Consider the following 113,667-nt stretch of genomic DNA (forward strand, 5'->3'; position numbering starts at 1 on the left):
AAACTCCACAGCTCAATACCTGGCGGTGCTCTGGTAGGAAGGGCGAATCCCCAGGACCAGAGTGGGGTTCAGGAGGTCCTCAGGACAGACAGGGAAAAGAGGTTCCACTGCTGGAAGGACATTTAGTAGAGGCTATGTGCACCTGGTCCCAGCAGACACTAGAGAACAACCACATTCACTGGTGCTGGAACAAGGTCGCTAAGGGTGAAGGCTGGTGCCAGGTGTGTGTTGTGGTTTCCCATAATCCCTGAAACGATGTTGCTACACAATCGTGAGAACTTTTTCTGGAGTGGACTGGCACCGAGCTGCAGTCTCTGGGCATCAGCAGCAGCACAGTCCCATGAACATTCCTGGGTGCAGCCAGCACCCAGCCATTGCTCAGTGAGACCCTCCCCAGAGGATCTAAGTGGGTCAAAGCTGCAGTCCCTCAGAAGTGAGGAGTCGGCAAACAGCCGCATTTGACATAAAACTCAGGAGGGAGGTGCCGTCTGGCTACCTGACGGCTTGGTCACGGACAATGTAAAAGCGGAGAGTGGACAGAAGCCGGAGACAAAGGACAGGTACATGATTGTTGGTTGGGGAGAGCACAGAGTTCTGATACTAGAGGCTGGGTAGCTGGGTGACCCCATTTTCACCCCTCCCGCGCATGCGCATACACACCTCAAGCACCACAACAATCATCCCAGTAAGCTAAGCTGTGCCATCTAGTGGAGAACAGAGCCATTTCACTAAGCCCTGCCCAACTGGGCCAAACCCACTCTTCAGGAACACCACAAATCTCTCTGCCTGCTTAGTTTATGGACACCTAGTACTTCATAGTTTGACTTCTAGGGGAAAACTATGTCATTTTAATCATATTTCAGTCTGTTCACTGGTCCATCTATTCAATTTTCTTTTTTTTTTCAATTTTCTTTTTCTTGAATAAAGAAAGAGAAATTATTTATTTTTTCAATTTTTATTAAAAATATTTTTATTTAATATTTTGCTACTATATTTTTACTTTTTTGTAAATTTCTCAAATTCTATTTTACTTCGATTTCATTTTACTCTATTTCATTATATTCATTTTCTCAAATTTTCAGACGTTTTCCTTTTTTTTTCCCTCTCCCCCGCCTTTTTTCTCTAATCTAACAAGCTCCTATCAATAACTGGACCAAAACACCTAGGATCTAGCATCATTTATTTGATTTGTGTGTGTGTGTTGTTTTTAATTTTTTAATTTTAATTTTTTTACCTTATTAATTCCTTTTCTTCCTTCAAAATGATGAAATGAAGGAATTCACCCCAAAAGAAAGAACAGGAAGAAACGACAGCCAGGGACTTAACCAACACATATACAAGCAATATGTGTGAAACAGAATTTAGAATCATAATAATAAGAATACTAGCTGGGGTCGAAAATAGATTAGAATCCTTCTCTATGGCGATAAAAGAAGTAAAAGTCAGTCATGATGAAATAAAAAATGCTGTAACTGAGCTAAAATCTCGAATGGATGCCACAGTGGCAAGGATGGATGAGGCAGAGCAGCAAATCAGCGATACAGAGGACAAACTTATAGAGAATAATGAAGCAGAAAAAAAAGGGAGACTAAGGCATAAAGAGAAATTTAAGAATGAGAAAAATCAGTGACTCATTAAAGGAACATCAGAATCATAGGGGTCCCAGAAGATGATGAGAGAGAGAAAGGGGTAGAAGGGTTATGTGAGCATATCATAGAAGAAAACATTCCTAATCTGGGGAGAACACAGACATCAAAACCCAGGAGCACAGAGGACTCCCATTAGATTCAACAAAAACCAACCATCAACAAGGCATATCATAGTCAAATCCACAAAATACTCAGGCAAGGAAAGAATCATGAAAGCAGTAAGGGAAAAAAAGTTCTTAACCTACAAGGGAAGACAGATCTGGTTTGCAGCAGACCTATCCACAGAAACTTGGCAGGCCAGACAGGAATGGCAGGATATATTCAATGTGCTGAATAGGAAAAATATGCAGCCAAGAATTCTTTATCCAGCAAGGCTGTCGTTCAAAATAGAAGGAGAGATTAAAAGTTTCCCAAACAAAAATAAAGGAGTTTTTGACCACTAAACCAGCCCTGCAAGAAATTTTAAGGGGGACTCTCTGAGGAGAGAAAAAAAAAAAAAAAACAGAAAAAAAAAAAGATCAAAAGCAAGAAAGACTAGAAAGGACCAGAAGACACCACCAGAAACTCCAACTCTACAAGAAACACAATAGCAATAAATTCATATCTTTCAATATCACTCTAAATGACAATGGATTCAATGCTCCAATCAAAAGACACAGGGTAACAGAATGGATAAGAAAACAAGATCCATCTATATGCTATTTACAAGAGACCCACTTTAGACCTAAAGACACCTTCAGATTGAAAATAAGGGGATGGAGAACCATCTATCATGCTAATGGTCAACAAACGAAAGCCAGAGTAGCCATACTTATATCAGAAAATCTAGACTTTAAAATAAAGACTGTAACAAGAGATGAAGAAGGGCATTATATCATAATTAAGGATTCTATCCCCCAAGAAGACCTAACAATTGTAAACATTTAGCCTCCAAATGCGGAAGTACCCAAATGTATAAATCAATTAATCACAAACATAAAGAAACTCATTGATACTAATACTATAATAGTAGGGGACTTCAACACCCCACTTACAACAATGGACAGACCATATAAACACAATATCAACGAGGAAACAATGGCTTTGAATAACACACTGGGCCAGATGGACTTAACAGATATATTCAGAACATTTCATCCTAAAGCAGCAGGATACACATTCTTCTCCAATGCACATGGAATGTTCTCCAGAATAGATGACATACTGGGACACAAATCAGTCCTCAACAAGTACAAAAAGATCGAGATCATACTATGCATATTTTCAGACCACAACACTGTGAAACTCGAAATCAACCACAAGAAAAAATTTGGAAAGGTAACAAATACTTGGAGACTGAAGAACATCCTACTAAAGAATGAATGGGCTAACCAAGAAGTTAAAGAGGAAATTGAAGAGTACATAGAAGCCAATGAAAATGATACCACAGCCCCTAGCCTCTGGGACGTAGCAAAGGCAGTCATAAGAGTAAAGTATATAGCAATCCAGGCCTTCCTAAAGAAGGAAGAAATGTCTCAGATACACAACTTAACCTTACACTTTAAAGAGCTGGAAAAATAACAGCAAATAAAACCCAAAACCAGCAGAAGACAGGAAATAATAAAGATTAGAGCAGATATCAATGCTATAGAAACCAAAAAAACAGTAGAACAGATTAATGAAACCAGAAGCTGGTTCTTTGAAAGAGTTAACAAAATTGATAAACCACTAGCCAGTTTGATCAAAAAGAAAAAGGCAAGGACCCAAATAAATAAAATCACGAATGAAACAGGAGAGATCACAACCAACAGAGCAGAAATAAAAACAATAATAAGAGAATATTATGAGCAATTATATGCCAATAAAATGGGCAATCTGGAAGAAATGGACAAATTCCTAGAAACATATACACTACCAAAACTGAAACAGGAAGAAATAGAAAATTTTAACAGACCCATAACCAGTAAAGAAATCGAATTAGTAATCAAAAATCTCCCAAAAAACAAGAGTCCGGGGCCAGATCACTTTCCAGGGGGAATTGTACCAGACATTTAAGGAAGAGTTAACACCTATTCTCTCGAAGCTGCTCCAAAAAATAGAAATTGAAGGAAAACTTCCAAGCTCTTTCTATAAATCCAGCATTACCTTGATTCCAAAGCCAGACAAACACCCCAAAAAAGGGAGAAATATAGACCAATTTCCCTGATGAACATGGATGCAAAAATCCTCAACAAGACATTAGCCAACCAGATCCAACGATACATTAAAAAAATTATTCACCACGACCAAGGGGGATTTATACCTGGGATGCAGGGCTAGTTCAATATCCACAAAACAATCAATGTGATTCATCACATCAATAAAATAAAAGACAGGAACCACATGATCCTCTCAATATATGCAAAGAAAGCATTTGACAAAATACGTCATCCTTTCTTGATAACAACCCTCAGGAAATTAGGGATGGAAGGATCATACCTCAAGATCATAAAAGCCATTTACGAATGACCCACTGCTAATTTCATCCTCAATGGGGAAAAATGAGAGCTCTCCCCCTAAGGTCAAGAACAAGACAGTGATGTCCACTCTCACCACTGTTATTCAACATAGTATTGGAAGTCTTAGCCTCAGCAATCAGACCACACAAAGAAATAAAAGGCATCCAAATAGGCTGGGAAGAGGTCAAACTTTCACTCTTCGCTGATGACATGATATTCTATATGGAAAACCAAAAAGATTCCACCAAAAAACTGCTAGAACTGATCCTTAAATTCAGCAAAGTGGCAGGATATAAAATCAATGCACAGAAATCGGTTGCATTCCTATACACCAACAATGAAGCAACAGAAAGAGAAATCAAGGAATTGATCCCATTTACAATTGCATCAAAAACCATAAAATACCTGGGAATAAATCTAACCAAAGAGGTGAAAAATCTATACACTGAAAACTACAGAAAGCTTATGAAAGACATTGAAGAAGACACCAAAAAGTGGAAAAATAATCCATGCTCCTGGATAGAAAGAACAAATATTGTTAAAATGTCGATACTACCCAAAGCAATCTACATATTCAATGAAATCCCTATCAAAATGACACCAGCATTCTTCACAAAGCTAGAACAAACAATCCTAAATTTGTTTGGAACCAAAAAAGACCCCAAACAGCCAAAGCAATCTTGAAAAGGAAAACCAAATCAAGAGGTATCACAATCCAGACTTCAAGCTGTATTACCAAACTATAATCATCAAGGCAGTATGGTACTGACACAAGAACAGCCACTCAGATCAATGGAACAGAATAGAAAACCCAGAAATGAACCTTCAAATGTATGGCCAACTAATCTTTGACAAAGCATGAAAAAATATCCAATGCAACAAAGACAGTCTCTTCAGCAAGTGGTGCTGGGAAAACTAGACAGCGACATGCAGAAAAATGAATCTGAACCACTTTCTTATACCATACACAAAAATAAACTCAAAATGGATGAAAGACTTAAATGTAAGATGGGAAGCCATCAAAATCCTCAAGGAGAAAGCAGGCAAAAACCTCTTTGACCTTGGCTGTAGCAACTTCTTACTCAACACATCTCTCGAGGCAAGGGAAACAAAAGCAAAAATGAACTACTGGGACCTCATCAAAATAAAAAGATTCTTGAGAATGCAAGCTGGTGCAGCCACTCTGGAAAACAGTATGGAGGTTCCTCAAAAAAATAAAAGTAGAACTACCCTACGACCCAGCAATTGCACTACTAGGCATTTATCCACGGGATACACATGTGTTGTTTTGAAGGGATACAGGTACCCCCATGCTTATATGCATGTGCCCCTTCTAAACAGCATACCTGTATCCCTTGGATAAATACCTAGTAGTGCAATTGATGGGTTGTAGGGTAGTTCTTTTTTTAATTTTTTGAGCACTATCAACAATCGCCAAAGTATGGAAAGAGCCCAAATGTCCATCGATGGATGAATGGATAAAGAAGATGTGGTATATATATACAATGGAGTATTATTCAGCAATCAAAAAGAATGAAATCCTGCCATTTGCAACTAGGTGGATGGAACTGGAGGGTATTATGCTAAGTGAAATTAGTCAGAGAAAGACAAAAATCATATGACTTCACTCATATGAGGACTTTAAGAGACAAAACAGATGAACATAAGGGAAGGGAAACAAAGATAATATAAAAACAGGGAGGGGGACAAAAAGAAGAGACTCATAAATATGGAGAACAAACTGAGGGTTATGGGAGGGGTTCTGGGAGCGGGGGATGGGCTGAGTGGGTAAAGGGCACTAAGGAATCTACTCGTGAAATCATTGTTGCACTATATGCTAACTAACTTGGATGTAATTTTAAAAAATAAAAAATAAAATTAAAAAAATAATAATAAAATAAAAATAAATAAAAAGCTTCTGCACAGTGAAGGAAACAATCAGCAAAACTAAAAGACAACTGACGGAATGGGAGAAGATATCTGCAAACAACATATCAGATAAAGGGTCAGTATCCAAAATCTATAAAGAACTTATCAAATTCAACACCCCAAAAACAAATAACCCAGTGAAGAAATGGGCAAAAGACATGAGTAGACACTTTTCCAAAGAAGACAACCAGATGGCCAAATGACACATGAAAAAATGCTCAATTTTATTCATCATCAGGGAAATACAAATCAAAACCACAATGAGATACCACCTCACACCTGTCAGAATGGCCAACATTAACAACTCAGGCAACAACAGATGGTGGCGAGGATGCGGAGAAAGAGGATCTCTTTTGCACTGCTGGTGGGAATGCAAACTGGTGCAGCCACTCTGGAAAACAGTATGAAGGTTGCTCAAAAAATTAAAAAAAGAACTACCCTACAACCCATCAATTGCACTACTAGGTATTTATCCAAGGGATACAGGTATGCTGTTTAGAAGGGGCACATGCACCACCATGTTTATAGCAGCACTATCAACAATAGTCAAAGTATGGAAAGAGCCCAAATGTCCATCAATAGATGAATAGATAAAGAAGATATGACATATATATACGATGGAGTATTACTTGGCAATCGAAAAGAATGAAACATTGCCGTTTGCAACTACGTGGATGGAACTAGAGGGTATTATACTAAGTGTAATTAGTCAGAGAAAGACAAATATCATATGACTACACTCATATGAGCGCTTTAAGATACAAAACAGATGAACATAAGGGAAGAGAAGCAAAAACAACATAAAAATAGGGAGGAGGACAAAAATATAATAGATTCTTAAATATGGAGAATAAACAGAGGGTTACTGGAGGGGTTGTGGGTGGGAGATGGGCTAAATGGGTAAGAGGCATTAAGGAATCTACTCCTGAAATCATGATTGCACTATAGGCTAACTAACTTGGATGTAAATTTAAAAAATTTATTTAAAAAAATTTTTTAAAGAAAAAACCTACCTTGACTGATAATTTAAATGTTCTGGGATAGGAAGATGGCGGCGTAGGAGGACGCTGGGCTCACCGCGCGTCCTGACGCTGATTACTTACATTCCACCTACACCTGCCTAACTAACCCAGAAAACCACCAGAAACTAGCAGAACGGAGTCTCCGGAGCCAAGCACAGACGAGAGGCCCACATAACAGGGTAGGAAGGGCGGAGAGGCGGTGCGCGCTGCACGGACTGGCGGGAGGGAGCCGGGGCAGAGGGGCAGCCTGCCGGCCAAGCAGAGCCCCCAAGTCTGGCTTGCAAAAGCGGAGGGGCCGGACGGAGTGTGTTCCGACAGCAAGCGTGACTTAGCATCTGGGAGGTCATAAGTGAACAGCTCTGCTCGGAAAGCGGAAAGGCTGGAGGACAAAGGGAGGGAGAGTTGCTGAGCCCGGGGACGACAGAGCTCAGTTTGGCGGGACACAAAGGCTCTTGCCAGCGCCATCTCCCTCGCCCATCCCCCAGCCAAAATCCCAAAGGGAACCAGTTCCTCCGAGGGAAATTGCTTGCTCTGCGCAAACACCCAACGCAGTGCTTCTGTGGAGCCACCCCTCTGGCAGCTGGTCTGACTCCCTCCCGCTGCCACAGGGCCCCTCCTGAAGTGGATCACCTAAGGAGAAGCAAGCTAAGCCTGCCCCTCCTGCCCCCATGCACCTTGCCTACCCACCCCAGCTAATACGCCAGATCCCCAGCACCACAAGCCTGGCAGTGTGCAAGTAGCCCAGATGGGCCACGCCACCCCACAGTGAATCCCGCCCCTAGGAGAGGGGAAGAGAAGGCACACACCAGTCTGACTGTGGCCCCAGCGGTGGGCCGGGGGCAGACATCAGGTCTGACTGCGACTCTGCCCACCAGCTCCAGTTATACGCCACAGCACAGGGGAAGTGCCCTGCAGGTCCGCACCACTCCAGGGACTATCCAAAATGACCAAACGGAAGAATTCCCCTCAGAAGAATCTCCAGGAAATAACAACAGCTAATGAACTGATCAAAAAGGATTTAAATAATATAACAGAAAGTGAATTTAGAATAACAGCCATAAAATTAATCGCTGGGCTTGAAAAGAGTATAGAGGACAGCAGAGAATCTCTTGCTACAGAGATCAAGGGACTAAGGAATAGTCACGAGGAGCTGAAAAACTCTTTAAACGAAATGCAAAACAAAATGGAAACGACGACGGCTCGGATGGAAGAGGCAGAGGAGAGAATAGGTGAACTAGAAGATAAAGTTATGGAAAAAGAGGAAGCTGAGAAAAAGAGAGGAAAAAAAATCCAGGAGTATGAGGGGAAAATTAGAGAACTAAGTGACACACTAAAAAGAAATAATATACACATAATTGGTATCCCAGAGGAGGAAGAGAGAGGGAAAGGTGCTGAAGGTGTACTTGAAGAAATAATAGCTGAGAACTTCCCTGAACTGGGGAAGGAAAAAGGCATTGAAATCCAAGAGGCACAGAGAACTCCCTTCAGACGTAACTTGAATCGATCTTCTGCACAACATATCATAGTGACACTGGCAAAATACAAGGATAAAGAGAAAATTCTGAAAGCAGCAAGGAATAAACGTGCCCTCACATATAAAGGGAGATCTATAAGATTCGTGACTGATCTCTCTTTTGAAACTTGGCAGGCCAGAAAGGATTGGCACGAGATCTACAATGTGCTGAACAGAAAAAAATATGCAGCCGAGAATCCTTTATCCAGCAAGTCTGTCATTTAGAATAGAAGGAGAGATAAAGGTCTTCCCAAAAAAACAAAAACTAAACCAGCCCTACAAGAGATCCTAACGGGGATCCTGTGAGACAAAGTACCAGGGACATCACTACAAGTATAAATCATACAGACATCACACTGACTCTAAACCAGTATCTTTCTATAATAACACTGAATGTAAATGGATTAAATGCGCCAACCAAAAGACATAGGGTATCGGAATGGATAAAAAAACAAGACCCATCTATTTGCTGTTTACAAGAGACTCATTTTAGATCTGAGGACACCTTTAGATTGAGAGTGAGGGGATGGAGAACTATTTATCATGCTACTGGAGGCCAAAAGAAAGCTGGAGTAGCCATACTTATATCAGACAAACTAGACTTTAAATTAAAGACTGTATCAAGAGATGAAGAAGGGCATTATATAATAATTACAGGATCTATCCATCAGGAAGAGCTAACAATTATAAATGTCTATGTGCCGAATACGGGAGCCCCCAAATATATAAAACAATTACTCACAAACATAATCAACCTTATTGATAAGAATGTGGTAATTGCAGGGGACTTTAACACTCCACTTACAGACATGGATAGATCATCCAGACACACGGTCAATAAAGAAACAAGGGCCCTGAATGACACACTGGATCCGATGGACTTGACATATATTTAGAACTCTGCATCCCAAAGCAACAGAATATACTTTCTTCTCGAGTGCACATGGAACATTCTCCAAGATAGATCACATACTGGGTCACAAAACAGCCCTTCATAAGTATACAAGAATTGAGATCATACCATGCATACTTTCAGACCACAATGCCATGAAGCTTGAAATCAACCACAGGAAAAAGTCTGGAAAACCTCCAAAAGCATGGACGTTAAAGAACACCCTACTAAAGAATGAGTGGGTCAACCACGCAAGAAGAGAAGAAATTAACAAATATATGGAAACAAACGAAAATGAAAATACAACAATCCAAATGCTTTGGGACGCAGCGAAGGCAGTCCTGAGAGGAAAATACATTGCAATCCAGGCCTATCTCAAGAAACAAGAAAAATCCCAAATACAAAATCTAACAGCACACCTAAAGGAAATAGAAGCAGAACAGCAAAGGCAGCCTAAACCCAGCAGAAGAGAAATAATAAAGATCAGAGCAGAAATAAACAATATAGAATCTAAAAAAACTGTAGAGCAGATCAACGAAACCAAGAGTTGGTTTTTTGAAAAAATAAACAAAATTGACAAAACTCTAGCCAGGCTTCTCAAAAAGAAAAGGGAGATGACCCAAGTAGATAAAATCGTGAATGAAAATGGAATTATTACAACCAATCCCTCAGAGATACAAACCATTATCAGGGAATACTATGAAAAATTATATGCCAACAAATTGGACAACCTGGAAGAAATGGACAAATTCCTAAACACCCACACTCTTCCAAAACTCAATCAGGAGGAAATAGAAAGCTTGAACAGACCCATAACCAGCGAAGAAATTGAATCGGTTATCAAAAATCTCCCAACAAATAAGAGTCCAGGACCAGATGGCTTCCCAGGGGAGTTCTACCAGACGTTTAAAGCAGAGATAATACCTATCCTTCTCAAGCTGTTCCAAGAAATAGAAAGGGAAGGAAAACTTCCAGACTCATTCTATGAAGCCAGTATTACTTTGATTCCTAAACCAGACAGAGACCCAGTAAAAAAAGAGAACTACAGGCCAATATCCCTGATGAATATGGATGCAAAAATTCTCAATAAGATACTAGCAAATCGAATTCAACAGCATATAAAAAGAATTATTCACCATGATCAAGTGGGATTCATTCCTGGGATGCAGGGCTGGTTCAACATTCGCAACTCAATCAATGTGATACATCACATTAATAAAAGAAAAGATAAGAACCATATGATCCTGTCAATCGATGCAGAAGAAGCCTTTGACAAAATCCAGCACCCTTTCTTAATAAAAACCCTTGAGAAAGTTGGGATAGAAGGAACATACTTAAAGATCATAAAAGCCATTTATGAAAAGCCCACAACTAACATCATCCTCAATGGGGAAAAACTGAGAGCTTTTCCCCTGAGATCAGGAACACGACAGGGATGCCCACTCTCACCGCTGTTGTTTAACATAGTGTTGGAAGTTCTAGCATCAGCAATCAGACAACAAAAGGAAATCAAAGGCATCAACATTGGCAAAGATGAAGTCAAGCTTTCGCTTTTTGCAGATGACATGATATTATACATGGAAAATCCGATAGACTCCACCAAAAGTCTGCTAGAACTGATACATGAATTCAGCAAAGTCACAGGATACAAAATCAATGTACAGAAATCAGTTGCATTCTTATACACTAACAATGAAGCAACAGAAAGACAAATAAAGAAACTGATCCCATTCACAATTGCACCAAGAAGCATAAAATACCTAGGGATAAATCTAACCAAAGATGTAAAAGATCTGTATGCTGAAAACTATAGAAAGCTTATGAAGGTAATTGAAGAAGATATAAAGAAATGGAAAGACATTCCCTGCTCATGGATTGGAAGAATAAATAGTCAAAATGTCAATACTACCCAAAGCTATCTACACATTCAATACAATCCCAATCAAAATTGCACCAGCATTCTTCTCGAAGCTAGAACAAGCAATTCTAAAATTCATATGGAAACACAAAAGGCCCCGAATAGCCAAAGTAATTTTGAAGAAGAAGACCAAAGCAGGAGGCATCACAATCCCAGACTTTAGCCTCTACTACAAAGCTGTAATCATCAAGTCTGCATGGTATTGGCACAAAAACAGACACATAGACCAATGGAATAGAATAGAAACCCCAGAACTAGACCCACAAACCTATGGCCAACTCATCTTTGACAAAGCAGGAAAGAACATCCAATGGAAAAAAGACAGTCTCTTTAACAAATGGTGCTGGGAGAACTGGGCAGCAACATGCAGAAGGTTGAAACTAGACCACTTTCTCACACCATTCACAAAAATAACCTCAAAATGGATAAAGGACCTGAATGTGAGACAGGAAACCATCAAAACCCTAGAGGAGAAAGCAGGAAAAGACCTCTCTGACCTCAGCTGTAGCAATCCCTTACTCGACACATCCCCAAAGGCAAGGGAATTAAAAGCAAAAATGAACTACTGGGACCTCACGAAGATAAAAAGCTTCTGCACAGCAAAGGAAACAACCAACAAAACTAAAAGGCAACCAATGGAATGGGAAAAGATATTTGCAAATGACATATCGGACAAAGGGCTAGTATCCAAAATCTATAAAGAGCTCACCAAACTCCACACCCGAAAAACAAATAATCCAGTGAAGAAATGGGCAGAAAACATGAATAGACACTTCTCTCAAGAAGACATCCGGATGGCCAACAGGCACATGAAAAGATGCTCAACGTTGCTCCTCATCAGGGAAATACAAATCAAAACCATACTCAGATATCACCTCACGCCAGTCAGAGTGGCCAAAATGAACAAATCAGGAGACCATAGATGCTGGAGAGGATGTGGAGAAACGGGACCCTCTTGCACTGTTGGTGGGAATGCAAATTGGTGCAGCCACTCTGGAAAACAGTGTGGAGATTCCTCAAAAAATTAAAAATAGACCTACCCTATGACCCAGCAATAGCACTGCTAGGAATTTACCCAAGGGATACAGGAGTACTGATGCATAGGGGCACTTGTACCCCAATGTTTATAGCAGCACTCTCAACAATAGCCAAATTGTGGAAAGAGCCTAAATGTCCATCAACTGACGAATGAATAAAGAAACTGCGGTTTATATACACAATGGAGTACTACATGGCAATGAGAAAGAACGAAATATGGCCCTTTATAGCAACGTGGATGGAACTGGAGAGTGTGATGCTAAGTGAAATAAGCCATACAGAGAAAGACAGATACCATATGTTTTCACTCTTATGTGGATCCTGAGAAACTTAACAGAAACCCATGGGGGAGGGGAAGAAAAAAAAAAAGAGGTAGAGTGGGAGAGAGCCAAAGCATAAGAGACTCTTAAAAACCGAGAACAAACTGAGGGTTGATGAGGGTTGATGGGGGATGGTTGATGGGTATTGAGGAGGGCACCTGTTGGGATGAGCACTGGGTGTTGTATGGAAACCAATTTGACAATAAATTTCATATATTGGAAAAAAAAGAATATGTAATAACAATCTTTCACAGACCTTTCTGAAAACAGTAGAGGAAGGATCACTTCCCAACTTATTCTTTTAGGTAAATATTACCATGACATAAATACTGAACAAAGACATCAAAAGAATATAAACCATTTCCTTCATGAATATAGACACACAAAAGTGCTCAGAAAAATAATAGAAAGTTGAACCTAGCAAAATATAAAATGGATTAATCAATATGATCAAGTGGAATTTATCCCAGGAATATGTCTGATTTAACATATAAAAATCAATTAATGTAATACACTATGGTAATAGAAAAAAGGACAGAAACTACATGGTCACCTTAATAGATGCAGAAAAAACATTCAACAGGCTCCAACAGCAATTTGTGGGGAAAAAAATCCTTTTTTTTTTTTAATTAGAGTTTACTAAGCACGTAAAAATAGTTTGCAACTGGGAGCTCTCAAACTAACAGTGGAGTGAGGGTCAAAAGTATATTGTTATAAGACAGCTTATATAGTGAGAATGCAGAGGTTGTTTATTATTTTTAATGACTGGTTATATCATTAGTTTTCCTAATTATTTAAGATTGGTTAAAAGTGAACATCTCAGGATGCCTAGGTGGCTCAGTTGATTAAGCATCTGACGATCTCAGCTCAGGTCTTGAGATCAGGGTTCTGCACTGGGCATGAAGCCTTTTTTTTTTTTTTTTTAATTTTTTAAGTGAGCACCTCATGCCAATTTGGGCAAACGGCTTGAATTGCATCTATGAATTTTTTAAATGTTTTTATTTTTTGAGAGAGAGAGAGATAACATGTATGCAAGCATGGGGGAGGGGCAGCGAGAGAAGAAAGGAGAGAGAATCCCAAGCAGGCTCTAATCTCAGCACACAGCCCAACATGGGGCTCGATCTCATGACCATAGGATGATGACCCGGGCTAAAATCAAGTCAGACACTTAACCAAATGAGCCACTCAGGTGCCCCTCATCTAGGACTTTCAAAGGCATATCCAAGAAGTGGTCCAAGTGAAAATTGTCACCTGTTTTGCAGAATAAGCTAAGTTTGGGTTCAGTAATTTTCCTAATAGCATAATCAAAAGTATCACTGTCATAATCTATTTCAAAATCTGTGTTATTATATGTAGAAGTCCAATCTTCATCATATGAGTCAAACCAAAGTGTATGATTACAGAGTGAGTTTAGAACATGCCCTATATTAGGTCCAGCACCATTAGGCTTTCTATGCATTGGGACAAATTGCCAACAATGAAGTTTGCAGGGGTTATGGGCCATCTTTTGGCTTCCAAACTTCGCCCAGTACCAGATTAACTGGCCATAAGTATTAGCTGAATGGCCAAGGGATGGACATCAAATGTTTTTGTAAAGCCATTTTCCTATCATCCAAGCACATATAGGAGCTGGTTCTAATATTTTCTAATTAAAAAAATTAATGTTTATTTTTGAGAGACAGAGTGTGAGTGAGGGACCGGCAGACGGAGAGGGAGACACAGAATCCAAAGCAAGCTCCAGGCTCTGAGCTGTCAGCACAGAGCTCCATTCAGGGCTCAAGCTCATGAACTATGAGACCATGACCTGAGCCAAAGTCTTACCCTTAGCCAACTGAGCCAGGCACCCTCAAGCTGGTTCTAATATTAAGTGAGAGTCTTCCTGAGCATTTAAGTGGCTACATAACCAATAATCATTTTGATTAGTAAAGGAGGGTATGCATTGAATAGGTCTTAGTGAGTAGATAAAATCTCTAACAGCAAAAGGAACATGAGTATGAATGTTTTGTGCTAGGTTGTAAAGCAGTAATATCATAATAATTGTTATAAAAATCAGTTCTAGTAAAAGACAGGGGATCTAGCAGAATTTTGTTCTGTGGTCTTGGGTGGAAGCTATCTACTTTGCCTTGTTGTCTGCTTCAAGGGAGTGTTGTTGTTTTTTTTTTTGTTTTGTTTTTTTTGTTTTTTCCTTTCCTGGAAATCCTCAATTTTAACTTAGTCATAGGTTGACAAGTACAAGAGTTGAGGGCCAGGGGGATTCTCTTTAATTGACAGACATGACCCAAGGTTCAATAACCTGCAATTTAACTGCTGTGTGGCAAAAATAGAACCTGATAAGAGCCCTGCTGTTGTGAAAAAAATTTCAACAAACTAGGAAGACGAGAATTTTCTCAACCTGATAAATGACATTTATGAAAAATCCATAGTTAACATCATACTTATGGAGATTGTGAAATATGGGGTGATTTCCCCCTAAAATTAAGAGCAAGGCAATGATGTCTGCTCCCACCACTGATATGTAACTTGTACTGAAGATTCTAGTCAGTAGAACTAGGTAAGAAAAGGAAATAAAAGGACATCCATATTGGAAGGGAAGAAGTAAAACTATCTTTATTCATAGATAATACGATCCTGTGTGTAAAACAACAACAACTACGGAATAAAAAACAAACAAACAAGAAACTAGTAACACTAATGAATGAATTCAGTAAGGTCATGAGATTGAAGATCAATGCAAAACTACATTTCTAAATACCACCAGTGAGTGACCAAAAATCAAATTAAGAAAACAACTCTTAGGAATTAACAAAAAAATAAAAACTATATACAGGAAACTCTGAACCATTGCTAAGAGAAAGTGCTAAATAGATTGAGAGAGATTTCATTTTCATAGATTAGAAAATATTATTAAATAGCAATTCTCTCCAAATCTATCTATAGATCCAGTGCAATCCCTATTAAAATAAAAGCTGTCATTGTTGCAGAAACTGACAAGCTGACTACTAAATCTCATGTGAAAATTCAAAGAACCCAAAATAGAAAAAAACGATTTTGAAGAACAAACTTGTATTTTCTGATTTCAAAACTATTTTGAAGCTACAGTAATCAAGATAGCATAATACTAGTAGAAGCACAGCCATATAGATCAATAAGCAGAACTGAGACTCCAGAAATAAATGGCCAAATAGCCAAAAACTTCATGAATTAATCCAAATGTCTATCCACTGGTGAATGGATAAACAAAAAACATGACATCCATACAATGGACTACTAGGAGGCAATAAAAAGGAAAGAAGTGATACATGCTACAACACAGATGGAACTCAGAAACATGTTAAGGTTGAAATTCCAAATGCAGGGATGCCTGGGTGGCTCAGTCAGTTGGCTGTGATCTCTTGATTTTGGCTCAGGTCATGATCCAGCATCATGGGATCAAGCCCTGTGACATGCTCCTCACTGAGCATTGAGCCTGCTTGAGATCCATTCTCTCTCTCTCTCTCTCTCTCTTTCTCTCTCTCCCTTCTCCTCCCCTCTCCCTTTCTCCCCCATTCACACTCTTTCTCTCTCTAAAATAAAAAATAAAAATTAAAAAATAAAAGTCCAGATGCAAAAGGCCATATATTATACGACTCTATTTATATCAAATGTCCAGAAAAAGCAAATCTACACAGACAGAAAGTAGATTTATGGTTGACTGGGGTTAGGAACAAGGAGTAACTGTATATAGCAAGAAGGATCTTTTAGTGATGGTAAAACTATTCTAAAACTGAAGAATTGTGGTGATGGTCACACAACTCTAGAAATGTACTCAAAATCACTGAATTGTTAAGTCAGGCAGAGAAAGACAGGTATCATTTGTTTTCACCCATATATAGTGAGATCTATGAAACTCAACAGAAGACCATGAGGGAGGAGAAGGGGTAAAAAAAAAGTTACAGAGAGGGAAGGAGGCAAACCATAAGAGACTCTTAAATACTGAGAATAAACTGAGGGTTGATGGGGGGTTGGGGGGGGGAAGTGGGTGATGGGCATTGAGGAGGGCACCTGTTGGGATGAGCACTGGGTGTTATATGGAAACCAATTTGACAATAAATTTCATATTAAAAAAATCATTAAATTGTACACTTGAGTGGATTCTATGGTATGTAAATTATCAATAAAGATGTTAAAAATAATTGCTGAATCAATGAATAAGCAACATGAAGAGGAAGAGACCTAAATCCATGAATCAATAACTATGCTAAATATAAATAGCATAAACACACGAATTAAACAATAGACATTGCTGGGGCACCTGGATGCTCAGTCAGTTAAGTGTCTGACTTCGGCTCAGGTCATGATCTCACAGCTTGTGAGTCTGAGCCCTGCATCAGGCTCTTTGCTGACAACTTGGAACCTGGAGCCTGCTTTGGATTCTAAGTCTCTGTCTCTCTCTGCCCCTCCCCCACTCGCACTCTGCCTCTCTCTCTCTCTCTCTCTCAAAAATAAATAATAAAACATTTAAAAAGTAATAGACATTGTCAGACTGAATAAAAATAATAATAACCAACTGTATACTATCTACAGGAAGTCCACTTTAAACAACAAAACATACATAAAGAGTTAAAAGATGGAAAAAATAAGTACCAGTGGAAACTAATCAAAGTAAATCTGGAGTGCCTACATTAAAATCAAAGTAGACTTCAGAGGGCCACCTGGGTGGCTCAGTTGGTTGACTGTTCAACTCTTGATTGTGACTCAGGGCATGATCCCAGGATCAAGCCCCACATTGGGCTCTGTGCTAGGGGTTGAGCCTACTTGGGATTCTCTCTTTCTCTCTCTCTCCCTCTGCCCCTCTTCTCTGCTCTCTCTCTCTCTCTTTAAAATAAAAAAAACCCAACAACAAAAGTAAAAAAACAGCAAAAAACAAAGTAGACTTTAGAACAAGGACCATTACCGGGAAAAAGAGCCACATTATGTAATGATAAAAGGGTTAATTCACAAAGATAGCATCACAATCTTAAAGGTGTATGTACCTAATAACAGATGCTCAAAATACACAGAGCAAGAACTAGTATTACTACAAGTCAAATTCATAAGTATACTTGAAGGCTTACACACCACTCTCTCAGTAATCAACAGAACAAGTAAATAGAAACTCAGTAAGGATATAGAAGACCTGAAGAGCACTATCAACCAACTTGACCCAATTGACATTTAGGGAGTACTCCAGCTAACAAAATTCTTTTAAAATAGTGGGTTTTTAAAAAATGTTTATTTATTTATTTTGAGAGAGAGAGAGAGAGAGAGAGAGAGAGTGTGTGTGTGTGTGTGTGTGTGCGCGCACGCGCGCACACACAGGGGAATGGGAGGGGCAGAGAGAGAAGGAGAGAGAGAGAGGGAGAGAGAAAATCCCAAGCAGGCTCCATGCTCAGAGCAGAGCCTGACTTGGGACTCAATCCCACAACCATGAAATCATGACCTGGGCCAAAAATCAAGAGTCAAAGGCTTAACTGACTGAGCCACCCAGATGCCCTCCTAACAAAATTATTTGAAAGAGCACTTGTTGAGGCTCCTGGATGGCTCAGTCAGTTAAGCCTCTGACTTCAGCTCAGGTCATGATTTCATGGTTCACAAGTTCAAGCCCCACATCAGACTCTGTGCTAACAGCTCAGAGCCTGGAGCCTGCTTTGGATTCTGTGTCTCCCTCTTTTCTCTTCCCTTCCCTTGCTCACTCACTCTCTCTCTCTCAAAAATAAATTAAAACATTTAAAGTTTTTAAAAATAAATAAATAGCACTTGAAAGACTCACCAAGATAGACATATTTCATATTTCTAGGCCACAAAAAAAAAAAAAATAAATAAAAAAAATAAAAAAAAAAAATCAAGCCTCTAGGCCACAAAATAAACCATAATGAATTTAAAAGAACTGAAATCATACAGAGTCTGTTCTTGGACCATAATGAAATAAATGGAAATCAATGACAGAAAAGCATCTGGGAAAATCCTAAAATTGTACATTAAACAAGACACTACAAGTAACCAATGCACAGGGCATAAATCTCAAGGGAAACAAGAAAATATTTTTTAATTGAAGAAAATGAAAATACAACATATTAAAATTTGTATATATTTATATTAATAAGGAAGAATGTTCTGAAATTAAATACTGGTCACCAATGAACAACACTGTGAATATACTAAAACTATTGAACTGCATTTTTTTACAGGTGGGTTTTACGGTATACAGATTATATCTCAATTTAAAATCATAAAAGAAGGAAGAAATGTCTCAGAACAAAAATCTAAGCTTCCACCTTAAACTAAAAAAACAGAAGAGCAAATTAAACCCAAAGAAAGCAAAAGAAAATAATAAAGAGCAATTTTATAATAAAATTACAAATAGAAAAATAGAGAAAAACCAATGAAAACAAAAGCTGATCTTTGAAATGATCAATAAAATTGACAAACCTCTAACCAGACTGACCAAGGGTGGGGGGAAAAGATACAAATTAATAATATCTGAAATAAAATAAGGGACACCATTACAGATCCTACAGATGTTAAAAGGATAATGAAGAAAAATTATTAACAAGTACATGCCCATTGTATTAGTTTTCTACTGCTGCTTAACAAACTACCGCAACCATAGTGGCTTAAAACAACACATTCATTACACATCTATTACCTCACACTTTCTGTGGGTGAAGAATTCATGCTTGGTTTAGCTGGATGCCATTCAGAGTCTCAAAAAGTTGCAATCAAGGTATTGGCTGGGCTGTGTTCTCATGAGGGTTTGACTGGTGTGGTAGGCAGAATAATGGTTCTCCAAAGATGCCAACACCCTAGTCCCCAGAAACTCTGAATATGCTACCTTATATAGCAAATGGGCTGTATAGACATGACTAAATTAAAGTTATTATTATTTTTTTTTAGAGTGACAGAGATAGCAGGAGTAGGCCAGAGGGGCAGAGGGAGAAAGAATCCTAAGCAAGCTCCACATCCAGCACAGAACCCAATGCAGGGATTGATCCCATGACCCTGGGATCACAACCAAGGCCGAAATCAAGAGTAGGACGCCCAACTGACTGAGCCATAGAGGCTTAGATTAAGATTCTTTTTTTTTTTTAATTGTTTTAACGTTTATTTATTTTTGAGAGACAGAGAGAAACAGAGCATGAGCGGGGGAGGGGCAGAGAGGGAGACACAGAATTGGAAGCAGGCTCCAGGCTCTGAGCTATCAGCACAGAGCCCGACACGGGGCTCAAACCCAAGAACTGTGAGATCATGACCTGAGCTGAAGTCAGAGGCTTAACCGATTGAGCCATCCAGGTGCCCCTTAGATTAAGATTCTTAAAAATTAAGATTCTTAAAATGGGGAGATTAGTCTGGATTATCTATGTGAGCCCAATGTAACTACAAGGATCCTTATAAGATAAACAGGCAGGCAGGCAAGTTAGAGAAAGAAATGTGACAATGGAAGAAGTCAAGGTGATATGATGTGAGAAAGATATGACCAGCCATTTCTGGCTTGGAAGACAGAGGAAGGGGCCACAAACCAGAGAATACAATGGCCTATAGAATCTGGAAAAAGCAACGAATGGACTCTTCCCCAGAACCTCCAGAAGGAATATAGCCTTGCTGCCACCTTGATGTTTAGTTCCCTAAGACTTATTTAGGGCTTCTGATCCTCAAAATTATGAAATAATAAATTTGTGTTGTTTTAAGCCACTAAGTTTGTGGGAATTTGTTACAGCAGCAATAGGAAATTAATATCATTAAGAAAGAATAAGCTTCCAAACTCACTCAGATGGTTGGCAGAATTATTTCCTGTGGCTAGAAAATTGAAGGCCCTAGATTCTTGCTGGCTATTGTTGGAGGCCATCCTCAGCCACTGTGGCCTCCTTGAAACTGAGAGAGAACTTTTATTTAAAAAAACCTACAGCTGGGGCGCCTGGGTGGCGCAGTCAGTTAAGCGTCCGACTTCAGCCAGGTCACGATCTCGCGCTCCGTGAGTTCGAGCCCCGCGTCAGGCTCTGGGCTGATGGCTCAGAGCCTGGAGCCTGCTTCCGATTCTGTGTCTCCCTCTCTCTCTGCCCCTCTCCCGTTCATGCTCTGTCTCTCTCTGTCCCAAAAATAAATAAACGTTGAAAAAAAATTAAAAAAAATAAATAAAAAAACCTACAGCTAACATAACTTAATGTTGAAAACATGAATGCTTTTCCTGTAAGATTGGATGTCTGAGCTTACCACCCTTATTCAACATCATCCTGAAATCCTAGCCAGTACAATAATAAAAGAAAAAATTAAAAGCATACAGATTGAAAAGTAATAAATAAAACTGTTTCTGTTCACAGACAATAAGATTGTCTACATGAAAAACCTCAAGGAATCTACAAAAAAATTCCTGGAAGGGTGCCTGGGTGGCTCAGTCAGTTAAGCATCTGACTTCGGCTCAGGTCATGAACTCACAGTTCATGGGTTTGAGCCCCGCATCGGGTTCTGTGCTGACAGCTCAGAGCCTGGAGCCTGCTACAGATTCTGTGTGTGTGTCTCTCTCTCTGCCATTCCCCTTCTGGTACTCTGTCTCTCTCTCAAAAATAAATAAAAACATTAAAAAAAAGTCCCTAGAACGTATGAGTTTATCAAGGTCAGAGGATACAGAAACAATAAAAACCAATTGTATGTCCCTATGCTAGCAATGAGTAATCAAAAATTAAAATTCTGAAAACTGCACAAGAAATATGAAATATGTAAGTATAACAAATACGTGCGGGATCTATATATTGAAAACACAAAACACCAATAAAAGAAATCAGAGGAAACCTAAATAAATTAAGAGATATACCATGTTAATAGGTTTGTAAGAGTTAATGTTCACAATTTTCCCCAAACTGATCTAAAGATTTAACACAATTACATTTAAAATTCCAACAGTATTTTTTTTGTACAAATCAGTAAGCTGACTCTAAAATGTATACAGATGGGGCGCCTGGGTGGCGCAGTCGGTTAAGCGTCCGACTTCAGCCAGGTCACGATCTCGCGGTCCGGGAGTTCGAGCCCCGCGTCAGGCTCTGGGCTGATGGCTCAGAGCCTGGAGCCTGTTTCCGATTCTGTGTCTCCCTCTCTCTCTCCCCTCCCCCGTTCATGCTCTGTCTCTCTCTGTCCCAAAAATAAATAAACGTTGAAAAAAATTTAAAAAAAAAAAAAAATAAATAAATAATAAATAAAATGTATACAGAAAGGCAAAGGAACTAGAATATCCAAACCCATTTTGAGAAAGAATAAAGTTGGGGACTCACACTACCTGACTTTTAGGACTTACTATAAAGTTATACTAATAAAGATGACAACATGCTAAAGACAAAAGGATGAAGACATAGATCGATAAGGGAGAAGAGAGGGGCACCTGGGTGGCTCAGTCAGTTAAGCATCTGACTTCAGCTCAGGTCATGATCTCACTGTTCCCGATTCCCAAGTTCAAGCCCCATGTTGGGCTCTGTGCTGGCAGCTCAGAGCCTGGAGCCTATTTCAGATTCTGTGTCTCCCTCTCTGTCTCTGCCTCTCCCCTGCTCATGCTCTGTATCTCTCTCAAAAATAAATAAACACTTTAAAATTTTTTTTTAACTTTTTTAATAAATTTTTTTAATGTTTATTTATTTTTGAGAGAGATACAGAGCATGAGCAGGGGAGGAGAAGAGAGAGAGGGAGACACAGAATCTGAAGCAGGCTCCAGGCTCTGAGCTGTCAGCACAGATCCTGATGCAGGGCTTGAATTCACAGACCGCGAGATCATGACCTGAGCTGAAGTTGGACGCTTAACTGACTGAGCCACTCAGGCACCCCTAAAAAAATTTTTTAAATAAAAAATAAAGCAGAATAGAGAGTCCAGAAATTGACCCACATAAAAATGGCCAATTGAGTTCTGACAAAGTGAAAAGGTAATTCAAAGAAGAAAGCCTTTTCTATACAGGGTGCCAGAACAGTTAGACATCCATATATAAATGAATGAATGTCAAACCATTCCACATACGTTATACAAAAATTAATTCAAAATGGATGACAGACCTAAATGTAATCATAAAACTATAAACTTCTTTTCTTTTTTTCCTGTAAAACACAGGACAAACTCTTTTGTGATCTTGGGTTAGGCAAAAAGTTCTGAGATATGGCACCAAGAGTATACCTATAAAAGATAAAATTGATAAATTGGATTTTATCAAATTAAAAATTCTGCTCTGCAAAAGACACTGTTGAGATAATGAAAGGATGAGCTATCAATTGGGAGACAATTTTTGTAAATCATTAACTAAAAAAGAACTTGTATCCAAAATATATAAAGAACTCTTGAAACTCAAACATAAGAAGACAACCCAATTTTTAAAACAGGCAAAAGACTTAAGCAGACACCTCATCAAAAATGTTAAATGGATGGCAAATAAGCATAGGAAAAAAAACTCAGCATTACTAGTCAATGAGATACAGATACAAACATTATAATGGCCAAAAACAAAACAAAAAACTGACAATACCAAGTACTGGAGAGGATGTAGAAAAACTGTAACACTCATACATTGCTGATGGGAATGCAAAAAGATATATCCGTTTTGGAAAACACTTTGTAAGTTCCTTATCAAGTCAAACATACACTTACCATAACACCCAGCAATCATACACCTAGGTATTTACCCAGGTGAAATGAAAACTTACTACAGAAAAACCTGTATGTAAATGTTTATAGTGACTTTATTCGTAGTCACCAAAAACTGGAAATAGCCAAACTGTCCCTCAACTGACTGGAAGCATGAGGAAAAGAAATGGAAAGAGAAGAACCAACATGCAGGAAGAGCAGGGACTGACCAACATAGCCCTGGGGCCCCAGCAGCAACAGTGGGTGAGTCTTCTCTTCAGGATGCCCACTAACTCTAGCAATTCCCAAGCTCTGTGCTGCATGGTTCTTTTGCTTTGTTTTTTGTTTTTGTTTTGTTTAATTGAGAGGAAATTCACATAACACAAATTTAAACATTTTAAGAGAGCAATTCAGTGATTTACAGTATATTCACAATCTACAGAATGAGGCACGCCTGGGTGGCTCAGTCAGTTAAGCGACCAACTTCAGCTCAGGGCATGATCTCACAGTTCGCGAGTTGGGGCCCCATGTAGGGTTCTGTGCTGACAGCTCAGAGCCTGGAACCTGCTTTGGATTCTGCGTCTCCCTCTCTCTCTGCCCCTCCCCTGCTCTCTCTCTCTCTCAAAAATAAACATTAAAAAAGTTTTAAAAAAACAATCTACAGATTGAGAGAAATATTTACAAATCAAATGTATGATAACAATCTAGTATCCAGAATACATAAAGAATTCTTAGAACTCATCAACAACAAAAAGCAAACAAAAACTGGACAAATGACTTAAACAGGCATTTCTCTAAAGACAACATAAGAATAGCCAACAAGCACATGAAAAGATGCTCAGCACTACTTGTCATGAGGGAGATCAAAACCACCATGAGGCACCACTTATATCCACTACAATGTCTATAACAAGAAAAAAAAGATAGAAAAATAATAGGTGTTGTTAAGGGTATAGAAAAAAAGGGAATTCTCATACAATTCCAGTGGGAATGTAAAATGGTTCAGCCATTGTGGAAAACAGTTTGACAGTTCCTCAAAAAGTTAAACATAGAATTACCATGTGTCGCTTGGTTCTGAGTTTCAAATTCCTAGGATAGACTATAACAGCACCAAATTTAAGTTGGGTGTCTACTTCTGGATCAATTGGCAGCAGCAAGGTGATGAGGTGCCTAAGTCTGAAAAGGTGACTGGGATCTTATCTTTGTGTACTACAGGCACTCACAGCAAAGGGGAACTGTGTGCTAGATAGTTGCCCCCAACAGATGTGTATTGTAAGCAAAAAGGGTGCACTGATTATCTTCCACTGGAGGTCACCCACCAGAATATGAAAAGGACAAAATAGGATTCAGTGGCATTCTGATTACTTCCCACCCCTCATAGTCTCCTCAATATCCCAACAGGGAGTTGTCTAAGGCCTAAGAGAAAATACACTCATTCTCATATTTGTATTTTAAAATTTTGTTTGAACAGACAGAAAATCATATGCACTTTCATTCAGTCCTTTATCTAAAAGATAACACTTCTAAGTGTTTACGGTAGACTTCAACATACAACTATCTACCTGCTCAAAAACTTGAATGGGCTCCCTATCACCTACCCTATTAAAACATCTAAGTATTAGAGTTCTTTATCAAATAGCCTTTCTCTGCCTTTCCAAACTCCTTATTAAACATTTGTTGAATAGACAATGCTTTCTACTCTCCAGACACTAACATGGATATGCTGACCATTATTTGTCAATCTTACTGACAGGAACTTATGGGCATAATGGCATCTAATTTCTTTTTTTTTTTAACGTTTATTTATTTTTGAGACAGAGAGAGACAGAGCACGAATGGGGGAGGGGCAGAGAGAGAGGGAGGCACAGAATCGGAAGCAGGCTCCAGGCTCCGAGCCATCAGCCCAGAGCCCAACACGGGGCCTGAACTCGCGGATCGCGAGATCGTGACCTGAGCTGAAGTCGGACACTTAACCAACTGAGCCACCCAGGTGCCCCAATGGCATCTAATTTCTAAACACAGACCATCCCAGAATATTTGTGGCATATGTTCGTCATAATTAAAAGATGAAGTAAAAAACAGCTGAAAACACAATCTCTATCTTGCAAGAGCAGTTCCGTGTTACAGGCCACTCTCCAGCAAACTTTGACTCTGTCTAGTCAGAGTCCTGGCTGCCCCCAGACTTACATTGTTCACTTCCACCCTGCTTTTTCTTTTTTTAAAAATATATACTTATTACTGAAGTACTGTTGACATACAATGCTGTATTACCTTCAGGTGTACAATATAGTGATTTGACAATTGTATACATTATTCAATGCTCACCACAGTAAGTGTAGTCACCATCTGTCACCATATAATGTTATCACAATATTACTGACTATATTCCCCATGCTATAATTTTAATCTCCATGATTTATTTTATTACTGGAAGTGTGTACCTCTTAATCCTCTTCACCTATTTTACCATCTGCCCACCCACCTACCCCTCTGGTAACCACCAGTTTGTTCGCTTCATTTACAAGTCTGTTATTTGTTTGTTTGTTGTTTATTCACTTATTTTGTTTTTTAGATTCCACATATAAGTGAAATCATATGCTATTTGTCTTTCTCTGACTTATTTCACTTAGCATAATACCCTCTAGGTATATCCATGCTGTCTGTCACAAATGACAAGATTACATTCTTTTCTATGGCTGAGTAATACTGTAGTGTATGCATATATGTGTGCGTGTGTGTGTGTGTGTGTGTATACACACACTACATTTTCTTTATCCATTCATCTACCAATGGGCACTTGGATTGCTTTCATATCTTGGCTATTATAAATAATGCTGCAATAAACATAGGTGTGCATATATCTTTTCAAATTAATGTTTTTGCTTTCTTTGGGTAAATACCTAGTAGTGGAATTACTGAATCATGTGGTATTTCTATTTTTAATTTTTTGAGGAGGCTCCATGCTGTTTTCCACAGTGGTTACACCAACACACATTCCCACTAACAATTTATTCAGGGTTCCCTTTTCTCTACATCCTTGCCAACACTTGTTGTTTCTTGTCTTTTGAATACTAGTCATTTTAAACCAATTTGACAATAAATTTCATATTAAAAAAATTTTTTAAATGAATACTAGTCATTTTAACCAGTCTGAGGTGCTATTTCAAAGAATGAAACTGGACCACTTTCTTGTACCATACACAAAACCAAATGCAAAATGTACTAAAGACCTAAATGTAAGACCTGAAACCATAAAAGTCCTAAAATAAAACATAGGGAGTAATCTCTGGGATATCGGTCTTAGCAACATACTTATGGATAAGTCTTCTCAGGCAAGGGAAACAAAGGCAAAAATAAACTATTGGGACTATACCAAAATAAAAGTTTCTTCACAGAAAGGGATCCATCAACAAAATAAAAAGACAATCTACTGAATAGGAGAAGATATTTGCAAATGATATATCTAAAGGGGTCAATATCCAAAATATATAAAGAACTTAGACAATCAACACCAAAGACAAACAAACAAGTAATCCAACTAAAAATGGCTAGAGTGCTGTGCCTGGCTGGCTCAGTCAGTAGAGCATGCAACTCTTGATCTCAGGTCGTGAGTTCAAGCCCTATGTTGGGTGTGGAGCCCACTTAAAAATGGGCAGAGGACCTGAACGGACATTTTTCCAAGGAAGACATACAGATGGCTGACATATGAAGTATTCATATGAAAAGATGTTTTAAAATCACTAATTGTCAGGGAAATGCAAACCACTTGCTGCTTCTTTTGCTATTCCATTGACCTTGAAATTTATCTTGTGCATCATAATTCTATTCTGTCCCCCTCACTAGAGGAGATAAGGCAAACCATCTTCAAAAAGTTTGCACTGACTGGGGGTGCCTGGATGGCTCAGTAGGTTAAGTGGTGGACTCTTGGTTTCGGTTCAGATCATGATCTCATGGTTAGTGAGTTCAAGGCCCTCATTGGGCTGTGCACTGGAAGTACAGAGCCTGCTTAGAACTCTCTCTCTCTCTCTTTCCCTCTCTCTCTCTCTGATCCTCCCCTGATTGTGCTCTCATTCTCTCTCAAAATAAACTTAAAAAAGTTTGCACTGACTAACCTCTCCATACTCAAAACAATCCTTATAGTAAAAAGCTCTTTTCTGAAAATGAGAACCCTGCATGTAATTTTTAAAAAATAAAGGAATTTAGGAGCGCCTGCGTAGCTCAGTGGCTTGAGCTTCTGACTGGCTGAGGTCATGATCTCACAGCTCAAGCTGTCAGTTCTGCGCTGACAGCTCAGAGCCTGGAGCCTGTTTCAGATTCTGTGTCTTCCTCCCTCTCTCTCTCTGCCTCCCCAGCTTGTGCTCTCTCAAACATAAATAAACATTTAAAAGAAGAAATAAAGGAATTTGATAAATTTTTATCCTGTTTGTAATACTTAAATATCAACAATAAATTAAATGACAATCGTGTGGGGTACCTGGGTGGCTCAGTTGGGTGGTTAAGTGACCGACTCTTGATACCGGCTCAGGTCATGATCTCAGTTTGTGAGACTGAGTCCCGCGTTGGGCTCTGCACTAACAACATGGAGCCTGCTTAGGATTCTCTCTCTCCCTCGCTCTCTGCCCCTCCCCCACTCGCATGCTCTTTCTCTCTTTCAAAATAGATAAAAACTTTTAAAAATAAATGACAATCATGTGTTTTCCCTAACCTAAGCTCCTCCCTTCATGAAGTAATCGGTCTCCCTCTTCCTTGGAACTCCCATTGCATTTCATTCCTCTACTGAGCACAACTCATTCTGTTTTATATTATGGTTTTCTGTCAATGCTTGCTTCCTCTGTGAGATTACAACTTCTTGAAGGAACATACTGTGTCTTAATCTTATTTGCACCCCTTCCGGTTCTCAGCTCAATGCCCGACATACTGTAGGAGCACAAAATACATTTTTTTGAATGAAGGAATTAACCACCAGACATTTCTATGGTGATATTATTACAGCCTCTTCTTCCATATAAGCCTGTCAAACAGCCTGGAAATAAAAGTTACTGAAAACAGTTCAGACAACCATATATGTGAAACTGTTAGTATGATGTAATTCTAAAGAAGGTTTGGGGCTTCCAGACTATATGGAAAGCTGTTTGTTCTTTTGTGTTACTTTCACAAGCAAAAAAGAATACTGGTTCCCCAGAAATAAGTACTAATTTTAGAATTCCATACATTAATGATTAGTATCCTTTCCCTTCTCATTGGCAGTACAGTAAAATAGTTAGAAACTTGGGGTCTGAAATCAGAATTTAGAGACTTCAGTCTCATCTCCACTATATATTAGCTCTGTGACCTTAGGCAAATTGTTTAATTTCTCTGTGCCTTATTCTCATCACCAGCAAAATGCAGAAACAACGTACAGTCCCTCAAAGGAATGGAATAAAAATTAATGACTTAATATAAAGTTTTTAGAATAGCATCTGGCACTTTGTTTAAAAGTGACAGCAATATATTGTACTGTATCGACCTTATATTCCCTTTTGGTAAGTGCCATGATCTTAAGGACAAAACGAGCTCCCCCCCCCCCTTTTTTTAAATCCCCTATAGCACCTAGTACAGTGTAGGACAAATACTAGATGCTCAGAAAATGTGAATTGTATTTGAGATAGTATTTGAATGCACAAGAAAATGAAGGTATGTTAAAAATGTAAATGATGTTGGGATGAGCACTGGGTGTTGTATGGAAGCCAATTTGACAATAAAGTATATTTTTAAAAATGTAAATGAAATTACAGAGGGTTTTTGGCATATCATTTGCATAACTTCAATTATTTCTTTATAATTTGTTGCTAAGTGCTTTATGACTTGATCTTTTTCTTGCCCTCTTCAGAGTATACAGTTTGTTTGGTGTAATGCGTGTTATAGCTCTCAGGACTTCTGGCCTCCTGACAAGCTGGCTATTCTGATAGTCTGAGGGATGAGGCTTCTGCAGCAAAAAGTGGGTTACATTACAGTACTGCCTGCTGCTGGAGATGGAAGACCAGTAACCTCTGAAAGCAGCACGCAGGAAGAGTGGGGGCAGCAGGGCGCTTTGTGAAGGCTCATTTAGACACTCCGCAGTGGGGTACTGCGAAGGTGAGTGCCCTAACGCGCGGGTCGTCCCCCCGGAGGCCTGACTGGGCAGCTGGGCTTGGCGAGAGAGGAGAGGGCCCCCGGCCGAGGCCGCTTGGATGAGTCATTCTCACCTCCCCAGGCAGGTGCGGGCTGCAGGACGCTTTGCCTCGGCGGGCGGGCAGGAGCCACGAGCCGCCGCGGAGCCCCCTTCCGAGACGCCTCCTCGGGCCGGCACTGACCTTGCCGTCGGCTGCCCGGCTGCCGAAGACCCGGCGCCGCAGAGCGGGGAGCTGGTCGGGGGCGCCCACTGGCACCCGGACCCACAGGTCGTCGGAGCCGGGCGCCGCCTTCCTGCGGTCCCTCAGCGCCTCATTCCTGCGCGAGGTCGCCAAGCTAAGCTGCGAGGGCCGTGCCTCGAGGCGCGAGAGGGCGGAGCGCGACGCGCGCCCACCGGCCCGCGGAGGTCTTCTGGCGCGGGCGCACGCGCCGCAGCCGCACGGGGCGGGAGACAGGGAGGGTGGGTGTGCTTGGGGAGCGCGCGCCGCCGCCGCCGCCGCCGCCGCCGCCGCCTCAGCCTGCTGCTCCGCCTGCGCCGCCTGCTCCCGGCGCTCGGCCCCAGCACGCCGGCTCCCGAGTGGCCATGGGCGGCGCGGGGTCCGCGGTGTAGAGTCCGCCGGCCCCGGACCCGCGTCCCGCACCCTGACGGTCCCGGTAAGCGGGGGCGGGGGCGGCGGGGACACGGCAGGCACCCTACGGGGCGGGTCTGCGGGCCGCGGACAACCCTCCGGGGACTCTGAGGTGTTGTGTGGGAGCCGCCCCTAAGGGAGTCCCTGTGTAAGTAGATAACCCCCCGAGTGTCCCTGCCTCTGCCCCTTGGGAAAGTTCTGGAGGCGTGCAGGGAGCCGCCCCCATGGAGGACCCCTGTGTGAACGGAGACTCCCAGGGCTGTCTCTGCATTTGCTGCCATGGGGAGGCACAGCGTGGAGGCACTGTCTACCCACAGAGACCTTCTGTATAACTACCGGAGGGCAAGGGTGGTCTCTGGTGGTGTCTCAGTGGAAGACCGTTTGAGAACACAGGGGAGCCTCAGGAGCCTGCGCGGTGGGGATGGACCCCACAGAGGACCGCTGTATAAAGGAATACCTTAGACTGTGCCCTGGAACTGCCTGGAATGAACCTCTGACTGGAAGGAGAGGACCCTGCTGCGGGATCTAGGCCAGGAGTAACTTCCCATATGCCCAAAGGACTTTAGCCTTGACCTTTTTAGGGCTCAGTGTGCCCTAAATTGTGCCCCTCCAAGGTGATCGAGAGGCTGGGGCCCTGTGGGGCTGCTGCCTTTGTCCATTTCTTCCCCGACCCCATTAGAAAATGTATTTTCCGTGGTAGCCCAGGTTGTCTCGAAGCTGGATATTTGTGGAGGCAGGAACTTCTATTAGAGCAAAGGACATAAGGGAAGGGAGGACAAGTGAGCCCTCTGAAGCTAAGATAGGAGACTTGGGGCCCTGGGCTTGACTATCCATAAGCAAGCAGTAAGACAGGTGGAATAATTGATGCTGGCAGGTCCTGGAAGAGAAAGTCCTTTGAAGGAAGGAAGAAAAGATATGTAGAATTATTGAGCACCCATATACCAAGTACAATGCCAGAGGTGTTTAACATCTCATATAATCCTTACAACAGCATTATGCAATTATCCCCTTTTCAACGTTAGGCACTTTAGACTCAGAGAGGTTTAGCAATTTGCCCAAGGTCACAAAGCTTGGAATCCTGAGATCGGTTTTCGAAATTTATTTGGGAAAAAGTGTCAAGGAGAGGCAGAAGCAAGAATGTATATTTGTTAAGTTGCATTAAGATACCAGGCATAGTATATGGTATATGCAATAGTATATGCAATATATATGCAATAGTACATGGTCAGTAAATGTGATGCCTAAATAAGTGAATGAGGAGTGTTTAATTGGGGATGAGACTGCTGCAGGAACTGATTTCCCCAGATTTCAGGGTGTGGCTTCCTTCACTGGCAACCCCACTGTAAGGAGGCCTCTGGTTGTCTCCGGACTTAATTGAGGCTGGGAAGAAGCCTCTGGGTGTGGTCTTTGATAGGATTTGGCTGGGGAACAAGAGGAATGCTTCAGAGGATGGTGTTCTAAGACTACCCTCCCAGCTTGCAGAATCCTTGGGGGAGAGGTGGGAGAGACAGGGTCACTTTTAGGAAACATGATTCATAGTGGCTTTGTGGCCCTCTGACTACATGCACCAACAGACTTTGGTCCACAGATAACATGCAGGACACTTTTTTCCCCAAAGTGCTTCTGCATGATGATGAGGAGGGCAGAAAAGGTGCAGAGCCAAGGAAGGTTTATTGGGAGTCCATTTTCTGGGGAGGACAAAGGGTCTGCACCTAACACAGTGATGCATCCTCATCTCACCCCTTTGGCTGTGTTAGTGCTTTCATTCCACCTGAATCCTAAGGGTGCAAATTTGGGACCAAGGATAGAGTCTGGTTTCTTGTCCAAAAATGGGGTAGTGAGGGAAGTAAGCAATGTATTCATCAGAGAACCATTCTGAAAGAGTTTTCCTATTCCCCTATTATCCTTCTTCCACATAGCCAAACCTAGTGACATCCTCCCTTAATAGAAGTGGCTGTCTTCGGCTCCTGGGGTTACTTAGGAAAGATCAGGCTTGTGAGAAAACAAAACAAGCTGATTTGCCAATTGTTAGCTTTTCTTTTTAAACTCAGTGGTTGCCTGATGCATGGGTGTGGCACCTCAGGCACAGCTCCCTCAATGGAGTAAATTCTGACAAAGGTTTACATTGGTTCATCACTTCTCCATTACAAAGTGTTTAAAATCCCCCTTTCAGTTTACACCCCTCTCATCAGTTTAACACACCAAAATAAATAGGGTTATGTGTGTGTGTGTGTGTGTATTTTTTTAATATTTATTTATTTTTGGGGAGAGTGCAAGCTGGGGAGGGGCAGAGAGAGGGGGACAGAGGATCCAAAGCCAGCTCAGAGCTGACAGCAGTGAGCCCGATGTGGGGCTTGAACTCATAAACTGTGAGATCAGGACCTGAGGTGAAGTCAGACACTCAACTGACTGACCCACCCAGATGCCCCATTTTTTTTTAAAGAAAATCAGAAGGAGGGGCGCCTGGGTGGCTCATTCAGTTAAGCATCTGACTCTTGATTTTGGCCCAGGTCATGATCTCATTGTTCGTGAGTTCAAGGCCCTCATTGGGCTCTGCACTGATGGTGCTTGGGATTCTCTTTCCTCTCTCTGCCCTCCCCGCATTCTCTTTCAAAATAAATAAACTTAAAAAAAAAAGAAGAAGAAGAGGAAGGAGCAAGCCTGCAAATCTGGAAATATGACCTTTGCTCCAATTCAGAATATGTCATTGGGTTTTTTTTCCTTACATTCTTCTTGGTATCACACCCTCTCATGTCCCTGGAAAAATTGCTAGGTGGCTTCAGGTGCTCCCCAAATATTGCACTTTGAATATCATCTCCCTGATGTCCAGCATTGGGTAAACATAAAGATTACAAAAATCCTAAGAGTACTAACTCTCCGCTAAACACAACATGAGTAAAATCATTCCAGAATGGATGTGAAGGATGTCACCTGGTGGCCTTAATCTACTCATTAAAAAAAAAAAAAAGAAAAAAAGCTCTCTCCAAAGGGAAATAAAATGGGAGAGAACTTCATGTGCATGTACTGATATACCTGGGTTTTACTTATGGACTTTAATCTTCCACATCTCTGATCATATTCTTAGCCTTTAATCTTCCACATCCTCTCTGATCATGTTCTTAGTTTTCTTCTTCCTACATTTGCCATATTTTTGACAGTGCTTCCTTTTCCTCAAACATGAATAGGACTTTCCTCAGCCCATTTCCCATACTCCCTCTATTTTTTCCAGTACACCTGTTCCTAAGTGGATCATATTTATGCAAATAACTTCATTTGTCTTTAGTTACAGAATCTTTATCTTCTAGTCCCACCTGCTTTTCTCCAACAATGCTCTTGGTTTCTGCTGTCTTCATTTCCCAGATTGATTTATTCATTCCTGATGGGAATATCATTATCCATTCCACCCTGAGTCTTTTTTTTTTTTTTAAGTTTTTTCCAACGTTTATTTATTTTTTTGGGACAGAGAGAGACAGAGCACGAACGGGGGAGGGGCAGAGAGAGAGGGAGACACAGAATCTGAAACAGGCTCCAGGCTCTGAGCCATCAGCCCAGAGCCCGACGCGGGGCTCGAACTCACACGCGAGATCGTGACCTGCCTGAAGTCGGACGCTTAACCGACTGCGCCACCCAGGCGCCCCCACCCTGAGTCTTAATGACCAAGTTCTGACAGGAATTGCTTACCAGCTTTGGACCAAGAAACCAAGACCGTCAGTTTATAGATGGAGACATGATTACTTTTTCCATTATAGCATCCCTCTCCAATTCCCTCAGAGATTCATATATATTTACTAAGTGCAACCTACTTGCCAGGCACTATGCTAGATATGTATGACAGTTGCTTGCCCTTGAGGAGTTACATAGAATCAGTCTGCATGTCTCTAATCATTTACTATAGAGTAGGAAAAGTAAGGGGAAATTATAGCTTTACAGAGTACCTATAGGTTATGTGCCTCCTCTGGCAGCTACACTGTTAACCCCCCTGACATTACCCTCCCCAAATTACTTTTGCCCATACGCTTTGAGTGAACTGCCCACACTCTTAGCTTCTTATGATAATGACAATACCTTATATTTGGATAACTTGTTATAGTTAGAGCCCTTTTACATACATGATTCTATTTGGTTTTGAGGAATGTTTCATCTTCCTGGGGTCTTCTTACTAAAGCAACAGTGTGTGGGGTGCCTGGCTCACTTTCTCTTTTTCCTGTTTGTTTGTTTTTTTTCCTTTTTGGAGTCTCCTAATCAAATTTATGGGTCTCCCAGAGGGAAAGCGCCAGTGATTCACTACAGTCACCACCTACCAGCTCTTAGGCTATGGAGAAGAGTTTCCTGATGGGTCCAAAAGCCAAGCAACAGTTCACTGGTCAGTTCTGTAACTTATCAGGGCTATCCTACCACCTGACCTCAGAAAATTAAATTATCTGGGTTTTTTGCCTCCTGAAATCCAAATACATATTCCCTTCTAAACAAATATTTTAAGCATACTGTCTCAAACAAGTTTTGTGGGGCTGATTCATATGTGAAGGCAGTTTTGCTTGCCTATTTCTATCCAGCAACCAGCTGGCTTCATACCTCCTGAGCTATGATGGAGTCCCCATATAGCAATCCATGCCTTGGCATGTGCTTTTACCTCTTCCTGGAATTCTTTTTTTTTTTTTTTCCTTAGCCACTCGGGTAACTCCCACTCATATTTCAAAATTTAGCTCAAGCAACACCTTTTTTTTAAATCCTACACTCATGCCCCCTACACACACATATACACTGCATTCTCACAGGCTGAGTGAGATTCCGTTTGTTCATTCTACCAACAGTTATTAAGTGCCTGATTTGTGCCTGACACATACTAGGCTGCACTCAGCAAATATTTGTAGAATCGATAAACAAGTAAATATAATTAAGGTGTAATAAGTTTATTAAATGGGGTTGAATCTGTGCTTCAGGGGCCTACAGCAGAGAACAGGAGTGCCTCTCCATCTTGCTGAAAAGCTCTGCTTGCTAAGTGCAGTCACACCAGCGAGTCACTAATGATGTGCTATTTCTTAACTGTTGCTCTGCTTCTGTGGGAAGCCAGCACTGTAGCTTTTCATGAAGACTCATCCCAAGCCCCCAGAGGCTAAGGATCATGCCATAATTGTGTTCTCAGGTATATTAGAGCTTTGATGGCTTTTAGTAAATATTAAAAACAGGACCTCCTTCATGTATCACTCTCTTGAGCAGAGTTCAGGAAGACAGTTTTTATTCACTCTTTAGCCCCTCTGCTGCTCGGAAACCCCAAAGGAGCCCTGTGCAGTTGAGGCTGACTATGTCTCTCTGGACTGACTGAAGCCAGTGCTGCTGTGCTGGATAAATAGAATGAAAGAAGAGAGGGAGGTACCAGGTAGACCCTTTCAGAGTCTGCAGATATGAAAACTAAAAGTAATCTGTAAATTACCGCTAGTCAACAGGAATGGTTGATTATGAACAGGCTCCCAGAGCACTGTCATGAGACACTGCATTCCTAAAGCAAAACTCTTTGATGGCTTTTGTTTAAAGTCTTGAGATTGATGTTGATGTCCGCAGTGAGCTTAGAGTCTGTGCTATGCATTTTGCATTTTTTAGACCCTGGTTCTGCTGATTTTCCATACCCTTGTGGCTAATTACCTTTTATGTTAAGTATGTGACTTTCCCTGAGGCTCTCAATCTTTTAGGCACATGCTTCCTGGAACCAACTGTCAACCACCTTGAAATTTTTCGCTCTCATGTGCAGATGCTGCACATGCTAAATTTCTCCAGCCCAAACCCAGTGGGGAAGATATAGATTTTCAAGCTTCCTACTTGTGCCCTTAGGGCAACAGCCCTGTGGGCCAGGCCACAGTGCCACAGTACACACCATAAATGCAGGAGACCATTGATCTTGATAATATTCTCTCTTTTCTTACTGTGGTTATACAAACTGGCTAAATTCCAAAATTCTATAGCTCTCCCCTGTGGTCAGAGAAATTACCCATAACTACTATATGGTTACTTGTTCTCATCCCTGCTAGCCCTGAACCACCACCATTCAGGGTCCACCTCTGGAGAAGCAGAGTAGATATGATGAGATGAGTGGATGACTCTGTAGTTTTTAGAACTGAGTTCTGAAGATTTAGTTGTCTCTCTGGACAATGTTGAGGAAGAGAAAGGGTACTGACACCATGATCTCAAATAAACTTCTTATGTTGTTCAGTCATCTCTGCAACATTTATTTAACAAAGATTTATAGAACCCATGCTCTGTGGAAGACCATGGGAACCATATAAATTTTTTTCTCTTTTGATGTCACTGGAAACCTGAAATTCCTTTTTCCACCTGTTCAACCCACTTTCTGGTTATTTTCCTTTGTCCTTCCACTCAGAGGTTTTCTTTGCCTTGTTGCAACCTAGGAAAGCCCTTGTAACCTCTAAGCAATCACTTTTAGATGCTTTTGAGCCTTTTTCAAACAGTTGCCAGCCCTATATCAAGAATCAGATGAAAGAAATAAAAAGCATCCAGATTGGTAAAGAAGTAAAACTTTCACTGTTTGCACATGACATGATATTATATATAGAAAACCCTGAAGAATCCACCAAAAAACTACAATAACTGATAAATGAATTCAGTAAAGTCACAGGATACAAAATTAATTTAAAAAAAAAGAATCAGGGGCCCCTGGGTGGCTCAGTGGGTTAAGCGGCCGACATCAGCTCAGGTCATGATCTCATGGTCTGTGAGTTCGAGCCCTGCATCGGGGCTTTGTGCTGACAGCTCAGATCCTGGAGCCTGCTTCCAATTCTGTGTCTCCCTCTCTCTCTGCCCCTCCCCTGCGTGCGTGCTCTCTCTCCCTCTCTCAAAAATAATAAACATTAAAAAATTTTTCATAAAAATAAAAAAAGAATCCGATGAAAGCAAGTACAGTAAATGTACCTTACATTTAGCATGCCAAATGAGGAGACTCCTGCCTATTAGGAGGGCTATTTCCCAGTCTTCTCATAGGTACAAATCTTTATAGAGAGCTTGGGAAGAGGTTCCCTAGCTGCCTTCCCCTTCCTTACTTCTCCACCAGCTCCTTCTATGAAGCAACCCTTCCTCCTCTTACTCCCACTACTTTGCCCTTATAAATATTATCACTGTGTTCTAAGCATGTGCTCTGCAGAGAATGGGTGTATCTTGTACACACACCAAGCTGCCCACATATGTCTTACTGCCTGACAAATACATCTAGACCAACTTCTCTTACCCAAAGAAGGATTTTGGTTTTGTCATCTGTTTTCATTTCCTCCAGATCATATAGCCAAACAGCTCTATTCTACCTTCTTGCCCTTGTTATTCACCACCGCCCTGCTCCTGCCCTCTGAGGTTATTTTCCAAGCCTTCCTTAGATACCACAAATTCTCTGGCAGTAACATCATTCTTGAGACAATGTCTTTTTATTCTTCTTTCATCTTTGTTAGGGAGGTGGAAAACCCAATTCCACCCATCAGCCAAAGAAGTAATCATTAGTTACCATTTGCGGAATCTTTACAACTTGATTTCCTTTTAACTCACTCTTCTTCCTAGGACTTCTTCCAGCACAGGAAGGGCCAGGTTTTTCTCAACAGGCATTTGTTTTTACCCATCACTAATCACTACCACTTGTTTCTCTAGAAATTAGAGCTGATTTTGTTAATTTCTCAAACACCCAGGTGCACATCATGGATATTTCAACACACTTGCTTTTAATCAAGGTGTCTTTTGTATACAGGTTTGGTCCTCTCTGTTAAGCATTAAGGGTTTAAACCTCACTCTTTGAAGCCTACTTCTATTGTGTCCTCACAGTTTACTCTTAAAATCAAAGTCATGTTTATTCAAAATGACTTTGGGCCTTGTTTGGATTTTGGCGGTTTCTTTTTAATGGTTCTGCTCTACATTTTCCGCCCTTATGGACATAAAGTGGCCTAGAAAACTGAACCATCTCAGGTAAAAGCAATAGAAGTACTCCAGGATCCTGTGGTCAGGGATGGAAAGTGGTTTTTAATTTGTTTTTATGTTTGTTTTGCTGGTGGATGTCATCTTCAGTCTTCATTGAAGTTCCTTTAAAGATAAACTCCCCAAACCACTGCAGTGACATCATTAACAGTTGAGATAGCTTAATAGTGATTCTTGTTATCCTTACAGAGAATAATGGGTTGTAGCAGGACTACAACGTGTTGGGAGATGCCTGTGGTTAATTTGCTGATACACTATTAATGAGTCGGTTCACTTATAGAGCAACCCTCTTCATTGGCTGGCCTTTGTTGAGAACTCTTACTGCATTATCTGAAAAAGCCAGTGGGAACCAAATACATACCATTGATTTTCCTCCAATGAATCATTCTTTAAAAAATGACTTTCGTATAGTTATTTTAGGTCTCCAAATAAGCATTTCTCAACTTTGTTTCAACCTATACTTTCTTGCTAAGAAACTTAAATGTCTCATAACTAATCCCTAAAATTTATAATACAACTTCTGGAAGGAGGCTGCCCCCAATAGTACTTTTTGTATCTCCCGAAGAACCAAGAGGACACTGTCAAGCTCTGCTGTTTTGTAGTCTATTTTACAAAAAAAAAAAGTGATGACTTTAATATTTGCTTTACAGATATAAATATGTATTATAATTTATTCACTTCCTCTATCTTCTCTCCTCCTGGAGTTCAAATATATATCCCCCACCTGCCCCCAGGATCCAGCCAGTGAGAATCATTGCTCTGATCTTTGTGTTCCTATTCGATTAAATCAGTTTTTTCTCTTTATTTATGGCATGAATATATCACAGGTTTTTTAATAATCCTCCTATTGACATTATTTCCACCTTTTTATAATTGTAAAAAATTAGCCGGTATATATTCTTTTACCTTTATGCACAAGTCAAAGAGGATCAGCCTCTCGGTAGGGTCTTCTTCAGTCAAAGATATGTTAGTAGCTGTCCATCTCTGTTAGAACCACAGACTCTTTTATATCATTTTATTTTAATTCTAGTATACTTAACATAGTATTATATTAGTTTCAGGTGAACAATATAGTGATTTAACAATTCCATGCATCACCCAGCGCCCATCATGACATGTGCACTCTTTAATCCCCATCACCTATTTTGCCCATTTCCTCATCCACCTTCCCTCTGGCAACCATCAGTTTTAGAACCACAGACTTTTTTTTAAATAGGCTCCACACCCAATGTGGGGCTCAAACAACCCCGAGATCAAGAGTTGCATGCTCCACCAACTGAGCCAGCCAGGCACCCCATAGAACCACAGACTCTTATAACAAGCTTGAGAATTCTGTTCTTGTACCACAGCAGTCACGGCGAAAGCTTACTACTCCACAATGTTGTCCTTGTCTTTTAGAAGTAACCATCTTTGGGGCGCCTGGGTGGCGCAGTCGGTTAAGCGTCCGACTTCAGCCAGGTCACGATCTCGCGGTCCGGGAGTTCGAGCCCCGCGTCGGGCTCTGGGCTGACGGCTCAGAGCCTGGAGCCTGTTTCCGATTCTGTGTCTCCCTCTCTCTCTGCCCCTCCCCCGTTCATGCTCTTTCTCTCTCTGTCCCAAAAATAAATAAACGTTGAAAAAAAAAATTAAAAAAAAAAAAAAGAAGTAACCATCTTTAAATCAAAAGACAAAAATGTGGTTCTCTAATCAAAAATGTAAAATTATTCAAAGGCTGTATTTTTCAAATCGCAGGTCCAGACTCATTGCGAAGTCATGAAATCATTTGGGAGAGTCACTATCAGGATTGTTTTAATGAAATAGGATAGAAAGGATAGAAAATATCAGGGGGCATCACATGTAGTATAAGCAGGATTGTTTCACAAAACTACAGGTTCAGTTCTAGATTTATGAATACATGTTTATAACCATATGTCTACAGAGTCACATCATAAACTATATTTCTTACTATGGGTCACAGTCAAAACTTTTGAAAAACATACCATGAAAGTTTTCTGAGGAAAACCCTGTAGCCTTGGAAATAATTGATTGTGAAGAAGGTCTGCAGTAAAGGGTTGTGTGTCAGTTTTACATTCTCCCTCTTGGTGTGGTGTGTCTGTACCTCTTGCTCTAAGTGGGAGACTTGCTTCCTACCTATCCATAGCACAGCTGGTGCTCTTGAGGCATGTGAGCAGTGTCTGGAGACCATAGACCCAGCCTCTTCAAGAATACTCTGGATCCATAGCCTCAGCAAAAGCACTAACATACACACATTCTCCTCTCTACTCCTAGGCCCACCCAGACTAGATACCTGTTTGGGTTACTTGTAAAAGAATATGATAAAAGAACATGAACATTATAAATGTTTAAGACTACATAATCCAAACATGATCATTAACAGAGAGCTAAAGCCCAAGGCAGTAAAGGAAGGTGTCCTGGATCACAGCAGATCCAGAACTAGAACAAGTTATTTTGTTTCTTAAGTTCCACTAGTTAGTTGATTTCAAACTGCCCTGTCAGTAAAAAACAAAAACAGAAAAACAAACAAACCCTCCTGCCCTCTCAGTAAATCAGTCAGAGAAAAGCTGAATAAAATACTGTATGATTTCACATACAGGGAATCTAAAAACACTGAATTCCTTGAACTCAGGGCACCTGAGTACAGTTGGTTAAGCATCCAACTCTTTTTTTTTTTTTTTTTGCCAACTTAGCTAACATACAGTATGGTCTACTTCAGTAGTTTTCCATAACTAATCACTTACATACAACACCCAGTGCTCATCCCAACAAGTGCCCTCCTCAAGCCCATCACCCATTTTCCCTGTCCCCCCAACCGCCCACCTCCATCAACCCTCAGTTCTCTATATTTAAGAATCTCTTATGGTTTGCCTCCCTCTCTGTTTGTATCTTATTTTTCCTTCCATTCCCCTATGTTCATCTATTGTGTTTCTCAAATTTCACATATGAGTGAAATCATATGATATCTGTCTTTCTCTGACAGACTTATTTCCTTTAGCATAATACCCTCTAGTTCCATCCATGTTGTTGCAAAGATTTCATTCTTTTTCATCACCAAGTAGTATTCCATTGTATATGTATACCACATCTTCTTTATCCATTCAGTTGATGGATATTTGAGCTCTTTCCATAATTTGGCTATTGTTGATAGTGCCTCTATAAACATTCAGGTGCATGTGTCCCTTTGAATCAGCATTCCTATATCCTCTGGATAAATTCCTAGTAGTGCAATTGCTGGATCTTAGGGTAATTCTATTTTTAATTTTTTGAGGAACCTCTATACTGTTTTCCAGAGTGGCTGCACCAGTTTGCATTCCCACCAGCAGTCAAGAGGGTTCCCCTTTCTCTACATCCTCGCCAACATCTGTTGTTTCCCAAGTTGTTAATTTTAGCCACTCTGACCAGTGTGAGGTGGTATCCCAATGTGGTTTTGATTTGCATTTCCCTGATGATGAGCAATGTTGAGCATCTTTTCATGTGTCTGTTTGCCATCTAAGCATCCGACTCTTGATTTCAGCTTAGGTCATGATATTGAGGTTCATGAGTTCAAACCTCACATCAGGCTTCATGCTAACAGTACAGAGCCTGCTTGAGATTCTCTCTCTCTCTCCCTCTCTCTCTCTCTGCCCCTCTCCTTCCCTCTCTGCCCCCCCCAAAATAAATAAAAATTTAAAAATATTGAACTCATAGAAACAGAGTACAATTATGGTTGCCAAAGGCTGAGAATAGGGGGAAATGGGGAAACATTGGTCAAAGGGTACAAACGTTCAGTTATAAAATAAGTAAGTTCTGGGGATCTCAGGTACAGCAAGGTGACCATAGTTAATACTATTTTGTATATTTGAAAGATGCTACAAGAGTAGAGCTATAATGTTCTTAATATAAGAATGACAAAATGGTAATTATGTGAGGTAAAGGATGTGTTAACTAGCCTTATTGTAAACATTTTTGTGATATATAAGTATCAAATCATCACATTGTACACTTTAAATTTATATCGTGTTGTATGTCAATGATATCTCAATAAAGCTGGGAAATAAATGAACGTAAAACTGCCCTCTCTCCCTTTACCCTTTATCTAGTCAGTTACCAATTTCTCTAATTTTGTTTCCAGGGTATCAAATAGACTCCGTCAGCATTATTCTTGCTGTCATCATTTCAGTTTAAATCCTCTACATCTTGCCTGGACTATTATAGTAGCCTTCTAATTGGCCCTAACCTTTCCTCCTACCCTTTGCCACCTCTTCACCCACACAAACTGAAAATAGCTTCCTACCCGTTCTTCAGGGTCCACTTTGACTCCCAGTAGTGTAGTCTTAACCTCCCTTTAGGCATTTCCAGTACTTTGTCGCACTCTTCTTTGAGTTCTGATATTAAGTAGCTTTAGTGGTGAGACTGTTCTCCTGTCTTCTATGTCTTATGATGAGTAGTTAGTGCTTTGCACATTGTGCTGTTCAATAAGCCTTGATTATAATGGATTGAGAAAAAGGCTAAAATGGACTCTCTTTTTCACTTTACTTAGAAGAAGCATTCCCCAGCTGAATTCCACTAAGACCTTTCAGGCTAGGAAATAGCAAACCAGCTTTGCAATGTGCCATGTCATGCCCTCACTTAACAGTGCTGTACCCTGGTACTGCAAAGGAAGAGCAGGGATAATGTTACTTCTTAATCTGTAAAGGTTTTATTGAACAGTTCATTAAAAAAAAATAACACTAGTGGGGTGCCTGGGTGGCTCAATCGGTTCAAACCGATCGGTTCAAATAGGTTCTAAGTGTCTGATGGGCTTAGATCTCGTGGTTTGTGGGTTCGAGCCCCGCATTGGGCTCTGTCCTAACAGCTTGGAGCCTGGACCCTGCTTCAGATTCTGTGTCTCCTTTTCTTTCTGCCCCTCCCCCACTCGTGTTCTGTCTCTCTTTCAAAAATAAATAAACATTAAATTAAAAAAAACATTAGTGAAGTTTTAAAAATGTGAGCAGCACCTTAGCACTTGTAATGGTCAGGTTGTCTATGAAAGAGAAACACACCCACAAAGAAGCATAGCTACCAATTAGAGGGGGCAAAGGATTGTTTGTGACCTTAACCATACGGATCGGGTGGTAGAGTTTCCTATCTAATTAGGAGTCCCCTAAAAATAGGAGATCATTCACTGTGACTGAAAAAATGAGCATTTTATGTGGATTATCCCTGGATGCACTGTGCACAGCACTTATTGGAGGAGTGTTTCTTGTCAGAAGTCTGAAATGTATTGCTGCAGTCTTGCTTTAAGCCTTGGGTCGTCTCATGGGGCAGAGGAAAGACTTGGGCTCTGAAGTTTCTAACTTTCTCAACAAAGGCGTGGGACCCCTAGACCTAATTGGCTTTGGGACACCAAGAAAGACAGAGATACAATTTCACATTTGTAGAATACTTCCCAGTCTACTAAGCACTTTTTAAGCTCATTTTTTAATGTTATCCTCATGACAGCCCTGTGAAGTGCACTGGGCAGATAGCTTCCATTTTTATAAATGAGAAAAACAAACTCACAGAGCTAGTTAAAAATAGCAGAGTCTTTTGACTCCTTAACAAGTGTTCTCTCCACCTCACCATGCCACTAAGCTCCAGGAAATCTTGCCATTTAGGTGAATGGTTGAAACTGACTGGCCCAACATGGCCATTGGTTGAGTCTGGGCCCCTCTGCTTTTGGTCCACAGAGCCATGGGGGTGTTGATGTCCAAGCGGCAGACAGTGGAGCAGGTGCAGAAGGTGAGCTTGGCTGTGTCTGCCTTCAAGGATGGGCTACGGGACAGGCCTTCCATCCGACGCACCGGTGAGCTTCCAGGGTCCCGCCGTGGCACCGTAGAGGGCTCTGTCCAGGAGGTACAGGAGGAGAAAGAAGCAGAGGCAAGCACTCCAGTGCTCCAAGAAGAGAGCAGTGTCAATCGTGCAGCCTGGGAGAGGCTCCGAGATGGGCGTGGAGTGGAGCCTGAGGAGTTTGACAGGACTAATCGTTTCACGCCCCCTGCGTTCATCCGCCCTACCCGGAAGCTGGATGATGACAAGCCTCCTGATATCTGCTTGGAGCCCAGAGAACATGTGAGTATCCAGTTAAGGCACAATCCTCAAGTCTTAGACTTTCTGAGGATCAGAGAGCAGGATAGGACGGCCTGAGTATAGTTAAAATGAGGCTCAAAAACAAAAGAACTCCAGAAAGGTGCAGTTGAGTCCAGAACAATCTTAAAGAATTTCTTCTACAAGAATAAAAATGTTACATCCTGGATTGGTTTTGTGAGAGACATGAGACAGTGGTGATAAGGAATGACACGATAGCAGGGATAGTAGTATTCCCTGTAGGAGGCATTTAGAAATTTGTGGGCATTCAAGAAGGTCACAGTGAGTGGGAATTGCTACTGGTTTTTGATGCCAAGAAAACCAGGGATGCTAAGTGTCCTGCAATGCTTGGGACAGTCTTTCAGAACAAATTTTTTTCCCAAAAAATCCTAGTAGCATCCCTCTTCAGAAACATGATCACAGAAGCCTGAGCATATGGAAAAGCTTACTGATTCTTGTCTCTCCAAGAGAAAGCTCCATCACCTCAACACTGCCTTCAGTTGGAGCTGTTCCTCTGGGCTTCTCCAGGGACACTCAGCCCCGTGTAGGTAGCTCTGTGTTTGGTGGTCATAGGATCTTGCTGCCTACACTGGAATGAATACACTCCCTATTTATTCCTTTCCTCAGGTTGTCAATGATGAGATGTGTGATGTCTGTGAGGTCTGGACAGCTGAGAGCCTCTTCCCATGCAGGATCTGCACCAGGGTTTTCCATGATGGCTGCCTGCGCCGCATGGGCTACATCCAAGGAGATAGTGCAGCGGAGGTGACCGAGACAGCCCACACAGAAACCGGCTGGAGCTGCCACTACTGTGTGAGCCTGGACTACAGGGACAGTAGGCTGCCTCACTGCAGGGAACTTGGCACTTTTACTAGAGACCCAGTCTTGGAACACTGGTTTCTAGGCAGTGACCTAAAGAGGTTTCCAATAGTAGACACATGGATCCTCAAGCTTTCTCTTGAGGACAGGCTTTCTCTACCTCAGCATTATGACATTTTTGGACATAATTTTTTGTTGTGGGGAGTGTATACACTGTAGGATATTTAGCAGCATCCCTGGCCTCCACCCCCATTAGATGTCAGTGGCACCCAACCCCAGTTGTAACAACCAAAAATGTTTCCAGATACTCCCAAATGTGTCCTAGGGGAGAAAACTTATCCCCAGTTGAGAACCACTGAGCTAGAAGAATCAATGGGTAGGATGAGGCCTAATTACTAAAAAGTCTTTTGTTTGGAACAGTGCTTTCTCTCTAAGTCTGTGGTTGTCATTCATTGTACTCATCTGAAAAACCAACCTGAAATCCTAACCAGCTTGCCTCCAATAGGTGTAGGCTCTAACATAGGAACACTTACTTCTTAGTCCTAAGATTGTCATTTGGTCTACCACCTAATTCTTAGGAGCATTTGTTCTTTATCTCTAATATGATCATTATGTAAATTAAATAACAACAGTCTGTTGATTCAGAACTTTGCAAATTCTATATAAATGCCTTCTAACTTTTAAAAAGACAAAAGCCAGATTCATATCCATTTCTCAGCACATCTGAATAGAGTTTAACTCTTGCTTTATTGATCTGTTATCCTGCAGGTGTCTTCATTATTCATGGATTTCAGAATAAGGAGCATCTCAGCAGATCCCCCCTCTTCTTCCTACTGCCTAGAAGAAAGCAAAATTGAAGTATAGGACAGTTGTTTCCAGCCACTTACACATCTTTTCCCCCAGCTGAAGTATGTCATGGTAGACCCTGCTCTACACACCATCTTCTCTAGTCACCACCCCTCCAAACACCAGCCTTTTCACTCCCAGCAACTCTGCTCTGCAGTATTCTGATGTGGGACCAGGTTGAAGGTGTCTCTGTCCTAACCCCCACCCCCACCCCAGAATATATGGCCCCCTTATTGGCTTTCTGTCATGGTCCTACCATCATTACTAGCACTTTCCAGACTTTTTACAAAGGCTTCTTCCAAGATCTTCCCCTTTATTTCCTTCCCTTCATAGCCAGGCTTCTTGAAAAGACTCCATTAGCTCCTTGTGGCTACTCACCCACCTATAATTCAATTTCTGCATCCATCATTCTGCTGAATTGTTTCTTTCTTAAGTCACCAGTGACCTAATTGTCAAGTCTAGTGACTTTTTCTCAGGTATCTTCTTACTTGACCTCTCTGGGGTATTTAGCACTTCCTTATTGCCTCTTCTCTTTTGGAGGGATTTGAGTATTTATGAGAGTTATTATGTAAAATATGGAAACTAGAGAAAATAGAAAACCAGTAAAGTCCTATCATATTTGTATAACCACTGTTAATATAACCTTCTACATTGTGCAACTCTTCTTTTCTTGGCTTCTAGTATCCTCTACTGATACTCGTCCTATCTTCTCTGACCATTCTGAATGACTTTAGTTAATTTCTTGCTGTAGTCCTAAATGCTTTCTTGGGGCTCTGTTGTTACATTTATCTTTTCTCATTGTACACACTCTCTGCCTGGGTTACTTCATCCACTTCAGTGGCTACAGCTACTGTCTAAACACTAATGATTCCCAAACCTGTGTGTCCAGACCTGAATTTCTTATCTCTTGGATTTACATCCATCTTGTTGCCTCACAGGTACTTCACATTCAGCATGCCCCAAAACGAACTCCCCTTTTCCCCAAAACCTGTTCTCCATCCATTTATTGCCTCTGTCAATAGTAATACCACCACCACCACTCCCCAGGTACCAACACCAACTCATTTCTCTCTTTCATCCTTCACATCCAGTAAGTGATTCTGTCTCCTAATACCTCCAATCTCTCCTCTCTTCTCCATGCTCAAGTCTTAGTTTAGCCACTCATCTTTTTTTACCTGCACTATAGTGACAGCCAACTAACTTCTCCATGCATCTAGAATTTGCCCCTCTAATTCATTCTCCATACAGCAAAGAGTTGACCATGGCACTCTGCCCTTAAAAACCATTTGGTGGGGCCCCTGGGTGGCTCAGTCGGTTAGGTGTCTGACTTCAGATCAGTCATTATCTCATGGTTTGTGAGTTCAAGCCCTGCATCAGGCTCTTGGCTATCAGTGCAGAGCCTACTTTGGATCCTCTGTCCCCCTATCTCTGCCCCTTCCCTGCTTATTCTCTCTCTCTTTCTCTCTAAAAAGTAAATGAACATTAAAAAAAAAAACATTTGGTGACTCCTCTTTGCCCCAAAATAAAGGCTCATTTGAATAAAGGCTCAGAAATAAAGGGAATTTGAGGCCCTTAAATAAAGGGCATTTGAGGCACTTCACAGTCAGGCTTTGGCCTACCTGTCCCTTATCTTTTATCATTCCTCTTTATTTTCCTTACACACACACACACACACACACACACACACCCTACACTCCTGCCCCACTGAACATCTCACAGTGTTACACCACATTTATTGAAAGAATTGTTTGAGTTCTTTATGAAATCCGCAAATGAATACTCATGATATGTCTGTTCCTGTTCTTTGCTGGTATTTTAGGAGAGAAATAACCTACTAGAGAGAATCTTTGGTAATTTAAAGACTATAAAACTGTATATAAGTGTTAACAAAATAACATATCAGTGCTGTTTTAGAATTAAAGCTTCTATGGCACCACAAAAAAAACTCGTTTTAGGGACTTTGTCATTATGTCATCTCTTTTAAAACCGTTATGGATTATTTAAAGTAATACAGCCTACTAGGATCAGTTAGAATTAAACTTCTTTTTTAACTGAAATCCTCTTTGAGCACAGTCTAACACAGAAGCCAGGTACATAAAATGAATAAAGATGGAGCTGCTGTGGTTGATTGAGTTGGGGATTCACAACCTTGCCCACTTACTAGTCCCCTTTTCCCTTGAAGCAGCTTCCTAAGGCACTTCCAAGGAATCCCTAGGGTATCTCAGAATAATTTTTAAACTCCTGTCTTCGTAAAAGGGACTCAGGTCTAGAATCAGGATACCAGGCTTCTGGGGAAGATTCTGCCACAGAGTTGGTCAACTCTGAGCAAGTCCTTTCCCCTTTCTAGAAACTCAGTCTCCTTGATTCTGATTAGAGGCTGGGATTAGATGATCCCAGAATTGCCTTCAAATTGAAATACTATTTCCATCCTTCTTGATCCTTGGCTTTTCTTTCTTGCTGGTCTATATGGCCACTGACTCAGCTCTTCTCTTTTTTCAGGACAACCTCAACTTGCTGCTAACTGAGGAGGAAATGTACAGCCTCACAGAGACCTTTCAGCAGTGTAAAGTCATCCCTGGTAAGGCTGCACAGTGCTGTCAGATGCAGAGGGGCTGGCACATTTTTCCTCCATACTTTCTAGGATGAACCATAAAAGGAGTATTCTGGAATTTGGAGGGTAGGGGTAAATAGGTCCCTGTTGGCCAGCAGGGGCACCCACACACCTACCCATTCCCCCCACCCACCACAGCCTCAGTTATCCTGGCTATGGGAGAAAAAGACTCCACAAAAGCTATGGATGTAGGGGCTCTGGAGGGTAGCCTAGGGGTGAATGGAGATGCCCCAGAGGCTGAGGAAAGGGTGGGCATGGCTAGCATGGGGTGCCTCCCACAGATTGCTCCCTGACACTGGAGGACTTCCTGCGCTACCGCCACCAAGCAGCAAAGCGGGGGGACAGTGACAGGGCTCTAAGCGAGGAGCAAGAGGAGCAGGCAGCCCGCCAGTTTGCAGCCCTGGACCCTGAACATCGAGGACACATAGAGTGGCCTGACTTCTTGTCCCATGAGTCCCTCCTGCTTCTGCAGCAATTGCGTCCCCAGGTGAGGGCCAGCTGGGGTGAATGTCGATGGGATACTGGGTGACAGAGACCTGGGAAGCATGCCAGGTAGGTTGGGGGAGCACTAGGTACTGTCTTAGCAGGGACCAGTACCAGGAAAGGGCTCACCTTCTACCCAGTAACAGGTGGTCCAGTGCCTAAGCTGGGGAAACTGCCCAAGGAAGATTGATTTGCATTGAACCCAACTGCAAATGTTAATGCTACCAGAAAGCCTCTGGGCAGCTTCAAAGGGAGGCTGCCAAGGTGGTAATGGAGGTAGGATTCTCTATGGCTTGACATTTTACAAAATATTTTCAGCTCCAAGATCTTAACTTGTCTCTTCTTCCCCAGAACTCTCTGTTAAGGCTTCTGACAGTCAAGGAGCGGGAGCGAGCCCGGGCCATCTTCCTGGCACGGGGCAGTGGGAACACTATCAGTGAGGCAGAATGCCGCGGAGCCCAGCATTCTTGGTTCTGCAAACGCCTTGCAGAGGCTCCATCCTGCAGTGTCAGGTTTGCTCCCTGCCAATCCCTGCCCCCACTCACATGCCCTCATCCTTTTTCCATGCCAAATGGCCCTTGGCATAAAAGGTACCTCTCTGTTTCTTCTGTCAACGGATAGGAGAGGATCCTCCTGTGCATTAGACAGTGACTCCTGTTGGGCCAAGGCATAGAGCATCCCCTCCTCCAAACTGTGGCCCCATATCAGAAAAGCCTGGAGGCTCAAGCATCCGACTTGGGCTTAGGTCATGATCTCACTGTTTGTGAGTTCAAGCCCCACGTCCGACTCTGTGCTGACAGCTCAGAGCCTGGAGCCTGCTTCAGATTCTGTGGTCTCCCTCTCTCTGCCCCTCCCCCATTCATGCTGTCTGTCTGTCTCTCTCTGTCTCTCTCTCTTTCAAAACTAAATAAACATTAGAAAAGCCTGGACATGCATGTCCAGAGCCATGGATGGGTTCACCAGAGTTTGGGAGGAGCCAGACCTTTCACTTTCCCACTGCTAACCACATATCATTGTGTCCAACAGTATCAGCCATGTGGGTCCCATAGCAGATAGTAGCCCAGCCAGCAGCAGCAGCAAGAGTCAGGACAAGGCTCTGCTGCCAACAGAACAGGAGTCCAGGTGAGTAGAACCTCCTTAAGGGGCTGTCTGCACCCCTACCCTTTAACACACATAAGTGGGCATTACTAACTGCCACCCCAAAACAGCAAGTGCCTATCCCAGAAACCAGGCTCCAAGAATATACATTTGACCACAGATATATAGGATCAGTTGGCTGGTCTGTCAACTTGGAAGCACAGCCAGTCATACCTATGTCAGCCAAAAGCCAGGGCTTCTCTGAGTTTTGCTCAGCTCAAGCTGTACTGCCACTGGGACCAGGTCTCACGAGCCTTCGGGCTCTACAGCCAATCTCACAAACCTGTTCTTTGCTCCCACTCCAGATTTGTGGATTGGCCTACCTTCCTGCAGGAAAATGTTGTCTACATCTTGGCCGCTCGCCCCAACAGTGCAGCAATTCATCTGAAACCCCCAGGATAGCATGGAGCAGAGAAGCTGGGGGACAGTGATGTTCTCTCCCTCCTTTCCTTTTGCCCTTTCCCCCTTCCCCCCACCATCCTCTGCCTGAGACTTACGGGGATGGAGCACTGCCAGCATCTCAATTTGCCACTAAGCTTTATGGAACTGAAATCACTCTTCCCCTCACAACAGAGGCAGTAAATGCATTGCCACCAGGAAAAGCCCTGGGAGCTGTGGCAGTATCCGCTCCTGGACCCACCCCCCTACCCTCACATCACAGACTGGACCTGCCACTGCACACATATGTGCATACACACACATATACCCATGCCTAGCTGTCCATGCCTTCAGAGACCTGGTTCTTCTTCATTGAAAAAGGATCAAAATTCCTTTGTGAAGCTCCTGGTTATAGATTGGGGGGCGGGGGGGGTCTCTGTTTACTCCTTCTATTGGCCGGTTCTGATTTCCTATAGACAAGTCTATGGCTAAGTGATTCTTGATAATAGGGCACATCAGACTCACGTGTTGTCCTAGAGATGCTGACAGGTTCCCTCTTCCCCAAATGAAAATCCCTTCTGTGGTGAGCCACTGTTCTGGTAGGTGTGTGCTATGTCCCTCAGGTATGTTGGGGTGACAAAATTATTGAAAACCACCACTGGCACTTCAGCCCATTATTTATTTAAATTCTAATTTCTAGAGACAGAGAAGGTAACTAGTCTATGGAGTCCTAATTAGAAGAAGGGAAGGCAGCCCTTCCCAGGAACCCAGAATTCTAGGAACCTCTCACCACATCTTTCAAGTCCAAAAGTCTTTAGAACAGTTAAAAACCAAGATGAGCCACCCTGGCCCCTGCTTTGCAGATGGGAACACATGGCCTAGAGCCCAGGGGGCCTGAATAGAACAAGTATGATGGCAAGAACCACAGGCCTCTGTATTAGATGCCTCATCCAAGTTGGCTACCACAGAGACCCGAAGCTTGATCTCCAGTGAGGACAAGGTCTGGATGGAAAAAGAAAAGAGAAGCCTTGTACTTTTCCATCTTTCCACCTCAACTCACCTGTAGACCTGGAAAAAAAAAAGTGTGCCATTGCATAAAGAATAAGAGCCAGCCTCTCCCACAGCCCAAGAAAGAGCAGTTCCACAGAAGCCCTCAGTGAGGACTCCTTTCAACCACCCTGACAATGAGGGTAAGAAGCTGGAGCTAAGAAGAAGATTTGCATCTCAGCTCTTGATCAGAGAAAGTCTGAGCAAGGCCTCACAGAAGAAGATTCATTCTTCTCCCAATCACTGAGATAGGGCCTGAGTTGCTGCTTCTCCCTACATGTCTGAGCCCCTTCTGTCCTTACTAAGTTCTCATTAAGTTCTCAAGTCACTGCATGTTGTGGGTCAGCCCTGGCCCCGGAGTCCAGGTTCTGTTTCCAGCCTGACAACTTAGGTTTAGCAAAATTTGAATACTAGAGAGGGGGTTGGCTTGATCATGTAGAAGCTAACATATCTCCATTGCTCAAGGCACTTGTACTAAATTGGGTGCTTACAGAAGAAGTAGCATACAGCTCAGTGTGGAGATGCTCAGAGGAAAGTGGGGAGCTGCAATCAGGGTCATGGTAAGAGTACCATATGCTCTTCTTCTGTAGAAACTGCCTGACCCAGAATCAGGGTGAGAAACTTCAAGGGTTGGATTATTCAGTACTGAAATGAAGGAGACAGAAGATCAATTTGGATTCATGTATATGGCTCTGAACATTTTAAAACCCACAACTTTTTGTAAATACTTCTTAGGCATACTCCCAAGATTGATCAGTTAGGAGGGGCCGTTATTTAGTTTAGCCAGAAAAAATAAAAAGCAAAAGCACAGGACTCTTGGGTCCAAGGACTGCCTCTGAAGCAGCCAGACCTGGGTTTTACACTGAGAAGATTAAAACACATTCAGCACAGGGACTCTTGCTTATTCTCCTGGTAAATCACCTTGTATGCCAATGGCCTTGGGCTGCTGGATTACAGACAGGGAATTTTGAGTAGAGACAAGCTCTGGGCTTTGAGAGTTGAACCGCTTTTATCTCCTGCCTCAGCATCAGTCATAGAGACTGGAAATATATCTTCTTGTTCCCTGATCCTTCACAGACAAGGTGATGCCTACCTCTGTGGAACTGCAGCTTCTAGCTTTCTGTGGGTGAGTGGTGAAAGACCATGGTCAGATCAGGCCAGGTACATCCCAGGGCCTAGCAAAGCAGGCCCTGAATTTCTTCCACAGTAGGATCAGGCCCATTTGGGACTATCTCTCTCCCTGTTCCAAGACAGCAAGTTTTCTTGGTAGGTGCATGCTATAGAGGGCCCAGAGGACCCCAGCATAGAGTTCCCAGTCCACAAGAGTCCTAAGAAGCAAAACATGGAGGAATAACTAGCCTCCTCTCCATTAGGCTTGTAGCTTTTTACTAATGAAGAGGTTCCTTTGTTCCCCCAGACCAGAGTTGCAGAAGGCCCATCCCAACCCCCCTGTCTGGGATGACCCTTTCCGGTGTCCCAATCCATGGAGCTCCTATGCAATATATATGAAGGTGTTCAAACTTTCATAAACCTAGTGAAACCGATTCCCTTTCCTTTTCCTCAGGCCTTTCCATCACTGTGACTATCTGAAATTCTGCCAAGTACAAAAATTAGTGTCTGACTCTAAGGGTTTGAGAAAATGTTCCTTCCAGTCATTTCTTCCTGGCTGCCCCAAATTGAGCTCAGTGCTTTTTACAAGCACCACCTGCTCCACCCACTACCAATGGAGGTTAAGATTATGTTTATGCTCCTCTGAAGACTACTTGCCCTAGGCCTATTTTTCACCAAACACTCCTTTTCCTTATGCTCAGATTTAAAGAAAGGGGCATATGAATGACACAGTGGAGCTGCAGGGACAGAGGGTAAGCTGAGGCAGTAGCTATAGCCACATAATCTCTCCAGGTCTGCACTGTGGCTTCCTCTCCTGAGACAAGCCTTCTGCAACAATGGTAGGCTCTGTGCTTTGAGTAAAGGCCCCTTTGGATCCCAGAGATGGAGCAGTTCCTTTGCTCCCAGGTACTGGCCCACTCCCAAGTGCTTTTCTTCCTTTGAGAACAGCCAGAGCCATGAGCACATTGCCTCTTCCCACCTTCAGTCCAAGTGACTGGGCCTATAGCGCAGACACTGGCCTTTTTGGCCCTGGTGCTCCCTATGGGATGTCACCCTGGCCTTGTTTGAGTGGCCAGATCTGGGAGTTTCAGCATTCCTATTACTAACATGGGAGGCACAGGATCAAACTCCCTGGGAAGAGGGCACCTCACTGGGGAGTGAGTCCAGAATTGTGCCTAGGCCTCTTAGTCTGAAGCACAACCTCAATCATTGCAGGTTTCATGGCTTCAGTAAGAGTGGTGCAAGGAAGCCCTAAAGCCAAGAGGCATAAGCTGTCTGGCAGGGGCCCAGGCTAGCCATGACCACCGCAGAGCCAAGAATAACCTCCAGGCAGGACTGGTAGCAGACTCTAGTGATCCTACAAGCATGACCCCTTCAAACTAGCAGAGTAAAGGCAGGAATATACTTGGTACTAAAAGGGAGACCAACTGGATGTCAGGACAACATCCTGTAGCACCTGTAACCATAACCCTTTTTACTCCTCAATTTACAGTAGAATAAAATTGCTACTTTCTCCATGCCACTTAGTTTGAATATGCCCAGGATCTCTCTCTGGGCTCCTGGCTACAGCTCAGAGAATAGAGATCTCCTGGCTGGAGAATGGAAAATATTAATGTATCATGCCTGTTCCTTATAGCTCAGTCCTGGAATGGGGTAGGACTGGGCATTTCCTCTGCTGTTGCTTTCCTGCTGCCACTGCTTTTGGCAACCTTGAAAGGAAAGAAAATAAACAGGTGACAGAATTCCACTAGACCCAACTAACACTAAGGAAAACCTTCCCTCTGAGCCACATGTCCTGATGACCAAGATTGTGGACAGGGTGTCACATCTGTCTGGGCCAGTGACTAAGAAGCCCAATCACATTCTAGTTTGGATAGCATGTGTTGGCATGACCATAGATGAGAACATCAAGGTACAAGCAGCAAGGCCTTCCCATATCCATGTGAAACAAAGGCCTTCAAGCTTAGCCTTCTTTAAGAGATGGCCTATGCTCTATCTGCCAGCCAAACACAGGATTGTGAAGGGGGGCTCAGAAGAGTCAAGCAACTGTGGGGTCCAATGCCCTCTAGTCCCTTGTGCCCTTCCTATGTTCTTTTCTGAGGAAGGTAACTTGACAGTAAGCTGAGGGGAACATCCCCAAGCCCTGTCTTTCTCATCACTACAGCTGCATGCTCCTCCCTATGGCTCAGCCTTCACTCCTGAAGGAGCTGATGCTCCCAGAGGCTGGGCACAGTGAAAATCATAATAAAGAGATTGTGATGCTATTTTGGCTTCCTGTTTCCTGTTATTTGTGGCACCTGCTGAGTTTCTGTGTGGTTTCCTATCATTGGCCAATTCTTGAATCTTAAGATGGGAACAACCATGGCCTCGAGGAAGAATGCAATACACTGTGGCTCTCTTTCTAGGGATTTCCTGGTGATGACCTTCCCAAGAATCAAGTGATTCCACTTGATTCACCATGGGCTCCACCATGGACACAGAGGGCAAATAAAAGCACTGAAAAGAGAAGCCAGAACTTTCTAAGAAACTGAGGAAGAGGTAAGGCCTCCAAGCCAGTATGCTATGTATCCTATCACCACCACCACCACCAAGGGCCAGTTTTAGACACATTTCTCTTCCCAATTCCTGCTGGGCTACAAAGTAGGAAAGCTAGTTGGCGATATTTTCTCCTAGTCTGAGTCCTTCTTGGTAGAGAGTTTCTTCCCCATTTTTGCAGTGTGTAAATTTTTTAAAATGTTTATTATTTTGAGTGTGTGTGTGTGTGTGTGTGTGAGAGAGAGAGAGAGAGAGAGAGAGAGAGAGTGAGCGGGGGAGGGACAGAGAGGGAGGGAGACACAGAATCTGAAGCAGGATCCAGGCTCTGAGCTGTCAGCACAGAGGGCCATGAGATCATGACCTGAACCAAAGTCAGCTACTTAACTGACTGAGCCATCCAGGAGCCCCACAGTGTTTCAATGTGTTATGACAGAGTTGGGTAAACTAAGGTCTGGAGAAGCTTTCAGAGGACTGAAATCCCCTTTTGTCTCCTTTACCTGATAAGAACAGAACCAGTATGTATAGGCAGGAATGCATCTCTTGATTGTGGATTAGAGGCAGATACTCTACCTTTTAATCACAGGGGTCCCAAATACAAATAATTGCTAATATTTTCAAATACTTTTATGCACTGGTCAGTTCTTTTTTTTTTAAGTTTTTACTTATTTATTTTGAAAGAGAGAGTGAGGGGTCAGAGAGAGAGGGAGAGAGAAAATCCCAAAAGAAGCCCTGCCATGGGGCTCGAACTCACAAACCATGAGATCATGATCTGAGCTGGAACCAAGAGTTGGACAGTTAACCGATTGAGCCACCCAGGTGCCCCTGCACTGGGAAGTTCTAAATGCTTTACATAAAACCATCTTCAAAACAACCCTCAGGTTTGTATTACAGATGAGAAAAGTGAGGAATAGAGGCTGAGAGTCACACAGTTAGGAAACAGGGGAACCAGGTTGTCTGGCTTCAGTGCCCATGTTCTTAACCACTTCATTGTGCTGCCTGTCAGAGTACACCTCAAGGAAACAGCTGCTGTGTGGTCTAGCTTATCCCCTTTCCACCCTAGAAACAGACACATAAGCAGCCGGTCCTGTAGCCATGTCACAGGATTTCTTACAACCTGCACAACTCACCCCATTCACTCACATTTCTCCCATACCTCTCCTCCCTGGAGTTTTCAAATGGAGGTCTATCAGGCTCAGAGACAGCTTGAGATCTTAAGGGTCCCTTCTTCTGTCTCAAGTTCAGTGAAGGCAAGCATTAGGACAGAAAAAGAGACATAAAAGCAGGGCCTCTGTGGACCCTAATTAAAAGCAAGGTTTCCCCGCCCTCAGTACAACAATCATGATGAACTTTAGGCCCTCTAAGGACTGTTCCCCCTCCCAACTGCCACTTGTTCTCATGGCTTGCTGGACCCTTGGCTCCACACAAACTTCCACTCACACTGCCCTCCTTTGGCTCAAGTGCACTCCTCTTATCTCTAAGAAAGTCATTCTTCAAAGGGGAAACAGTAGCTGCCAAATTTGCTAAGCATGGAATAGTGTTCTCTTTCCCACCCCACCTAAAGTGTTGCTTGGAGTTTGACCTTGCTGAACTTCAGTTTCTTTATCTGCAAAAGTCTGGGAAACAATTCCTGTCCTGTCTCCTGGGCTGATAGTTGAGGGAAGACAAGAATGAATTTGGTGAGAGGAAAGAGCTTTATACACTATAAGGCACTAAGTGAGCAGCAAGGATTTCTGGCCCCATCTAAAATCTGTGTGTGTATCATCTTCCACCCACCCACAATCACAGGCATAGCCAGGGGTACCGCTAATGGCCTCTGTCCACAGTACTGAAGTCATAGTCGAGCCAGCTGGGGATCTTCAGTCCCTCTTTTTTGTTGTTGTTGTTTCTTTTTTGGTAATATACTAATTTATTCATATATACATTCACTTTACATTATTACATTTCAACATTCATCAAAACCAAAAATATGGAAGCTTCATGAATTTGCATGTCATCTTTGTGCAGGGGCCATACTCATCTTCTCTGTATGGTTCCAATTTTAGCACATGTGCTGCTTCATGCAGCAAGCACTTCAGCCCCTCCTGTGCCATCTTTAAGTAAACATAAATACAGAGATTTCCAAGCCTGAGGATTGTCCTAAAATGCAGAAGGTACTGAAAAAATGTTTGTTTCATTTATTTCAAGTATCTTTGTTTTTAAAAAATAAATATAACACTCCTTTCAAAATTGTAACATTTGGGCAATCATACAAATGGGCAAGATGTGATCCAGCAGCTCAGGAAGAGGAGGTTGTAGTCTTCACTTGATATGGGTGAACAGTATGAGGTAGCTACAGAAAAAAAAAACTGATGTAACATGAGGCTATGTAGAAAGAAGTTCAGAGTCAGAAGTGGAAGGCAGGCTGGCTCATTTGTACACTGTACCAGCACTCCTGGAAAAAGCTAATCAGAGCCAGGCACTATGAACTGAAACCCAGCCAGGGGAGCATAGTTTTGGGAGCTGGAATGAAGCAAGACAAAAGAGGAAACCATGAAGGCCTGAGAGGTGTCTCACCCTGGAGAGAAACAGGGTTGAGGTAATGTAGATGGCTGATGTCTGGCAGGTGGGACTGATGAGGTCAATGTGACCTCAAGGACAAAGCTAAGACCAAAGGTGGAGGAGAGGCAGACTTCTCCTCAATAGCACCAAAAGGTAACTAGATACCAGGGAAGGTAGTGAAGCTGTATAAGCATATGACAAAACTGTTGAGTTGGGGGTGGGATACTTACCAGGCATCCCGTCCTCTTGAGACTTGTGATGCCTACAAATGGTTAAGCACCTTCTGGTGAATGCCCAGCCCTAAGTCCAGCTGAGCTGGAGGCATATTCAAGATTGTAGAGACCCATATGACCATAGAACATTAGAATAACTGGGTCGGGAAACTTAATTTCTTTAGTTAACCTCATAGACCAACTGTTGTACCTACAACTCTCGGTCGTGACCTGAGAGAAAAGAGTCAAGGTCTCAATACACCTGCTGTCCCTTTCCAGGATGAGCTCTGGAAAGCTTGCCTCTAGAACCTGATGTTGCATGCCCTCTGCTGGTCATTTCTAACACTATCCTCTCACTCCCAAGGCAAGAAATAACCCCTCTGAATAGTTAGGGTACTGGTCAGTGTAGGTTTAGAACAACCAGGTGAGGGGCAACTGGGTGGCTCAGTCAGTTGAGCATCCAATGGTTGATTTCATCTCAGGTCATGATCCTAGGGTCGTGAAATCAAGCCCTGCATTGGGCTTTGCTCTGAGCATGGAACCTGCTTAAGATTCTCTCTCTCTCTCTCTCTCTCTCTCTCTCCTCCCCCCCTCCTTCTGCCCCTCTCCTCCACTTGCACACTCTCCCTCTAAACATAAAAAAGAAAAACCAGGTGAGTACCAGTGAGTAGATCACTGGTCAGTGTTCAATCAGCATACAGGATCAGAACTGAATCTGCAGTTGAGTTCTAGTACCTGTATCAAAATAAGGGCTCATCCGTGTCTAGAAGGGCTTAAGCTAAGGCTGAGTTTGAGGAAATGTCTGGTCCAGGACTAAGACCAAGGTCAGTGTCTCAGGCTGAAGTCAAAGTTGACACTCAGTGTGGAACAGAAGTCTGGGTCCAAGTGTCAGCATGCAGTATGTATTCAGGTGAGATGCTAAGAGTCTGACCTCAGGTAGGAGTCAGTTAGCATCAAGGGGTCAATGTAGCATTCATATACAAGATGGAAGCATCAGGTAATAAGCACAGGAGAACTCAAACAAAAAATATTGCCAGGGGAAACATATAAGGGTTGGGGGACAGAATGAAGGAGTCACTAATTTCTAAGGACCTCTCAACCTTAAAGATGGTAATGGGCATGCTAGAGTCACGGTCTCTTCAGAAGGTAGATCCCAGTATTCCAGTTCCAACTTCCTGTGAAAGCCACCTCACCAACAATAGAATTACCACATACAAATCATAGGTACAATCTGGGGACAGGAGAGGTCCAAGGACCAGTCCTGTCACTGCAGAGAGCTGGCAGCTGTGGGGGAGTCTTGCTTTCCCCCGGATTCTCTGTTTCTACTGGCAACAGGGCCTGGCAGCCTCCCACACCCAGATCTTAGCAACCGTGGGAGCCCCTGGCAACGGCTGCCATGGCAACAAGACAGGGAACTAAGAATGGGCTAGGTGGGGGAGCACTTCCTCTGAAGTCTTCAGGATATGTGCAAGATAGGAGGCTCCCCTCCCATACACAGTCTGGGAGGGAACATGTGCTCCTGTCTAAACACCTCCTTACTGGCACCCACCTCCACCCCAGCCCCCGGGGTTCCGGTTCCCTCAGGGTGAGAAAATGAGGGACACCTAGGGTTATGACGTCTCCATAAGGAGGGAGGGTGAATTCAAGTGTTCAGAACTGACACGATCACAGATTCATGCATACACTGGGCAGACATGATGTCAACATGTCAACATCCACGAAGCTGTTTGTCATGTCGACACAGACCTACACATTTAGTCACACATGTATACTAACACAAAATCACATACACAACAAATAATACAGAATCAGGCACACTACCACACAAAAATATTGCACAGATATATTCTCACTTACAAATCACATTACAGATACAACAATAACTCCCAATCAGACTCAAACATCAAACAGATGCACTCACACATCCAGACATCTGTGAATATAGAGAGTAACAGTTAACTTTGCTGGGCATTAACTACATACCAAGCGCAGAACTAGATGCATATGTTACCTTAATTAACCTTCACAACAACTCAGTGAGGTACTATACCCGTTTTCTACACCCATTATACAAAGAAGGAAATGAGGCACAGATGTGGCAAGTCAACTCACAAGGTCAACATAGCCTACATTCTTACACCTATGGCACACTGTACACCCGGCTTCCTAACACACACCTGATACTTAGGGCAACAGGACACAGGGTGGCCATAGAGAACCCAGCAAACAATGGGGTCCATGTCATCAGCACCTGAAGGCATAGGTGCTACAACCCCCCCACCCCGCCCCAAGGTCTAAGCCCACAACATAGCGTCAGCAGGGACCAGGTAAGGCCCAGTGACTAAACTCTGCCTCCGTGTTGGCACAGGCAAGGCTGGAGGAGGCAAAATAGAACTGGAATAAGAAGTAGAGCCACCCACAGCCCAGGCCCCCATGAGTCTGGAGGTGGGGGAGTGAGAGCCCCCGGATCTAAGGAGCCAGCACCAGTCCTGGGCCCCCTCACCGTACCATGCCCACCTCCTTGTCACACTGTTCCATTCCCTCATCATCCCATCTCCCCTCCCTTCTAGTCTTTGTTCCCCACTACTCCTTCCCTTCTCATCCCCCTTCCTTACCTCCCACCCTATCTCTCTTCCCCTCCTCTTCCCATCCCCCTCACCCCATCTTCCCTCCCTTCTCTCATTCCCCTCGTGTCACCTCTTCTCCATCCTCCTCTTACCCCACTTCCTTTCTTTACTTCACAGCTCACACCCCTTTACACCTGGGACCGCCATGGTGAGTACTAGAAGGAAGGCAGATAATGGAGACTATGCAGACCTGACCTCAGGACCCCTTAGATCTCTCTCCTGCTCTGCTCTGGTACTGGTGTTCTCCAAGCCTCAGTTTCCAGCTCTATCCAGATTGTGTGAACTCATGGGTATCCGAACTGTTTCTGGGAAATGACAAAGAAAGAGAGGTGAGAGCTTCTGCCCTGGCCCTTCTTTTGTCCTCAAACCCCCCAAGAACTCCTTTCCCCTCTTCACCCCCGGATTACCCCCTCCCCACCCCCGCTCCCTGTAGCACAGATGGGCCTGGGAGACAGTGACGTGGGCGCTAGGCACCGTGTCTGCTCAAGCGTCGGCTTCCGCTGGCTACCGCCTCCGCAGCCCTGCCTGCTCTGAACAGCGGGGACACTAGGGCTGAGATTTAATGGGTGGAAGGAGGGGGTTGGTATTGAGGTGGGAGATTCTGAGTGTGTTAAGGAAATCATGTGGAGCTGAGATGAAGGGTTAAGGGGGGAGCCAGGTTTGGGGAGATCATGGGAGTCATAACAGATTAAGGCTACGATAAAACAGAAGATCATGGGGGGAAACAGGAGATATACCCAGCCAAGAAGAGGGGAAAGAAAGGGTGGGCTACAATTTGGGCACTCAAGAGGGAAGTGAGATGAAAGATTATAGAGAGAATGTTACTGAAGATTGTGGGAGTTGCTGGGGAGGGGCTGCTCATAAGGGAGGTGGTATTAGGGGATTATACAGAGGATGAAAAGGGGACTCACAACGGGAATCGGGAATCGTGGAGGCGCTAAAATTGGGAAGAACTACCAGGTTACCAAGGAGAGAGGGGAAGCATGCTTAAATTCTGCATGCCTACTGGCGTCTGTTTTGTTAGGTCACCTCAGGTCAGTGCCGGGTCAAGGTAAGGTAAAGCTAAATCAGGTCTGGTCGAGGTCAGTTTACAGTTCTGATGGAAGACAGGTAAGAAGGGGTGACCTTTTGACCCTGGTGGAGGGACTACACCTTCCAAAGTGCACTATTCGCTCCCCGACCCTCCTAAATGAAGAAAGGAAAGAATGCCGAGAGTCACCGCCAACTGGTAAGCAGTTTTCCTTTAAGGCTGCCTTTGACATTACACAGGTTCCAGAAGGTTCTCCCGGGATTTGAGCGGTGGCCAGTACGTCCCACCTTCTCAAACCCGAGATTGGACTAATATAGTTGCCCCCAGTCTCGGGTCTGAGCCCCACAGACCAACCAATAAAATCAAAGGGCGCGTGGAGTTGCCGCCCTCTGTCCCTTTCACCAATGACACGACGAGCTAGCGAAGAGGTGTGGTTGACTGATCCCAGAGCGCACCAATCAGACCGACACCAATCACTGCCTGGAATGTGTGCGCGTGTGGCCGGGTGACAGGGGCGGAGAATGGGCGGCTATCACCAAGGCACTCGCTGAAGGCTGTCCAATTACAAGGGAAGCTGAGTTGAGTGATGGGCAGACCGCGCAATGGGAGGCGCGGAGGCGGAGCCGTGGGGGCGGGTTCCCCGGCCCGCTGTCTGCGGCCGGCGGGCAGGCGACTCCTGTCCAGAGTGGAGGCGGCGGAGCCGGAGCCAGGGGAGGGGGCAGCGGCTGTCTGACGGACCGCGGTGGCGCCCGCAGCTCCTCACTGGTGAGGGCACCGAGCCAGGACTCAGGGGTCCCGGGAGCGGGGGCGTCGCTAAGCCAGTGGTCCTGGTGTCGGGGGGGGGGTGAGGGAGATTGGGGGGAGCTGGGACACTGAAGGCCCATCGTTTCTTCTGCCGTGGTGGTGCGGGGACTGGGGTCGGCAAAGTGCTCGATGTCTGCGACCCTCTAACAGCGGGCAGCCAGAGCCTGAGCTGGGGGGAGGGTCGGGCCGGGTCGGATTGGGTTCCGTGGGCGGAGGCGTTTCTGGGCCAGCCCAGCCTGTCAGAGCCGGTGACATCACCGACCACCCTCCCCCGCCCGAGCCCCCTCCCCTCCCTTCCTCTCCGCTCCTCTCGGTTCCTCGCCGCGCCTTTTGTCCCGGCCGAGCTCTGCTCTGCCCCGCCCCTCCCCGCCTGTCTGCGAGGGAGGAGACTCCGGGTCAGTGACTTCATTGAGTAGGTGCTTGGGGATTGGGGTCGGATCCTCCCCGGAGAGAGAGGCGAGAGGAACTCACTGCCTCTCAGCCCCTCACAACCACACCTGGCACAGGTACACACGCTGCCACTCACAAGAGCACGCTTCCACTGCCAGCCTTACCTTCACACTGCCGTACAGCCATTCAGACATTGCTGCACCTGTGAGCAGGTGGCCGCCGGACCCTATTCCTTCATTCTCCACACCTGGGGATCAGGTCTAGCTCCTGCTGCACCGGACAGGCCTTGCTGGGCTAGTGCCTCTGAGAACCCGAGGAGGTGGCTTCCAGAGCTGCAGCTTTCCAAGCAGGCTCCGGTGGAGCGATCAGAGGTGAGGGGCTGGGCTGGGCATGTTTAAGCGCACAGTGCTCTCCTGCCCATCCCCAGCAGCACCCCCACTACAGGCCCGAGGAGCTTTCCGGAGCTTCCCACACTTCTGGGGAGAAGACTTCTTAGCCAGCTTGATGTTTAAAATTCAGCTGGAGCCCTTAAAACTTCGAGCGTGGACGCTGAATGGGTTTGTAAAGTTCCGGTAAGTCCCTCTGGAGAAGGGCACTCATATCCCTACCACATCAAATTCTCCACATCTCATCCCCCTTCATTGCCCACCATCATCCTCACCCCATCTGCATTACATGTAAGACCCTCCTACCTCACCCTTACATTTGAATGAATGGTACCCCTTATCATTCATCTCCTATACCAAACCCTTCAGGTATCCATCCATTTTCCACAAATATCTCTTCCAATATTTCAACTCTCTTCATCTCTCTCTTTCAACCCATTGGTAACCCATTTTCCACCTCAGCCATTTCTATTTGTCATCCCTTGTCCCCTTCCACCAATACTTCATTTTCTGTATCAACCATCTCCCCTCCCTTGCTATTTCTCATTTTTCATTCCTGCCTCAACATTAACATCCCCTTCATTCTTCTCCATCAAAGGCAGTGCCATGCCATGGGGCTCCTTTGTCATTCCAACACGTGGCTTGTGGGTAAGGGGAGGGAGGGAAAGAGGGAGGAAAGGAGAAGGAAAAAGGCAGTCCCCAAAAGAGCTTGCCCTGTGTCTGTGGAGGCAAGAGAATTATAGGTCCAGAACGGTTATCAGGTGAGTGCCAGGAAGGAAGTTGGCCTCATGAAGAGGTAATACAGGGACAGCAAGAGGAGGGTGAGAGCATTGGCAAGCCGCTCCACTTGCCCTCTGCCTAGAAGCTGCTATGGTTTTCTGGGGGCATCCTCTTGGTGTACTAGGGTTCCTTCCCAGTCCTAGGGTGGGCAGAGAAGGCATGGGCTGAGGCAGAGATGGAAGACCACCCCCAGTTCCCTCTCAGACGGCTTTTACCGTTGCTTCCGAAAATGGCTGCCCACCCCCAGATGCTCTTCTCTCACTCTTCCAACCCCAGCTTCCCCCACCAGGCGTGACATGCTGGTAGGGGGAGAAGGGGGAGTACCCGCCTTTATGGAGCCTTCTCTTCGTCACAGTGAGGTGACTCCCAGAGCCATGAGTCAACTCAGCCACCTGCAACAGGCCCTGTGGGGGCAGGAGCTAGGGCCATTGTCCCTGCCTTCCTGGGGCCTTAAGTACAGCCCTCACTCCTGCCAGGAAGCCCTGTATACCTCACTGAAGCTGTGAGAGGCAGAAAAGCAGACTTCAGCTGTGGTTGCCAGCCCAGGACATTGCTAGAAAGACTCTGGTTTTCTGGGCTTGGTAGGGGTTGGCCAAGCCTCTGAAGGGCTAGAGAATGGCTTCTGGGCATCTCCCCAAATAGCCCAACTACAGGAAAGTCCCCTTCCCTTCATATCCACCACAGAGACAGTGGTGAAGGGAGATTAGAGTGAAAGAATTAGAGCCCTGTGTTTCTCCCTAAAAAAACAAACAAAAAAACAAAACAAAACAAAACAAAAAACAAACAAACAAACAAAAAGCCCTGGTGTCTGGCTTACAAGGGACTATCAGAGGAGTGTGGACCTGGCCCTGGGTCAGATCCTGAACCACAGGGCAGGTGAGGAGGGACTGGTAGGGAAGGTATTAAGGAAATGGTGATTAGTGCCTAAGTGTTCTAACAACTAAGGTTTAAAAAGGCCCTACCCCCAGGATGGTTTTGTTCACTAACACTAGTGCTTAGGTGGCACAGACATGTCTTCATACACATTTTGTGTGCAGACACTGGGAAATGAGTAAAGGGAACTGTTGCCCTTGTTGGAGGAAGGACAGTGTCATCCCCCCCTGCTAATAAGAGAGCTAGAAACGGCAGTTTCCAAAGGCTGTGAGTCATTCTCTCATCTGTCACACGTGAGGCTTAGCATAGTCTGGAAAGCAGGGACAGGGAGGCCTGGGGTCTTCAATAGCAGAGAGGACTCCAGGCACCTACACCCTGACTCAGCCTAGCTGGCCAGGACAACTGGCTAAAGACCTAGGACTGTCCCTAGTCCTGGGCCACTGCCCCAGCTGCCCTTAGCCTGGGCACCATGCCTGAGACATGGCGTAAAAGACCACGATGCTCAGGTGACCTCACCCAGTACACTGATCTTCGCCAGCTTCTGTGTGTGGGCCTGTCAGTCCATGGTGCCACCTCACACGGCAGGGCCTCTCAGGGGTCCTCAGTCTAGCCCAAGGACCTGGGCTTTAGCTGAGCCCCTAATAGGCCACAGCCCCCAGCTTCCTGCTGGGAAAATCTAGGAGCTGAGGAAAGAATCACAGAATCCTAGAATGTCAGAGCTGAAAGAGACCATCTAGTCCAAACCTTTCATTTTACTGATGGGGAGACAGGGGCCTACAGAACAGGCATGACCTGCTGAAAGTCACACAGTGAGTCACTTAGGGATTGCAGGATCGTCAGGAGCAGGGCTGGGTCAAAAGGGAATAGGAGCTTCAAGGACTGGCCCTGGGTTTCTTTCAGAAACAAGGAGACAAGTACCGGTCCAGTGGCTGTGATGGGAAAGGATTATTACAAGATTCTTGGGATCCCATCGGGAGCCAACGAGGATGAGATCAAGAAAGCCTACCGGAAGATGGCCTTGAAGTACCACCCAGACAAGAACAAAGAACCCAATGCTGAGGAGAAGTTTAAGGAGATTGCAGAGGCCTACGACGTGCTGAGTGACCCTAAGAAACGAGGCCTGTATGACCAGTATGGGGAGGAAGGTAAGAGAGCAGTGCTCCAGGCTGACGCTGGCCCCCTGTCCTTGTGTGGGGTGCTGGGTGACCCAGTTCTTGTAGCAGGGAACTGGAAGCTGAGGAGGGGTGATGGAGGCAAGTGTTCTCCGCACTGACACCCAGAAGAGAGTAGAGACCACCACTCCCCAGACTTGGCTTACATAGTTCTCCCTGCCTCTCTCTGCCCCTCTCCCTCCTCAAATTCAGGCCCTAGGGACGTCTGAAGTCCAAACCAGAGGCTTTCCCCCTCCCTTTTTTCCCTCCCAGCCTTATTAGTCCTGCCTGAAGTCCCTGCTGCTTCATTGGCTGCTAGGGAAGGTTAGGGAAAAGGCGTGTGTGCCTTGGCTCTCTGAGGAGAGAGCATTTACATTCATCAGCATAAAAGTTTGGCCCTTAAGCAGCCTGGGAATTAACCACTGGAGCTCTGATATAGAGAGATGATTCTCTCCTTCCCTGCCACGTCAGGCCAGCAGGACAGAGAGGGAGCTTTGCCTCCCTGAGGAAGTGGCAGGGATCCAAGGATGGAAGGGGAACTGCTGCTGGCATCTTGCCCCCTCCCTGACGTAGCTGGTGGCCAGGCACAGGGTGGCAGGAAAGGCCCAAATAAAGCCTCTGAGAGGGTGGCCCCTCCCAGTACATCCCACAGGCATGATGTAGCTGCTAATTCTGGGCCTGCCCCTCAGGGCCGCCTGCCACCCGCCAGCCACAGGCACCTGTCAGGCTATATTAAGAGACATTGTCACGGCTGAGGACTCTCCTTCCTAAGAGGAACTGCCCTTCCTGCCCAACAGCATCTACCTTTCTTCCACATTCTCCTCCTCCCTCTCCCCACTCTAGCCACAAAATTAGATAGTCTGATGATATGTGCATACCTGCTACAGAGTAGATAGGTGCTCAAAAGAATGTTCTTTTCCTCTCCTCCTTGCTTTGTATCCCATGCCCCTATCCTCTGCACACCCCAGTCCTCCCAAACCCCTCTTCTTATTCTCCATGCACTAATTCCTTCAGGTCTCCCCTGCTCACCTACTAGACTTGCCAACTCCCAGATTCACAGGCATCTGCTAGAATCTTTGGTATTCTCTCAGCTAAGAAATTTGTCTCTCTGGGATGGAGGGGTGGGAACAGTAGGGCTGGGAAGAGGGAAGCAGTGCAGATACCATGCCCCCATGTGACCTGTCTAGGAATTGCACTCTTTTCTCCACTTGGCCTCACCTTTGTTAGCTGGAGAGCTACCCAGAAACTTCATCCCTCCTGCATGTCCAAGCCCAAGTGAAGGACAAAGTTCAGCCTCTAAACCCAGACACTGGGTCCTAATGTCAATCTACATCCCAGGAGGTCTCCTAAGAATACAGCACAACCTTAAGGAGAAACCCAGGGCCTGGGGAAGGACAAGCGGCCTTGAAAATGTGGGTTATATTTCTGTCTGCCCTGCCCCTTCCCCAACAGCCAGCCAGAAGACTTGTGCACACAGACTTTGTGCACAACCCTGGCTAGGGACAAGTTGCTCCCAGCATGAAAAAGGGGGTGGTGGTGACACAACAGGAGTCCCTACAGAGAAATTACCCCCTCCTGTTGTTATCAGTCCAATATCCCTCTCTCACTGAGCTCTGCCAGGCTTCTTAAACTCACCTGGTAATCAGACCCTCAAGAAAAGAAAAGAACAGACCCTGAGTCTTAGGGGAGGGATGAAGAGGCAGCTGCCACAAGTCTCTGAACTGCCTGCCACTTGGCCTTTCTAATGAAACCCAAATCTGTTCTTGCAGTCCCAGGAAATAAGAAGCTAATTTAATTTAGGCTTAGACTTCCACAGCCAATTGAAATTCTAGATAAAAAGCCTCAAAGAAAAGGGCCCCTTCCCCTAGCCTGGGCCCCACCCCAGAGTCTATATATTCTAGAGAATTTCTCAGTGTTAACCGCTTCCCTAACTCCTCCCCACACCCCCTAACACCACCACTACCATCTCCCCATGAAGGTTGCCTCCCACAATCTGAGCTCCTTAGACAGGACCTGGCTCCAGAGAGAGCAGCTACGGCCATTACCTGCAGTGGGCCTGCTCGTTCATGCATTTTGGTTGCTTTGACATTAGGTACGGGGTATAGGACTTGGTGTTAAGTCCAAGAAGCTCTGTTCCCATTGTGTTCTATGTCTGTCTGGTGTGTGAATGGCACCCCTGGAGTTGTACAATAGTGTGAGCTCTGAGTGTGGAAACAAAGCTCTTAAAAACTTTAATGAAATAGCTCCTCATCTCCAAACTAATGAGCTTTCCTGCTTTTTGGGTCCCTCTTGATTTCCCATTTGGATAGGAGTTAGAAAAAAAAAAGGGAACTATGGGTAGAAGCAGAATGAAAGCAGGCTTTCTCCTGGACTGTATCCCCACCTTATTTGGGACAGGTCACTTACTGGCTTCCTGTGTAGTCAAATCCTCTCTGATTTTCCCTTGCTCTATGTGTCTTTAGAGATAAACAAAGATTTGGGAGTCAAGTATGACTGTAGTGTGATCCCAAGCCGGCCACTCGAGGCTTTGTGAGACATCTTTGGGTCATGGGTACATGGAAGAGACTACAGGACTACAAGTCCTGTTCTCCAAGTCTTCTACTTAGCTTTTCTATCTATTGTAACTCAGCCTCTTGAATCTCATGATGTGCTTTATTATTAAACATATAATTAAGAATAAAAATTAATCTTGTCAGAGGTTTTCTTACTCTATTAGGCTAGTCCTCTCTGTGGAAGAGAGGTGGCTTCTTTCTCTAGGCCCATGAACTGGGGGCTAGAGGGCAGGGGGTGGAGATTGGAGTGGGGCCGGGACCAGCTACACTATCCCTAACTTCTCCTCCCTCCAGGCCTGAAGACCGGCGGTGGTTCATCAGGTGGCTCCAGTGGCTCCTTTCACTACACCTTTCACGGGGACCCCCATGCCACCTTTGCCTCCTTCTTTGGTGGCTCCAACCCCTTCGATATCTTCTTTGCCAGCAGCCGTTCCACTAGACCCTTCAGTGGCTTTGACCCAGATGACATGGATGTGGATGAAGATGAGGATCCATTTGGCGCCTTTGGCCGCTTTGGCTTCAATGGGCTGAGTAGGGGCCCAAGGCGGGCCCCCGAACCACTATACCCTCGGCGCAAGGTGCAGGACCCACCTGTGGTACATGAGCTGCGGGTGTCCCTGGAGGAGATCTACCACGGCTCCACCAAGCGCATGAAGATCACAAGGCGGCGCCTCAACCCTGATGGGCGAACTGTGCGTACCGAGGACAAGATCCTGCACATTGTCATCAAGCGTGGCTGGAAGGAAGGCACCAAGATCACCTTCCCCAAAGAAGGTGATGCCACACCTGACAACATCCCTGCTGACATCGTCTTTGTGCTCAAAGACAAGCCCCACGCACACTTCCGTCGAGATGGCACCAATGTGCTCTACAGTGCCCTGATCAGCCTCAAGGAGGTAGGGCCTGGGTCAGGTTGCGTGTGTATGTGTTGGGGGCAGGGGAGAATAATGGGGACATTCTTTCCTCACTTCAATCTTTTCCTCCCTTCCCACTCAACCCCCCATTTTCCTCACTCTCTACCTCATTTTCCCCAGGCGCTGTGTGGCTGCACTGTGAACATTCCCACTATTGATGGCCGGGTGATCCCATTACCCTGCAATGACGTCATCAAGCCAGGCACCGTGAAGAGACTCCGTGGGGAGGGCCTTCCTTTCCCCAAGGTGCCCACCCAGCGAGGAGACCTCATTGTCGAGTTCAAAGTTCGCTTCCCAGACAGATTAACACCACAGACACGACAGATCCTTAAGCAGCACCTACCCTGTTCCTAGGCTCTGCCCCAGCCAGCCCAGAGTCTACCACAGCAATACCCCCTACACTCACCCACCCAATGTGCACCCAGCTTGATGTCCACTGGACACTGGCAACTTTTTCTAAAATGCAAAAAAAAAAAAAAAAAAAAGCCACTGGATTTCAGGAAAATGTTCCTGTCCCTGACCCCTTTCAGAGCTGGGCTGCCTTGGGGAAGTGGGTGGGAGGTGGGGAGAGCTAGCCCAGGCCAGGGGTCAATTTTCATGTCACTAGTTTCGAATCCAGTTCCCACTCCAGTGGCTGGAGAGTGACCTGAGTGCTACTTGAAGATACAGAGATTCCTTGTCCATGCCTGTAAATAGCATGTCCTCTTACCCCTCTCAGCTTTGCTAATACCTCTCCTCTCCCTTCTCTCCAGCTTCCTCCCAGTGGCAGAGGAAGAAGATAGAAAGGACACTGCTTTCCCACCCCAGCCCCACCCCTAGGTCCACAGTGTCTAAAGTTAATGCACACATATTCACACACACGAAGCACTCACCTAGAGCTATCTGTGCCTCTCCAGAGTTAAGAAGGGAAGGTCCGTAACCCATGAACCGGGCCACTGAGCACGAGACACTTTTCATTAGGGCCAGGAAGGTGAATGGGGGCTTGGCAGCCTCCCTGAGAGCCCCCCACACTACCCAGATCTCCCTGCTGCTCTCAGGAGTGTGCAGGGGTGGAGGGAGGGGAAGAGGGCCTGCTGTATTAAGGCTAAGAGGTAGGGGGCAGGGTCCATCCCCCAGCCTTCATCAGGAAGGGAAAGGGCTTTGGGGTCAGATGACAGCTATTCCCCACCAAGAGATTCAGGGTCACAGGTTTCTCCCCACACCTCTGAACTCAGGGCCTAGCCACCCTCAAACTTCCAAATCCCATTTTTGTGATACGTGAAGCTACTTCTTACCCTTCATGGAGGCTGTGTGGGGAATTTCTAGCCCTTTAATGCCTGTGTGACCCCACCCCACTCCCACAATTGTATAAAGGTCAAGTAGTGAAGGAGCTAGGGGAAGACTGCTTCAGCCAGGTCCTGGGGTGGGGTCTTTAGGTTTTCTCACTTTGACAAGCCCCTGAATGTTTTTATAGTAGTTTTTTTGTATTTTTTTGTAATGACAGTATTATGGAAAAAAAAATAAAGTATTTTAAAAATAAGGCATCTGAGCAGGAGCAATGAACCTGGGATGGGGGCAGGTGTCAAGTGCCACTCAACTTCCCTCCAGGGCCCTGGTCACCTCTGAGAACTCCAGGTGGTTCTTCAATATAAGGTGGAGCTGACTCCTTCCTCTAAGCCTAGGCTCATGGGATTTCTAATTTTTTTTTAATGTTTATTTATTTTTGAGAGAGATAATGTGAGAAGGGGAGGGGAGGAGAGAGAGGGAGACACAGAATCTGAAGCAGAGTCCAGGCTCAGAGCCTGATGTGGGGCTTGAACTCATGAATGGTGAGATCATGACCTGAGCTGGAGTTGGACACTTAACCAACTGAGCCACCCAGGCTCCCCAAGGCTCGTGAGATTTCTAAAACATATACCCCAAACACAACAGAGACAGAAGATACCACTCGGCTATTAGCAGAAACAAATCTATTTAGAATGAATAAATATCCTTTGTTGGATATTTGAAGGATATGCTAGCATGAGAATAATTTTCTCTACATAGACTGGAATTTTCTTTTGAGAAAAATTGTCCTCCTGGGAGGCAATGGAGGGAAGACTTTCTGGCTAACTAGAAGAGATACATCCCCAAAGACAGAGCCTGGGGCAGTGGAAAGAGTGGCTTGAGGTACTTGGCATCTTTGGCTCACGCTGACAGGGCCTGGCTGGGGATGCAGGCTTCCTGAAAGGCAGGAGCACTGTTGCTGATCCTTAAATCTTACAACTTTCTGGGGATATCTGTCCTTGGCTCTGAAATATCTATCCCTGCTGAGACAACTCTGATACTCAGGGCCTGCATGATGCATTTGTTACTTTCCTTGGACTGGGTAAGGAGGAGCCCTATAGTCACAGAAATGCCCATCTGTAGGCTATGCCTGGGCCTAGACTTTCTACTGGTGCTGACTTTCCTCCATGCCTGAGCCCCAGATCCTTCTCTAAGATCAAGCCCACAAGAACCATGCCCTCCTGAGCTTCAGTGTCCTCAGTGCCATGAAGGCATCTCTGCCCTCACCTGGGCCTGGGCTCCATACAGAGGCTAACACCAACTACGCTTTAAGAGGGAACTTCTGCCCTTGATTTTCTCCTGGGACAACACCAGTGGGGAAAAAAAGCTCCTCATCATTTTACCTAAAGTACTTTGGTGAGGAGCCTATTCCTTCCAGTGAGAAATCAAGGGTTCTTGCTCACAAGAGTGTCTGCTAATTTCCTGGCCCCGGGTGGGAGATCCCCAATCCTGCATCTGCTACTCCTTGCTTTCTTGTTTTGGGTCCCATAGGTTGTCTTTCTCTTCACTTGGGGCTAAATTATTATCCTGGCCCTTTCCTCAGGCCTCAAGTTTTGGGATCCAGGTGTTCTCAGCCAGACTGCTTCCTTCCTCTGGCCTCAGTGTGTTCATAGAAGACCTGGGAAGCTGTCATATCTCCACTGAGCCCTCTCTGGGATGGGCCTATGAGTCCTTAGAAGCCAGGCTATGTGAGGCCAGGGTCATTTCAATGAGAAATCCCTGAAGCTGGCTCTGCAACTCTACTTGCAGTTGCACCTTTCCCTTCTTGGAGGCTGCATGAGGTATTTGTGGTACTTTAATGCCTGTATAATCCTCTACTCACACACACACACACACACACACACACAGACACCTATATAAAAGTCAAGGTAGTAAAGAAAGTAGGGGAAAAATTAGTCAGCCAGGTCCTGGGGAGGTGGGTCTTTACTGGGTCTTCTCACTTTGAGAAGCTTCTGAATCCTTTTAAAGTAGTGTGGGGTGTGTGTGTGTGTGTAATTTTGTAATGACAGTACTGTGACCTTACTTTGCTCATTTGTATGACAACAATATATTCTTTAAGGTTTGGCTATCCTGAATTTTGAGCAACCAGTACTCTTGGTGGTAGGGGCCATTCCTTGGTCACTGGAGCTCTTTGACCACTCAGACATTTAGCTTCTGGGCATCTCCCAGCTCATTGACTCTCAGAACATCTTCAGATTGTGACTTAGCAGCTGGCATCTTATTGGACTTCACTATCTTCCTGGACTATCTGGCCCTTGAAGGAATCCCTAAATTAGTATCCAATATCCTTTCCCTAAAATAGAAACTCCAACAAGATGCTCTCTTTAGCGATGATCCCTTCCAGACACTCTTCTCTCTGTTCTCTACCTCTGGGGCACTGCTCCTCCATGACTGGAGTCTGTTGGTGTACAACTCCGCTCGGATCCCTTGGGTCATGTCCTGCCATCATTTGGAAGTGACTCGGGACTGCCTCTCTTGTTCCCCATACAGTTACATTGTGCCATGATTTGTCCATGATGATGGGCAAAAGTTTGTCTGCTCTTCTTCTTGGACTGGGGTCCTGTGTGAACCATGACCAACATCTCAGGGCCCTCTGGTTTCCTTGCTCTCAGCTGAGGGGGCAGGAAAAGGACTATCCAAGGTAGAAACTGAATTTTTTGTGATCAGCCTGTCCTCTGACCTGCACAATGGCTTCTTTCAAATTGCTATGCAACCTTGACTTAGCTATCCCCAAAACATGGGTGGCTGAGAGAGAAAAGTGGATCAGAGAAGAAACCATAATTGGGTCTTTATTAACTTAACAGTTATATGGATTCAAGGACCTGGTGAGGTAAGCACACCCAAAACTATAAAACTTGGGCTCCCTAGTGCTTATCTAATGCCTAGATCAAGGAAGGGAAGCTTCCAAGAGGTATTCAGGCAGTGTTCCTGATTCATTGAGGGTACTAAATTTCCAGTTCCCAAGTGACTTTAAAGACTTCCCAGGAGGGGACAATGTATAATTGGCAGCAAGCCATGAGCAATACATACCTAGACACACAATGAAACCACTGTGATAGACCTGCCCCAGCTTTCTGTCCAAGTAAACTAAGGCATTTTCCAGTTGTTTCCAATCTAGGTTCTCTTTTGAACACATTGATAAGTCATTTTCTGACCATTTCTCTGAATGACTCAAGTCACTCTTTATCTCCTCTGCAGAATCAGCTCCCAAAGCCTTCATGGAGTAGCTTTCTGAATTCCTTGATAGGTAACAATTGGGGCCTTTCTTCAAACTATGCCTCAGACTCTTCCCTTGGTCATTCCATAACTGGAACTTTACTGGGCCCCTCCCATAAAAACTTCCTGGGTGTCACAATCCAATCTTTCTTAGATCCTTGCTGCTTTGGCTCAAAAACACAGAGGGCTGTGAAAGCCTTATATTGTTCCTTAGCTGAGATTTGTCCATTGGTTGCCACAAGACTGCATCAATACCAGAGACTCTTGGATCTTGCAAGCCAAGAGCCACCAGTACACCCATGGGACTCTTTCAAAGGTGGTGCTTTAGCTGGTTCCAAGTATTATTACTTACAGGACATTCTCTAGGAAGAATGGAAACTGGCACATAGGACCGGGAGGCCAGACTGTATTGAAGAAGGTTAAAACTCACACATTTTCAAACTACTTCTGTAACAGGTATTCTATTTCAGTTGGGGTGAGATATTGTCCCTCATACTGGGTCCTAGGAAAGGATACTCCAGATACCCTAATCTGGGGTGGAGAAGAAGGTAGTAGGAGTGGGAATAAGGATTAAAGTTTGGCCTGAGGTAGGGCTGGTAATGAAGCAGGATTCAGGACTGGGAAGCAGTAGGGAATCTTTTGCCTGAATTTGAACTGAGGGGCAGAGGAATGGGCATTAGAAACTATACTGCATAAAACAAAGGGAGACTCCAGTGGGGAACAACCACCAGAGACCAGGACAGTAGCCACAAGGGACTAACTGTGCAGAGAGGAGAAAGCCTAAGATAGCTGCCTCCATCTATGCTGCAATGATTCTCCACCAGATTTGAGAATGTGGGAGCTGCTGAAGACTGTGCAGTTGCTCTTGTTTATCTTCAGTGATCCACAATAGTTGGTAGCCTATGGTGTCCTGCATGTCAGCAAGTGACTCAAAAATAATCTCAGAAGAATATAAACATATATCCCCTTAGCAAAAACTAGGAGACTCATTGGTTCCAGTGATTTAATGAAACCCCTGTCCAATCATTGACTGACCACTAAGTTAACCAAGCAGAGACTTGAGTGATCACACATAAAACAAAAAGGGGCACTCAGTCGGTTGAGCATCTGACTTCAGATCAGGTCATGATCTCACAGCTCATGGGTTCAAGCCATGTGTCGGGCTCTGTGCTGACAGCTCAGAACCTGGAACCTGCTTCGGATTCTTTCTCTGCCCCACCTCCATTGCATGTGCACATACTTGTCTCTCTAAGGAAAAAAAAAAAAAGTAACCCTGAGGAAGCCCAGACATCAAACTTACTAGACAAACACTAAATCAGCTGTTTAAAATAAGTTCAAAGAAAACTATGTCTTAAAAAAATGAATGGAAAGTATGAAAACAATGCCTCACCAAATAGATATTGTCAAGAAAGAGATAGAAATTACTTTTAAAAATATAACCAAATAGAAATTCTGGAGTTGAAAAGTACAATAACTGAAATGAAAATTTCAATAAAAGTTCAAGAGCAGATCTGAGAAGGTGGAAGAAAAACTAATGAATTTAAAGATAAATTGACTGGGATTATGCAATGTGAGGAGCAGGGAAAAAAAAAGAATAAAAATGAAAAGAGCCTAGGAGACCTGTGGGACACCATCAAGAATAACAATATACAAATAATAGGAATCACAAAAAGAGGTGGGGCATGGGCGGAGGCAGAAATAATATCTGGAGAAACAATGGCCTGAAATCACCCACTTTGACTGAAAGACTAGTCTACATATCCAAGAAGCTCAACAAATTCCAAACAGGATGAACACAAAGAGATTCACACTTAAACACATCATAATCAAACTGTCAAAAGACAAAACAAAAAGAGAATCTTGAAAGAGGCAAGAGAAAAGTGACTCATCATGCACAAGGAATCCTCAATAAGGTTTAACAGCTGATTTCTCATCAAAAGCCATGAAGGCCAGAAGGAATTTGTTGACATACTCAAGTTCTGGAAGAAAAATTCCATACTCACCTAAACTATCCAACAAAAACGAAGGAGAAATCAAGACCAGATAAACAAAAACTGAGAATCCATTGCTAGAAAATCTTACCTACAAAAAATAGTAATGGGAGTCTGTCAGGCTAAAATAAAGGAAACTAGACAGTAACTCAAATCCACATAAAGAAATAAAAAGCACTGGTAAAAGTAACAACAAAGGAAAATATGAAAGATACTATAAATGCATATTTATAACTCTTTTCTTCTTTGGATTTAAAAGATGCCTGCATAAAGCAATAATAATAAATCTGTGTTGATGAATGAGAGCACAAAGGAGGGAAAAGAAAATGAAACTAGGAGCAAAGCTTATAGAAGCAAACTATGTAGGAGCAAACTAGATTGTCATAAATTAAGATTTATTAAGATAAAGATAAGAAAATAAGATGAAAGATAAGATTTATTAGGATAAATTAATAAATATAAATTATGATAATTTTTACACCCAGGGCAACCACTAAGAAAATAATTCAAAAATATAGTAAAAGAAACAACAAGGTCATTAAAATGGCATACCAGAAGTATCAATTTAACAAAAAAAGGAAGCAGTAATGGAGTAACTGAAAAACAAAAAACCATAAGAAATATGAAATGCTAACAGCAAAATTGTAGACATAAATCCTAGTACCACTAATTATATTAAGTATGAGTGTATTAAACTCTCCAATTAAAAGGCAAACACTGGAAACATAGATTAAAAATACATGACTTGGGGCGCCTGGGTGGCGCAGTCGGTTAAGCGTCCGACTTCAGCCAGGTCACGATCTCGCGGTCCGGGAGTTCGAGCCCCGCGTCAGGCTCTGGGCTGATGGCTCAGAGCCTGGAGCCTGTTTCCGATTCTGTGTCTCCCTCTCTCTCTGCCCCTCCCCCGTTCATGCTCTGTCTCTCTCTGTCCCAAAAATAAATAAACGTTGAAAAAAAAATTAAAAAACAAACAAACAAAAAAACATGACCCAACTGTATATGCTATCTACAAGAGGCAAAGTTTTGCATTTAAAAACACAAGCTAATGGGGCGCCTGGGTGGCGCAGTCGGTTAAGCGTCCGACTTCAGCCAGGTCACGATCTCGCGGTCCGTGAGTTCGAGCCCCGCGTCAGGCTCTGGGCTGATGGCTCGGAGCCTGGAGCCTGTTTCCGATTCTGTGTCTCCCTCTCTCTCTGCCCCTCCCCCGTTCATGCTCTGTCTCTCTCTGTCCCAAAAATAAATAAACGTTGAAAAAAAAAAAATTTAAAAACACAAGCTAAGGGATGCCTGGAGGACTCACTCAGTTTAGCATCCAACTCCTGATTTTGGCTGAGGTCATGATCTCAGGGTAGTGGGATTAAGCCCCAAATCAGACTCTGCACTGAGTGTGGAGCTTGCTTGGGATTCTCCCTCTCTCCTTATGCCCTTCTCCCCCTGCTCATGCCCTCTCTCTCTCCCTCTCTCTTTCTCAGTAAAAAAAAAAAAAAAAAAAGTAAATATATTGAAAAAGATATATTGTGCAGACCATAACCAAAAGAAAGCTATGAGGCAATATTAATATCAGAAAAAATAGACTTTGAAAGAAAAATTTTTACAAGAGACAAAAAAGGGGTATTTTATAATGATAAAAAATTAACCCATTAAGAAGATAAAACAATTATAAATTTTTTAATGTTTATTTATTATTGAGAGACAGAGAGAGACAGAGCATGAGTGTGGGAGGGGCAGAGAGGAGGAGACACAGAATCCGAAGCAGGCTCCACGCTCCAGGGCTCCAACCCACAAATTGGGAGATCATGACCTGAGCAGAAGGTGGGCACTTAACCAACTGAGTCACCCAGGCACCCTGAAGATAAAACAATTATAAATATATATGCATCTAACAAAGAACTTCCAAAACATAAAGCAAAAAATGACATAACTGAAGAGAGAAATAGACAATTCATAAAAAAATAATTGGAAATTTCAATACTCCACTTTTTTTCAATACTCCACTTTCAACAATGTGTAAAAACAACCATGCCAAAGATTAACAAGGAAATAGAAGACTTAAAAAATAGTATAAATCACCTAGACCTAAGAGACATCTATAGAGCATTCTATCCAATGATAGCAAAATACACATTCTTTTCAAGTATGCATGAAACATTCTCCAAGTTAGACCATAGGCTAAGCCTTAAAACAAGAATTGATAAGCTTAAAAGGAATGAAATCATACCAAGTATTTTCTGTGATCACAATAGAATGAAAGAAATCACTATGAGAAGGGAATCTGGGAAAATTATAAATAGATAGAAATTAAACAACACCCATTGAAATAACCAATGTATTGAAGAAAAAAATCACAAGGTAAATTAGAAAATACTTAGAGGCAAATAAAAAAATATCAAAACTTATGGGATGGAATGAAAGCAGTGCTCAGAGGGAAATTTATATCTGTAAATACATTTTTAAAAATTTTCAAATCAGGGGCGCCTGGGTGGCGCAGTCGGTTAAGCGTCCGACTTCAGCCAGGTCACGATCTCGCGGTCCGGGAGTTCGAGCCCCGCGTCGGGCTCTGGGCTGATGGCTCAGAGCCTGGAGCCTGTTTCAGATTCTGTGTCTCCCTCTCTCTCTGCCCCTCCCCCGTTCATGCTCTGTCTCTCTCTGTCCCAAAAATAAATAAACGTTGAAAAAAAAAAATTAAAAAAAAAAATTTTTTTTCAAATCAACAACCTAACTTTGTATCTTAGAACTAAGCTAGATAAAGAAGAGGAGGAGGGCACCTGGGTGGCTCAGTCAGTGAAGTGTCTGACTCTTGATTTCAGCTCAGGTCATGATCTCACAGTTCATGAGTTCAAGCCCCACATCAGGCTCTGCACTGACAAAGCAGAGCTTGCTTGGGATTCTCTCTCTCTCTCTCCCTCTCTCTCTGCCTCTCTCTGTCTCTCAAAATAAATAAATAAACTTAAAAAAAAAAAGAAGTGGAGGGCCACCTGGGTGGCTCAGTAAGTTGACCATCTGACTCTTGATTTCCATTCAGGTCATGATCTCACAGCTCATGGGATGGAGCCCCAAGTTGATCTGCATTATTAACACAGGGTCTGCTTGGGGTTTTCTCTCTCCCTCTCTCTCAGCCCCTCCCCAGCTCACATATATGCTCGCTCGCTCTCTCTCTCTCTCTCTCTCTCTCTCTCAAAATAAGTAAATAAATAAACTTAAAAAAAAGAAAAAGAGGAAAGAAACCCCAAGCAAGCAGAAGGAAGAAAATAATAAAGAATAGATCACAAATAAATAAAATAGAGTATAAAAAAATCAATGAAATCAAAAGTTGGTTGTTTGAAAAGATGAAAAAAACCCCAAATCTTTAGTAAGATTGACTAAGAAAAAAACAGAGAAGACTCAAATTACTAAAGTCAGAAGTGAATGTGGGGACAGTAGTATCAACCTTACAGCAATAAAAAGTATTAGAATACGATGAACAACTGTATACCAACCAATTAGATAACCCAGAAGAAAGGGACAAATTCCTTGAAACATATTATGATAGTTAATTTCATGTGCCAGTGTTACTAAGCCACGGGGTGCCCAGATACTTGGTCAAACATTATTCTGGGAGGTGTTTTGTGGTTTTTTTGAGGATTTTTGGGGGATGAGATTGACATTTTATCAGTAGACTAAGTAAAATAGATTTCCCTCCCTAATGTGGGTGAGCCTCATCCAATCAGTTGAAGGCCTGAAGAGAATTATAAGGCTGACCTTGCCCAGAGTGAGAGAGAGCTTTCTGCCTAACAGCCTTTGAACTGGCTTTTTTCCCAGCCTTCAGACTGGAAGTGAAACATCAGCTATTCCTGGGTCTCAAATCTGCCAGCCTTGGGACTGAAACTACATCATAGGCATTCCTGGTTCTTTGGACTTAAATTGGAACTAAAAAAAAATCAGGTCTCCTGGGTCTCTAGCTTGCCAACTCACTCTGTACATCTTGGCATTTGCCAGCCTCCATAATTGTGTGAGCCAATTTCTTATAATAAATCATATATATGTGTGTGTATACTGTGTGTGTGTGTGTGTGTATATATATATATATATGTGTGTGTGTGTGTGTGTGTGTGTATTTATGTGTGTATGTATATATACATATTTTTTGTTTTGTTTTATATGTATATTTATCCTATTGGTTGTTTTTTCTGGAGAACCCTAATACACAGACGTTACCTAAACTGTCTAAAAAACAAACAAACAAAAACCAGAAATCTCAACAAACATATAACAAGAAATTGAATCAGTAATCAAAAACTTCCAAAAAAGAAGACATAGAGATGGTCAACAGACACATTAAAAGATGCTCAACATCACTAAATCATGAGAGAACTGCAAATAAAACCACAATGGAATATCACTTAACACCTGTCAGAATGGCTGAAATTAAAAACACAAGAAAAAACAAGTGTTGGTAAAGATGTGGAGAAAAAGAAACCCTGGTGCAGCCACGGCAGAAAACAATATGGAAGTTCCTCAAAAAACTAAAACCAGAAATACCATATGACCCAATAATTCCACTACTGGGAATTTTTTTAAACGTTTATCTTTTAGAGAGAAAAAGTGTGAGCAGGGGAGGGGCAGAGAGACAGGGGGACAGAGTGTCCAAAGAGGGCTCTGTGCTGACAGAAGAGAGCTCCTTGCAGGGCTCAAACTCATGAACTGTGAGATAGTGACCTGAGCCTAAGTCAGACGCTTAACCAACTGAGTCACGCAGTATGTATGTATGTATGTATGTATGTATAAATGTAGATGTGTATATATATAATGTGTATATATATGTATATATGTGTATATATATGTATATATGTATATATATATGTATGTGTGTGTGTGTATATATATATATATATATATATATATATATATATATATGTATAATGGAATATTACTCAGCCAAAGAACATATGCAACAACCTGGATGGACCTAAAAGGTATAATTCTAAGTGAAATAAATCAGAGAAAGACAAATGCCATATGATTTCACTTATATGTGAAATTTAAAAAACAAAACAAATGAAGAAACAAAGAAAAAAGGGAGATAAACAAAAAAACAGGCTCTTAAATATAGACAACAAACTGGTGGTTGCCAGTGGGGAGGTGGGGGTGGGGTGAAATAGGTGATGGAGATTAAGAATACACTTACTTGATGAGCACTGAGAAATATATAGAATTGTGGAATCATTATATTGTACACCTGAAACTAATATAACACCGTATGTTAATTATACTTCAATAAATAAATAAATAAAATCAACAAACAAACAAAAACCTTCCAACAAAGAAAAGTCCTGGACTTGATGGCTTCACCAGTAAATTCTACTAACCATTTTTTTTCTACCAAACATTTAAAGAAATAGTAATACCAACCCTTCTCAAACTCTTCCTCAAAACTGAAAAGGAATACTTTCTAACTCATTCTATGAAGTCAAAATTACCCTGATACTAAAGCCAGATAAAGAAAAATTAGATAAGAAATAACAAAATTAGAGATTCTAAGTATATTTATTCTAAATACATTTAAATAATAAAATTAGGGGCGCCTGGGTGGCTCAGTTGGTTAAATGTCTGACTCGATTTTGGCTCAGGTCATGATCTCATGATTCATGAGTTCAAGCCCCAAATCAGGCTCTGGGCTGAGAGCATGGAGCCTGCTTGAGATTCTCTCTCTCTCTCTGCCCCTCCTCTGTTTGTGTGCACTCTCTCTCTCTCCCCCTCTCTCTCCCTCTCTCTCAAAATTAATAAATAAACTTTAAAAAATAAAAAAATAATAAAATTAGATTAGAAAAGAAAATTATAGGCCAACATCCCTTATGAATATAGATGCAAAAATCCTCAAGAGAACAGTAGCAAATTGAATCAACTGCACATTAAAAGCGTTATTATTCCTCAAAACTAAGTGGGATTTGTTCCAGGAATGTAAGCGTAGTTCAACATAAGAAAAACAATCAATGTAATACTTCATATTAGTAGAATAAAAAGGAAAAACACATGATAATCTCAATTGATACAGAAAAAACTAACAAAATCCAACCTTTTCATGATAAAAACCCAGAAAACAAGGAATAGAGGGAAGTTTCCTCAACATGATAATGGGTACTTATGAAAAACCTACAGCTAGTGTCATACTCCACAGCAAAAGACTGAAAATATTCCCCTAAGATAGGGAACAAGACAAGGGTGCCCACTTTAACCACTGCTCTTCAACATTGTACTGGAAGTTCTAGCCAGAGTTATTAGATAATAAAAAGAAGCAGAAAGCATCCAAACTGGAGAGAAAAAAGGTGAAATTATCTCTATTCACAGATGACATGCACACAATCCTATATATATAGAAAATCCCAAAGAATTGACAAGAGAGCTAGTAGAGCTAATAAATGAATTCAACAAAGTTACAAGGTACAAGATCAACACACTAAATCATTTGTGTTTCTCTATGCACCACAAGCAAATAACCCAAAAAGGAAATTAAGAAAGAACTTCCATTTACAATAGCATATAAATACCAATACATAAGAATATATCTAACCAAGGAGCTGAAGAACTTGTAGGCTGAAAACTACAGAACATTGCTGTAAGAAATTAAAGAAGAGCTAAATAAATGGAAAGACACTGCATGTTCATGGACAGGAAGACCTAACATTGTCAAGAAGTCAACATTACCCAAAGTGATCTATATTCAACAAATCCCTATCAAAAGTCCAACAGCCTTTTTTGCAGAAATGTAAAAGCCATCCTCAAAATCATATGGAATTTCAAGGAACCCTGAATAGCCAAACAATCTTGTAAAAGAATAAAGTTGGAGGACTCACACTTCCTTGGCTTCAAAACTTACCACAAAACTGCAACAATTAAAACAGTATGGTACTAGCATAAGAACAGACACATAGAGCAATGGAATAAAACAAAGAGCCTAGAAATAAACCTTCACATATGGTAAATTGATCTTTTTATTCAAGTATAATTAACACACAGTGTTACATTAGTTTCAGGTGAATGTATGATATGATTCAACAATTGATTCAACAATTGTAGAATATGATTCAACAATTCTATACATTGCTCGGTCTTCATCAAGATTAAGTGTACTCTTAATCCTTTTCACCTATTTCACCCATCTTCCCACCCATCTCCCTTCTGGCAACCACTAGCTTGTTCTCTATATTTGAGAGTCTGATTTTTTGTCTCTTTTTTTCTTTATTTGTTTTGTTTCTGAAATTCCACATATGAATGAAATCATATGGTATTTGTCTTTCTCTGGCTTTTTTCACTTAGGATTATACCCTCTAGATCCACCCATGTTGTTGCAATGGTTAACTGATTTTTGAAAAGGGTTCCATGCTCACTTTGGCAGCACATATACTAAAACTGGAACAATACAGAGAAGACTAGCATGGCTCCTGAGCAAGGATGACATGCAAGTTTGTGAAGCTTCCATATTTCTGAATGTGAAAGGAAACTGTTCCTGAACTTGACTGGCTCTAGCAGAGCATTTTGTTTGGTGTATAAAACCCCAAGATGTGCTGGGTCCAAAGTGAACTTGAAAAGTGTAAAATGAAACAAACTGTGTAAAATAAAAATAATAAAAAAGAAAAGGGTTCCAAACCATTCAGTGGAGGCAATCTTTTCAACAAATGGTACTGAGAAATGGACCTTTATATCATACCATATACAAAAATTAACTCAAAACGGATCAAAGACCTAAATTTAAGAGTTAAAACTATAAAGCTCTGGGGAGAAAACAGTGGGGAAAAATTTCATGACATTGGATTTGGGAACAACTTCACAGATATGATGCCAAAAGCACAGGAAACAAAACAAAACAAACACAAATATACACACACACACACACACACATATATATATGTATATATGTATACATATATGTATACACACATATATATGTATATGTATACACACATGTATATGTATATACATGTATGTATATATATGTGTGTATACATATATATGTATATATTAGACTTCAGAAAAATTAAGAACTTCTATGCACTATCAAAAGACATTATCAAGAAAAATAAAAAGGTGACCCATAAAGTGGGAAAAAATATTTACAAATTATGTATCTGATAAGAGATTAATATCAAGAATATATAAACAACCCAATAACAATAGACCTAAATTTTAAAAAAATAAAAAGGGTCTTGAATAGACATTTCTTCAAAGAAGTATACAAATAGCCAATAAGCACATGAAAAGAAGGTTAACTTCATTAGTCATGAAGGAAATGGGAACTGCAAGCCAAAACCACAATGTGGTACCACTTCAACCTAGTATGATTAAAACACACACACACACACACACACACACACACACACACACACAAAACAGAAAATAAGAAGTGTTTGCAGGATATGAAGAAACTGTAACCTTCATGCATTGCTGATGGGAATGTAAGATAGTGTAGCTGCTCTGGAAAACAGTTTGGTAATTCCTTAAAAAGTTAAATACAGAACTACCATATGACCCAGCAATTCCACTCATAGGTATATCCAAAAGAATTGAAAACAGGGACTTGAACTTATATTTGTATACCAATGTTGACAGCAGCATTATTCACGGAGCCAAAAGGTACAAACAACCTAAGTGTCCATCAGCAGATGAATGGATAAACAAAATGTAATATATACATACAATAGGAATGTAAGTCAACCATCAAAAGGAATGAAATGTTTTGGGGCGCCTGGGTGGCTCAGTCAATTAAGTGTATGAGTCTTGGTTTCAGCTCAGGTCATGATCTCACGGTTTCGTGAGTTCAAGCCCCACATTGGACTCCAAGTTGACAATGCAGAGCCTGCTTGGGATTCTCGGTCTCCCTGTCTCTGCCCTTCCCCTACTCATGCTCTTTCTCAAAATAAATAAATAAACTTAAAAAAAAAAAAAGGAAGTCCTCCCTTTGTAGCAAAAGACTAAACCTAGAGGACCTAAAAAAAAAAAAGGAATGAAATGTTTTAACATATAATACAGATGAAACTTAAAAACATTAAGCTGAGTGAAATTAGACACAGAAGGACAAATATTGTATGAATCCACCGATATGATGTACCTGGGGACAGAACATAGAAGAGAGGTTACCAGGTGCTGGGGTTGGTGGGGCAGGAAGAGAAAATTAGTATTTAATGGGTACAGAGTTTATGTTGGGGATGATGGGAAAGTCTTAGGTGTAGTGGTGATGATTACACAACATTGTGACTGTGTCTAAAGTTTGAAACTTATTTGTATACTTACAAACAATTAAAATTATAAATATTATATTATGTGCATTTATCACAATAAGAACAATGAATTCTACATCTAAGACTAATACAATGTTAAATCTCAATTATATCTCCATAAAAATTAATTGATTTTTTAAAAATAACATCAAAATGAATCAAAGACCTATATAAGTTAAAATCAAAACTTTTAAATGGAAACAGAGGGTAAATCTTCATGATCTTGGATTTGGCAGTGGAGTTTTTAGATATGACACCAAATGTGTGAGCAACCAAGGAAAAAATAGATAAACTTCATAAAATTAAAAACCTTTGTGCATCTTAAACATTTTTTTAATATAAAAACTTTATGCTTCAAAGGACACTATTAAGAGAGTAAAAAGATAACTCATAGAATTGAAGGAAATATTTGTAAATCATATATTTATAAAGGTTTAGTATCCAGAATACAATTTAAAAACTTTTATAACTAAACAACAAACAGACTATCTACCCAATTTTAAAATAGGCAAAGGGCTTGAATAGAAATGGTGCCAAGTATAAGATATATGAATGGCCAGTAAACATATGAGAAGATCTCAATGTTACTGGTCATTAGGGAACCCTTGTACATTGCTGGGAAATGTAAACTGGTGCAGCCAGCTTGGAAAACAGTTTTGTGGTTCCTCAAAAATTTAAACATAGAGGGGCACCTGGGTGGCTCAGTTTGGTTAAGTGTCTGACTTTGGCTCAGGTCATGATCTCACAGTTTGTGAGTTTGAGCCCCACATCGGTGGTGGGGGGATCCCTGTTTGGGATTCTCTCTCTCTCTCTCTCTCTCTTTCTCTCTCTCTCCCCTTCACTCTCTGATCCTCCCCCACTTGTACTCTCTCTCAAAATAAATAAACTTCAAAAAAAAGAAAAAAATTTTAAACATAGAATTATCATATGACCTACGATCTCACTCCAAAGTACACACTCAAGAGAAACGAAAGCATACATTCCCACAAAAATGTATACATGAATTTCTAGAACAGCATTATTCATCATAACTGAAAGATGGAAATAATTCAAATGCCCACCAACAGATGAATGGAAACAAAATGTGGTATATTCATACAATGGAATATTATTCAGCCATAAAAAAAGACTGAAGTACTGATACATACTAAAACATGGATGAAACTTCAAAATCTTATGCTATATGTTGAGGAATAAGGAGTGTGTTAATGGGTACACCTCTTATTGAGATGATGAAAATGTTTTGGAATTAGACAGTGGTAATGATTACACAACCTGAAAACTATGGAATTGTACAATTTAAAGGGATGAATTCTATGGTATGGGAATATTTTTAAAGTAATATTTTTTTTTTAATTTTTTTTTTTTCCAACGTTTATCCACCTTTGGGACAGAGAGAGACAGAGCATGAACGGGGGAGGGGCAGAGAGAGAGGGAGACACAGAATCGGAAACAGGCTCCAGGCTCTGAGCCATCAGCCCAGAGCCTGACGCGGGGCTCGAACTCCCGGACCGCGAGATCGTGACCTGGCTGAAGTCGGACGCCTAACCGACTGCGCCACCCAGGCGCCCCAAAGTAATATTTTTTTTAATGAGTAAGAAGGAGCCACGAGTAAGAGGTTAGTATCCTGAGAAAAGGTGAAGTCAGGTGAGGTAATATGCTCCAGACACAAAGTCTAGCTGGAGAACAAGATCTGAGGATGCTCTGAAGGAAGAGGAGAAAAGGCAAGTGTTTGTGGTAAAAGACAGTCCAATAAGAAAGTGGGATTCAGTGAAAAAAAGGGCTGGTGGCTAAAGGCACCTTGTGGTGAATATAACACAAAGACTGGTTACAAAGAGAAATCCAATCTTGAGGGTGAAAAGGAAAAACTTTGGTGGGGAGAGGTAGGGTCTGGTATCAGAGATCCAGGAGCAACTATGAAAGTCAGGTGGAGTCAAAAACATACAATGAATAAAAAGGCAAGGAGAGCTCCAAAGATGGAGCAGATAGAGCTATCAGTGCATGAGTAAAATAGGTCAGTGAAAATATGGGGGCAAATGGCAGAGTGTTCTCTAATGACATAAAGACCAGTGATGGGAATGAAAAGAGTGATGTAGGCCCAGGGCCCACTGGGAAGTTGGGGTATGATTAAAGGAAGGGAGACAAGAAGGCTAAAATGATGTACAGTATGGGAAGATGAGGCTCTATAGAATGCTCAGGCTGAAAGGATGATAAATAAGACAGTGTGAGGGGCTAACACAAGGGACTCTTAATTGGTTTTTCTAGAGGGTCTGTTGAGAGAGTAAGGGCCAAAGAGAGAGATGGGGTTCAGGCAGAGGACTTGTGTAAGCCAAAGCCACACAGAAGGAGCAGCCTCCTCCCCAATGTCCCCAAACATCAGAAGATCAGCTTTTACAGTTACTCTACCATGACCCTCCAAGCAGGGATCTTGCTGCCCTCATTAAGAAATTAGCCTGTTTGGGAGTGGGGGCACCTGGGTGGCTTAGTCAGCTAAGGGTCCAACTCTTGATTTCAGGTCAGGTCATGATTTCACTGTTGTGAGATCAGACCCTGGGTCAGGCATGAAGCCTGCCTAAAATTCTTTCTTCTTCTCCTTCTGCCCCTCCACCACTTGTGCTCTCAGGCGTGCACTCTCTCTCTCCCTCTAAAAATAAAATAAAATAAAATAAAATAATAATAATAATAAATGAAAACAAATAATTAACAACAATTAAAAATTAAAAAAAAAAAAAAGTCCAGATGGCCACACAAGACAAGAAGCACAAGCTGCAGCTGAGAGCAGAATGGGAATGGGGGACCCAGCAGGCCTGGCAGGAATCACATTCCCCTACGTCACTGACTTTACAACACTTCTTTCATTTCTCAACCAGTGGCTTTCTTTCGTATTCTATTCCCTATAGGTTTACTCTCCCATGCAAGTTCGGCTGCACTGGAGCCCTGGAATCACATAGACCATGCTAGGAACAGAGGTGCAGGAAAAAAGAAGAGATTCATCAGTACCTGCTTTTCCAAAGAGCAAGCAGCTACCATGTCATATGAGCTCCTTTCTATCAAGCTTTCCAAACTGGGACACTAGGAGACTCGGTCACAAGGAGCAAACGGATCTTCTAGGAAGCTGAGTAAAATGGTCCTTTGAAGGAGGCTCTTGGGACACTAGACTCTGAGAGCCCCAAGCATTAGTATACAAGACCAGTCAGTGAAAACGGACAGACTCAAGTATGGAATAGTGCTCTATACTTTATCCCATAAGATCCTTATAACCATGCTGTGTAGGATGCAGGCCAAGTGTAGCTCTACACGGAATATGAGCCTTAGGAAAGTTAAATAATTTGTCCCAAATGAGGAGCTAAAAGGCCGGCCTCTAGACTGCACCTCACACCGCCATCTAGTGGGCAAGACCCACTGGCCAGGTCTCTCATTCTTTCATTCCCTTGCGTGGGCCTACAGAGAACCCCAAAACAATCTAGGTTCTGATTCCTTCCTATGAGTTTCCCTGCTGAAAGTTTTGCTTTCAGAGAGGGATGGGCTGTAACAGCTGACATCCTCAGTGATTGTAGACCTGAGTGAGTCTCATGGAAAGTAGAGACTAGTTTTAACTCTTGAGAGCTCTGGACTGAACAGGTAAATGCTTCCTATTTTCTGCAAATGTTCTCTGCTCCTCTTTCTTCCTTCTGCAGTGATGCTGAAAAACAAGAAATGAATCAGGGGCCTGGACTCAATTGTTATTCTCCCCTCTTTAGGCAAGTTGCAGAAATTATATATGGATAATATGATTTTCCACATTAAGTTAATGAATTTGTGTACCCAGAAATCAAATTATTTTCTCTATTTCCTTCTTTGAAAATGTCACACAAATGTGGTCCTCAGTTTATTTTTAGTCAGTGGTTCTTACTGAAAAGGGAATAATCTCAGACCAACAGGTGCATGTATGGATTTTGACCCGGGGTAGAGTTTAGATTCTATCATCTCAAGCTGTTCTCCAGATCACCTCAATCACAAAGGAAATGCTTGATCCAGAGCCATCTGAGAAGGAAACGTGACTGATGAATGTACGTTGAGGAACTTTGTTCTTCTACAAGTATCCTGAACCATCTTCATAATTTAGTCCTGTGTTGCCCCATATGGTAGTCACTAGCCATATGTGGCTATTGAGGACTCTGGAATGTTGCTAGTCTGAATTGAGATGTGCTGTAAATGTAAAATATACAGTGGATTTTGAAGACAGTACCAAAAAAGGGTGAAAGATATCTCAATAATTTGTTCATACTGTTTATATGTTGAAATGACTGTTGAAAGGAAACATCAAATTTGCTATATATTTGTTAAAAATCTCTCTTGATATTATCCATTTTACTAACTGAATTTTTTTTTTTTTTACACAACAAATAGCTTTTTCATTCTTCTCTGCTGTGGAGCATTCTTTTGGTGTTTATCACCCCAAGAAACACACTTTTTCACAACAGATTTATGTAGCATTGGTGATAACCTTCATTGAACTTTGGGCACCAGTTCTGCCTCATTCTGCAGTCAACTTTGAGGACTCATACTAGTGAATTTCCTCTTCACAAAATAAAGGAAATCCTCTGACAAAGGCAATTTCAGTGCACAGTGATACACACAATTATGTTCAGAACAATGGCACAATAGCTATATGCCAAAAATATATCAAAAAAACAACTATATATGCTGTTAAAAACTTGAAATCTCCATATAAATACCTGTAAATAGTAATAAGAAAATGGAGCATGTCCTATCATACGTTTAAAATTAAGTTATTGGGTTTCCAGTTAAACGTGGTCGATCAAAATATTTGTTTATCTTCTCTTTAACCTAAAATTCCGCTAAAAGAAAAAGAAAATAAACTATTGATGATGATAAGAATGAGAGGTAATACATACAAGGTACCAAACAAGCTTCTGGCAGACAGAAATGAAATGGAGGACTGGTAGCTGACTTAGCAGAGCAGAAGTAACAACGAATTTAAGCACTTAGAGAAGAAGACAGGGGAAGGAAGCCAATTCATCCCACCAACTTTAATAGACCCAGAAAGTGGGGGAGGAGGAGGCATGGGGCAAGGAATTGCAAATGATTGATGATTTTTGACCACGTGGTAAGTAGGCTTGAGACTATGGGTATATATAAAACCAGATAATGAGAAAATTGAGTACTAGGAAAACAAAAAAATGTACAAAGAAGGAAACATAATTAGAATATACTATTTGACAAAATGGTAAGCAATATTTATATAGTCTATTTAATATAAATACTGACACATTTATACAATATAAATACATTTAACCAAAAAGTATTTAAAAATTTTTTTTAATGTTTATTTATTTTTGAGAGACAGAGTGTGAGCGGGGGCAGGCAGAGAGAGAAGGAGACACAGAACCTGAAGCAGGCTACAGGCTCTGAGCTGTCAGCACAGAGCCCAAGGCAGGGCTCAAACTCGTGAACAGTGAGATCATGACCTGAGCCAAAGTCATACGCTTAACCAACTGAACCACACAGGCAGCCCAAAAACTTATTTTTAAAAGAATTGTTCCTACTTTCTTTTTTTTTTTTAGTTTATTTTTTTATTTATTTTTGAGAGAGAGATAATGTGTGTGCACTTAAGCGGGGGAGGGGCAGAGAGGGAGGGAGAGAATCCCAAGTAGGCTCTGTGCTGTCACTTGGGCTTGAACTCACCAACTGTGAGATCATGACCTGAGCTGAAATCAAGAGTCAGGCACTTAACCAACTGAGCCACCCAGGTGTCCCGAACCAAAAATTATATTGTAAGAGTTTGGAAGAAGGAAAATGGGGATGGTTGTGAAAGCTTAATCTTCACCTTCCATAGTTAGAAATCAGTATAGGGGGAGGCACCAAGATGGCAGAACAGCAGGGAAGTTTTTTTGCCCCTCTCATCCCTGAAATACAGCCAGATCAACACGAAACCATCCTGCACATATGAAAACTGATTTGAAGATTAACAAAACAATCTGCACAACCTGAACCAGAGAACTCAGTAGGTATGCAGCACGGAGAGGTGAACTGGGGGAGAAACCCGTGAAGGGCAGGGAGCTGTTTTTGCTTGCAGAGAGAGGAAACAGACAGAGGGAGAGTATGGGAAAGCATCCCCCCTGCCCAAAATCAGCTGGAGGGAAAAGAAAGAGTACACAAGTGACTGAACACAAAAGGGAGAAAGGAGAAAGGAGAGGGTTTAAATTCCATTAAGATTCTATAAATGGGGAGTGCAGAGTCTGAAACCCCACAACTGAATACCTGGCAGTGCTCTGATGAGAAGGGCGAATCCCCAGGAGCAGAGAGCAAGGTCCTTGGGGTCCTCGGGTCACATGCGGAGAGGCGGTTCCTCTGCTGGGAGGACATTTGGTAGACGCTGTGTGGCTTCCCCACAGGCAAAGGTCCCAGTGAACTCCGGAAAACAACCACATTTGCTGGGTGCTGGAACAAGGACGTTAAGGGGGAGGCCTGGAGCCAGATGTGTTGTGATTCCATATTCCCCAAAATGCTGCTACTAAATGATCATGTGAACTTTTTCTGGGGTGGGTTGGCACCCAGCCGCAGTCTCTGGGCATCGGCAGCAGAACAGTCTCCCAAATGTTCCTGGGGGCAGGCCACCAGCGGGCGATTGCTCAGTGAGCATTGCTCAGTGCTCCCTCCCCCAGAGTCTGAACAGGTCAAAGCTGCAGTCCCTCAGAAGTGAGGGATTGGGTAACACAGCCACACCTGAGGTAGAACTCAGGAGGGAGGTACCTCCTGGTAACCTGATGGCTTGGTTACGGACAGTGTAAAAGCGGGGAGTAGATGGAAGCCGGAGATAAAGGAGGGGTGTGCAAGTGCTGCTCAGGGAGAGCACAGTCTGTTTGCTGGTCCATCTATTCAATTCTTTTTTTCTTTTCTGTTCTTATTCTTAAATACAGCAAGAGAAAAAATTTATTTTTATCCTCCATTTCTATTAGAAATACTTTAAATTTTGGGGCACCTGGGTGGCTGAGTCAGTTTAGCGTCCAACTTCAGCTCAGGTCATTATCTCACAGCTTGTGAGTTTGAGCCCTACATCAGGCTCTGTGCTGACAGCTCAGAGCCTGGAGCCTGCTTCGGATTTTGTGACTCCCTCTCTCTCTCTCTGCCCTTCCTCTGCTCATGCTCTGTCTTTCTCTGTCTCTCAAAAAATAAATGTTAAAAATTTTTTTAAAAATACTTTAAATTTTTTCTACTATATTTTTTACATTTTGGTAAATTTTTCAAAATCTATTTTTTATTTATATCATTTCATTTTATTCTATTTCACTGTATTCATATTTTAAAATTTTCAAACATTTTCTGGTTTTTTTGTTTGTTTTTTCTTTTCTTATCTTTCCCTTTTTTCTCTAATCTATCAAGCTCCTCTCAACAACCAGGCCAGAACACACTTAGGATATAGCATCCGTTATTTGATTTTTTTGTGTTGTTTTTAATTTTTCAATTTTAAGTTTACCTTATTAATTCCTTTTCTTCCTTCAAAATTATGAAATGAAGGAATTCACCCCAAAAGGAAGAACAGGAATAAATGAGAGCCAGGGACTTAATCAACACAGATACAAGCAAGATGTCTGAACCGGAATTTAGAATCATGATAATAAGAATACTAGCAGGAGTTGAAATAGATTAGAAAACCTTTCTGTGGAGATAAAAGCTAGTCAGGATGAAATAAAAAATGTAACTGAGCTAAAATCTCGAATGGATGCCACAAGTGGCAAGGATGGATGAGGCAGAGCAGTGAATCAGCAACATGGAGGACAAACTTATGGAGAATAATGAAACAGAAAAAAGAGGGAGACTAAGGCAAAACAGCACGATTCAAGAATTAGAGAAATCAATGACTCATTAAAGAGGAACAACATCAGAATCCTATGGGTCCTAGAAGATGATCAGAGAGAAAAGGGGTAGAAGGGTTATGTGAGCATATCATAGTGGAAAACTTCTTTAACCTGGGGAAGACACAGATATCAAAATCCAGAAAGCACAGAGGATCCCCATTAGATTCAACAAAAACCAACCATCAACAAGGCATATCATAGTCAAATTCACAAAATACTCAGGCAAGGAGAGAATCATGAAAGCAGCTAGGGAAAAAAGTCCCTAACCTACAAGGGAAGACAGATCAGGTTTGCAGCAGACCTATCCACAGAAACTTTGCAGGCCAGAAAGGAGTGGCAGGATATATTCAATGTGCTAAATGGGAAAAATATGCAGCCAAGAATTCTTCATCCAGCAAGGCTATCATTCAGAATAGATGAAGAGACAGTTTCCCAGACAAACAAAGACAAAAAGACCGAGATCATACCATGCATATTTTCAGACCACAACGCTATGAAACTTGAAGTCAACCATAAGAAAAAATTTGGAAAGACCACAAATACATGGAGGTTAAAGGATATCCTACTAAAGAATGAATGGTTTGGGGTGCCTGGATCGCTCAGTCAGTTAAGCATCTGACTTCGGCTCAGGTCATGATCTCATAGTTTTTGAGTTTGAGCATACATTGGGCTCTCTGCTGTCAGTGCAGAGTCTGCTTTGGATCCTCTGTATCCCTCTCTCTCTGCCCCTCTACAGTTTGTGCTTTCCCTCTCTCTCCAAAATAAATAAACATTAAAAAAAGAAGAAGAAATGGGTTAACCAGGAAATTTAAAAAGAAATAAAAAAGGACATGGAAGCAAATGAAAATGAAAATATGACAGTCCAAAACCTTTGGGATGTAGCAAAGGCAGTTCTAAGAGGGAAGTGTTTGCAATACAGGCCTACATGAAGAAGGAAGTTCTCAAATACAACATAATTACAGATAAGGAAGATTTAGAAAAGAAACAGCAAATAAAACCTAAAGCCAGCAGAAGAAAGCAAATAATATAGACTAGAGCAGAAATAAACGTTATAGAAACAAACAAACATAAAAATAAAAAAAAGAGCAGATCAATGAAACTAAGAGCTGGTTCTTTGAAAGAATTAACAAAATTGATCAACCCCAGCCAGCCTTATCAAAAAGAAAAGAGAAAGGACCCAAATAAGTAAAATCACAAATGAAACAGAAGAGTTCACAACCAACACCACAGAAATACAATTATAAGAGAATATTATGAAAAATTATACACCAACAAACTGGGCAATCTGGAAGAAATGGATAAATTCCTAGAAGCATGCAAACTACCAAAACTGAAACAGGGGGAAATAGAAAATATTAACAGACTAATAAACAGCAAAGACATTGAAACAGTAATCAAAAATCTCCCAACAAACAAAAGCCCAGGTCCAGATGGCTTCCCAGGGGAATTCTATCAGACATTTAAAGAAGAGTTAACACCTATTCTTCTCAAATTGTTACAAAATTTAGAAATGGAAGGGAAACTTCCAAATTCATTCTATGAGGCCAGTATTACCTTGATTCCAAAACCAAAGACCTCACTAAAAAGGACAATTACAGGCCAATAACCCTGATGAACATGGATGCAAAAATTCTTAACAAGATACTAGCAAACCGAATCCAATAATACATTAAAAGAATTATTCACCACGATCCAGTGGGATTTATTCCTGGGCTGCAGGGCTGGTTCAGTATTTGCAAATCAACATGATACACATTAAAAAAAGATAAGAACCATATGATCCTGTCAATAGATGCAGAAAAAGCATTTGACAAAATACAGCATCCTTTCTTGATAAAAACCCTCAACAAAGTAGGGATTGATGGAACATACCTCAACATCATAAAAGCTATATACAAAAGCCCCACAGCTATCATTCAAATGGGAAAAAACTGAGAGCCTTTCCCCTGCAGTCAGGAACAAGACAAGGATGCCTACTCTCACCATCACTATTTAACATAGTACTGGAAGTCTTAGCCTCGGTAATCAGACAACAAAAAGAAATAAAGGGAATCCAAATCAGCAAGGAAGAAACCAAACTTTCACTGTTTGAAGACGACATGATACTCTATATAGAAAACCTGAAAAGACTCCACCAAAAGCCAAAAACCAAAAAAAAGCAAAAAACAAAAAAAAACCCTGCTAGAACTAATACATGAATTCAGCAGTCACAGGCTATTAAATTAACATACAGAAATCCATTGCATTTCTATACACAAAGCAACAGAAACAGAGATCAAGGAATCCCATTTGCAATTCCACCAAAAACAATTAGATACCAGGGTGCCTGGGTAGTTTAGTGTGTTGAGTGTCCAACTCCTCATTTCTGCTCAGGTCAGGATCCTAGGATCCTGGGATTGAGCCCCCTGTTGGGATTCATGGAGCCTGCTTGGGAATCTCTTTCTCTCCTCCTTCTCCTCTCCCTCCGCTTTCTCTCTCTCTCTCTCTCAAAAAAAAAAAAAAAAAAAAAAAAAAAGATATGTAGGAATAAACCTAACTAAAGAGGTAAAAGATCTGGACTGTGAAAACTATGGAACACTTATGAAAGATTGAAGAGGACACAAAGAAATGGAAAAGCATTCCATGCTCATGGATTGGAAGAAAAGATTGCTAAAATGTATATACTACCCAAAGCAATCTATACATTTAATTCAACCCCCATCAAAATACCACCAGCATTTTTCACAGAGCTAGAACAAACAATCCTAAAATTTGTATGGAACCACAAAAGACCCCATACAGCCTAAGCAATCCTGAAAAAGAAACACAAAACTGGAGGCATCAAGATTCTGGATTTCAAACTATATTATAAAGCTGTAGTCTTCAAGACAGTGTGGTACTGGCCCAAAAACAGATACATCGATCAATGGAACAGAATGGAAAACCCAGTGATGGACCCACAACTATATGGTCAACTCATCTTCGACAAAGCAAGAAAGAATATCCAATGGAAAAAAGATAGTCTCTTCAAGAAATGGTTTTGGGAAAACTGAATGGCAACATGCATAAGTATGAAACTGGATCACATTCTTATACCATACACAAAAATAAATTCAAAATGGATGAAAGACCTAAATGTGAGACAGGAAACTATCAACATCCTAGAGGAGAACACAGGCATCGACCTCTTTGACCTGGGCCAGAGCAAGTTCTTACTATTCACATCACTAAAGGCATGGGAAAAAAAGCAAAAATGAACTACTGGGACCTCATTAAGATAAAAAGCTTCTCTACAGCAAAAGAAACAATCAACAAAACTAAAAGGCAGCCTATGGAATGGGAGAAGACATTTGCAAATGACATGTTGGATAAAGGGTTAGTGTCCAAAACCTATAAAGAACTTCTCAAACTCAACACCCAAAACACAAATAATCCAGTGAAGAAATGGGCAGAAGGCATGAATAGATACTTTTCCAAAGAAGATATCCAGATGGCTACCAGACACATGAAAACATGCTCATCACTCATCATCAGGGAGCTACAAATCAAAACCGTGAGATACCACCTCACACCTGTCAGAATAGCTGAAATTAACAATACAAGAAACAACAGGTGTTGCTGCAGATGTGGAGAAAGGGGAACCCTCCTGCACTGTTGGTGGGAATGCAAACTGGTGCAGCCACTCTGGAAAACAGTATGGAGGTTCCTCAAGAAGTTACAAATAGAACTACTAAGTATTTACTAACCAAAGGATACAAAAGTACAGATTAGAAGGGGCACATGCACCCAATGTTTATAGCAGCATTATCAATAATAGCCAAACTTTGGAGACAGCCCAAATGTCCACCAACTGATGAATGGATAAAGAAGATGTGGTATATATTATGCAGTGAAATATTATTTAACCATCAAAAGAATGGAAATGCCTTGCCTTGCAACAATGTGGATGGAGTTAGAGTGTATTATGCTAAGCAAAATTAAGTCAGAGACAAATACCTTATGATTTCACTCATATGTGGAATGTAAGAAACAAAATAGATGAACATATGGGAGGGGAAATAAAGAGAAGGAGGGAAACAAACAGCAAGAGACTTTTTTTAAATATTTGTTTTGTGAGAAAGAGAGAGCACAAGCAGGGGAGAGGCAGAGAGGGGAGAGAGAGAATCCGAAGCAGTCTCCGTGCTTGTTGTGGAGCCCCACGCAGGCTCCCCCACCACTGTGAGATTATGACCTGAGCTGAAATCAAGAGTCCTTTCCTGTCCTGAGCCACCCCGGGCCCCAAGAGACTCTTAACAATAGAGACCTAAGGGTTGATGGAAGTAAGTTGGTGAGAGATTGGCTAGACGGTTGATGGGTATTGAGGAGGGTACTTGTTATGATGAACACAGAGTGTTGTACGTAAGTGATTAATCACTGAATTCTACTCCTGAAATCAATATTGCATTGTACATTAACTAGAATTTAAATAAAAATTTGAAAAATAAATTAAAAATTAAAAAATAAAACCCTTAGGTCTGGCCTATCTACTAGAGGCCTCAGCAGGGTGGGCCTCTGCCCCTCGGGAGTCAGCCCCACCTCAGCCCACAGACACTGCTGTAATGGGCCTGTGCTGAGCTTCCTCCCACCATTCCCACTGGCGCCCCTCAGCCTCACAGTTCCTTTCATCTCCTCAGAAACAACTTCCTGGTGGCAGGGACCATGGACATCATTGCTCCTATAGATGAGTTTGAAGGAAGGAGAGTCTGAGAAACTGACCCCTCCTGAAGGAGTGGCTCCATGAGGTCCCACTGTCTTCTGACCAATCCAGACATTTTCAGGACACCGGGCCTATCAGGGACACTGGACAAAACTGTGTCCATGCAGCAAGTAGGGCTGGGCTGCTGGCAGGGCCCTTAATGAGAGACATCCATGTGGAGGAGGAGGGGAGAAGGGGAGGGGAAGAGAGAGGGAGGCAGAGGGAAAGGAAGAGAACAACTGGTGAGTTAAGGCAGTAAAGGAGAAATCCATGCTCAGTCTCCTCAGTCTCCGTGGCGGAGGGAGAGAGTGGGTGGGGGTCCCTGGCACAGCCTCCCCACCCAGAGGCCTCACCCTAGGTGTTTGGAAAAGCCCCCCCTCCCCCAATCTGAGCTGTGAGCTTAACTGCCCAGCCCACATGTCAAGGAAGCCAGGGAAGTTGACTTCAGTGCCCAGAAGTGATGCCTCAAGCGGTGGCCACTAGGAAGCCTAAGAAAAGAATTCTGAAGCTCTGGAGGAGGTCATAGCAGGGGTGCCTCTCCAAGAAATCCCACCCATTGCTCATTCTAAGTACTGAAATCTAACCAAATGCAGATGCTGGGGTTAAAGCAGTGGGCTGGATATACAAGGTCTCTGCCCTCAGATAATTAAAACACAAGTTACAATCTAGTGTGGAAAGTGGTAGTGGGAAAGGGGAGGATAAGGACACCCATCCTAGCTTCGGAGAATGTCCCCAGAGGGACACCTTTCACTGTAGCAGGAAGGAAGGAGATCAAATCCAACAGTTTTTAATGATGAAAGTTCCCATATGATGGCCTCTGGTTTCTTTGAAAAGTGGAGGTCTGGCACATGTGCTAGGAGCCTGGACAAGAGCAGATGAAGAAAGTTTGAATTGATTTTGAGTAGGACAGGAGAGTTTTTAAGGAATAAATGAAGTAAGATCCATGAGCAGGGAGTTTTGCCTGTTTTGATTACTGATGTATCTCAAGTACTTAGAAAAATACCTAGTGCACATTAGGCACTTAATAAATGGAAGGCATAAATAAATAAATGCTTTTCAAGTGATAGTGGAGCTGACCATTAGTTGTAGACCATGAATTTATAGTGACACCAACTTACTCACATGTATGATTTTATCTAATAGGGCTAAACTCCTTCCTAAGGGGCAGGTCTGGCAGAGGCAGAATTGGGATTTTGACCAGTAAAAACAATGAAAGGAAGAACTGAGAAGCATTTAGGATATGATTAAGTGATGGACCATGAAGTCTATCACAGAGAGGGAGGAAATGAAGGCAAGAGGTTGTTGATGGACTAGGAGAAAGATGAATGGATGTCCTGACAAGGTTGCAGAATTGGCAGCTTTAGGACAAATCTAGAGTTTGAAGTCAGAGGGATGGCAAACTATTTCAGAAGGCAGAACAGTTCCTAATGATGAGGCTTCAGATATGGTCAGAGGTGGATTAGAGCAGAGGTAAATAACTCTAAGGTGAAAAGGGCTAGGAATTGAGAGTCATTAAATTATCTGTCAACACAGATGTTTGGGTCTCCAGTAGATTCCTCCTCCTCAAGATCTTACCTGGGCTCCATCCCGCCCCTTCTCCAATCTTCAAAGGATCTGCATTCACACTTCAATTCAAGCCTTAGATCCTAAAGTGACAATGGCATGGCTGAGCCAGAAAACAGTATGGGAAAGTTAGAGAGGGCTCTAGTGGACATCTGTTTTATTTTGTTATAATACCAGCATGCACACACTTTTCTGAAAACAGTATGTTTGTTTCCTTTGTAGGAACTACCACATCCCTGCTTCTTCAGTCTCAGTCCATGTGCAGGTAGAGTGTGACTCCAACCTGTCAGAAGAAGCATTCTGTTCCCGTGAGCAGTTCAGTGAGTAGTTTGGGGATGGATACATGACCAACTGGAACCCACAGGCACAATGTTGTCAGAACAACACCACATATTGTCAGCTTCACTTGAACCTGCTATGACACAAAACTGAAGAATAAAGTCAGCACAGAAGACAGAGAGAGAGCCAAGAAGTGGAAACTGAATGCTGATAGCATTGCATTGAGTCCCTGCATCAACCCTACTACCTAAAGCTGGCCAGCCCTAATCCTGGATGGTTCAGTTATGAGTCAATATAATTCCCATTGCATTTTATTTTCTGTCACTAATATCCACATGATTCCCCAGAGTTCTCAAACTTGGGCTCTATGTATATTTATTAGTTAATTTATCTATGTATATTATATAGTTAATATATATTAACCTCTCTGTGCCTCAGTTTGTTTATGTGAAAAAAGATAACAATACCTACTTCAAAGAGTTGTAAAGATTAAATGGAGTAGTAAATGTCAGAGTATAAATTAGTTCCACAACATTGAAGAGCAGGGAACATCACATTACTTAATTTTTCAAAGTTAAATCTGGTTCAAAAATCTCATTTACTGGAGTCGGAAGACATCCAATATTAAATCATGATGGGGGGGCTTTTTTCCTCTTTAGCATGGCATACAGTGACTAAGAAAATAATCCCCCTCAAAAAAAAAAAAAAAAAACACCCACTTAGAAAAGAAACTTGGGTCTTGATTCTGTCCTGGTTGCCACGTGGATGTGCATTGTATAAACCCATATGACGATTCAGAGGCAGGGTGGCTCCACAGCGTCTCTGCCAGGTATGCAAACTAGCATCTTTTGCTGCAGTTCCCAAGACCATATGCTAGATGTTTAGTGCCCTAACCATTAAATCAAGTTTCCCCATCAGAAGTCCTGCTGCCTCCTAGTGGACTTCTATATAGATCCTGTCACTCATGGAACCCATCACTACATCTCTTTTCTCAATTCCTGAATACACTTCTATCCTTGGGCAATTCCTCCTTTCAATCATCCTCCATCTTCTTCTCAAGAACACTCAGCTAAATTAAATTCCCTTCCCACACAAGAGCTTGGATAAGGTTGTAGACTAGGTGTCTTGAAACTTTGGTTTGGGTCTAGAAAACATATTACCAATTCCATGGGAAAGAAACCTAGAATTCTTGCAAGACAGGTGAGCAAAGTTACCTTTTTATACTACAGGATGTCTCCTTTGGCAAAGGAGCAAGGAGACAACAATTAATAACTTGGTAAACTATCCTGCCATATATGTAAATTAGCTAACACAGAATAAGTATTTAATATTGCTTTCTCTGTTTCCCATTAGGACTCAACTTACCTTCTTCATCCAGGGGTAGCAAACTCAAATACCAGGCAGGTAATGCAAATGAGTAAAAATGGACAAATGTAAGAAAACAAAATCATAGGCACAATGAAAAAACAGCAACTAGCCCTTAGTCTTGGCATTAACAATAAGAACATGGTAAGAACCATGGTGCATTGAAAAGCAGACATACATTCCAAGGGAAGCCACTGTTACTTACCTCTAAATGGCCTTTACTTCGTGGAAATGAGAGTCTAGTGCTATCATATTTTAAACTTGAAATATTGATTATTATGTACAATCAACTTGTTTTACAGCGTTGACTACTCCAGTTTTTAATGCTGGCCACAGTGAGCCAAATGTTACATATCAGTAGGTCATTTTTAAGCCCTTTAATTGTTTCGGCTGCTACTTATATGCTGCTATCAAATTTTACATCTTCACCATGGACTGCTCTTCCAAACTTCAGATCTATGTATCTAGTTGCCTCCTGCCTAGTTTTTTTCTTGCCACAGTCAAATATCTAAATGGAGTCTATCACCCTCTCCCCACCCAGCCCTAAATTGGTTCCAAGGTCTGTGTTCTCTACCACAGTAAAATGGCACTAACATACACATTCAGCTTCCCAAGTTAGAAACCTAGAGTCATTCTCAACTCCCACTCTCCTCCACCCCATCCCATTGGTAATGACGTCTAATCAATTATATCTTTGGAATTCTACTTGAATTCATTATACTCCATTCTTACCTTCACTGCCTTGATTTAGACCTCATCATGTTTTGCCTATACTAAAGCATAAGTTCCCTAACTAATCTCTTGCCTTAATCTCTTTGCCCTCACTAGAGTCAGTATTCTTTCCAAGACACACACTTGATCTTGTCACTTTCCTGCTCAAATCTTTTCAATGATTTCCCATCATCTTCAGGATAAATTTGTTTTTCAGACTGATATTGAGGCCCCTTTATGATCTTATTTATCTTTCCAGGTCCATCTCTTACTGCTTTCCCAACCTCCACACATTGGAATACCTTCAATTTCCCTAATGATACATGCTTTACCTGACCTAGCACCTTTACACAAGCTGTTCCTCCTGCTTGAATTGTCCTCCTCTTGTTCCATATACTTTCATTTTCTTGGTTCCTCAAACCAAGTTATTAATCACCTCTTCTGGGAAGCAGCCTCTGACAAGCAACCTCCTTCTCCAGGCTGATTAGATATCCTCCTCTGCCCCCATAGTACTCTGTGCATATTTCTATTTTAATTGTCTATTAGTTGACTGTTTGCCATACACACACATGCACACACTAAAATGGGACCTACTTTAGTGCAGACTCTGTCCTATTTCTATCTCCTCAAAACTGAGCACAATACCTGATCTATAGTAAGCACTCATTAAATACATGTTGAATGAATGAATGAATCTAGTCCAACTCATGATACCTATGGGAGAAATCTTTCTTGCCCAAAATCACATAGCCTATCAGTGACATTATCTTAGAGAACCCATCTCTTTAATTTCAGCTCCATACTCTTTCTTCCAGACTAAGCTGGCCTTTGATGGGGGTGGGATGAGAAGAGAGGCATTAAATTGTACTGAGATGGCAGAGATTAAAGTTTGGCCTTAAAAGAAAGAAATGATGTGTGGGGTACCTGGTAGCACAGTCAGTTAAACACCCGACTCTTGATTTCAGCTCAGGTCATGATCTCACAGTTCATGAAATCAAGCTCTGCCATTGGGCTCTGTGCTGACAGTGTGTAATTTGCTTGGGATTCTCTCTCCCTCTCTCTCTCTCTCTGCCCTTCCCCTGCTTCCTTTCTCCTTCAAAATAAATAAACTTAATTTTTTAAATAAAAGTAAAAAAATAAAAGAAAGAGCTGACATGGAACACAGTACTGGCTTTAAGAGAAAGAGGGGCAAATGAAGAAAAATGGTCAAGAGCATTTGATCTGGCATCCTTAACATAAATGCTTGCCAAAAAGATCTCAAACAACCTAAAGTCAAATAAGACCGTTCATAGCTGACATGAGAGTAAGAGTGGAGGGGGAGCAGGGAGGACAGACTTGATATATTAAAGATAGAACATGGCTTGTAATCAGAAACCTTAAAAGAAATAAATTTTAATATAACATATACTATGTACTATCCTAATCATATGAATTTATTCATTTAACCTTCAAAACAACCCTATGTGGTAAGGAATAATATCATCCCCATTTTACAGGTGAGGAAACTGAGGCACTAGAAGATTAAATAGTTTGAGATTTCACAAATAGGAAGTGGCAGAACCAGGATTTGAATAAGGCAGTTTGATGTTAGAATCCATGTCCTAATGACAAGGCCTGAAGCATAATTCTGGCACTGGAAATCAAGACAAAAAGGAATCACTCAGGTTTCACTGTCACAAAGTACTAGTTGCCTGGTAGAGGCAATTTTTTGGCTCTAAATTCAGGGAAAATGCTGTTAGGCATGGGGGGGATGGGAGTTCTTTGTTCTGTGATGCAGTGATGACCTCAGAGTAAACTGCCACTAGGTGGAGGAAAATGGAATGGTGGATAGAAGGCCTGCTTGGGGCTGAAGGGGACATGGAGCTTCTCTGGGGCCAGTTGACCCATGCCCTGGCCTGTAGACACTGTGGCAGCAACTGCCTCCAGAGCCCAGGGAATCTGGTGACACTATTCTTATTCATGATTTGGCAGATCCAGAGATGGTGGCAGCTTGGGAGGTGGCGACAGTTTCAACTGTGGTACTCTGGAGACATGATGCAAGGCAAGGTGGGTGACATGGATGTGCAGCTGGGTGAATGACTCTTGACACCACATGTGAGTTCAGGTGAAAAATCATTGACATGGATGTAAGCACAAGTGAATGACTGACTGACTATAAGCCTTAAATGTGAGGCTGGATGAATGACCATTATTAACACCAGATTTGAAGCCAGGTGGGTGATTACTGACCCTAGATGTACAGTTATGTAAGGGAATGCTGATCTCCAAATAAAGGCTAGGTAATGGCCATTAACACCAGATAGGTAAGTGACTACTGACCACAGATGTGGGGACAAGTAAGTAACTTCCCTCTGGATGTGGAACAGAGATTGAGGGCTTCATGCCTGAAGCCAGAGCCTTGTGTCTCTGAAAAGGCTTCATGCCTGAAGTATCTTTCTCCACTCCTCAGAGCCTACCACTTCTGCTTGATCACCTGTGGAAGCAGAAGTCAGAGGAGGAAGAAGAGGACGCATCTCTGGATCCACTGAAGCCATGTTCTTTTCCCAAAGAAGCTCCCATTGGAGGGCAAGCCACCACAGTCCCATGTCAACAATCCCGCAGTTCTCAGGGCCTCCACAAAGCCTCAGAGGCACCAAAGCAAGTACATACACAGACCCCAAGCCCTTCTAGATCCTTCCCCACATTTCAGATCCTGACCAACTTGCCTGTGAGGCACAAAACAGCAACAGGAAGTTATCTACATCAGAGAAAAAGCCAGCTCTTCTGGGGTCTCCCCTCTCTGCACAGTGAGTCGTTGGAGGCCATCTTCCTGAGCTCAGGTGGCCCCTCTCCCCTAAAGTTGTCTATTGGCCCTTCTGTTTTCTTCAACCAGCTTGCATTCCTGACTAGGTCCAACCTGCTGCTTCCCCAGTACTGCTCCCCAACTCAGCCACCTACTCATGAAATCCATACTAGAGAAGATCTGGAAGGGATGGCCCTCGATCCTCAGCAACTTCCTCCTCTATCATCCCCTTCTGTCCCATCATCACCACTCCATCTTAAGTCCTTTCCCATGGACCACAAGGGAGTCCTATCTGGTGCTAAGGCATATCCACAGTGGCTTATGCAGCAGAGTGAGGTCCCTTGGGTCTCTGAGGATCAAGCTCTGCACCTACAGCCTAAACTCCAAAGAACCAGACCCTCCAAGCTTTCCCCACCATCTGAGGTCTGGTGGAGTATGCCACGGGATCCCAGCCTCCAACAACATATTCTAGATTCACTCTCTGCCTCTCTGCTATATCCTTCTAGCCTTCTGGCAGTCCTGACAAGATTTGAGGCCCCATGGAGGACTATGGGGCAAAATGAGGCTCCCAAAGCCTCTGTGCCAGCAATGCCAGCTCCCAGCCCAACTCCAGCCTCCCTGCCAGAACTTCAAGAAGTCAGCCCTACAGAAGAGCTGCCTGGATCTAAGGCCCTCTGGGAAACTACAAGGCAAAGACAGTATCCTCAGATCTCTGAGCCTTCAATCCTGGTCCCTTGCCAATCTGTAGACCCCATGACAGAGCCTCAAGGAACTAGCCCCCTGGGAGTTCCACCTGGATCTAAGACTCAGTGGAGAACCATAGGACATAGACAGAGTCCTCAAGCCTTTGAGCCTCCAATGCCAGCTCCCTGCCAACCCCCAGATTCTCTGTCAGAATTCCAGAAAGTCATCCCTGAAGGACTTTCTGCACCTAAGGACTTCTGGGGAACCATAAGTCAGAGAGAGAGTTCTCAGACCTCTAGGTCTCCAATGCCATGCCCCTGTCATCCCCTAGATCCTCTGCTAGAACTCCAGGGAGGCAGTTCTCTGAGTGATACATCTGGATATAAGCTCCAGGGAGGACACAGACAAGATTCAGGAAACGTTTGGGCCTTTAAGTCTCCAGCCTTGGACCTCAACCCAGAGCTCTATGCAACTAGTCCTGCATGTGTCCCACCAAGATCTCACACTCCATGGCAGGACAGGCAGAGTAGAGAACATCTTTGGATCTCTGCAGACCCAGTTTCTTCTCCCAGTCTTCCCTCATCCTCTCTGAGTCCCCAAGGAGTCTTGTCTGAGTACAAAGCCATGTGGGAGACCAAGGGACAAAGAAAGAACCTCTGGACCTCTGAGTCCCCAGACCCTGCCCATAGCCCATCTCTAGCTCCCATTCTAGAACTCCACAGAATCAATCCTAGGGGAGGCCTCACTAGATCAGAAACTGCATGGAAAGACATTGAGTATTCTAGGAATTCCTGGGCTTCTGAGCCCCCATCTCTGGCCCTCAGCTCACCTCCAGCTCTTACAATGGAGCCCCTCAGAGGTAGCCCCATGGGGGTCCTGTTTGATTCTGAGGCTACATGTGGGGACATAAAAAGGGAAAAGAACTCCTGGACCTCTGAGATCCCGGCTCGCAGCTTACCGCAAGACCCACATGGAGTCAGATCCTTGGGAGCCCTGTCTGACTCTGAGCCTATTGTGGAGGATAAGGAGCAGAAAAAGATCTGTTGTATTCCTGTGTCCCCACTGTGGATTCCCAGCCCACCTCCAAACTCTATGTCAAAGTCTCCCATAAGTGAGCCTACTGGAGACCAATGTACCTGTAAGCCTAAAGGGGAAGCTGTGGAGCAGAGAGACAACTGCTGGGCCACGGAGCTCCCAGCCCCAACCACCAACTCAGTCTCTGCTCCTCTACCAGATCTACATACTGACCTTGAGTTTGTGTGGAAGAATGTGCAACCAAGAGGTATCCCCCAGGGGTCCAACCCTCCAGCAGTGGATCCCCTAGAGCCAATACCCTGGCCTTCCACCTTAGGTAAAACTCTGAAAACTGAGCCCAACCAGCTTGATCTACCTAAGAAAGAGCTCTTCCCAGAGGCCAAAGTAGAAACTCCATCCTTGCAGGGAGGGGCTGTCCCAGAGGTGCCCACCCACTCTGGGATCCAGCCCTGGCACTGGAGTAGAGAGTTGGAACTCAGGCTGAAAAAACTACAGCAAAGCCCTGTTTTCAGATCCCCTGACCCAAGTCATTCATCTGGCAGCTCCATTGCCCTAAGCTCCACAACTCTAGGCACCTGGAGACTCTCTTCCTGTCCCCCACAGCAGATTCATCCCTCTAATTTGTGCCCCCACTCTTCAAGCTGTCATCCCCCAAAAGTTCAGAGCACAGTAACTCAACCTATTCAGGTCTCCCATTGTTACCACTCCCACTCTTCTTCCCAGCCTCAGCCACAAGAGTCTAGCAGGGCAGAACAAGGGTCTCAGAGAGAAGAAAGAATGAAAGTGAAGATGGTGGCCCAGATCTCATCCCAAGAGCCACGTATTCTCATGGAGGCTGGTGAGAACTGCCCAGGCCTGGGCGAGCCCTCAAACCCTAAGGTCCCAGCCTCAGGCAAAAGAAACAAGGCTTCAGCCCTATCTTCAGCCAAGAAGAGAGAGAGCCCCAGGAAACCCAAAGCAGGAGACCACAGAGGAGGGGATGTAAGACTGGAGTCATCCACAGTTATGGGGAAGAGCCACCCAGCCCAGGTTGGAAGAGTAAAGGAAGCCTCTTTAAGCAGACTTTCCCAAAGATCTCAGCTCAAGGACCAGAGCTCTCAACACACTGCTGCTCTCCCTCAGCAGCTTCACTCTAAGGCAGCAGGTCCCCAAATTCATCAAGGGGCAGGGCTGGGAGCTGGTGACATCTTGACCCCTCAACACTCTAAGCACTGCCCCTGGGCCCATATGGAAAAGCATCTCTCCTCCCCCACACCTCAGGTTCCCCTTACGAGGGGTCTCCCAAGAATGTTAGCCAAGTTTCTAGGTACCCATGGCCCCTGCCCACCAAATCCAATAAGCAAAGGAAAGGCTGGTAGCACTGGCACCCAATACCACAAGACCTAAAGCCAAACCAGTTGTGGGGTAGGGAGACAGAGGAAATCCTAATAAACTAGGTGAACTAGATAAATTCCACTCATGTCGTCTTTGGAGTTTGGCAGACTGGGAATGTCAGTTCCCTATTAACTTCTACTATAGCTATATTCCATCAGGATTTTGTAGGCTTAACTTCTCAAGCCCTTAACAGACGATCATCCTGGAATCCACACATCCCTGTTCTACAGGATAAGCCTGTAAGGAGACCAGGGGAACACAGTCCAATGTTGCCCTTGAGAAAAACTTCACATCAAATGAACAGAAAAAAAATACATCTATTCACATGGACACAATTAGTCTGAGTCCAGGCAGCTGTTCTTGGTCCTGGGTATAAGTCCCCTTCTTCACCCATTTGATCCCTAAGTTCTCTACACGTCGAACCATTTCTTCTCAGCCCTCTGCTCTTTCTCTCCCTAGGTGAGTTCATCCGTTCCCAGGACCACAAAAACAAATGCTTTTTCACATGTTTAGTAGCCATCTGGATTTCTTCTATAATTGCCTGTTTATATTTATCCATTTTTCTACTGTTGCCATAACAAATTACCACAAAACAACAAATTGTCAGAAGTCTGACATGTCCCACTGAGCTGAAATCAAGGTTGGCAGGGCTGCAATCCTTTCTGTAGGCACTGAGATCCATTCCTTGTCTTTTTCCACTTTCTAGAGGCTGCCCACATTCAGGGGCTACTGGCCCTCTTCATCTTCAAAGCTAGCCAAGGCAAGTCAAGTTCTTATCACATCACTCTTCTGCCTCCCTCTTCCAATTTTAAGGATGCTAGTAATTACATTTGGTCCATCTGAATAATCCAAGATACTCTTCCTATCTTAAAGTCCTCCTATTTTAAGGTTAGCAATCTTAATTCTATCTGCAACTTTTAATTCCTTTGCCATGTAAAATAATATATTCACAGGTTACAGGGATTAGGATGTGAACATCTTGGAAGGAATATTATCCTGCTTACCAGAGATATCAACTTATTATGCATACTGCAAATATTTTCCCCAATCTGTGGCTTATTTTCAAATTTTAAGGTGACTTTTACTGTACCAAAATTTAAAATTTTTTTAAGTAATTGAAGCAACCAACATTTTCCTTATGACTTCCAAAATACTTTCTTCTGGTGCTTTTACAGTTTTAATGTTTAGACTGTTACTTTTTGAGTATGATGTGAGAATCTAACTACCCCCACCCCAAAATACAGGTCCATTTTTACCAATACCATTTAAAAAAATGTCCTGAACTCATCTCATTAAGTGCCAAATTTCAAAATACAGCTCATTTTTAAAATTTTTTTTAAATTTTTTTAAATGAAATTTATTGTCAAATTGGTTTCCATACAACACCCAGTGCTCATCCCAACAGGTGCCCTCCTCAATCCCCATCACCCACTTTCCCTCCCCCCCCACCTCCCATCAACCCTCAGTTTATTCTCAGTATTTAAGTGTCTCCCATGGTTTGCCTCCTTCCCTCTTTGTAACTTTTCCCCCCCCTTCTCCTCCCACGTTCTTCTGTTGAGTTTCTCAGGATCCACATATGAGTGAAAATATATGGTATCTGTCTTTCTCTGCCTGACTTATTTCACTTAGCATAACACTCTCCAGTTCCCTTCACTTTGCTACAAATGGCCAGATTTCATTCTTTCTCATTGACAAAATATGGCTCATTTTTAAAGCATCTCTATCTAAGCTTCAGATCCACATATCCAATAGCCTACTAGATATCATCTCCTATTTAGCTTGTCCAAAATTCATTTTCCCTTTTAACCTTTTCCTCCAGTATGCCCATTCCTATTGAAGGGTATCACATCCATCTCAATACTCAAGTCAGAAGCCTGTCATCCCTGACTCCTCCCTTCCCCTCACGTCCTAATCTAGTCAATTTTAACCCTGTCAATTACACCTATGAAATGCACTTCAAATCCATTTCCACTTCTCCATTTCCACCATCACTGTCTTAGTTCAGTCATTTCTCACCAGATTGGTTGCCCTATTCTTTCTAATCCATCCTCCACATGGTTACAATTCTCTGGAGGTCAACTAACCCCATCTCTTCAACAAGTGTCATACACATTTGAATAAAGGAACAAAACAGATGCAACCTGTGATCCTAGAATGGATACTGGTTTGGCCAAGAAGTGGGAATGACAAAACCCAGTAATAAAGGTGCTTAAAAGGGAGATTAAATTCCTTTTGTGCGTGCGTGCGCACGTACGCGCACACACACAAATACATATATATTTGTGTATATTATATATATATGACCTATTTGGATCACTTGGGAAACTGAATACGGTATGAGTATCAGATTAAATGAAAATTTACTAAAAGGAAATAAGGAAATGGTAGAGATTGACTTAAAAAAGATATAAAGCAGTATAATCTCATTTTGATTTAAAAATACCACATGTAGACCATAAGGGTACAATGAATAAAGGCCAGTCAAGTGGGGCCAAGTTCCTATAAGCAGAAGAGTATGCATGCCCCATCTATTGTAAACGTAAATACAGTTCTGGTTACATATACGCTAAGGACAGTCATGAATCTCCTATGTCATCCCTAATTTCAAAATTTTTTGTTACAGTGATTGTTCTAGTTAACAGTTGAGACTGTTAACAGTGAAGACTAGGTATTAAAGAAACAAATGAAGTATATTTGTTTTAGAATATAGTATCTGAGATTCAATTTTTACATAAATTTGTTTTGTCATGGTATAATTACCAAACCCTTTCTTGAAATATGATTCAGTGATTCCATGACATGGAAGCATGTGATTTTATGGACATTTTAAAGAAAGTAAAGAATCCATTAAAAAAAAAAAAAAAGACCTCATCTCATCCATCATTCTCATACAAAAACAAAAAAACAAAACAAAAAAAAACCAGTACCATGTATTTACATGCACCAAAAGATGTAAACTAAAGTCATTAAGATGATCTCTGGGAATATTAATTTTAATAATTTGCTTATATATTTCTAAATTTCTACAATGCACATTACTGCTTCTATAAAAACAGGTTTTTTAAAAAGTGAATTGTCAGGGTGTCTGGCTGGCTCAGTCAGTAGGGTGGTGCAACTCTTGATCTCTGGGTGGTAAGTTGGAGCCCCATGTTGGGCTGGAGATTAAAAATTTTTTTGTCCATGCATAATGTGCATATGGCTGACAATACTATGTACACTTGGAAATTGTTGGATAGGTGTGCTTTTTTTTTTTTTTTTTTTTGCCACAATTAAAAAAATAAAAAGAAGTGAACTATCTAGCACTGAAATCTGTCACTTCCCTATCTCAACTGCACAGAAAGCCCACATCTTTAAAATAAACTTAAGGCGGGGCGCCTGGGTGGCGCAGTCGGTTGAGCGTCCGACTTCAGCCAGGTCACGATCTCGCGGTCCATGAGTTCGAGCCCCGCGTCAGGCTCTGGGCTGATGGCTCAGAGCCTGGAGCCTGTTTCCGATTCTGTGTCTCCCTCTCTCTCTGCCCCTCCCCCGTTCACGCTCTGTCTCTCTCTGTCCCAAAAATAAATAAACGTTGAAGGAAAAAAAAAATTTAAAAAAAAATAAAAAAATAAAAAAATAAAATAAACTTAAGGCACCTGACTAGCTCAGTCAGTGGAGCATGCAACTCTTGATCTTGGGTTTGTAACTTCAAGCCCATGTTCAGTGTAGAAATTACTTAAAATTTTTTTTTAGTTTATTTATTTTGAGAAAACATGTGCACGAGCAGGGGAGGTGCAGAGAGAGGAAGAGAGAGAATCGCAAGCAGGCTCTGTGCTTGTCAGCTCAAGAATCCCACATGGGGCTCAATCTTGCAAAGCGCAAGATCATGACCTGTGCTGAAACCAAGAGTCGGACGCTCAACAGACTGAGAAACCAAGGTGTCTCAAAATTAAAATCTTCAAAAAAATAAACTTCACTCCTGGAATTTAAGATTCTTTATGAGGTGGGTGACCTCTCCAAATACACTCCCCTGCTAGTCAACTGATGCTTCTTAAGCATGCTCTGTACTTTCTAACTTCTGTGCTTTTTGCTCAGACTGCTCTCCCCTACTTCTCCACGTCAAGTCTCACACATTCCTTTAATGCCCAGCTCAGACTGCTTCCAGAGGCTTTTTTCCCCCTAACACCTCCAGAGCCTTCTGATTCTCCTGTCTTGGTATGGTTTCCCGTTCCTTGCAGCCCTGTAATTTGTACCTTTTTCACCACACCAATTCCCTGATAGTATGATAATCAAGCCCCTCAAAAAAAAAAGTTATGGTTCAGTGAGGTCAAATCCACATTTCCAATCTAGTGCTCTTTCCATTCTACAATATTCCCTCTACTCCATATATTTAGTTGAGAAAAACAGAAGGCACATGCTGTCCCTCTGCCTCCTGTCACTCTTTTGTTCCAAAGATTTAGCCCAAACCTGTCTACAGGGTCCAAGTCCAAAACTCACCACCTGCTGGCCAGGAGTGAAAATGAAGGTATTTTCTTTCTATCTCACTATTCTCCCAAAATAGTCTCAAAAACAATGCAATTTTTTAAAAAATTTCATTTTAAATAGGCTCCACATCCAACGTGGGACTGAAACTCACAACCCTGAGACCAAGAGTTATATGCTCCACCAACTGAGCCAGCCAGTACCCCAAAGACCATGCAATTCTAAATTTCTACTTGACACAGGGACATTTCATGAGTCTATGCACATCTGGGTAGTTTTATGAAAAATCAAAGTGCTATTTAAGTCTTTTTTAATTAAGTCTTCAGTAGGTTATATGGCTGGACAAGAGTAACAAACCACTTAACATGAGCCTCAGTTCAGTCTAATTAATGACTGGCAGGCCTGTGTTCCTCATGGGCATTATTGCATGACTAGAGCCTCTCACAGCAACTTGTAGATCAGTATGGATCCAAATATATCTTAAGATGTCAGGTTTATAATTCCATCTTTGTTTTTGCCCCTGTGATATACTGTTGATACTCTGTAATGTTTTATGCCATATTTTTAGTTAGAAATCCACCTTCAAGGGGCACCTGGCTGGCTCAGTCAGTTAAGTGTCCAACTCTTGATTTCAGCTCAGGTCACGATCTCATGGTTCTTGGGATCGAGCCCCGTATCAGGGTCTGCGCTGACAGTGTGGAGCCTGCCTGGGATTCTCTTTCTCTCCCCCCACCCCCAACTCGCACTTTCTCTCTCAAAATAAATAAACATTTAAAAAAATCCATCTTCAAATTGTAGCATTTGCCCTATGGAAGAAATGATTAGCTACAGTAAAGTTACAAAATCCAATTTGTTTCTAGGAACACCGCAAGGGAAAAGATGGACTGCCTGTATGACCTGCCTCTTGGTCTAAGCATGCAGGCATCTGCAGGTGTGTAAGCTGACAGTCCCCCACCCTGCTTTCTACAGTTTACAAAGCACTGTTCATCACTTTATCAGAGGCTCCAAAAGAACTAAGTGCCCTGTTCAAAGCTACACGGCTATAAACACAAGTGCCAGAACTAGAACTAGGCCTCTCACTGCAAGTCTGCTCTTGCTTTTCCTGAAGAGTCTATAGCGCTGTCTTCTATAGACACGCTTTGTGTGACATGTAAAAACCAACCAATCATTCCAATACAAATTTCTCACATATCAACCAGTATCTCTACATATTTCGTAGGGTAATAGTACTTGCCTTCTATTCTGTTCCTATAGCTGGATGCAGAGGTACCAACCAAATGTCTCTCTCCCAAAAGATCTTATCTTTGACCCACAATGACGTTAGGCTGCCAACCCACAGGGATGAGCCACATGGATGAGACAGAATGACAATGTTCAAAGTGGAAACAGGACTGAAGGCTAGCCATCAGGACACCTAAATGGTGGGAAAACCAGAAGAGGACCAAAGACAGGATGTGGTAGAGAAAGTGTCATGGAAAATAAGGGAAAGTCAACCCAAATCTCCAACATACAAATATCTATTTCACAGCACATGAATTCAAAATGGTCCAGTTTCATCAGCCAATATAATGATCTCATGTCCTTGTAGATTATCTATCTTTATAACCCATACCTGAGACTGGTATAAGTACTAGGATGACCAATAAAATTTTGACTCGGGATTATCTT

General features: G+C 42.7%; 3 protein-coding genes and 2 non-coding genes across 8 annotated transcripts; 4 read left to right on the top strand and 1 right to left on the bottom strand.

Moving 5' to 3' along the window:
* The first annotated feature begins 30,104 nt into the window (after positions 1-30,104).
* On the top strand, positions 30,105-54,338 carry PHF24 (PHD finger protein 24). The gene is made up of 8 exons (XM_030294256.1): positions 30,105-30,168; positions 43,790-44,171; positions 44,814-44,999; positions 48,351-48,429; positions 48,744-48,949; positions 49,297-49,457; positions 49,972-50,067; positions 50,388-54,338. Exons 2-8 carry the CDS (start codon positions 43,794-43,796, stop codon positions 50,482-50,484), a joined length of 1,203 nt encoding a protein of 400 aa, XP_030150116.1. The 5' UTR covers positions 30,105-30,168; positions 43,790-43,793; the 3' UTR covers positions 50,485-54,338.
* A 2,774-nt stretch (positions 54,339-57,112) lies between these two features.
* Positions 57,113-57,222, bottom strand: LOC115500239. Its single transcript, XR_003964475.1, has one exon. It is a non-coding gene; the product is annotated as a U6 spliceosomal RNA (small nuclear RNA).
* Positions 57,223-62,250: 5,028 nt separating this feature from the next.
* DNAJB5 (DnaJ heat shock protein family (Hsp40) member B5) lies at positions 62,251-70,923 on the top strand. 4 transcript variants are annotated; one of them, XM_030294215.2, is made up of 5 exons: positions 62,258-62,324; positions 62,870-63,325; positions 65,693-65,937; positions 68,790-69,391; positions 69,530-70,923. In XM_030294215.2, the coding sequence occupies exons 2-5, from the start codon at positions 63,144-63,146 to the stop codon at positions 69,761-69,763; spliced, it is 1,263 nt and encodes a 420-aa protein (XP_030150075.1). In that variant the 5' UTR covers positions 62,258-62,324; positions 62,870-63,143; the 3' UTR covers positions 69,764-70,923. The 4 variants fall into 4 exon arrangements, with proteins under 4 accessions (XP_030150077.1, XP_030150075.1, XP_030150074.2 ...); XM_030294214.2 differs by having other exon boundaries at positions 63,184-63,325; positions 69,530-70,921; XM_030294217.1 differs by lacking the exon at positions 62,870-63,325 and having other exon boundaries at positions 62,251-62,324; positions 69,530-70,920.
* A 12,354-nt stretch (positions 70,924-83,277) lies between these two features.
* Positions 83,278-83,383, top strand: LOC115500246. Its single transcript, XR_003964481.1, has one exon. It is a non-coding gene; the product is annotated as a U6 spliceosomal RNA (small nuclear RNA).
* A 20,573-nt stretch (positions 83,384-103,956) lies between these two features.
* CD4H9orf131 (chromosome D4 C9orf131 homolog) lies at positions 103,957-107,553 on the top strand. The gene has a single exon (XM_030294222.1). It carries the CDS (start codon positions 104,086-104,088, stop codon positions 107,551-107,553), a length of 3,468 nt encoding a protein of 1,155 aa, XP_030150082.1. The 5' UTR covers positions 103,957-104,085.
* Positions 107,554-113,667: the final 6,114 nt, after the last annotated feature.

This window comes from Lynx canadensis, chromosome D4, assembly GCF_007474595.2.
Source record: "Lynx canadensis isolate LIC74 chromosome D4, mLynCan4.pri.v2, whole genome shotgun sequence".
NCBI lineage: Eukaryota > Metazoa > Chordata > Mammalia > Carnivora > Felidae > Lynx > Lynx canadensis.

Coding starts and splice junctions, on each gene's coding strand:
- PHF24 (XM_030294256.1), top strand. CDS start 43,794: ATGGGGGTGTTGATGTCCAAGCGGCAGACAGTGGAGCAGGTGCAGAAG. Junction 48,430..48,743: donor GCAGTGTAAAGTCATCCCTG/GTAAGGCTGCAC, acceptor TGCCTCCCACAG/ATTGCTCCCTGACACTGGAG. Junction 50,068..50,387: donor CCAACAGAACAGGAGTCCAG/GTGAGTAGAACC, acceptor CTCCCACTCCAG/ATTTGTGGATTGGCCTACCT.
- CD4H9orf131 (XM_030294222.1), top strand. CDS start 104,086: ATGCCTGAAGTATCTTTCTCCACTCCTCAGAGCCTACCACTTCTGCTT.
- DNAJB5 (XM_030294215.2), top strand. CDS start 63,144: ATGTTTAAGCGCACAGTGCTCTCCTGCCCATCCCCAGCAGCACCCCCA. Junction 65,938..68,789: donor TGACCAGTATGGGGAGGAAG/GTAAGAGAGCAG, acceptor TCCTCCCTCCAG/GCCTGAAGACCGGCGGTGGT. Junction 69,392..69,529: donor CCCTGATCAGCCTCAAGGAG/GTAGGGCCTGGG, acceptor CATTTTCCCCAG/GCGCTGTGTGGCTGCACTGT.